At 33.1% G+C, this 144,179-nt stretch overlaps 2 protein-coding genes across 2 annotated transcripts in view; one reads left to right on the top strand and one right to left on the bottom strand.

The window, feature by feature from the left end:
* The window catches only part of LOC125049428 (trypsin-4-like), a 4,446-nt gene extending 3,440 nt beyond the window's left edge, over nt 1–1,006 (top strand). Inside the window, exons 4-5 of the mRNA XM_047648714.1 lie at nt 155–307; nt 784–1,006. Of these exons, the coding sequence (XP_047504670.1) occupies nt 155–307; nt 784–939 (309 nt within the window). The 3' untranslated portion in view covers nt 940–1,006. The remainder of the gene's footprint in view (nt 1–154; nt 308–783) is intronic.
* Nucleotides 1,007–38,796: 37,790 nt separating this feature from the next.
* LOC125049639 lies at nt 38,797–127,015 on the bottom strand. Its single transcript, XM_047649034.1, has 12 exons — nt 126,867–127,015; nt 63,355–63,460; nt 62,277–62,388; nt 58,419–58,585; nt 57,892–57,975; nt 53,420–53,518; nt 52,603–52,721; nt 49,133–49,288; nt 47,057–47,291; nt 45,128–45,340; nt 43,375–43,627; nt 38,797–41,116 (listed from the first exon to the last, which is right to left on the bottom strand). Exons 1-12 carry the CDS (start codon nt 126,928–126,930, stop codon nt 39,899–39,901), a joined length of 2,826 nt encoding a protein of 941 aa, XP_047504990.1. The 5' UTR covers nt 126,931–127,015; the 3' UTR covers nt 38,797–39,898.
* Nucleotides 127,016–144,179: the final 17,164 nt, after the last annotated feature.

Here is a 144,179-nt window from a genome sequence, read left to right as displayed (position 1 = left end):
ATACAAAAATACCACTGTAACATTTATTACTTATATTATATTATTATTTATTTACTGTAACATTAAAAATAAATAAAAAAGGTTATTGTTATTTATTGTATAAAAACAACCACTTCATACTAGTAAAATTAATATAAAATTGTTTATGTTTCAGGATAAAAAACCAACAAATAATTTACTAGTGAAAAATGTAACATCTTTAGAAAAATACGTATGTGGCGACTATCATTGTGTTCAATATGAGCCTCATAAGTCTACTTTAGCCATTAAGAATAACAAAGAATTTGATACCTATGAAGAAGACTTCGTAAGTAGCCCTTTGAGTATACATTCAATATTCAAACAAATGGGACGGGACTTTCACAGCAAGTTTTTCCAGCCAATTAAAATGCGCTGAATTCAATTTCCATAGTCGCTGGATTTGTTGTTTGATAAATATTTAATCAAACAATATAGTGACAGGACTTAAAAATAAATATACGCTATAATCCTCAGATTGAGTCGAGATTAAGATGATTTCTCGTGTATATCAAATATATTGAATTTGACAAACACTAGTCACACATATGATGTAGTCTTACTCTGAATTTTTCTCTACATGATACCGTAATAAGTTATTAGAGTTATCTATTAGCAACCAAGGTGTCCAAATATGACAAAGGTGATGTGTTAAAACGTTTCAAGAACGTTGTAAAACCTTCTTAGAATTATTGGGTTCATATAAAATAGTTAATTTTATCTGTTTTTGCTTATGTGCGTTACTAACATAAGATTTTCTTTTAGAGTGACATCGGAGGGCCAGTAGTTAACAAGAACAAACAAATTGTGGGAGTCATCCAAATAGTGTCCAAGCCTACTGATCCAAAACGTTCGGGATTATGTGCAAAAGTTTACGAGGGATTAACATGGATTAATGAAATGTTAAAGGACAATTATTAAGATATACAAAATTATGTATAATTTTTATACATTAAAACAATTAAAATTACAAAAAGCATCTTATATATTATAGTCTTTTATTAACATAACTTAAAGAAAACACTTTTTGGCGTGAAAACGTCTTTAAAATCGTTTTAGTCGGGTGACATGTTCAGAAACTTGTGTCACACCAAAACCTCACGAGCGCGATCGCAGGTATAACGAGAGAGAGACGGACCGATCTCCCGTCTCATCTCGAGCGCTGCCAGTCATTCCGTGAATGTATGAAGAAAAATTGTCATTTTACACCCGAAATTTATCATCAAAAGTGTGAATAAAACGATAGATGTAATTTAAAATTTGAAAAAATTGTTATCTTCATTAATTCCTTACTTCCCAAAAACTTATATCACCAATAAGACGTTATCACGTAAACATCTCGATCGTAAACCTACTTTACAAACAACCAATATTTTTTTTAACGGATTGAAGCTATGTATCATTTGATACTTACAATTATTTTACATAATTTTAAATTTCATCTCCCTAAACCCTTCATCTCTTAGTCGATTTCAAGTCCGGGGAAATAAATACATATATAACCTTTTCTACAGCAGTGATACTTTTTGACATTTAACACCTTTTGTCTTCAGTCACCGTGACCACGCACGCTGTAAAGCACGCGAAACGTCGGGAAAAATTTAAAATTATGTAAATTAATTATAAGTTTATAATAATACATAGCTTCAAACCGTTAAAAAGGTGTTTTCTTTAAGCTTCTTTTTCTTCGTTACTTGACAACGGAACTTAACACATTTCTGAGAATTGTAACTTTTACCCGCCGGTCATTCAAATCGCAGCTGGGCCAATAATCATTGCCAATTAAAACGTTTTCCTACGGTGAAGGGAAACATCGTGAGGAAATCGGTACGTCTTAAACCCAAAAATTTGACTATTAGTGTCCGGATAGCTGACTGACTTCTCTATACCTTAAGTCCAATTGGTTCGGAAATCCTCTTTTGGCCAGAACCTACATAATGCGAAGCAAAAATTCTAAGTGAAATAGACTAAACTGAACCATATTAACCTAATAAGTCAAGTAACTACTTGCTCTTATAAAGATACTGCCCTTCCTTCTTTAAACATTTTTTGATATAAGCATAATAATACAGGAAGTTGTTATTATGCTTCAATCAAAATACGTAATACGGATTAAATTATAAAAATTCCATGTTTATAAATGTATAACATAAAAAAATTATTATAGCGATAAAGCCGTTCTTTAAACATTTGTATTCTTATGCAAAAAACGTGCGTTCCGATAACAAGTTAAGAACACGAGTCGGTGTTAAATTATTTGCTACAACGGCTGCATTGTTGAAAGCTTGAAACGTAAATACCTCAACCATTTGTTATTTATACAAATTATTTTTTCGAAATGAAATTGATTTACTTTTTCTATGGTTTCTTCACAGAGTTATACCAAATTAAGAACTGCTAGCAAATATTGTAACTTAAGACTTAACATTGTATAATAATGTGAAAACAATAGCACTAAAATATGCTTGACAAAATTCCGATTTTGATTACCCTAAGATAACATTTTGTTTAGCTTTTTGTTAGCAAAAAATTAAGTTAATCTCAGCACATTAATAGGTCAGCATCCATTGCAAAAAACGAACTAATAAGCAACAATTGCTAATAAAAAAATAATTGTAATTAATATTGTATAAATGTTCAAGACCTCTGAAACTCTAACACTACACCACTAATGGTAGAATTGTATCGAGTCGTGAAACGCGCTCTCGAGAACGATATAACATTGCATTTTGATAAATTAAACTACATCTATTTGTCATGCTTCAATTACCCACTTGATACATGTCTTACTGCAGCCGTCTACAGTCAGATTATCAGCGAAGAGTAAGAACTTGTAAGAGCAAATTCTTGACGTCATTCCAACGGTCCCAAATTACTGCCTTGCGTCACGCCTGATCTCGTAAGTTTACCATAAAAGTTGCCATACTGTTTAATGTACCTATGGTATAGTATGGAGTAATTCATACTTGTGCAAACTTCTGCAATAGCCTACCTACCTACCTACCTACCTAGCCAACCAAATCAAATGCTTTTTTTTATATCATAATAGGCAGCTTTTCTGTTTCTCCAATGTCTACTACTGGGCTAATATTCGCCACAAATTTTAAGAGGTAAGATTGATACTCCTCTTAGACCGTTACGAAGTATATCGTAACTATTGCGAGAACAAATAGTAAGTGCACGTTTCTTTACAGTGTATCGAAAATAAAAAGTTCTAGAGCGGTACATTTTTACTTTGTCAGTCTCAGAGTTCGTCTTTGTCCAATAAGAAATAGTTTGTCGCCTCCTTTACAACCTCCCTCTACTGCAATTTTAAATATTATCAACGTCTAGTCTCGGATCGATAGTATCTTTTTATTTCTTCTTTAGTCTGTTTTGTTTTTAGTAAGTAAACAGCTCGGGCTAGTATTAAAATTTTCGTCATTGTTTAAGTGCATATTGCCGATATGTATATTCTTCTAAATTATTAGTAGTAAAATTAATTGTAAAAATTTCTATGATATACATTTTTAATCTATGTACTTTTAATTGAAAAAACTCAATTTTTTCTAAGGTAACATAAATTACCTGAGACATTTTGCTAACCTGTTAATTGCATAAATAACGTAAATCCTTAGATGTTTTAATAAAATAAAACAATGTTGATAGAAGTAACAGTGCACAATTAGTAAGTAATTAATGCGGAAAAGTTCAGCGAAGAAAGGAAGACAAATAACTGAAGTCGACCAAACTTGATAATTCGCCGAGTGCTCAAGTTTGCGATTTATTTCAACTACGATTTATTAGAACTCTGATAAAGGAGTAAGAAATGCAAATATTCATGACAATTGTGTACTAACATACATGAGAAGTGTTGCCTGCGTACAACTGTTGTGCAAACCTGTGGTCGTAACTTCGAATCACAGGTGAGCAACTCGCTCATACGGTGAAGGAGAGTATTCTGAAGAAACCCGCATATGTTATGCAAATAAACAAATGAATGCGAAACCCGTTTTTGTTTGTGCTTGTGAATATAACAATAAAAATAAAAACTCAAATAAGGTACTATACATTTTAGTCGGTATTGTGTTTCTAGCCATTATGACCCTTATCATATTTGACATATTGAAGTTGACTCTAAGTGATTGTATTATTTTCCCGTGATATGCTGTTTCATGGTATTCATGACATATTTTGGCATAGTCACTGTCATAATCTAACAGGCCCTTTAATATGATTAAAATCCCTTTTTATATGCGATACGACACATTTTTATTACTGAACATAAAAAACATAAACAACTTCCCTTTTATTTTAAGATAATACTCATACAATTCGTACAGTAGGCAACAACTAGATACATACTATTCTAACATTTCACATATAGCACAATACGGTTGTTCCAATTTCCCCTGGATTATAATACTCCTTTTAATCCATCTGCTGTTTTCCACGAAAACGACGGCTCAGTACGCGACCTGCTGCTACACGCGCAGGGCGGTCATCGCTCAACGCAGCACTCTTGTAGTTCTGGGAGTGGAATAATAGTTAGAACTGCTTCAGAATTATTTAAAGGTTTTCTTCGACGACAACCCTAAAGCCGGTTGCAGACCGAAAACTAAGCTATGCCAAGGCTAAACTAAGCTATGCCAAGCAAGCTAGGCTAAGCTAAGCTAGAAATAAATAGCGTGCACACCAACAGCTAAGCCAAAGCTCAGTCAGTGTGGCGAAGGATGTGCAAATGGTGTGCGGGGTAGCGGGAGGGGCTTAGCTTAGCTCGTGTAGCTGCGCATCGGCATACACAACTAACTTAGCTTCGCATATTTTAGTTAGCTCACATAGCTTAGTTCGCATAGTTTGCGGTCTGCACACAAGTATGGAAAACTGCGTCAGCTATGCGAGCTAAGCTAAACTAACTTAGCTTAGCTCTTGGTCTGCAACCCGTATTACCAAGGAAATCATTTAGAATTAAAAAAAAAGTTTCTATCTACAATAATATTCAATGTATTTAATTAAGTAACGATTTACGAGTATATTGAAACTAAGTTGCATAAATAAAAAACCTGATTAGCTTTCCTGTCATAAAATAATTCTATTAGTTGTGCTTTTTGGAAACAAGACTATTTCACAGTGATAGCGATAACTACGTGTATCCATACTAATATTATAAAGAGGAAAGGTTTGATTTTTTGTTTGTTTGAAATGAACAGGCTCTGAAAATACTGGACCGATTTCAAAAATTCTTTCACCGTTGGAAAGCTACACTATTCCCGAGTGACATATGACTCATTTTCAAATTTAAAAAATTAGGGATGCTTACTAGAACTTAAATAATCTAACCCGAGGTGTAAAAAAATAAACAAAAAACTTTCTTCAATCGTGTGCGCTGCGAAAACTATTAATGATAGAACAAAATGATGTTTTACAATTTTTCAGGACACATCACTTTCTATAAAAAATGTCGCGACAGCATGTCTCTATCTTTTATAGTTACGTCACAATAAGCGTCCTTTTATTATTATTTTTTTATGAAAATACCACCGCTAGAAAAGGCTCTTTATTCGTACCTAGCTGGTATTAATCCTTATCAAAATAATTACCAACGTTTCACATAAGCTACAATTTAATGGCATAACCACCAAAAAAGCATGGTGGATTGGTGTTCTCCTGCCTTTTCTCTTGAATAGTTTACTACTATGTAATATAACAAAAATCTTAGCCATAGCAACGCTTGGCCGAGTCTACTAGTAAATAATAAATCCATTGATATGTGGGTTTCAACGCACGGCAGTAGTAGGAAATCCCGCGTCACGAGGGTAACACATCTACTGTAATGTAGCAATGTAAAAGGTTTTGCTGGATATCTAATCGATATTGCATATATATGGTCTATTTGAGACTACCGTACAATATTTATTTGTATAAAAATCTCCTATGCATTGACAGTTTTTTATTATGATTATACATATATTTAAAATGTATGAGAATAGGTCCATTTATATAGTTCGGTAAATAACAGCGATGATATGTACTAAAAAGTTAATAAATGTATTATATTCCAACGTAGATATAGGATAATTAGTTATTACTGAACCGTTGCGTACATAAAATAATATCCATTAGCAAATACAATGTTTATGAGGGCGGTTAATGGTTATATTGGCTTTGATATTAATTAAACTGTTATAATCGGATTGAATTCATTAGTAATACTTATTATTAAATATCAGTGATTACAAGGGAATTATGGCTTATCCAATACGCTATAAATATATAGTACTATGTTAATGAGAATTAATATTTCTTTATCAACCTGATTAATAAAATAAATGTCAAGTTCCTAAATATATATGAATTTTGTTTAAAACAGAGCATGTTAACTTGTGGTTTGAGCATGCAACTCTTATTAAGGTCCTGCATTTAAAATCCCGACTATGCACCCATATATTTTTCTTTTTATCTGCGCATTTACTGTACGGTGAAGGTAAACATCGTGAGAAAATACAAAAAAAAACACGAAATTTCTACGGTAAATAACGGCATCTGAAATCAGATGCCCAAACTCACATAGGGCATTACATAAATATAACTAAAGTGTTTGAAGTTTTTGTGTTATTTTAACAAATGAGGAATTAAAAAATTGGTATGAATTTTAATGACTCGTATAAATTTCATTCCTGCATCAACAATTAATAAAAAAAAATCAGTGGCGCTACGACCTTTTTAGGTCTGGGCCTCAGATTTTTGTATCTGTTTCATGATCATTTGTTAAGCTAATAGGCAAGTAGGTGATCAGCCTTCTGTGCCTGACGCACGCCGTTGACTTTTTGGGTCTAAGACATGCCGGTTTCCTCACGATGTTTACCTTTACCGTTCGAGCGAATGTTAAATTCACACATAGAAAGAAAGTCCATTGGTGCACAGCTGGGGATCGAACCTACGACCTCAAGGATGAGAGTCGCACGCCGAAGCCAACACTGCTCTACAATTAATAGGTAAAATAATATTTACAGTTCGCTTTGTGAAGAATATTTTCTAGGAAACATTCCAGGCGCACATGCACCAATATTAATTGAAATGTTAGATATAGCTACAGTACGTATGTATTTCCGTTATGATAAAATAAATAACAGCGCATTTCCAGGAATTATATGTAACAACATTGAGATTTAGTATTCTGTAAAGAACGTTCAATATTCGAATCGTACAGTTTTAATTGAAGTATTATATCTGTTTCTTCATCGCAAAATAAACACAGATTTACTGAAAAAAGTTAAAGCGTAAGACAGATTTAATTTATATCAATAAAGGGGATCGTTACTTGTTTCATTAACGTGTCAAGTCAATCTAGAACGTAGTAAGATTACAATAAGCTCATAAATATAAGTTTTATCGCAGCATTTAACATATAATAAGTGCGTGATTAAACGTCGACGTACCAATGTCATAGACATCAAACGCGTTGCAAAGTTCTTGAGACATTCAGAGGGCATTCACGAACATATTATATATTTGAATTATTATTTTTACATTTAATTACCATAATATAACATAAAGGGTTTTTACGTCGGATTTCATTCATAATTATGTTTTAGTCATCTTGTGTTCGTTTTTGAACTACTATAACATGTACGAGTATATTTCATATATATTTTTTAAGAATTAACCTTTGAATTAACCATTAGTTACATAAATATCTTATAACATAAACCATAAGAAATAAAAATAAATTAGTAGCGTTGCAACATCTACAACTTTTTAAGTTCAGATTTCTGTATCTATTTCATGATCATTTGTCAATATAGTGAATTCTGAATTGGTTTTTGCTTCTAAGGCAAGCCGTTTTCCTCACGATGTGTTCCTTCACCGTTCGAGCGAATGTTAAATGCGTACGTGGAAAGAAAGTCAATTGGTGCACAGCCGCGGATCGAACCTTCGACCTCAGGGATGAGAGTCGTCTGAAGCCACTAGGCCAACAATGATCAGTATATAATAGATTTCCATACACTATTGCCGGAAAATCAAACTAATAGAACGGTAGTCAAAGAGCTTGTAATCTGCAATCTGTATGCCTACCATGACTAGTGACTACTAATAACTGGCTTTTGAATCGATTTAAACGATAATTCATCTGGATTTCTAATTTAAGTGGTCGCTCATGCGGCAGTAATACGATTGATAGGCGTTTGTGGTTTGGATTTCCACATTTCGAATAGTAATCTTGAGCCGACTTTGAATTAAAACACTTTGGGGTTGAATATATCACTTTAAATTAATAATTGATTTTGGTGCTTATTATATTATGTTGGATTGTAGCTTGAGAATGCGACACTTAGTCCTGAGGTCGAACTCTTTATCTTCTACCGCATTCACCATCGAGAGTGTTCAGACGAGTTGTTCGGATTAATACCTGCAGCTGAGTTTCATCAACGGACGTCGAGGCAGAATACGAAATTCCACCCGTATCACTTTGACGTCCGCCGTTCCACAACTGAGCATTTTTCAAGACAGTTTTTGCTGCGCACCACTACTATGTGGAACCAGCTGCCACTGAAGTTTTTCCGGACCAATTCGACTTAGCGTCCTTCAAAAAAAGAGCGTACCAATTCTTAAAAGGTCGGCAACGCACTTGCGAGCCCTCTGGCATTGAGAGTGTCCATGGGCGGTGGTATCACTTAACATCAGGTATTCTATAAAAATACCTACTATAGCTGCGCACTACTGGATTTCTTGTTATCTGCGCATTTAACATTACTGCAAAGAAAAGCATCGTCAGGATACCGGGTTATATTAGTGCAAAAAATCGACTATTTGTATAAGTCACAGAAAGGCAAGCATGATAAAAGAAAAAATGCAGTCTGAGGCCAAGACCACGCCACTCAATTGTTTAATACGAGTATTTAGGAAAGTCATACTAGCAACAAGCGCGGAAGCTGACAAAGTATCGTTACAAGAATCGACACAATAGACAAAGTCAAGGAATGTTCGCGAAGTCGACAAGATTCAATTAATCCTTACTAATGAACTCGCTGGAACTAAGCCAGCCCAATAGCAGAATATAGTAAAGTTTTAGTAATACAAAAATATCTATCAGTAATATGTAGAATATAAAAAAAAAATACTTAACAAATTACTTATAAAAGTAAAAATGTAGTAATACAGGATTTAACATTTATGAATGAATACACTTGTTACCATTTGGCAGTATATCAAATCTTATGTGTTTTAAAAATATTATATCTTTAAATGTATTTCAAGTTGATTACTTTTTAAAATCTGACTAAAATGGTAAATAAAGTCATTGCCTATTTGATTTATGGCAATATCGATCTATTTAAAAAAATATATTATACTATTGAATAAATTGTATCAATGTTCTATCAATCTATCCTATTTGAATGAGTCGAAGGGTTTTTTTTAGATGAATAATTATTATCATACACATCATAAATTACCTTTGAGTACCGTGAATTTACTGATCACGTGGTGGGATGCGGCAAGGCTACCCTGGAGGTTTTATTAGCGATTCCTTCATAACCCCATTAGTAATTTTTGACCCGAGTTAAATATATAAAAAATCATTATAAATCAGCTTACAGTAACATTAGAATATTTTTGAATTACTGGAAGTAGTAAAACTGTGGTCAAGTCCTGGATACTTTTGGGATTTTTTACGTAGCCATTAACATAATTGTTAAGTTTTTTACAGCTTTTGGCTCGCTGGTTTTTGGTTCGAGCTTAAAGCTCCTAGCATTATTGAGTGAATTCTTTGTGGTTATTAAAGGGATGTCTTGAAAGCTTCGTCGTTTTAAATATTAATTACTCTTGTTAATTAAATATTAAAAAAATAAAATCAGTAGCGCTAAAAACTCTTTAGGTCTTGATTAAATATAAAGGTTTATAAAAACTAAGGTATGTCAGTCTAGTGGCTATGTACGACTTTATATGGTTAGGTTATACATTGAAACCTTGGCTACGAAGGGTAAACCATTCTAAGTACGTATGCGTACCTACTATCAAGAAATTATTTGCTTGTAACAAAGAAAATCATTATAAGAAAACTAGCTGATCCGGCAAACGTTGTTTTGCCATGTTTATCATTTATAATAAAAAATAGGGGTTAATCGTAGAGGGGTGAAAATTAGGGGTTGTATGTATTTTTTAGTGCTGTATCATAAAAAAAAAATTACCTAAAAAATAAAAATCATAATTTAGGGTCTACCCTTAACATTTAGGGGCATGAAAAATAGATGTTGTCCGATTCTCAGACATACCCAATATGCACACAAAATTTCATGAGAATCAGTCAAGCCGTTTCGGAGGAGTTTAACTACAAATACCGCGACACGAGAATTTTATATATTAGATTTACTTGTTTTGATAATAATATAATAAAATATAGCTAATGAAGTAGGTACAGAAGAAATATGTCTCCCATTACAATTACAACACTTTATAAATATTATATTCGATATTCCATGGCTCATAATATAATTCATTATTGTATATAATAAAAACAAAGTTTATAATAAATACGATACCATACTGATCACCCACTTATCTATTACGAAACATGACCAATAGAACAAGACAAAAATTACAAAGTTACTATTATTATTATTAATGTATCTCAAACTTAAAATAACTTTATTCATATAGGTAACCAAGTACACTTATGAACGAAAACAAAAGATGTTAAATTAATTATACACTTACATTGACTACCAGTTCGCCAGTTCGCAAGGCGTAGAGGGCAAGAAGAACTGGCACGAAATTATACGTATACAGTGACATTAACTACCAGTTCACCAGTTCAAGAAGAGGGCAAGAAGAACTCGCAAGAAACTCTCCGCCACTCTATTTAATCGGCAAGTTTTGAGTCATACAAATTGATTGTAAGGCACAGCAGCTATAAATATTTGAACTGAAGCAAATCAATCCCAAGGATTAGGATCATTTAAATAATCGTCAAATTTATAAAAAGTTATGTTGATTAATTTACGTTTAACGAGAGTTTTGAATTTATTCAGTGATAATTTCGAATCGAATATATTGAATTACGAACTGTCTTGAATTTAGTTTTTGGTTAAAATAGTGATAACTAAAACAAACCAATAATTCAATATCCATTATAATATCACAAACTAAATCATATTTCTCGCGTAGATTTATCATCGCTATAACATAATTATGATCTATATATCATAGAGCTGAGTACAAAGCAATTTGCATCTTAATCATGCTGCAACAATACGTGTTATTAGAAGATGGTTAATTAATATTATAAACTGGTTAGTGCTTAAAATATAATTTCCCTAAATCAACTGTAATTCCTTTGTTTTGTTTGCTTAGAATTCTAAAGGCACGGTGATATAGGGCGATTCCTATTTTAAAGCATGCATCGTCTATTTTAGATTTCAGGATTTATTATTTATATAAAAAAAATTAGTTAATAATTATGGTTTAAGATTTTAATTCTTTATGGGACACCCTGTATATCATATCTACCTAAGCCTGTGATTGTACGGAAGTACCTGAAAGAGGTACGCTTATGAGCAATAAGGCAGCCTGTCGTACTTAACCTTAAGATATAATACCGTATTTTGTTACTGTACCGTATTATCGGCAATTAAAAAGACTAGCGGACAATTTATTGCCAGTTCTTCTCTCCCGTTCTACGCCCTTGATTTGAGAACTGGCAGTAAATGTAAAATTAGAAGTGTACATTGTGTTACCCATATGAATAAATTATTAACTATCTATTTTAATTATAGAATAGGGTGAAACAGGCTCAATTGATTTTAAGTGATGTCAGGGGTCATCGACACTCAAAGGGCTCGCGTGCGTTGTCGGCCTTTTAAGAATTGGTATGATCTTTTCTTAAAGAACCCGAAGTCAAATTGGTTCGAAAATACTTCAGTGGGTAGCTGAGTCTAACTGCCTTTCAACGCTCAGTTCTGGAATGACGGACATCGAGGTGATACGGGTGGAATTCGTATTATGCCTCAATGTCCGACGATGAAACTTAGCTGCAGTTATTAATCCAAACCCAGCCGCACCGAAAGGGCTTTGGTCGTCGACGGTTCGAAACGCTCTTCGTTGAATACGGTAAGTGAATGGAGCTAATACTAGGGAGCTCCCACTCAGAGCTGACAAGGGCACTCCATGTGGTGAATTTGCGCTGTATGCAGTTGCAAGCGATGGCCCAGAGTCAAGTACCGTCTTGCCTTGCTAAGCACACCCAGCTGCTTGAATGCTAATTTATGTTTACACAATAAAAACTTATGTGCAAAGAAATTAAAATATCCAAATAAGTCGTAACTATGGTAACTAACATGCCGATTCATATGTGGAGCTACGTAGATCTTACCAATTCTTAAAAGGCCGGCAGCGCGCTTGCGAGCCTTTAGGCAGTGCGAGTTTCCATGGGCGGTGGTATCACTTAACATCAGATGAGAATCCTGGCCTCCTGCCTCGTAACATAAAAAAAACGTAGATCTCCAAAGTAATCTTAGACTAGGTTAAATAAAAATCAGGTTTTCCTCCAAAACTTAACCAAAACGGTTTACAAGCAGTCGATTGCCCAAAAATGTCGTTCGAGTTCAAAAACATTTTTAACTGAAAACAAATTATTCACCTAAATTATATTAGCTTTGTCGGCTAAAGCTCAAACGGACAAACATTTATGCAAATTCATCTAAGATGAGGAATTAAAGAAATGAAATAGGAGTGTGGGGCGAAATAATAGAAATAATCAGTATTTCAGGGTCTACCCACTCTCTATGTAAATAAGCTTTCCGCCGCGAGCACTGAAGCTCTGTCTAATTTCCAGAAAACAACGCTTCTCCTCATAGATGAAAACGTTGCAGATAATCCACAAAAGAGTATTATATAGCCAGGATTTATATTTTAATATATGTTTTCGTTTATAGGTAATATTTTTCGTTTGATATAACAGTTTGCAAATAAGGTTTTATGTATTTTCCTGTGTCTTTATTATAAATACGTTTTAAGACAACTAAATTTACATTTTTGCAACAGTGGCGCTACCGATCTTTGTGTTGGCCTCAGATCTCTGTATCTGCTTTCTTGATACATTTTCTTTACAGCCTTGCGATTCTGTAACTCACTTTTCAAACTCACACAGCGGTTTTCGCAGCGGCGGTCGCGCTTAAAATGACTGCTTTACGACTGATTTGAGCGCGACCGCCGCCGTGTGAGTTCGAAAAGTGAGTTACAGAATCGCACGGCAGGCTTTCAATATTTAGGTTGAAATTCTGTATTTTTTAGATAAATTCATCAATCTATAGCAAGCGCATGGTTTGTGTTTCATTTAAGTTTAATTCCCGGAGAAATAATAATATAGTGCTTTGTATTGGAAAAGAATGTGACGAAAACCGAAAATCGTTCCACGGTTCTAAGGCCCTTTCTCCACTGCTCCGATCCGGCGTCAGATACCGGAATGAGTCATGAGAAAAATATCGGAAGGCCAGATTGCGCTTCTCCACTATATCCGATCCGACAATAATCGATACTTGTATATTTATCATGCAACACTTATATTACTTAAACCCATATACTTTATTTTATTAATAAAACGTTCTAAATTCTGAATATTTTATTGCCATGGCAAGTTTATTACTTTTTTTATATTGTCTATCTTAAAATATTATAATCTACTTAACAAATAGTTCACTAATACTATGGTATAAAAATATAAATAAATAGCAACATAATTTGGTTTGGTCCAGGTTATCCAGATTCTTTCAAATTAAAGAAACTATAAATAAACCTGTGAATAATAATTTATAACCTCTTGTATTATTGGATATACTTGGACCGATAAAACACCGCGTTCCGATCTAACAAGTTATCGGATGGTTAAAAACCGGATGCCGGAGTAGTGGAGAAGTACGTAAGTACTGTTGTGAGTTTCTAAATCGGATCGGTAATTAACGTTTTCCGGACCGGAGCAGTGGAGAAACGGCCTAAGGCATTAGGGAAGAAAACCCTCTGAATATTGTCAACTTTAAAGCAATAAAGATAAAAATGTATTCTAAGAATATGACAGAATAATCTCGAATAATCTTTGCCGCCTTAACGGGGTAGCCGCGAAACTCCAACGACTTCCAATCTCGAGGTGAGCATCGCAATGTGATTATTTTCGTTGTTATAAAACATTATTGTTAGTGCACCCGAGCTCCGGGGCATACAGATATCATTAAGTTTTATTTCTCAAAAGCACTTTTGTTTTACAGATGCGAATAGTATCGTAGTAGTCGATATTGGAGCGGATAACATAAGCTCAAAAAGTGTTCTTAAAAGCTGTGTTACATTCATAAGCTCTAAATCTATATTGTCTTTTGTTACTTAAAAAACAAAGTTATATTTTTGTTTGTAGTGACAGTTTTTTTTTCACAACAAATTCTGCGAAAGAGCAGATACCGCAATACCTATAACCAAACGCGCAAAACGGGTGCGTTTACAGATAAGTGAAACAGAATTGCGCGCCTTCTAGAATAATAACGGAAACTCCTTGGTATTACAAACATTTTGGAAAAGGCCAGGTTTCAAAATGAAAAGAAAAATAAGTTCTATATTCAAAATAATAAAGGTAAACAACACAATCTTTTGTAGCAAAAGTAGGGAAGCTCTTTTAAACTGACTTCGTTGTGTAATTTTTACTCTTCAAATTTGCCTAATAGCTTTTGGGCTTAAATAAACTAAATAAAACATAATTATCTATATTATTTTATATAAATAAAAATAAATATAATTTAATACTTTTTAGTGCATTTTAGCTTATATTTTTTAATACATTATAGAAAATCAAGAACCAAGATATTTGGTTGTGAATATTCTAACAACCTATTACTATAGATCTCATGCTGAATGCAAGTCTTTTATGACGCTATTTAGGTCCACATCGATGGTATCAGCTTAACAAGCTTATCTGGTACACCTCGTGTTTAGCTCGGCTTATCGCCTCACAAGCTGTTACTCGGCTTAGTGTAAGTTATCCGGAAAGTTTTACTTGTTTCTAGTTGTACGTGAGTCTTCTCTATACAATTAAACTATATGATAGTACCCAGGGGAACGTAAATTTACATTTACTTCCCGTTCTCAAATCCGTATGAATCCCTTTTATTTACTTAAATGCGATTTTCCTTGTATAGTATAGATGTCACCGTAAAATTGTAAAAACCGTTAGATTGTAATCTATCTCGCGAGATTGTAAACTGTCGAAAGATTGTCAACTCAACATACTGCTTGCAATTTAACGTATTATTATTCGGTAGTTATATGAAATTGTTGGGAAGTAAAATTAATCTGTAATTGACCAAAGAAGTTTGAATGATAACTAAGTTAGTGTAGTACAATCTACCGAATACCGATAACCGATAGATTACAATCTAACGGTTTTTACAATTTTACGTTAACATAGATATTGCATATTATTTTACAATTTCCAATTCTTAAACTATTAGTACAAATTTAAGTACTAAAGTCCATTGTTGTACGTGTTCTACTGTAACTGATCACCATTGGACTTCGGCGTAATCTACTGGGTAATCTGTAAATGAGCTTTAATGTCAATAAATTCCCATTGCATCCAGAGTGTTTGCAATCGGGAACAATAAAATAGCGAAGTGAACACGAGAAAGCTTTCATCAATGCGAGCTATTGTTTTTATTCCGATGCGGAGAATTGTTGCAATAACTAAGATTATGGAGTCTTGACTATTTAGTTCGACGTTACTGACTAACATTAAATCTTAATCCAAATTAGCGTTATGTTAAATCTGCAATATCTTTTAAGTCAGTATTATAAACTAAAAGTTATGTTTAATTTCGAAATCATTGGTTTTTGTACGATTTTGAAATGTTCGGCTGTGCTTGCACAGAGAGTAGACGAGTTTGAATTTTTTTTCGTGTAAAACTTTTGGATAGTATTATGACAAAATGACATATTTTAAATAAAAACTAAGATTTACTGAAGTTTGTGAACAATTTTGTAAAGATTAGTAGCTCTCACTTAACATCATGAATTTTTTGGAAAACGCTAACTATGAATTAATAAAAACGATAATCTATAATCATCAAAATCACATTAAAATCTAACACTATATATAACACGCAATATTTTATATACACTATTCATCGCAATTCAAATTTTCAGAATATCAATTAAAACAAAAATATAATTTATCAAATAAATTGTAAATATATTTTCGTTTCAAGGTCTATACTTTTTCCACGTATAATAAAATTTTTCAAACCACATTAGGCGTTCAAAGTCCATTAGAAATTGAGTGTACTTTAAATGTACTCTAAAACGGTCCTAAAATCACAACCATTTAAGACCAGCCGGGACATACAAATCCTGAAATGGCAGGGTTTTAGGACTGTCCACTTAATTAGAAGCCTCTAATTCGTTTAAATAAAACAAATCCTTGGTATGATAATGTTACTGTTATAAATCTACATAATATGTCGCAGATTAAACGGTCGTTTCACCGCACTAATGACAAATTGACTTTGACACATTGACAATTTACAACCTGTAAGATGTCTATGATATTGCGTGGTGTTGCCATTCTAATAAAACAAATAACATCGTGTTCTCTTACTACATTATCCATATCACAGGTTCTTACCTAGTTTGGAAACCAGTCTCCCAATACCTTCTTAAATGTAATGTGTAAGTTTGTTGCAAATGTTATATGGGAGATAATAAATTATTATTATTATCTCTGTAATATATGTGTAAATAATAATAATAATATATTTGCAAAAATATTTTTTTTTATTAAATTAATTATTTTTAATTGTAAAACATATTCTAAAAGTACTTTTTGGTTAAGGCTAGAGTTAAAACAAAAGAGTGATTAAAATTTCATGCCAATACGAGTGTGTCCTTCGTGATTGAAGAACTGGCAGTAAATGTGTTATTTATTGAAGTTTCTATTAGTTACGATTTCCATATATGATATGATATAGTAAGATCTTCATACTATTAAAGAAACTTCATAAGCTTCACAGAACGCGTGTGACATGTAATTGTTAAAACTATATCCAACAGAGTTTTTTCTGTCTCAGTATTAAACATGAAGTTCTCATTAAATTATTAAAATATAATAATAAATAACAATAAAAAATATTGATCGTATTTGTTGTTGCTTGTTTTGTTACCATAAAATATTTTTTAATCAGTAAAATTTATTTCGTAAAGTATAAAATCAAACTTAACTTACGTCCAAGCCAGTTTCCGAAAGTAAACAAAATAATTGTATATCCGCTAAGAACTGTAAATGAAGCCAATTACTCAGAGGCTTAACGTGACGTCACGATGTGCTAAGGTTGCGCACACACGCATGAGTAATCCTCCATCAGTCTTGCACCAAGCCTGAAAAATTACTGTGTGAGGATTATCTTTACTAACTTATGCTTTCTTAAGGAAGATACGTTTGCTGTTGTTTTGTAAATGGAACAGATTAGGTAAAGTAAATAAAAATCGGAGATAGTTCACTATCATTTTTCGACGACTCATTGGTCTAGTGGTTAGTACCCCTGACTGCGAATCCATGGGTCCCGGGTTCGATCCCCGGCTGAGGCGAACATCGATGTGATGAGCATTTGGTGTTGTTCTTAGGTCTTGGGTGTTTAAATATGTATTTATATGTATATCTATCTATAATATGTATGTATATCCGTTGCCTAGTACCCATAACACAAGCTTCACCAGCTTAGCATGGGACTAGGTCAATTGGTGTGAATTGTCTTAAAAAAAAAAAATTATTCTGTGGAGTTATAATTTATAGTTTATATCACAAACAATCATAGACATCAAATCAATTAATGCTAGAATTAGATTTTGTTAATTTTACATAGTCTGTCAATACTATAATCAGATAATTAATTTTAGATTCAATCTTTGAGAAGTCAACTGTCATATTTAATCAGTTGTCATGTTTAATCGATTGTCATAGTCAAACAAGCTAGATCATTAATATTCTTCATTCGATTGTTCAATCTCTTTTTACCGAAAATATAAATTCTTGTCATTAGTAAATTGTGATGAAAATAGAATGAATATATTGCTGAGTTTTATTAAAAAAGCTCCAAATGGTGAGCATAAACAACAGGTGATATTACAAGCAGATGTAAAATTGCGATAATACAACTAATATCTTTTTCTTCCAAACATACATAATATGCACTACTTCTTACAATGACGTAATGACGGTTCATACTTGAAAAAACTCAAGGACAAGTTTGTCAAATATATATTTTACGACTAAGTACCATCATCTTTATAGGATCTTCACGCTCCTTGCATATAATTAAAATTAAATTTTAGTACAGTTTAATTGTACTAATTCAGAACAAAGACGACAGAAGGGGCGGCCTTGTTGCTTTCAAATGATTTATATACACTGCACTGTAAAAATAAAATATATAAGTGAATTTGCACGCTTTTTTAGTGCGATTTCGAGTCGATTGTTTTAAAAAAAAGGCATATCTGCGCTTTCTACAAAACTTCTTTTCAATACGAATGAATAAAGTACCAGTAATATAACGTCAGCAACATAAAAATATCACACATACCCGCATTGAGCGAAATTTTAAGTAAACAAAAAAGAAGAAACTACATTTTAACAGTGAAATAATCCTAACCGTTTTGCTTGTTTCAACAAACGTAACATCAACATGGAGCGCTCGCAAAAACTGGAACAGCTTTCGTCCGGCGGGAGCCGGTTTTTACCGGATTATACCGGAGCGAGGCGGATATGCAAATGTATGAATGTACGTTATTTAGTGGAGTTTTAAAGGTTTGTTTGTCTTCATAATACTAAAAGGCTACGTTGTATGAAAATGTTTGTTTTAGTGTGCTTAATGAGATAATGGACGCTCTATTTGATTTTGAAAAGGTATTTTAAATAATAACTTCCTTTTTTACCGTTTAAATTTTAATTTATGTAGTACTGACATGTGTCGCTATAAAAGTATTGCTATTGTAGTATTCATTTGTTTCTTATTAACATTATCTTATCAACAAGAAGCTTAGTCCAACAAAGTATCGGAATGCGTATTGGACTATCAATTGTTTTAGTGTGGGAACACAAAATCCCACCTATAGAAATAATATATACACTATATTTTTTCGTATTAACCTTAGAAGGCCCAACGTCTATCCAGTTAAGTTCGATCACCAATGTTCCGTTGGATTTTCCTGAAGAAAGAAAGAAAGCACTAAAAGAAACGTGCTAGGCTACGTTTATATAAGATCACATACGTTAAGAGTAATCATGATGAGAGATGTTGAACCAAATTCAGACATAATAAATAAGTACTATTTTTATTTATTAAGTTTTTAATATTTCCCCTTCATTCCCATGTTGTATATGGGCACATTATAAGCCGCATAATAAATTCATATAACACACGTTTTAAAATGGAATTAAAATATTGTCCAGTAACGGTTTTATATCGTACTATTTACATTCGGCGAACCATTAAAATTTTCGTTTGCAAAACGATATCGTGAAAATATTTTAAATGTAAAACTTATGCATGAATTTATGGTATTAAAAGAAATAGTATCGCTATTTGTACATTGTGTACTAATTGACTGAATCCTTCAATATGCGATAAAGTAAGTGTGTAAATGAATAAGGTAAGTGATGAAGTCGTGCGTTCGATTCTCGTGCACTTTTTTGACGTGATAACGTCTTTAAAATCGTTTTAGTCGGGTGACATGTTCAGAAACTTGTGTCACACCAAAACCTCACGAGCGCGATCGCAGGTATAACGAGAGAGAGACGGACCGATCTCCCGTCTCATCTCGAGCGCTGCCAGTCATTCCGTGAATGTATGAAGAAAAATGTATATCATAGTCGAATAAGTAAACTTGTCATTTTACACCCGAAATTTATCATCAAAAGTGTGAATAAAACGATAGATGTAATTTAAAATTTGAAAAAATTGTTATCTTCATTAATTCCTTACTTCCCAAAAACTTATATCACCAATAAGACGTTATCACGTAAACATCTCGATCGTAAACCTACTTTAGAAACAACCAATATTTTTTTTTTATCTTGCATTACTTTTTTCTGACTTAACGAAGGTCCAGCATAGAAGGTTGGTATTTCTGCTACCTACCTAACTTCTTTCTATCAATGAAATATCCAGAAATCAAAGGCGATCCTGTGTTAATATAACTAATTAACCGTATCCGTTATACACAAGACACCAACCAATCAATGCGCTGTATGGGTCGCATGGCACGTTGGCCTAGTGGCTTAAGCAAGTTAGTCTCAATTCTGAGGTCGTGCATTAGAATCCCGACTTGCACCGTTTTATTTTATTTATGTGTTAGCACTCGCTCGTATGATGAAGGCTGAAGAATGAAATAATAATAATAAAGCCCATTTTATTTCCAATCATGGCACAAACAAATTATAATAGATTATTTTACATTTTTAAACATATTTTTTTTTCTTATGCTTGTTATTATATATTCTAGCTTCCTTTAGTACAGTCGATCGGAACCCCTTCACGAGTAAAGGCCTCCTCCAGCTTTTTCCAACTGACTCTGTCTATGGCTCTCTTTCTCCATTCGTTTCCTGCTACCGCTTCTATTTCTTCTATCCACCTTTTTTTTGGGCGACCTCTTCTCCTTCTTCCTCTTGATCCTATCCATACAGTTGTCTGAATGAAATAACAAACCAAAAAATACGCCAAACATACCTAATTGCTAAGGTAATATTTTTTTATTGAGACCAAGGACCGTAGATACTAAACTATAATTATATTTACTATCGTGACATTTATTGTGTTACACTTTCACTGAAGCATTTATTTAACAGAGAGAAATATATGAAGTCATTTAGAAAGGGGAATAATTTTGAAAATATTATAGTTTGTCCACGCCTCTTGCAAGGATATTCGTAATTTCCTTGTTCTTTGTTCTACTTTAAATATGTAAAATGTAATGTGACACAATAACCTAACTTTTATGATTATAATGTTGTAACCTGTACAAATTACCCAAAACCTAGAATTTCATTAGTTTTAACTTTCATTCAAGAATTTTAACATTTTGATTTTAATGTTTTATTTATCCATTTCGTTTTAAAAATTTTACGAATTTACAAATTGCATGGACATATTCATATTTTATGGAGAAAAACTTGTAGGTTCACTTTCATTTAATTGTAATCAGCCTATGGAAACCATGGGCTCCACATAATATATAATAATAAATACTGTATATTTGATTGATATCTTTAGGTTTTAATAAACGGAATCTAAATCATACATATTAATATAATAATAATAATTTATATATAATTTTTCGAAAACGGTATTGCAAATGCCAAATAATATTTTAATTGAAACTTAATTCGGAATTATTAATTTAATAAAGTAGATTCTGGCGAGACTTTTAGTAATTACATTACCTGTCAGGTGTACTTTGTTTGACAGTTTTAAGAAGGACTTAAAGTTGCTACCCTACATAAATCATAAAGGAAATAATTCTAATTCTGTAAATTGATGATAAAAGGATACGCTTTTGTCATCAATTTCAATTTCATATATATTTTATTGATTGAGGACCAATGTTTTTATTATTTAAGACTAGCAAAAAACTGAGCTACCTTTTGGTACGAAATTATGTTGTCGATACTATATAATTAATTATTTCCATTGATTTACTTACACACAACTACATTAAAATAAAATAAAATTAGTGTAGTATTTATAAAATGGTACAAAATAAATAGCATAATTTTTAAACACTAATAACTGCCTATAAAATATTAAAAATCAATATTAATTTCCATCAAAAGAACTATTGTTGAATGTTGACTGTATCAGTTACGAGTGCTTGCCGATCAATTCGCTTTGTGAGCTTTGTTTTGTTTAACCAATGCTGTATATTATAACTAAAATTGTCGATTTTATTTTTGCTCTTAAATTTGTAACGTATTTGTATATATGCAAAATATGAATGAATTATTGATAATAAAAATGTTTTATTTATTAATGTCTTATATCAATAAAACCTTTAATATTTTGTTATATATGTCCGAAAATAAATCGTTAGGTAATCCATCCATCCATCCTTTTAACACTACAAATACTCGTGTAAAAAAATAAAATCAGTGGCGCTACAACCTCTTTAAGTCTTGGCCACAGGTTTCTGAATATGTTTCATGATCATTTTTAAAATCTAATAGGCAAGTAGGTGATCAGCCTCCAGTGCCTGACACACGCTGTTGACTTTTTGGGTATAAGGCATGTCGGTTTCCTCACGATGTTTTCCTTCACCGTTTGAGCAAATGTTAAATGCGCACATAGAAAGAAAGTCCATTGGTGCACAGCCTTCAGGTATGTGAGTCGCACGCTGAAGCCACTAGGCCAACACTGCTCAGTCAAAAAATACTCGTATAACTTCAGCTTAAATTATATCGAGAAGCGGGTTTAAGGCACCGATTCATCACCGATCATCGTGGTGATAATCACTATTTACCACGACGATCCACTGTATACTTAATCACAACTATCTCGGGTTCCATGCATGTCAAAAGTCAAGGTTCTCCACTCAAGGAATTTGCTGTCCACAACAGTAATTGTTCTTTTATTATTTAAGTAATGATTCCTAAGTATGAATTAAATAATTGTTAAAATATGTATTTTGGAACGCAACCAGTTTTTAGTTCCTAATTATGACACGAGAGGTCCGTCAATTACTTATATTCTTAAACCAAATGTTGTACTTGTTTGATCGCAGAATAAATAATTGTATTGTCAACATATCCATATAGAACATCCGCGAATATTATACCAATAACAACAATTACACAATTAAAATTAAAATAAAATTTTGATTCTTAAAAGTAATAGAAAAATCTCAATTAATTCAATCATAACGTCATAAAATTTCCTTATATAAATAAAATAGACCGTTCCCGAAGAAGACTTAAAGTAAGCTAAGAATACTGTTTATATGTATATATTTTGCTGAAAATTATTTTCAACAAACTTTTCCAGATAATTCATATACCCGGAACCGGATAGTTTTGCTCGTTCTACATGGAGCTCATACTGATTCTGAGTATCAGCATCGTGCGCACTGACGTTGAATTAATTACAGAAACGAATTAAAGCCAAGTGCCAACTGAATTAACGTAGAGCACTATACTCTACTACTCTAGTCTTACATAATTCAAACTCAAAATATCTAGGTAAACAAGTACACTTATGAACGTCAAAAGAAGTTAAATTAATTGTAAATCTACATTTACTACCAGTTCGCAAGTCAAGGGCGTAGAGCGGGTAACATAGCTAACTAAGACCAATCCTTATGTAACGTTTCTACTGAGCAGTAGAAACTCAAAGTTAACTGAGTTTTAAGTTAAAATCTAAGGCATAAAATTGGAATTGTAAAGTCGTTAAAAATGTAATGGTGTCAGGAATTATTGCGTCTTTCAGACCCGAAGCGATTGTTTTACTGGAGAAAGAAAGGACCTCTAATTATATCTTTATATATATAATTCTTCTGTGAGTGTGTATGTCACTGAACTTCTCACAAACGACTGGACCGATTTTGATGAAATTTTTTGTGTGTGTTCAAGGGGATCTGGGAATGGTTTAGATTCACAAATCAGCCCGCCAGATGGCGCTGCAGTCGGTACTTTCATACTTTGCTTTACTAATTGCTTGAAATATCATGCAGGACAACGTCTGTCGGGTCCACTAGTCTAATATATAAAATTCTCCTGTCACAATGTTCGTTCCCATACTCCTCCGAAACTCCTTATGAATTGTTTAATGCATATTCAGTAAGTCTGAGAATCGGCTACTATCTATCTTTCAAGCCCCTAAGTTATAAGGGGTGTCCACCCCAAAATAATTTTTTTTGTACAGCACACAAAAACCTTTAATTTTCACCCCTCTACGATCAACCTCAATTTTTTTATTATAGTAGATAGTTTTATGGAACTAAAAAAATGTTTCCTAGTATATTATAATATTATATTTGCAAAACAACGTTTGCCGGGTCAGCTAGTTATAGATAAAACTATTTCATAAATGTGGAAATAAAGCTATTTCATGATTGTGGAATCTAAAATCCATTCATGTACCTGAACCCTAATTCTCTCTTGAAAATTTTCAGCTCGGCCATTCGTCATTCTTTGTCCGTTAAAACACCTGAGGCTGTCATTCATATTCAGCAATAAATCAGCTTTATTGTGTAACAATATTTCTTTAACAGTAAAACAAAGTTGCGTCGATTGTAAACTAGTAACAACCGGTACATGCTTATGCACACAAACATAATATACGCAGTGTTGGCCTAGTTCAAAATGAGACCTTAATCCCTGAGGTCGTAGGTTCGATCCCCGGCTCAGCACAAATTCGAGAGAGTTTCTGTCTATGTGCGTATTTAACTTTCACCCATAAGGAAAACATTTGTGCCCGTATTATCTCGCCTAAACTCAAGGACAACATAGAAATATAATTAAAATAAACCTGAGAAAAGATATTTCGCGAATTATCTAACCTAACATTAGTTAAGTTACATATATATATAATAATTAAAAGCGTTATGTTAATATTCATCTTACACTTGTAGCCAATAAATTGTAAAACGTGTGTGTGTTTTGGTAGTATTAAATGAACCCTTTAGTTTTTCATAGATTTATAAATTGTAATATGATTCTTGTTACCGAGAATGAATAGGTCAATTCAATTACATTTATATTCTTAAAATGACTAGATAACAGATGTTGACTTGGTATTAAGAACCAAATAAGTTAAGTAACAGGTTTTTGTTAGTTCAGCATCGCTAACCCACTACCCCTCATTTTATGTTATAACCCCTTATTGTAAACGATTAAAGACAGTTGACAAGTTTAATTTATTTGAACATCCCTTAAACAATCGTCACCAAACTTAACTAGCGTTAAAGAAATATATATAAATTTTATACAACAATCATAAACGCGTTAAACCAAGAATATCGGTCGCCTTTAAAATTATGTCTAACAACTAGCAGCTTAAACTCAGCAGCGGAACACGAAAGCACCAATCCATATTATTTTCATCCATTACTGGCATGCCAAACCCTCGTCAGAAAGTCATCATACCTCCGTTTAGCCAGAAAATGTTGCCAGTTTTTGCGCAATTCTAAATGTATTTGAATGGAATAAGATCTAAACAAAATAATTAATTTTGTCCTAATATTAACGATATGAACTGTTTACTGTTTTCTATTCGGTAGCTAAAAAACGACGAAACTAAAAACTTGTAGTAAGTAAGTACTTTTTTTACCAAGGCCCTTCCACATCCTACCTTAGCAAGGTATATATAGCGACAGCACGAATAAATCAACTTGTAAATATAAATCTCATTCCATTATGACTGCAATTTTTTTTTATTGATTTTTTTATGTACAGTATTAATATTTTACCGCTAGGTGATTAAGGTGCAGTACGGGTCTTATATTAATTGGGTGACTATGGTATACGGCTTTTTATAATAATAGTAAAATTCGGACACGAAAACTAGCACTAAATATTATGATTTCATTTACCCTAAATTATTATTCGAAATTAAAACATTAATTACCAAGTGGCTTCATTCACTTAACTACGAAGAAACTGAATTGCTAGTTCAAACATAATTTTACCATTCTTGATTTCCTCATTGCACTATTTACACTATTTTGCACTACCACCCTCCACCTCCCATCCCATCCATACCTTCCTTAAGATTCATTCTGGTGCGTACGAATGAAAACCTGTATATCTCAACGATGTAAACCTATATCCTTAGTTTTTTAATTAGTCTTAGATTTCTGTTTTTCTTTATAATATAGTATTTTAGTTTCAAAAATTGTTAAGTTACTATTTCGTTATACCATTGGAAGAGCGGAGTACCCTGATGTACAGGGTACAAGGTACTCCCTAGACTTAGTTCAGGGGCTCCAATATCTGTTAAAAATGTAACTTGTTATTGAATAAAGATATTTGAATTTAAAACAAAAAAAATCGTAGCAAATCTACTTAAGAATTGCGTTAGTATTTTTAGCAATCCAATTATTTTCGGCCTATCAACAATTCCCTGTAGAATAAATAATCCGCACATGGCCTGATAGTGTACATATTATCGGTTTGCGCTTCGGCAATTCTTCGATGTATGGTGCCATAACAGTCCCAGTAATATTCTAAAAGTATTGTTGTTTATGTTTTCTAACATAACCATGCAAAAGGTTTAACAAATTGATGCTTTAATAAGTAATTTTATCAAGTTGACAGAGCAAATCTTATTATCTACAAGCTATTATCTTGATAATGTATATTACAGTGACAACTACACGACAACTATCACAATAGTTATCTGCTAGCTATTGTAATTTGATAAATTATTCCGCTAATTAATGTTTCAATTAAATGCTGGTATTATGTAGAGGGCTTGAAGCTGAATAGTGCGCAATTCACATGAGTTAAGTATAACTTACCGCAGCGAGAATTTCGATGGGTGTCTGTTACTATACATTCTGAAAGACTGACATAATTCTTTTTACGAGACATTTAGGTACAATAACCGAAAATAGCACCTACGGCTGGATTGTTACTTCTATTTTTCGATTAATTGTAACTCGGGCAAGTGTTTCTATAATTTTTTAATATATAAAATTACTCCTTTTACAACACGAAAAATATATATAGATTATAAAAACAAATTAAAAAAAAAGATATTTAAATAAGTCTAGAATTATCATAAATTACTCTTAAAATAAACTTAATAATTTAATATCAAATTTGCAAGTCTCTGTAATTACTTTAAGGTGAATAATAAATGTTTTCCTAATCGTATCGTTAACACCCGTTAAAATTTATTAGAATTATTTTCCAAGCATAAAATTTAATTGAGCATGGGGTTTATTTCTTAAGAAGCAGCGTTTCTATTACCTATATAAAGTTTAAAATTATATTATACAATAAAACAACTGAATTGTGAAAAATTTACGTTTTAATACCTGAGTTGTTAGCTATTTATACTTTAGATTATAGCACACTTAAAATAAAAATTAACAAAATATTTTAAACTTTTTGATGACGAAAAAGTAACTTGTCTATAACATTTAATATTAAAAAAAATTATAACAAAAAAGTTCCTTTTATTAAGTATTGATGTATTTACATATATTTGCAAGTTCTATGTTTTAAATATAAAATATATAACTACTTCACGTACATACCCTCACATTTACACCATCACCCATCACAGCCAAATTAGGTATTACTTAGTTAAATGTATTGAATATTTTTTATTGTTTATTCCCCTTAAGTAAATGTTTGAACCTTTTTGTAAATATTAGACGTAGACATAACATTTATTACTCACAAGACACAAACACAGAAACACAAAAAATATTATTAATCAAAAAAAAAGAAAGGAAAATATTTGTTTTTAAAGAATTACATTATGTAGAGTTATGGATTAATAGGAACACCGTAGCACTTGAAGCAATTACGTAGCAGCACCCGTAGCGACACGCGTAGCGATAATATGCTACCAAATTCATAGCAACAACGACGAATGATAACTTATTATCTCATCTTTAAGGATCATAACATATTATAACTACGCTATGTAGTCATAAAATATATAATAATATGTGACTTTTAACGGTCAAGACTAAGTATTTATAGACGTTCAAATGTGTAGCCCAAAAACAAACACAATAACAAGTATTAATGTAAAACGTGCAATTTTGAGCTTTGAGGTCGTACATAAAGACACTTTATTGTCCAATTAACTTTTGTTTGTCGGAAAACGGAACTGATTGATATAACTAAGATCCAAATAATGACCTGGTATGTTAAACTGATCACTTACTAGCTTATAGAAAAGTAACTATTGAAATATACCCCATAAGGAAGCTAAGGGACACAAATTCAATATTTTTCACACTTGCACCAAACACCTAAAAGTGCTTATGAACATATGCACCCATACTTATAATCTCGTTAGAAGTAATGATGTTTAATAAAATGATTTTCATTTGTTTTATTTCATACAATTATCAACTAAATAAATGTTGCGGCATTCCAGAATTCTTAACGTGAATATAATTATTTCATATGGGGCTTCAAACAGTTCTTAGTGTCTGGTAATTAATCCAATTAATCTCTATATTTATTATAAACAATTAGTTTTCCGTGTTATTGTTTTACTCACAAGAGCTATTAATACACTCGTGTAAATCATTATGTACATTACTTACATTACAGTGTTACAGTCTAAGGTTGTGGCTTTATTTGTAGCGATTTATCTCCATGGGGACGAAGATTTTGTTAATTAGGTTTATTACAATACTTCAAGTACTTTACCGTTAAGATACGAAATAATACAGAATGCTTATTTTGTTACAGTTAATGTATCTTGTTTGCGGTTAAATAATTTTAACGTATCAATCGCATTTTCCTTTTTAAGTTTTAATGTATAATCGGAAACACTTATCTGAAGATACATATGTCTCTAAACTCTTTTCATATTTTATTTTTCTTCTTTGCCGTCTGATCGACGATGTTTAATTTGTCACTTTACATAATATATGTAAGATGTTTTAATTTTTTTCATGATATAATTTTACTTTATATAGGCTTTAAATGTTGTTTCTTTTGTATTCACAGAGAAACGCAGTTGCGCCTTATTTATTCCCAGTACTCGTATAAGCGATTGATACCATATGCCCATGGTGAGCTTAATGCTAAGCCAATTAAATATTTAAGAATCCCTCGCGCTCAAGCGCCGCACCAATTTCGTTCCAAATCTGTACTGCTCCAATTAGCAAAGCTTAACACTAAGCCGTGTGGAACAAGCCGAAAATAACAAGAGTGCCACGTGAACAAGCACGGATTTGTCCCCGATTTTGTTTTAATTCCTGTCAAAATAACACATTCGTTCGCTTTAAACGCATAGCCTGACAGCTTTATTGTTATGTATGGCTGGTTATTTAAGGTATTTAGTGTTTTTGCAGTTGTAAAATTTTAGAATTGGTGTAATCTCCCTCTGTAGGTGTTTCTTTTTTTTCTATTGAACCTTATATTTTAGGGTTGCATGGAAGAAATCGCTTGTTATCGATAAGGCCGCCCGTTGCCTAATAACTTATGTAACCTACTTACTTTTTGGTCCTTTTTTATATGTATAATTATGTGTATTATGGCAATGAAGTATAAATAAATAAATAATATATGGTTGTGTAGTTGAAATCATGTTTATGAGTTATGTAATAAACACAATATTATAATTACTATTAAGTATAGTTAATTGGTAATTCAATTATAGTAATACATACATACTTCATATTTAAATATTTTACTAAATAACCACAGAGCCGCCTGTCCTGACTTATTTTTCACATTTCAAAGAAAATATTAATAAAAAAATACAAGTTATTTATTTAGAAGCGTCCCTGAACAGTTTCATAGGTAAGATAAAAATGTAACACAACTAAAATAAATAGGAATATAATAGATATGAAAATATAAACACAGCAATTTAGAGTACATAGAAAAGACAAAACAATTACAACAATGTTTTTAAAAGGCACTTCAAAGCAGTAGGGAAGAAACAACATTAAAAAGGGAGTGTTATAGGAATTACATATTAAATGAGACACAAAAACCGATTCTAGTACGCGAATAGGCACATCAAATTTATTGCGTGGGTGAAGAGACCTGGCTGCGACATTAAATGTATGGGCTATGAAAGACTTTTCTTAATTGATTAAGTACTTTTCGAGTTTACACAACAAACATTCAAATATTTTCTTTTTATAATATTATAATATAGATTACAGTACTAAAATCGTACAATATTCTTACTGTTTAACTAATTCACTGGCTTTACTTAAGTAAACACGATATTTCACACGTAAAACTAAAATATAATTCATGTCAGTATCGTATAGTTTGATTTATACAGCTGCAAATTGGGATCACGTGTTCAAATTTATTGTGATCTCACATCGCGTATATGCTTTGGTTGTACAGGGATCTTCTTATATTTGTTACCTTTTTGTTGGGATATTGTCCTTTCATTAGGTAATGGAGATCTTTGATAAAACACCTGCTGCCTGAACCCATAATATTATTTATTCAGCGTAGAGGTAATGCTATATAAGTGCTGAATATCGATTTTAGAGTTACTTTGTAGGCTATAGAACTCACACATTATCAACATTTTTCTATTTAATTTGTATAAACATGAATCACCCAAATATGTAGGTAATTTTAAAAACAAATTTTAGCTTTTAGAGCGCTCCTAGATTTGTAGTATAACTTAAATTGTAATCAAATTATCTGTGGTATGTATGTATTTTATGAATTAATAATGGTGACTGGTCGTACTTGAATTCGTGTATGCGGTGATGTTGGTTATTTCGATTATGTGTTTGCGTGTTGTTCCCACGAGAATGTAAGCGCGTGCTCCTATTTCACCATGCCTCCTGCTGATAGAGAACAAGTCTTTGTTTTTTTTATGTTATTATTATTAATTACTTGATATGTCTTGTGGAACAAGGTGTAATGGCTGAAGCTCCTTACAAACGTTGTGTGGAAAAAAAAATGGCAGAGAGTTTATTGCCAGTTCTTCTCTCCCGTTCTACGCCCTTGATTTGAGAACTGGCAGTAAATGTAAAATTAGAAGCATTATAATGTATTTCTTTACTGACGAGTCATAAGTGTATAATATAATACCTAAATGATTATTTTTTTAAATAAATCTGTTAGCTAATTGATTGAATTTTTCCCTTAAATTGTTTTTAAGTAAACATTAAAAAGTAAATGTACAAATGTAGCAGTAAAATAAATTGCTAGCACAGTTAATTCCTGAGTTCGCAATAAAACCTATGAATATTTAGAAACACCTGAAGGAGCATTTACAGTCGTTCGTTTACGAGCCGACACGGATCTTTAGAGGATTTTTTACGAGCGAGCGAATTGCTTTTGGAATAAGATATAAGCTGAAGCGATTTATTAAACACTTAATTGTCGCTTTCGGGATATTATGCTATACTGAAAGTTTTGGGTATTTGAATATTTTGTCTGTGGAAAATGTCACCTAGTCTGTGGATATTGTTAGATTTTGTTTACTCAAACCCAGTTTTATATTGGATTGTATTTTTAGTTTTAAATAGTATGTTGTAGATAAAAAATATTTCCTGCAAAATATTACACTGCAATAGCAGCGCCTTCAAAATTTCTACTGTGTTTTGAAATTATTAAGTAATTATTTATGCACGCGAAACGTCGGTTAAATTTAAAATTATGTAAAATAATTGTAAATTTATAACATTACATAACTTCAATCCAATAAAAAAGTGTTTTCTTTAATTATTAAGTAACTTAAAACTACTGGTACCTCTGAATTATTTATAAAAGTTTTGTTTATTATTCATTTCAAGAAATATTCAAATATTCAAGAAATTCAGTAGATTTTCTTTACCAAAACACAAAATAAACCATTTTTTAATGAAATAAGTGTAATATAGGATACTAAAATTAATTTTAATTAAATTGCACTTATTGAATTTACTTAGTGGTTACATGTTTTCAAACAAATGCATTAGAAGGATTTATATCCTATATAAATATACCTTATAAATCAATCTCCTTGAACCACACAAAACAGTCATTATAATGGTCGGAATCGGCAATATTAATTTTTATGGGCACCATAAATTCCTGCTGATTCCCTATCACCTTAGCCGAAATAAGAGAGGGCAATAAGATTTAATTTATTACCGATGTTTACAGTAAATAGATTTGAATTCTGGAATTAATTCGTAAACGTTATATATTTTATAGTAATACAAGCTATCGCTTTTTGTAGATTCTTTAATATTGTGAAACATTTTTTGGTTCTAATATCATTAGTTTTCGCAGCGCATGCGACGAAATATATTTTAGAGGCATTTTTTTACACCTTGGGTAACATTATTCAAGTTTTAGTAGGGTTCCTTATTTTTAAGCAGTGACGATGTAGCATTCAAATGGTGATTTTTTTTAAATTGGTCCAGTACTTTTTGAGCCTAAAGTTACAAACATACTTACATACAAATCTTTCCTCTTTATAATATTAGCATAGGTAAATTTCTAATCAATAAAATGTAGTATATTGTAGTCGCATTATACAAGTATTTTAACCGATTTGATTTAATCAATTTAAAAAAAAAACTTTAATACAGATTCTTTGTTTAAACTATGTTACTTCTAATTTGAGTAGATGTTACTTCCCGTTAGGATAGTGTAATGAATGAATAAGTGAAAAATTTCAAGTTATTAAAGTAACGAATGCGAAGAAATTTCTCAACCTTAACGAAACTGCAATTGTCAAAGAGGCGTATAAAGCAAGGATCTTATTACTATTTATTGTGCTATATTGAATTAGCACTAGTTATAATAAGTAAAAATAAAAGTTCTTAGAATAACAAAATAAGGAAACAGGAGCGTTTCCGGAGCACAAAGTTTATTTCCGACAAAAGCTCGCGTCACTTCACAAACTTCAGTCCAAGTTTGAACATAAATAAAATGCGAATAAATGCTTTTGTCTACTTTGTTTGGGATGTTCGGTTGAATTAAAGAATAAACTAAAAAAATAACTGAAAAAATCTTCTATAAACAAAGTTTTTCTGTCGCGTTTTAAGCCATATTAAGCTTTGCATCAAACTGTTAAACCAGTGTTTCCCAACCTTTTTTGTGCCCGACCTTAGCCTACATAAAACTATTTATGCCCTTTGTAACATACATACATTATATATTTACAAAAAAATTGTTAACTTAAGGAGTTTCAATGATAGGTTTTACGAATAAATCACTAGGAAATTGTAAACGAAACATTAAGTAATTTTTAAAACATAATGAAATTTACTGATATTTCTGATACTGAACTGAAATTTCAAATAATTTTACTAAAGATTTTTCAATACAGCTTTAGTGAGATCCTTGCGCTTGATGCTTGCTGCACAGTGATTTTAAGTTACGTTCCAATTTGGTTAGCTTCAGTCTCAAGTCTCCATGTTGTGTTATCCACCAATTCGACTTAGGGACCTTCAAGAAAAGATCATACCAAATTTTAAAACGCCGGCAACGCACTTGCGAGGCACTCTCTGGCATTGAGAGTGGGCGGCAGTATCACTTAACATCAGGTGAGCCTCCTGCCCGTTTGCCCCGTATTCTATAAAAAATATCCAGCTGATTTCGATTGCCCCTCTTAACAATCAAATTGCCCTCCTGTGGGGCAATAGCTCCACATTGGGAAACACTGTGTTAAATTCTCTCAGTTAAACTCCGCTTTGATTTCAAATTTTTGGATGTCTGTGGTACGTAAGTAAGTTAAACTAGTCATGACTAATTGAAACAATAAATGCTATTTAACCGGACTCTAGTTTATATGTCATATATACGTAAACTGAGGGGTATATTATTTACTAAGTCTATATTAATAGAGACATAAAAAATAAAAAAGTCCGGAAACGCACTTGCGCGCCTTCTGGCAATATAAGTGTCCATGGGTGGCGATATCTCTTTAAATCAGGTAAGCGTCCTTCCAGTTTGCCTCCTATTACAGTAAAAAAAAGACATTTTCCAAAAATCCATTTAGCAAAAAAAAAGTTTTTGATAAATTCTGCATAATTTTTGTTTCGGCGAGAGTCAAACCCTAAATGCCGTTCCGCTATGACCACCACCAATCCACTGAGGTGACTTGTTTATTCTTATAGGTTATACCTTCAAGAATTAATATAGCCTCCAATTACGATTTTTTCCAAGCGGTTAATAATGTTAATCAGAGACGCTTTGATCGTTAAACAATTCGTTTCCGCTCTTTTATTCAACGAAAATTTCATCCCCTCAAGACTTAATTATCAACGGGAGGTAAGTTTTCATTTTATTTGCCGAGGTTCCTTTAGTCGGGATCATAAATTTTTACTTTAATTGATACTACACTTTACTAAGCTTTAATGATCAGAAAACGTTAGCATTCGCCAAGGAAATCAATACTTTCATAATAATGGGCTTATAATTTACATTTTTTACTTAATAATTATTGCTTGTATAATCTTCATTACTTACACTGCTAACTTTTACTAATATTATCTACTATATAAAAATAAGTTGGGTTTTCCTTCCTGAAGCTATAACTCCAGAACGCACGAACCGATTTCCACGGTTTTGCATTCGCTGGAAAGGTCTCCGTTAGGTTTATAGCAAGTAAGTCTGAGAATCAGCTACTACCTATCTTTCAAACCCCTAAATGATTACGGATTTTTTTTGTTTTTATTTTTTTATGATCCTATTTCTATTGAACTAAAAAAATGATTCCTAGAAATAATATACATGGCAAAACAACGTTTGCCGGGTCAGCTAGTTATTATTATATTCTACTAAGCATTAATACATTCTTATTTGTTTGCGACTGAGGCGCAAACTAGCTGATGTGGCAGAATGACCAGCGCTGTGGAACATTCTGGTCCTAAGTATAATGCTGAGCCAGGGCCAATTTTTTTTTATTTGATTATTGTTATTTTGTGTGTTTATGTGTGTGTATTTTTGTTTGTAATAAGTGATATGTCTATGTTTAATCTAGAAGAACAATGTAGCAGAGTTGTTAAGCGTGTTAACAATTGATGTTTCTGTTTGATTGTATATACTCGGCGCTAATTATGATAATAATTATTCCCGTCAAAAACGTTTGACATATGGGAGTCGCAATTCCTTTACATATTTTGTACGTTTAGACGGAAAACGAAAAACTTATTACCCGAGGAAAAAGTAAGCGGATGGAGCTGTATGCCTGCACGGTTACGAAACAACATCAATAAATAATTATGATTCATTTATTATTACTTCTGTTGATGGCCGGTGGAAGAATATATCTAAATATATATCGTAGTCATATATTAATGAAATCGTTCTTATATTTTTACGTATAAAAATCAGTGCCGCAACAACCTCTTTAGGTCTTGGCCTCAGATTTCTGAATCTGTTTCATAATCACTTTTAAATCTAATAGGCAAGTAGGTCAGCCTCCAGTGCCTGACACACGCCGTCGACTTTTTGGGTCTAAGACATGTCGGTTCCCTCACGATGTTTTCCTTCACCGTTCGAGCAAATGTTAAATGCGCACATAGAAAGAAAGTCTATTGGTGCACAGCCGGGGATCGAACCTACGACCTCAGGTATGAGAGTCGCTCTCTGAAGTCACTAGACCAACACTGCACATTTTTACGTTTATAGGAACTTTGGAAAATTGTCAGTCCTGAAAATCGATTCTACTACAGGCTACATATGACATTGCGAAAAGGTATTGAAGGACTTGTGTTCCATCATGTACAACATATAGGAAGAAAGCAGAATCCTGTTTCAAATTTGCAGCTATGACTATGCAAGTCAAGATATTTTCCTTTGAATTTCCATTCAAACTTAGTCTTGGACTTGTAAAATATCACTCGAATGTCGTTGACAAGTGCTTCGGGGAAACTCGATATTTTCAAATAGAGCTTGCATCAGTAAGCACCTGGCTTGCAGTAAATGAAATATTGTAGCCAAAGGTATTGAAATTTATACCAAACTAAAACTTGAACTTAATAATAATAGAGTCGCTTTTAGTATAAATGTGAGTTTTGGGACCCTTCTGTAACGTAAAGTGCTCTATTTGACAACTCCGATTTAGACAGTCTGCAAATTAATCTAATAATTAGTTACGAATATATGGAATAAGAATCTTTTTGAATCCAAAAAAATCACTGAACGTGTGAACAGCGTATTGGATGCATATATTTGATTATTTTTCCGACCCAAATATCGGCCAATAGAATTGCACCATTCGACGTCACGTGGTACAACCTACATGGTATTATACTGATAATTTTTTGTGAAAATTTTCTCTGGTCGTTGCTTCAAGAAAAGTATTAAGTAGTTGTTTTATTCATTATGAAATTCTTCTTTGTTAACTGTACATTTCGTCTCATGGTGCAATTCTATTGGCCGACATTTGGGTCGGAAAAATAATCTCCCGAATACCACACGAGCTTCAAAATTATCGGGCATTTCCCTCAAGGTTCCCTGCAAACAAATATAGTCGTCATGACGACTATATTAATTGTTTGCAACGAACCTATCGGGAAATATCCGATAATTTTGAAGCTCTTGTGGTATTATAAGTGAATAATGCTTTTGAGATTTATACAAATATTTAACATAATTCGATATATTCGCACGGTTTTACGTGATTTTGCAATGTTTATTTAATTTTTTTGCCTCATATCCACTGTTAATTTGATGGTCATAGATATGGAGTTTTAATAAAAAAAATGTATAAGCACAATGACTTGATCAATATGAATTTACACACTCAATACTGACTTTGTGAATTATTTGACCAATTAATTCTCCAATAAAGCCTAAAATCCTAAGTTTGATTTCCATCAGTACTGTATTTGTAACAGTTTTAGTACTGGGCAGAGCACCAATTTAATAAAATAGAATTATCAGTGAAAACATAACGGAACTTTAATGTTGATTTATTTTAACACTAACGTATGAAAACTGGTACTAACAATTTCAATAATCATTCTTCTTCTTCTCTTCTTTACAGACAAGAATATCTGCCTTCCAACTCGACCTTAGTGTCTGACACTTAGCTCACGTAATAAGGTAAAATAAAAGATAAAACAATTTTGTACAAAATATATTTTTCTCAACATTTTAATTGATAACACAAGTTTTCGCACAACAATTTCTCTAAATGTTCATAAGTATTCAAAAAATTTAACAAGCATAAAAAAATTAGGAATTCCAGTTTCATTATACAAAATACGGGGATTTTACCGAAATAAAATGATTTTTAAAATAACATTTACTCAAAGTCGGGTAACCTAAATCTATTTCTAATATCTTCATTATGTTCACAGCGTACATCCGCTTACTGAATAAAAATACGAAAGCTCCTCGCTAGGTTTGCCTGTCTTACCTTTTTGCCTAACCAGGCACAGTGGAATCATTATTATAAAGAGAACACTGTGATAATAGTGTTCTTACCAGTGAATTTATGGCTAAAACACAACTGCTTATTAAAATACACATTTTTATTAGCTAGCAAACACGTAATAGATGCAGGTAAAGGTATTTAATTAGTTATATGTCGCACTGTGATAAAAATAGAATGTAAAACTAATTACGGCCCCATTTTTAAATGTAATGACGAAGAATGTGTGTCGCATGTCGGACAAGAGATTCTGTTGACCAATCACAATAGAACGTAGCGCCCTGTCATATCGTCTTTTGTTTTACATAGTCACCCACTAGTGATTTACTTTCAGTTGATTTAGTTTTTATTAGGTAACGGTTAGTATACAGTCTTAATCATAAACGTATTAAAAGCTACAAATATAGAAAATGTTTGGTCACCATGATAAAATAAAGTGTACGGGAGATTGATATAAACGAACGTTCTAAGACCGTATATTAAATGTTAACATAAGAATTTTCGAAAAATTAATATACATCACAACATGCGAAAATATTCAAATAAAACTGAAATACGCCGAGATTACTGAAATTGCAAAGTTATTGAATTCCGTAATAAGTGGATGAATTTTTCCGAAGTTTTGTCCTAACGAAATGAAAAATAAAAGAAATAACTTTGATCTACTTCGGTTGGAACAATAAACTTAATTCGAGAGCTGATGTTGAATAAAACATGACGAGATGGATACGCTTAAACTGTTAAGACTCTCGATAGATCCATTACAATTCTTTGTTTCAAGCTGATAATAATCCTCTTACAGAATTTACATTTGTCTATACGTCGTTATTTTTGATACTCGAGGATTCCAAAGTAATTGAATTTCCCCAAAACACATTAAAGTTGTTTTACCACAGAAATATTTTGAACAGCCTTGCGATTCTGTAACTCACTTTTCGAACTCTCACAACTCGTTCATCAGTCGTAAAGCTAAAAATAAAAATAAATATTAGTCATTTTAGATTTGAGCGCGACCGCCGCTGTGAAAACCGCTGTGTGAGTTTGAAAAGTGAGTTACAGAATCGCAAGGCAGGTTGGCGAATTTTATAAGCTTAGCAGACCTTGCAGAGTAATTTTACATTCAAGAAACAATTAACCATATTGTTATTTTTACCTTTGCATGTAATAAAAGGTAAATAAGTTCAGTTTGACTTCGTCTTTTACGTCTGGTTTGCCTGGAAGAAACTTTTAGCAGTAAAACTGCACACTTTCTTTTGTTTTTTTTTCCCGTTTTGTGTGATGGAAATAAAGTGTTATTATTATTATTTTTAAAATATGAATTTACTTGGACTTATAAATTGAATCGTAGCTTAACTATAGATGTGATATGATATCTATGTTACAAACGGCTTAGGATTTAGGCTCGCATTCAGTCATATATGTAAATACTTCTTTCCTCCTCGTCGCCTGAATTTCCACAACACAGCGCTATTAAGACAACTTCTACCATACACCACTTCTGGAACCTTCTACCAAACACGACTTAGGGGCATAGATGGAGGGGGATATGGAGGACATCTTTCTGTATCTGTTTATCTGTAAAAAGGTGATTCAACTGTGCCCTGCAATCTAAAATAATAAATGATTTTCCCGACTACCCATAAAATGACATAATTTGCGAAGTGAAGTTGCATATTATCAGAACATCATGGAAATTAGCTTTACTAATATAGGTAGGAATAGTTCCGATTTGACAAGTAAGAACTATTTGACTCATAACTTTTAACTTTAGTTAAATGAATTGTGTAATCAAAGTACGATATAAATAAAAACAATTACCATTGCGTTCTCATTCATACATTCATGTACCTGGGCTATACAACTAATCGCTAATTTGTGCAACGTATTTAATAATATGGCTTAATACATGCTCATTACTTCTTAACTACACCTTAATATTATGAATATTTACATCATAACAGTTAAAGACCGTAGTTAGAAACAAAACTTTTGTTGAATCCTCTGAAAGTACTCATAACAAAATGATTCATAATTGGGAGTTCCATTTTCAAAATCGCTTGATGTTATTACTTATAACATTTGCATATGAATGTTTGTTTAATAAATACTGATTTGTTTTTGGCTCCTGTTTTTCTCATTAAAAAAAGTAAAATATTCACATCGTTCAGAACGTTTTTAACATACTTTAATATTTTGATGTATGGAATTCACAATCAATCAGTAGTATTAAATTGAGCGCGTAATTGTTTTGACGAAGACAAAATTATACCCCAGTAAGATTCTTACTTAAATAAGCACGTCACTAACTACTATCACTTTTAACTTACCTATAAGTTTGCGAACACTAGAGTGCCTTCAAAAGCCAGGCCAACAAGCCAGGAGTTCACTTAGTAAGCTTTTTGATTGATCATCAAAGTAAAAATATGAAAAGCCTTTACAAAAGGCTAGTGAAAGCACTCAAGTGCGCACATCTGATGATGTTCAAAGCGTTCAATATCAGGATATCTAGAAGGTATATACACTAATTACATATTTTGAGTGCCATAGTCTATTACATAGTACATAAATATAGAAAATCTCTATTTACGTAACAATAGAGTATGCCACAATGTGCGTATTAACTAAGTTTTTGTATTATTGACAAAATAAAGCAATAAATTTAAAATGACATACACAGACCAACAGTTTGTGTTTATGATATATTAATAATCAACAAGAGATTTCGGCACTCAATATAGCGTCTGTCAATGTAAGCTCCAGTCCAAGGGTAGGTCTCTGGATGCTGAACGAGAATGCAGCGTGGGCGGCGCGTGCGCACCGCGAGCCGCATGTCAGTAGTCCAAGGACTCCTCGTCTGGGGAGCGCTTGCGGCAGCAGAGTCGCCAAGCAGCTCCAAGAGCACAAACGCTAATAGCGATTGCTAGTGCTGCTCCTAATACAGGTGCCATCCAATCTCCGCTCCCAGCCATATGCGCTCCTGTACATAGTTCTGGAGCTTCATCATGTAGCTTGCCCAGTTCTCCAGTCAATGCATCCAAATACCCAAGTCTGCGCAAGCTATCTTCTGAATAAGCTTCTCTGGCTCGTTTTTCTTCAGCCGTCCAATACCTTCTCTCACCACTGGTTACATTTGGGCAATTCACGACTCCATTACAAATCAATCTAGCAGGAATACACAGAGCTTCTTCTCCCGGACATATGAAATCACAATTGTGTCCGTCAATTGCATATGAACCGCTATCAGTCAAACGCGATGTCATTAGTGTCCCATCGGAGTTTTTGGGTAAATGGTACAAACCAGTCCAAGCAATTTTGAAAGCTGCGCGCGCTGGTGATGCACTTCCAATAAAAACGATTCGGATGGACCTTGTCTTCTCTTTTTCCATAACCAGAGGATCGTCTAAAGATTCGAAACCAAGTTCACCAGCAGAAAGTATGGGTAGTTCGCGAGCTAACGAAACGTTTTCTCCACAAACTGATAGGTAGGGTTCTACTCTTCCAGGTAGATATATCTGTATGTTTCCATCATCGCAATGTCTAGACGCGAATTTGATGCTGTCGAAATGTAACCAAATATCCCTTTTCTCCTCAATTTCAAGATCCCAAATACATTGGATCCTCTTTGGTGGTTCCGTATAGCCCAATGCTTCTAGATGTGGGTACACGATTTCGCCATCTGATGCAGCAGCTAATACCGCTGGTCCACAGAGGGGTCCGTGAACAAACTCATATCTGGCTTCGAAGAGTGGAGAAGGATTTTTAAAATAGGAAGCGGCAGCATGCGCATTGTCAACGATCAATTGTAAGTTGAGTGATTCCCCAGAAGACACAACTCTATACGGTCTGGAACGGGTTACAGTGTTTGCGTGTTTCGCGCACAAACAGGAGCCGATGGAGCGTTGGACAGCCAAGTGTAGGGGAAGGGGTGTTGTCGTCATTCCGAGTGAAAGGTTGGCAGCTCTGCCAGTGGGGAATGGTTCCCAGATGATTAACTTGTCAGCTCTGTCTTCGTAACAATTCTGACACGAAACGGGGGTGTAAGGATGTTCCTGCAATGAAGATTTATATAAAATTCTTTAATATTTAGAAAACATTTTTATAATAGTTGCTTTTGTGAAACTTGTATGCGTTTCGTTTATCTCTCTGTTTCAAGCGAAATCAGAGCAACACATCAAAATATTAATTCAAGTCCAATAAATTCAGGTTTAAAACTCAATGAAAGCATACTTATTTATTGAAAATCGAGAGCCGTAAATGAATCAATCGTACTGAAAAATAAAATTTTAACGAAACACCTATTGATTAAATGAATTGATGTTGAATCATATAACAGTCTGAAATATGTTTATTCAATTCGTAGTAAATATCGTAGAACCAAAGACTATTGTTAAAGTATGAGCGTAAGATGCATCCGTGTTTATGATATATTAATACATTTACACACATATACATTTAAAATATAGCCATAAGATTTTTTATTTATATTATGGATTTGGTTTCGTGTTATTTTTAGGCGTTTATGAAACGTTGAACAGATGTTTATGAGTTTTAATATATATATTAGATGCTTAAATATATAATATATTCATACAAATAAAAATGATAGTACTTTCTATCTAAAAACTCAATAAGGTTTATAATATGCATGAGAATTTACATATAACTATTGTTAATAAAAATTTATTGTAGTAATAGTGTAGTAATTTATGTCACAAAAGGTACATATATATAGTATAATACAGTAATTTAAATATTATAAGCAATTGGTTTAGTAGTTCATTTTTGTAAGTAAAACCTTCAGAGCTAAATAGTGGTGAAAAGCATAGACAATGTGTGGGTCATAAACCGTTCACAACCCCTCCCCCCCTCCCTTTACGTAATACTTGAACGGCCCCTTAGCTATAATAAATTGAAAATGCATGACTATCTATGATCTTCATTGTCAGTTCAACTTTAAGACCCAAAGCTATTTTTTTATACACGTTATACACGTTATAGTCGTTTTTGCAATTTTTAACAATTAAAGATTTCTTAAGCCATTTAGTATAGATTAAATAAGTTCATCAAAGGTTTCACTGCCCTAGCTCCCTTAAGCTAGTTGAGCATCCTATATATATTGTTAATTATGTAGTAATACAATGAACTACTTTAAATAAATTTAGTGTTTCAAATGAAAGCACGTCACTTAATGATCGTAAAATACTGAAACAGCTGTCTCTCAATTTTATTTTAAAACTGTATAATTTATGCGTCAATCATCATTGATATAAATACAAATTAATATAAAATAACGCTATGATAATGAGTAATGCCTGATTATCGTGTGCATTAATTTCCCGCCTGTTATGATTTTATTTTGTTTTCGATATTATTCGTGGATATTTTAAATGACAAATTATGAATATTTGCTTTTGTTACTTCCAAATATACCAAAATATGATTAAATGTTTTGATAAATATTAATATTGCAATGACGTATTTCACAATTATTTATTCTGTATTGTATTGTCGTCCATTAAATTGTGTTAATTATATGAAAAACTTTGCAAGGACAAAATGTTTAAATAGTTAAGACCGATTTAGAGCATACGGCAGTACAAGACTACTTTTATCTTCGGAAGGTGAGCTTCAAATATTATCTTAACGTTGATTCATCCTACGGCTCAGACAGATAAAAATTATATATTTCATACAAAAGGCAGAGATAATAACTAATATATTTCAGCATATTAAAGGAAATAAAAAAAAAGTGCGTGCGTACAAAGTACACATATCAGAAGTGAAACTTCTTTGTAAATTAATTATTACTAAGTTAAAGCCCTAATAGAGGGTCATGATCACCAGTATATGATCACTGCATGTCTTTGTATATCTATATTCACACTGTTAACACACTGTATATGTGCTAATGATAATATAAATAAATAAAAATCTGCGTTTACTGCACAAGATGTTATTCGACAGAATTGCCATCTAAAATTCTAATAATATGTAACTACTAAACGAATACTTCAACCAATGGCGTGTATTTTTCTTAATCTCTCCTACTCTGTCTCTCTCAATCTTTCTCACTATTCTCTCTCCCACCTCTCGCTCCATTGCACTGTGCGTGATGCGACGTTCGCTCTATCTCACTCTCTCTAAATCGGTCTCAATCACACTCTCTCTATTCTTCGACAAAAACGATGCACATCTTCGTGACGCTAATATTATTATTATTGCGTTTCATCCGTAAAAATTTTACCCTCATGCCTAAAGAAGTTTCACTTCAAATATTAGGTGTGTCTAAGTTATCGGAATGCCTTACCTTAAAATTCACGCTCAGTATGGTCACAATAACTCTAGCATAGATTCTCTTGTCTGTGACAAATCTGTACAAACAATGGACGTCTTCACCCGGTGGAGCCTGTTTGTAAACTAAGGTGTTGAGTGGTGAACGGAGTCTGCCAGCTCGTTGCTTCCAGGAGGCAATGACTTCGTCACACGCAGTGCCGCTTACTGGTTCACCGAAGCGTGTGTTGTTGAAGAAGTCATAGTGAGCCCAGTAGTAGAGGGACGACCTGGGTGTTAAGTATGGTATAAGTATTAAAACTATTATATCCTAAACACTATTAAAAGCGAAGTTTTACTGTGGCAATGTATACGTAGTGTATACCCGTGATTGACCAGTAGAACACCTATATGATTTATTTGACTGAGAGTAATAATCGAAGAAGATTGCGTGTCAGGAACGGGAAATATTGGCCTATAACAAAGCCAAAATTGTAATGGACCTCGATTAGATGATTAGAGCGTTATTATTAGCCCATTCGGTATTGATTGGCGTGGGTAGCCGTGGGGAAACTAATGGGGAGGCCTATTATTTTCGGTCCCTTCGAGCTTCAAAAACGTGAGAATGCGATCAGTTCACGAACTTTGGAGAAGGCGAGCATATAGGAATTGATATATTATAAAGTGTGTCTTTCATATGAAAGTACGTACGACCTTTATAGGCTGTACATGTCTGCTTACTTTTAAAGAAAGTATTTATTAAATTTAAAAATATAATAATGCTCCAAGGTTCTATACATAAATAGAACAAACCTTGGAGCATCGATGGCGGAATATTTGAAATTCTAAAAAAAAGGGTGCGTGTACTTATGTACGCGCATAAGAAGTTATACTTCTTTGGCATTATTAAAAATAGTTTTTGATTGCATACAAATAATTAATTACAATCAAATAATCAAAGACTGGAAAAGGAGTCATTATAGTCAATAAAGTTCAGTTTACATTTTAAAAATTAAATAAATAAATATTTATTATTATTCTCTTACATTAAGTGTAACATAAATTCTATTATTATTCGAATGTTGTTTTTAAATTATGTCCAATGCCGTAGCAACTTCCGTGGCCAACTTCATACTGATAATTTTGTGTCACGGTGCGCGCGCATCGTAAAATTTCACTCTCATCAATTTTTCATAACGCGCCTAAAGAAGTATAACTTCAAAAATATTTTAAAATTGTGTATATAAAGTGTATAAAAGTAATTTGGCACTTTCTTTTGCAAACTAGCGAGCTATAGAATTGAATCCCGTTGGGGGTCTTCCCTGAGAGATACGACCTTCAACTATTCAAAGTTAGAGTGTACTCCTCCCTCAAAGGCCGGCAACGCACCAACTAAAAATGGGTGTCTATGGGCTGTGATGACTGCCCTTTTTGGGCGTCCAGTAGGCTCATTTGCCACCCTTTTATATAAAAAAATAAAAAAGCGACTTTAAATACTTCCCTACGTGTTTAATTTACTTATCTATGATATAAATAAGAACTTCGAAAATCTTTTGACCTTAGTTGACCGAAAAAAATGATGACAGACACATACACTTAATGAAGCGTCTGGAAACCTTGATATATTATCCTATTCAATTATTATTTCCAATAATATCACCAACAAACTGGTCCAACTAATAACCTCGTTTTTGAAGTCGTTCAAACGAATTTGGTGCGCTACCTGCGTTAATAGTAGTTCGAATATATTTCTATGTATTATTTTCAGCTTATAAAAAAAAGCAGCTTACCCACTGTAACTTCCAGTCTTGCTCTCAAATCTGACAAACATAGCATTTCCAGTAGACACAAAGTCATGCTTCTCCATTGGTCTACTAAAGGTGTCGCAGAAGGTCTTAATAATTTTTGCATCGTCAGGACGAGCTGCATCATACAGCGTCAGGGACTCCCCACAGTCACCCGTCCATGGAACTATTGGTGATTCTATGCGGTTTATCCGAAAGCTAAAAAACAGTGAGATATTGTCAAATGAATGAAGAATTACCTACATACCTAGAATTTGAAATTGCACAGTAACTTAAAATTGGATGTACAATATTCAGACGCATAGATTTGCCTCATGTGTATATAAGTTTACTCTACAGGAATGAACACATCAATAGCTGTTTACGTATATATGTGTAAGTTTAGTTTTTTTTTAAATATTATAATTGACAGAAATAGATGAATACGCGATAAAATAATATTGGCCGCATTTTATATCTGAATAGCTGTCACTTTTTTTTGTTTTTTTTTTTAATTCTTTTTATAATTCTTGCTTTTTGCCTTAGAAATTCGACCATGTCCTCCATGTATACGGTTTAGGCACGGCCGGTACCGCACAACCCTCCCAAAGGCCGAGAACAAATTTAAATTAAATTAAAACTTGCCCTTGAACCGGGAATCGAACCCGGTACTCCTCACCTAGCTGCCACTTAATAAGACCGCTAGGCTATGAGGCCCTTAGCTGTCACTTAAATACAGAAAGCAATATAAAAAGTAAATCTATGTGGAATAAATATCTCGCATTGGAATTCTGAATGATACCTATTACTCTTTCATACAGCCTACTTCAGGGAGGCCTACTTTTCCGTATTATCTTTATGAAAGGCATTAGTGCTATTGATGCTCGATAAGAATTGATGGCTGATACATAATACTACCTACAAATGGAAACTATAAATAAATGCCAATGAATAGGGCCTTAAAAGCATATTTTAGGTGAGAGAGATATTCGTAATAGTTCAAATTTTATCAGTATATTTACCATGACAGTAAATAATTTAAAGATCTCGGATCTCTATTTATTAATATAATTGTTAATTTAAATGTAAAAATTGTCATATTAGTTTTTTTTACTTTTTTGCCTTAAGCGTAGCAAAACTAGTTTAAAACGAATACAATAAAACCCGTTTAAGATAATTTTGTTAGGAGTCACCTGATATGCGAAAAACTAATATTTTTTAGTAGGATTACTTTGTCTAGTCAGTGGCTTTATATCTATAGGTCTACTAAGCGATGTAACTCTGTTTATAAGATTCATAAAATAAAAAAATCAGTGGCGCTACAACCTCTTTAGGTCTTGGACTCAGATATCTGTATCTGTTTCATTTTTAAATCTATTAGGCAAGTAGGTGACCAGCCTCCAGTGCCACTCACACGCCGTCGACTTTTTGGCTCTAAGACATGTCGGTTTCCTCACGATGTTTTCCTTCACCGTTCGAGCAAATGTTAAATACGCAGATAAAAAGAAAGTCTATTGGTGTACCAGCCAGGGATAGAACCTACGACCTCAGGTATGAGAGTCGCACGCTGAAGCCACTAGGCCAACAGCTTAGACAATTAAAATATCTACAAATAATCTAAATAAAAAAAACTATATACTGTATCTAAAATACTCTATAATTGCTTGTTATGATTACTAATAAACAATAACCTACTTATTGTCTACACGTTACAAAGTTAATACTCTGAGGTTCGGGGATTGAAATTGTATGGTGTGAAAATCTTAGTAGCAATGATCATTTTTACAACACCGATTTGGTATATAGTAAAACTTCCTTATTATGCCATACTTAATAAAAGTTTTAACAAAGAATCTAAATTAACTACTCATTTTGTATGTTTACAAGTTTATAGTAAATTAAATAAGAATGTTTATTACTCTATTAAGGACTAACCTTGGGAAATAGAGCCTAACCACTTGTCCGGGGAAACCTTGCATCAGATACGTGCAGGATGTATGGGGAGGATACCAATGGGCCACGGAGAGAAAGATCCCTTCCGTGTCGCCAGATCTCTTCAGGGACTCCGCTGTGAGGAGCCAGTCACAGTTTCCGATCTTCGATCCTGGGGCTTCCACGTGACCTGGCCAGTTCCCCACGTTGAAATGGAAGCCAGTGTTCAATAAGGGACCTAAGATAAAATGGTGTTTAATGTTATTTGGTCCAATACAACGTAAATTATTACAGTATTTTTTAGTATATGCAAAAATTTCGCACTACGCAATTATTAAGGCAGTGTATAACATGTTGTCGTTACTCAAGTAATATATTTAAATAATTCATTTTCATATATTTCTAACATGTATACTTAAATTATTGTTGGTTTGGCGTGTGTTTCATAAGTTTTTGCGAATAATTTAAAATTGCAATTAAGATTGTTAGAAACTTTATAGAAAACAAACGATAGACGTTTTGCCAATTTGCTTAGCATTCTACTTACTGCTGTTTTTCAACATACAAGGTCAGAAAGCTTACAAATATGGAAGATATTTTACAGAAAATAAGACGTAAGAAATGGCCAATATTCATTACGCCGTTCAAGTATTACGTAAGCAGATATACTGTAATCTATCCCCCCCCCCTCCTCTTGTTAGGAAAAGTAAGCAAAGCTCTCAAAAATAGTACATAAACGTATTATTTTTTTGTAGGAATCCGCGAAAATACATTTCTTAAATAAGTAAAAAAATACTGTTGACGTGACCAAATAAGAAGAGGACCCCCCCTATAGTGCTTACGTAATACTTGAACGGCCTCACAGTGACAGACCAAATGTTTTATTTTATATTGTATTTAAAATTATTGTATGTCTCAGAAAAATCTATCGAGTACGATTCAAGTATCAAGTTTTTAATATAATAAAACTCATCTTATACATTTTTAAGCAAGATTGGCCTTTTTAACAGACCTACACTGAATCTAGAATTAGGTGTGTTGAAGCCTTCATATAACAATCGTAAACTATATAATCACTTTGAACTAATAAAATAGTACTGAAACCAAGTTAAAATTAACTTTCTAGATCGTTGTGGACGTGATGAGTAAAGTTTCATTCGATCTTCAAAGTTATCCCTGCCCCAGTCTCCAATGGATAAACTAATATGATTGAATATGTATATGAAGTTGTTTCTTTATATATGTGTGTATAAATAAAGCGGTTACGGTCGTGTGTTCGAATCACAGTTGAGCAGAAATAGATTTTTCTTTTGCACATTCAACACTTGCTTGTTAGGTGAAGAAAAACATATTGAGGCAACTGTCATGCCTTAGACCATAAAATAGACGTGTGTCAGGCACAGAAGGCTCACCTACTTGCCTATCAAGAAATAAATAATCAAGAAGCAGAGAAATCTGATTCTATTATTATTGTAGAGTGAAAATAGATCTTACAGTCAAAATTTTAATAAATTCACCATATATCCAATTGGAAATCAAAAAGTCTAAAGCCTATGTTTAAATCGGTCTTTAATTATTTAGAAATTAAGTTTTGTTCTGAAATACTTTAGATATATCATTATGGTGATGTCTTATTTATGGTATTCCTCTTTATGCGTTAAATAATTGATATTATTTTATTATAACTAACCTGTATATTTTTAATAAATAACTTATTATATATATACATATATATATATATGCATATGCACTTGACACTTGGTATCAATTGTACTTTTTTTTAATTTAGCAATAAATCTTACTCAACACTCGCAACATATCGTAAATAATAAAAAGTTCAAGTTAAATAATAAAAAAAAACAAACATTTTTGATTGTATCTATCAATAGGACGTTTGCCTGAAACTAACTTAATAAACAATTATTCACATTAACAAAGGACACAATAATTCACTTAATATCTAAAATTTTATTCTATATTTTCGGGTGACAATTCACCGCTTGCCTTGCTTCGTGAATACAAACTTTCGATGGAACTAGGTAGGCTATTAAAAAAGCGTACGTTTATAGTATTTATTACCTGCTGGTGAACTAACGAACTCCACAAATAGGTCTTGTGATGTCCCAATGATGGAGTACGGGAACTTGCCCATACCGCAGAATGTACCAATCACAGAAGCTGACTCGTCTTTTCCGTCATAAATCCTTATGTAATCATATGGACAGTTTTCCGAACCTGGAAACAATGTATTATTAAAACTTCTACGAACTGAAATATTCAGTAACGGATATAAACGCCAATGTATTTCATTAACATAAGCGTGGTACAAAAGAATTTCAGTCAAAGTAGACAGCGAGATATATTGCAAAACATTTAAAATGTCGATTTGTGATAATAAATTCGCGTTTGTATTTGTTAAAGAAGTTTATTTGTCTTAAATAAAATTAAAAAATAATGATTATTAAAAATTCTCTGCCGTGCGATTCTGTTAATCCGTGAGTTCACCTCGCACTAACAACGCTCACTTCGTCACTCACGTTATTTTTCTAATCTCATGGTATTCTGTTAAGCAATTTTACATTACGTCTTGATAAGCGGAGGAAGCTTCTTGTTTATTGTTTATCAGAATACCAAATCGTAAAATGACCGCTTCACGACTGATTTGAGCGCGACCGCCGCTGCGAAAACCGCTGTGCGAGTTCGAAAAGTGAGTTACAGAATCGCAAGGCTGGGGCAATGCGTTGCAGGCAATCACCGTTGCAATATACTAGGCGCAAACTTATATGTTTAATTAGCACTTGAACCCCATGGCCCAAGAGTCTAGTATAAACGGAACAAAATCAAAGTTCTTATATTTGAACCGCATACTATGTAGGTTATGAATGTTCTAAATAATGTATATTTGTGTATTTGAAAATGACTATGTTAACCAATTTAAAAATATTTCCAAATCCTTTAATACAATAATTGTCAATCTTTATACGAGAGCTGTACTAGTCTACGAATAAGTATACCCTATGAGGGTTCAAATCTTGCTTCCTGGTGTGAACCAATGGATTGCCTGTATAAAATCAACAAATGTTCATTCGATAAGAAAAAACGTAATTAACAAGAAAAAGGTAATTAAAATAAATAAATCAGCCATCTGTAAAAATAATTGGGTTAAACGAACCGAGTGCGCGATCGTTGTTTTACTTGTAACTTTAAAAATAATCAGAACCATATTTTAAGCCTACGCCACTAAAATATCTCTTAAAATCTCAGATAAACTGCCATAAAATCCATCGCATTAAGTATTACACCAGGTTGTTCTGGCGTAACGAATGGAATAGCCCTTACCGCCAAGGTAGGCCTCTAAAGTATCCTATAATTTTTCTATCGTAAGGTGAGGTAATTTATTACATTAATAAATAACGAAGATCCAATAATGGACACGAAATCCCCGTATTTTCTGAAAAGTTTCGCAGATATTACGTCCCGGTGTCAAAACTTTGCCTCGTTAAGATGTTTCAAATCTTATTGTATTTTATTCGAATTTTCATTGTTAAAAATATTGTGATTTATGTTGTTTGTAAGGGAAAAGTTTAATAGGAACATGATAGTATAAGATCCCGATATACAACGACCTTCACCTAGATGCTTATTTAATGAAACGTATTTTATATTTAATTTAATATGTCAATAAATATAATCCATATGGGTTGCCTAGAAAATTTCAGTCCAGAGTATGTTTAATTAATATTTAAAAAAAATATTTTTTTATAATTTGCATGTAGTAATTTTTTTCAATCAATATTTTTAATCAGGGTAGTATTATATATGTATCACTATAACCTTCTTTTTTACTAAAGATGTATATATACTTTAGTGTCACATAAAAAATATACACATAAATAATTAATTGATTAAAAACAACCTAACGTTTGCATATTCTATGGGCTTCATACTTTCGATTGGTATAGAATTTATCTAATAATCATACCGGTGAAATGTTTAAAAAAATATGTTTTTTTAAATATTAATTAAACATACTCTGGACTGAAATTTGCTAGGCAACCCATATGGATTATATTTATTAATATATTAAATTAAATATAAAATACGTTTCATTAAATAAGCATCTCGGTGAAGGTCGTTGTATATCGGGATCTTAGACCATGATTAACATAACGTAACGCAGATAATTAAAATAGTCATTTTTTTAATGATATTGGCAGCCTTTCCTTGCTGTTTACTGTGCTGTGCGGTAAAATCTATGAAAAAAATTTAATACGAAACGGCGCGCCCGTAATTAAAAGAAAATATTATTTTTATTAACTTTAATGATTTATATTTTTATTATACAGGTGAATAGTAAATACTGTATAATTGCTGTTATATTTAGGTTTTAATAGTATATAGATTATATTATTTCATGTGTTTCAGTTAAAAAAATAAGTATATAATGTTTTTTGGTGTAAAAAACATCATTACGTGAAATTTTCATTACACATGGAATATATATGGAACTTTAATATTGACACTGTTAAAGAAATACAATAACACTAAATTGCAATATTTGGTTGTCAGTCAAGTTTGTACCAAAAATACGAATATTCAGTTTTATTGGCATCCCGTCCATATTGATTGTTTTCAACTTGAAACAGCCTTTGTATATATATTAACAGTATATGCGTTGTCAGGCTCCGTGTGATTTGGAATTACATTCGCTTTGCTTTGAGACTTTTATTTTATTTTCTTAACAATGTCTGCGCAAAGCCACGACTCTATTGTGTATTGTGCAGTTCACTATTGTTGAGTTTTATTGTTTGTGTAATATTGACAGATTTTAGAAGTATTAAAAAAGTATAAGGTGTATTAAGTGTTATAAGTGTGTCTATAGTTTTTTATTGTTGTATATTAAAAAAAAAGCATATCCTTAAAGATTTGCTTTTGCCTTTTATTGCGCCCACCGTACTGTGGCTGCTCATTTGCCCCCCTATCATATAAAGAAAATCCAGAACCAGTTATTGGCCGGCAACGCACTCGCGAGCCCTCTGGCATTGAGAGTGTCCTTGGGCGGCGGTATCACTTAACATCAGGTGAGCCTCCTGCCCGTTTGCCCCCCGTTCTATAGAAAGAATCTGCCATTTTCCGCATATTTTACTTATCATTTTTAGTAATAATTTAGGTCAGTAATGTTTACAAAACAATTATTCGATTCCGAATGTCCGAGTTTTAATAAACAAAGGCACGGAAATTGTATTTCCTCAAAGGAAGAGAAATCCTAATATGCGAAAGGATATGGGGCCTGAAAACCTGAACCCATCACGTAAAATTTATAGGAGAAAATAAAAAATATTTATTTTATGACATAAGAATTCAGTCATAACATTATATTACAGATTTCCCAAAAATATACGCTATCATAACCACAAAGTAACGCGCGCACACAGTTGTAAATCAGTGCCTTGTAGTATAACTTTATAAGCCGATTAGCAAGACATAAGAAGATTACTTGAAGTTACCTCTTGATGTTTAGCCTCAAGGATCTCAATGCTGTGACTTACCTGACGTTATAGGCCTCATGGGACAGGTCATTATATTCTCGCATCTCTGACCATCTATGTTGAACTCCTCATTCTCTATATATAACTTTATGTATGGCAGTCTAGTGTTTAAGTGGTATCTAGAAAGATATAATATTAGTAAGCTAAAGATAAGATCTTTACTGGAAATGGAGCATGTTAAAAAGCATAAAGAACTAGCTGTACCCTGCCACGTTTCGCTGTGTCACATTATGATTGAATGGTTGAGAAATGAGACAAAGCAAAGAATACAATTCATATAAGTTTAATTTTGCAATACTTGTGGACAAAATCATAAAAAAATAGATAAAAACAATCCTTGATACGGATTATATTGTCATGTTAAAATTTCAGCTCGGTGCAGAACTTTTTGAGTTTTTAAAGCGTATACAAACCAACATAACATTTTATACATATAGATGATCACAATATGTTTAATAATTTACCACGTTCTATTCCCATAACAGTATTGTACGGGATTATAAAATTACGATAGCAAATACTACCTACTATTAACATATAAATAAAACAGAAAAAAATCCCGCGGCTTGGTTACGGGTAGTGTTAACATACGATTTTTAATGCACGCATACTTGCAAAGAACATTTAATCTTTAAGTCCCATAAATTATATTTTTAGTAATTTAAGTCTCTAAGTGGAATAGGCACGTATCAGACCCAAAATCACCTACCTGTCAACAAGACAGATCACCTACTTCCATACAAGGAAAAATAATGAATCATAGATCATATGGGGTTTATATTACAATAAATATCTTTATAGATAACCTATTTATTACCTGCAGTGCAGATTCCTAGGATATACCCCAGGGTAGGCGGCTGACTGCACGTAGCACGTCTGAAGTCGACAGTCCCTGAAGACCCGCTCGCAGTATGATCTGACATATTTCATATCTTTAAAATACCTTTAGAGCAATACTTATCAAGTTTCACCCGTAAAACTACGGGCTTGCTTATCTATTAATTTTTGTTAGTCTAATATGGTTTTTGTAAAAAAGAAAGACGGATTTTTTGGCGTTTATGTCTTCTTATTTGCTTGTTTCTTGATAGTTTGTGCCATAATAACCGAAATATTTTAACAGTACATCTATGTGTTTATTAAAATACAAAAGATTAGTGGTTAGCTTGGCGTGTCGGCTCCACTGAAAAAGGTTTTGCGAATATATAATGTGTATACGTGTTTAATCTCTTGTACAATTAATAAAGTCACGTATTAAATTACCCTACGTTTAACATATAACATATAATGCAGGCAGCTGTTTTCGACATACCCAACTAGTTCCACCTTTATCATTATAATACGTTAAAATCGTAAAGTAATTGGTAAGATTAAATTTGCCAATCGATGTACTAATAAAAGTTTTATACAAACGGAATCAAAATACGAAATGAAACCAAAGGCCAACAAGCGGACCTTTTATTCCAAAACAACTTTACATAATTATTCAAAAAGTTAAAATAAAATACATACATATTATGACAACTATATAACGATTAATTACAGGCCGAGGGAATAATTCTACAAATAAGAACAAAATCGTGTTCCCTTGTGTCTCGTTTGCATACAGATGAATTAATGTTCTCTGAGGTAAAAGTTGTATAAGCGTGAACAATGTTCACTGAACATTGAATTTAATTATATAATAATGTATCTTAATGAAGACAAAAATGTGTTATTTTACAAATTCCAACTCAAAATATCTTTATTCATGTAGGTAAACAAGTACACTTATGAATTGTCAGAAAGAAGTTAAATTAACTGTAAATTTACATTCACTACCAGTTCGCAAGTCAAGGGCGTAGAGCGGGTAAGAAGAACTGGCAAGAAACTTTCCGCCACTCTTTTTAATCGCCAAGTATTCTCATACAAATTGTTTGAACTGGAGCAAATCAATTCCAAGGATTAGGATCATTTAAGTATTCCTCAAATTTATAAAAAGCTTTATTGATTAATTAATTTTAATAATAATAATAATAATAATTAACGAGGGCTTTAAATTTATTCAGTGATAATTCTCTAATTTCGCTTGGGAGTTTGTTGTAAAAACGAATACCATTTCCATATAAGGAGTGGTTTATCTTTTGGAGCCTGGTTGGTCCTACACTCAAATTAGTGCGTATTATACTGGTGAAAGTCACCATTTGTTTTAAAATCGTTTATATTTTTTGGACATACAACAAGGCTTCGAGAATATATTGACCAGATAGTTTCATAATATTTAATTCCTTAAACTTGTTCCGTACTGACTCCCTCGGAGAAACACAACAAATACCCCGAACAGCCCGCTTCTGCAGCACAAATATGGATTGAACATCTGCATCAGCACCCCACAGTAGAATACCGTACGACATAACGCTGTGAAAGTATCTATGATACACACATTTCTATTGTCCTAAACGGTTTGAGACAATAAAAGACTTGTTTGCAAAATATGTTGTGTTTAAGCATTACAAGAAGTTACAAGAAGGGTAAAGTCCTTATTTTTACAATCATTTCTCTTACAAGCTGATATTCTTCAAGAAGGATTAAAAAACTGACTCCGAGCTTAGTGGTTAATTTTTTATAGTGATACAAATAAAATCTAATGATGACATAATACATGATAAATAAAACAGACAAAATATTTTCACTGCTATACAGGGTGGCCAAAAAGTCGTGGATCAAACGCAAATAGGGGATAGATGAGGTCATCAGCGGCAAAAAATTGTTCTACGGGAGGTCTCTAAGGTCAACCCCTGCAGAGTTATGATTTATTTTGGTTTTTATATGAAAATTGCCTTTTTTTACTAATTCTTATTATAATTCTAAAAAATCTACATCCTGTATCTTTTTCATAATATCCACTAGATTGGTACTGATGAGTTCTTGCGTTAGACATACTATTTATAGTTGTTTATTGAGTGTATTGAAGATAATATTAAGTTATACGATATAATTTTTTTTCAAATAAAAACTTTTTGTTTATTTCGGGCCCCACTGTGAAAAAAAATTACTCTACCGAAAAGTGACCAATTGAAAATTGTATATTGTGTTTTACATATTATTTTATAGGACACAAAGTAGGTCGACAGGGTTTTCTTATTTTTTTAGTGAGTTAATTATTATTATTACTGTTGTTTGGAGAGAATTCGTTTAATAGATACAACAATGTTTATTAAAAAGAGTGGCGGAGAGTTTATTGCCAGTTTTACTCGTCCGTTCTACGTCCTTGATTTAAGAACTGGCAGTAAATGTAAAATTAGAATCATTTTATATGTATTTTTTTATTGACGTTCAAAAGTGTAGATTGTCCTACCTAAATCAATAAATGATTTTGAATTTGAAATTGAATTAATTTAAATGGATAACCTACAGTTTAGACTACGATATTGTAAATATCTCGTTAAACTTTAAAGTTTGTGAAACAACAACACACTCTACCGCATCGTTACTACACATTCAAAGTAAATTTTAAACAGTCAGCTCAAAAAACAATGACAACTATAAATCGATTCTCGACACCAATCAAGTATTATTGTCGAATAAATCGACTCACCAATTACTAAGACCCTCTACCAAACTGTCAGTGCAGAATCATTTTCTGGCAGCCTCCAAATGGCAAGCACTTTGGCCGAAACGTGACCGAAATTGTGAATAAATCGTGTTGAATTGTCGACGTGCCGCCGGCCACCTATTATTGCAATCTCTGATTGCAATAATAGGTGGCCGCGGCTTATAACTTGTAATCAAGTGACGGATGGTTGAGTGGATTAACACTTGAATGTTTAATTTATTGGATTTGAAGCTTATGACGGCGTGGTGTACTTTGAGGCGTAGACTATACGTAGATATGAGCTTTTACGATTTTTTGAGTAATTCAACATTTTCTACAGTGGTGTATCTATACCATCTGGGGCCCGGGGCAAATCTTCTTTCGTGGCAATTCTTTTGATTTGTCACGTTGTTCTCAGTTTAATTTTAATAAACTTCAAGATGTAGCGTACTCAATTACACGTTGTTTATGTCCGACTAATGGCCATAGTCCTCCTCTCTTAGGCGAGAGGGAATGGTCCCCACGCTAGCCCAGAGCGTATTGGAGACTTCACATTCATTCATAGAACATAATATCTTTTGGGCATGGGCCCTCTTGAGTCAGGGGCCCGTGGCATTTTGCCAGCTCTGCCACCCTATTGTTACGCCACTGATGTTCTATAGTTATGATTTTTTTGCTAAATATATATAATGATTCAATAAGAAAAAACTAAATTGCGTTTATCTGAAAAAACACAAAGAAACATTGAATGCCCTAAAATTTAAATACAATATTCACAAAGATTCGCCGTCTCATCGTTAAAAAAACATAACCCCTCATTAGATGTCAATCATTTATATTGAGCTGTCAGACGTCAGCGGTGACGTGGCAAATTTAAGCTAACAGAAAACTACTCACTATATAGGCAATGTTTAATTCAGAGTAGTTTTCTTTACATAATCGCACCCTGAGTAATACAAAGGCCTAATATTTCTGGGAAATGGCGTTCAAAGATTTTGAATTGTTCCACTCCGGCTTGTTTTTTGAATAAAATGTTAATTCTGAAAGTCATGATAATGCAATTTTACATATTTGTTCTTTGATAATGTTACTATACAAAGTTTTTATAATAAGCCGTAATTTTATCAATACAGAATCGTTTAGGAAAAACATACATCATATAAATGCTATTTTTATACGGTTTATTTTTTTTTGTCATAGAATTAATAGAAAATCCCGAAATGCGCAACATTTGAACAGTCTAACTTTTTTAATATGGACATTTTACTAATTAGTAACTTTTAGCAGTAAATCAGGGGATATGGCAGCGGTGTGTGACAGGTTTAGGCAAATATGTTCATCGAGTCATTATTATCCTTTCTCTTTCTTTCTCAGCGAAAAAATCTCATTTTGTGCCCTTAGCATTTATAGTCTCACTTGACCAACAATTTGAGCCCTTGGGGCCATCATTACTAAGGGAGCATTATATCTTAACAAATATATTTATATAAAGAGAACCGACAATAGACAATCTGCTACGAATATAAATTAAAAGTAACGATTAATATTTTAAGTACATTCTGAACTACGTTCAGTAATACAATATACACATTTCACCAAATTTTAGTACAATTAAATTATTGTCAAAAAACTATTAAAACTACCACCTATATATAAATAAAATAGTATATAATTAAATTAATATTATATTATTTTTAGTAATCTACTAAACCACTTACCCAGCAACAACTTCGCCTCTACGGTTAGGATATAACTCCGGATGTTGTCCATATCTCAGATATACTTCGAATTGCTGCTCCGCCCTATGGACATCAAAATTCTCGTAAATTCCAATGCTCTATAATGATTACACCAAAAAACTATGTAATCTTAACATATAAGTAATTCCCAATAATCAAAATACGTATAACATAAAGATGGTCATTAGCGATAACTACGAACTCCTACACCTAAGAGTAGCCGCGCCTATACAGAGCCCAGAGGATTTACTCATCTGACAACAATTTTCATCTTTCAGATTCAGATTATTTAGAAAAACAACAGAGTTACTTATTACGATGTAGTTAAGAAATTACGATTACTATTATAACCACTATCTCATGATGACTGTAAATAATGATTCTCTTTATATGTTTAAATTAAAATACTTCGAATAGTTCAGACCAGTACAAGTTAACAAGTCAGAGAAGCAACAATGTCTATGACAAGTCAAAGATATTACGTATGTTTAAAGTTCTATACCAACCTAGAATCAAAGCTAAAGTAAGTCTGATCTGTAAAGTTATCCGCATGGAAGACAATTTTGACGAAGTTTGTCTCCGATATGAAAGTTTGCGGTTGTTCTATCTCGCCACAGAAGAGACCCGGCTCCTTGCGGTTTGAGACGTCAGTCTTTGCATTGCCGTCAACTATCTGTGAACAAAGGATGTGATATAGAGCATTAAAATATATATTGGATAGGTAATAGCTTGAAATATAGCCGAAATATCTATTAATCAGTTGCACACTTTTAAGTTTCGTCTCTGTCTAATTGTGTTCAAACCGTGATGAAAATATACAAATAAGTAAGTACTTAAGTTAAATTGGTACCTTGTTATTTTATCAAAATTAAAATAAGTAATAAATTTCCGATTTGTTACTGTTAATAACAATTTGGATCATACAATCGTCGGTACACAGGGATAACACATTCCAACATGAATGAAAATACAATGTAGTATAAATATCATAAATACACATTAAAAATAACATAATAAACTTTATTCATAACAAAATTAATGATTATTATTATTATAGCCTCTTTTTTTCCATAATATATTAAACAATTATATGAAAAAAAAACATAATCTACGTAACTTGAAGATGTTTCTTAGCGCTGTTGTGAAGCTAATGTGCGTGCGCAGCTACTTGCACGTCTAGTTCGATTACCTTTAAATTTTAACACATAAGTATACATAATAGTATTATTAATAAATATTTTGTGCGAACCCTTGTAAAATAATTGTTACGAAAGTTTGCGTTCTATTAAATGGAAGCTATGGGGCTTCACAATTTGTTTTTAATTGGCCATTAATTGGAAATATAATTGTTGATTGTAATTAAAATGACAACAGTTTTCACATAATTTGAATAATATTGTTAGGTTTAATAATTATGCTGGAGTAAATACTGAAAATAATATAATCCAGAAGCGCTACAACTTTATATGACTTTTTAGATAATTTTTATTCTAGAGCAGGTATGTATCCTGATATATATATGTAAGAGGTTCAACGCGATTAATAATTACAAAGTTGGTATCACTACCGTCGCCCGACATTCTACGCACTACTGACAGCTTGACTTGACAATGACAATTGACACATTGACACTTTACAACCAGTAAGATGTCTATGATATTGCGTGGTGTTGCCATTGCAATCAAACATTACACCGTGTTCTATTATAACCTTAATCTCTGACTTAATATCGGTGTTTTTGGTGTCATACGTGCTTATTTCAGTACAATACTAGCCTTCACTGTACGACCTTATTTACAACGTACGTTAATCGAGAGAGTAAAACCCATTGATGCACAGCCGGGATTTGACCACACGACCTCAGGGTTCATATTCACATGCTTAAAGCATTACACCACTTCTGTTTTGTTTTAGAATGTAAAACTAAAAACTTATTTTAAATAAACTATTAAATTTTAGTTAGTACTAAATGGTGTGTTTTACTGTGACGGAAATACCATACTTGAAAAACAGTTATGCTACATCTTCTGGTCTTGCGCTCGGACTCTTTTTGTTACGATAATGATTTCCTCACCATGTTTTCCTTCACCGTACGACCGAGTGTTATTAATGCGCACATAGACAAAAAGTCTATTAGTTCACAGCTGGGGTTCGAACCTACGACCTCAGGCAGGAGAGTCATAAGCGCAAACCACCAGACCAACAAACAACAATAAAACTGGCAACACTATGTTTATGTCGAAATAGGATACCCAAAAACAAATGTCTAATATAATAATATAGCTTTCTAGTTAAGATAAATATAACTTATTAAAGATAACAACAATTCCACCACTAAATTAAAAAAAATATGTTTATTATGGAACATAAGATACATGTATCACTTATTCCACGTCATTTATCAACGATTTATTTATTATTATTAATTTTTGAATTTGTAGGCATCCCTACTCATCGGCAAAGAAGTCATAGGGTGTAGGCCGAGAGAAAAAGCCGGCGTAAAAAACTTTTAGTACTGTTTTAAAATAGCAAATCATCAAACAACACTTAAGCGGGCCATAGACGGACCGCATGTTGCAGCCCATACCGACTGCTCTAAGCGGTCGCCTCACGGCGATCTGTAGTTTCCATACTAAATTCATATTCGCAATACACGGACCGCTCGAGCAGTTCCTGAGCAAACCGCATATTGCAGTCGGTCTGGACTGCAACATGCGGTCCGTCTATGGCCCGCTTTTTTTAAAACTGAAAAACACTATCACCTATGACCGTCGAGGTTGACGATGACCATCGTTCCACAGCGTAGATGGAGCGTTTCTAAGGCACAAAGAACGTGCCAATTCTTAAAAGCACTTGCGAGCCTTCTGGCTTTGACAGTGTCCATGGGCGGCTTTATCACTAAACATTCAGAATAGCCTTCCCATTTGCTACCTGTTCTATAAAAAAACTCACGAACCTCTTTAATATTTATATTATAGGTTAGGTTTGGAAAACGTATCTATAAAATTTACTAAACGATACACAATACACCAGTTCCAGTACTCACACAGACAAAAAAAATGTAAATGGAATTTTATATAATGTAAAATTCCATACATAGAACATTCGAAGATAGCCAAAACGTTCGAGAATTATGCTAACTAAAGCAGTCGGCTAGTAATTGAGTTGGGCGAACCTGCTAATTAATTTTCGAACTTGGAAAGTACTCCGGAAGAACAATTTGAGAGGATAATCATTGGATCGTGATTTCTTATAATTGGAGATTGCGTTACCTTAGGGCTTTTGTGATTAATTAAGATTACGATTTATTTCTTCAATTCTTTTGACTTGTGAGAAATGCGTAATTACATTTTCGTTATTTTATATTAATTTTAAATCACGATTCGCGCAATACAATTAATCGTGATTAGCTATTTGATAACTGAGTACGTATGCCTTATCGTGTTTGATACAAGTTTTTTTACACTTTAAAACATGTAGATTCTCAGTAAGATTTGTCGTAATATAATAAATATTTTTAACCTAACATACAAAACGAAGTCGGGTGTGTTCAAAAACTTATAACACGAGAACAGATGGACCAATTTTCATTGTTTTCGATTTATTGTAATTGTCTCCTTTTTAATTACTTAGAAAATAACGAAAACGAATTATAAAATATTAAATTCCAAAACAAAATGTTCATGGGTATCGTAAATGTCAAACATTTAATCTTCAACCCGTCGATACGGTGAACTCTTCCTGAAAAACGTATTCAAATAAAGGTTTCGAATTGACAATATCAATCCACAATATTCGGATAATAGTGGATTTCATATGTGAATAAGTCAGTAATGAAAAAGGATTGACATACATTTTATTAGTTGTCCAATATTTATCAGTTCAGACGCTTAATTTTTTGTGTTAATCTCTAATATATAAAATTCTCGTGTCACAATGATTGTTCCCATACTCCTCCGAAACGGCTCGACCGATTCTTATGAAATTTTTTATGCATATTTCAAACCCCTAAGTAATAAGGGGTGTCCACGCCAACGTTTTTTATGAACAAAAAACACACACACAAAAATACATACAACCCTTACGATCAACGCCTATACTTTATTATTGTAGATAGTTATTTTTATTGAACTAAACAAATGTTTCATTGAAATAATATATATGGCAAAACAACGTTTGTCGGGTCAGCTTGTTTCTTTATAAAGTAGTGAACTTAATATTCATCTTGTATTACTTAATAAAATCATCAATCAGCTAATCTATAACACGACATTAATTTACTGTAATGCGGTACAAAGTTCACCGGCTCAGCTTTTAATAAAGTGTGAATAAATAAATTAATATTAGGTTTATGACTCACTGACCTGCATATATCCCTTATGACATGTAGTGCCATTAATCAAAGTGCCTACTTTGAACTTCTTGAAACGTATTCGTAGAATCCAGTCTTTGGGTGACCCTCGAAATGCTCTAAACCTGAGAAAATATATACACCGTATTATAGTTGCGCTTACTTTTAGCTAGAAAAACATTTTTTCGTTGTCCGTCGTCCACATAAATCATTTTAACTGACACTTTACGAAGAGGACATGCCTTGATGCCTATTACGCAATGTTTTATTTCTGATGAAAAAAATCTTTACTGTCAAAAAACTTATCTTTTCTAGTCAAATATTGTTGTAGGGGTCTCATAGCCTAGCGGTCTTATTAAGTGGCAGCTAGGTGAGGGGTATCGGGTTCGATTCCCGGTTCGAGGGCAAGTTTTAATTAAATTTAAATTTGTTCTTGGCCTTTGGGTTGTGCGGTACCGGGCGAGTGCTTAAACCGTACATGGAGGGCACGGTCGAATTTCTAAGGCAAGCAGTGAGTATGCTACCTAAGGAAGGAGACTGTGAAGGTTTAGAACGTAGCAATACGTTCTAGGCCGAGGATGGCAAATTACAAGTGCGAATAAGAAAAATCTTATACTTGACGCTGGCTAATGCACAAACCGTGCCAGAGCCATAAAAAAATTCTGTAATGCGTAGACATTATAGTATTATTTTAGTAATTATGTTATATTTTTAAGGCAGTTTTAGATTCAAAGAATTTTATTTTTACGTTGCTTAATGTAGTATTTAATTAATTATATATAGTAAAATAAATGATGCGTATATATTTTTTCTTATATTTATAAATGGGCGCTCCATAATTCTAAGCGTATTTAATTTTTTCTCATCATCTTTCTTGTTATACAGACTTAAGGATAGCCTTGAAACTAGATTTGATCTAGATTAAACGGTCTAGTCTAGTCTAGTCAAGTTGATCAATCAGTGAGATTACGTAAAATATATTACTGAAAAGTTACAGCTACAATAATAACAACGATGTAAAATATAACTAGATGGGGAAAGATTTAGAAGTTCTCAGTCTAACCTCTTATGTTTGGCATAAATTTATTTACCTATATGTACACGTGAGTGGACGTCCGAAGTTTTCCGGCGTGACCGGAGGTGACGACACATCTTCATAGATTTCCACAGTCTTGTTACAGTGATCCCGTTTTGAATCTGGAACAGAGAGTTGAAAATGAATTTAATATAAAAAAATAATATCTTTTAGGTTTTTAATATTTTGAATTCCGAAACATTCGTTTCAATTTATTATACCTCTGATATTGATTTCATGGTCCATTAGACAAGATGACATCTAGTCAGATAAACTTGGAGGGCTTAAAATCAAACAATCATACATTTGTAGATTTATAAGCTAACGAAGTAGGTACGTTTAAAACTACTAAACTTGTTTAAAACATTCAAACCCCTTCCAATACTCTAATTAAAGCATTTTCTCCTTATTAAATATTACACAGTTATTGTTGTTGACGGCTCATTGGTCTAGTGGTTAGTACCCCTGACTGCGAATCCATGGGTCCCGGGTTCGATCCCCGACTGAGACAAGACATCGATGTGATGAGCATTTGGTGTTGTGCTTAGGTCTTGGGTGTTTAAATATGTATTTATATGTATATCTATAATATGTATGTATATCCGTTGCCTAGTACCCATAACACAAGCTTCACCAGCTTAGCATGGGACTAGGTCAATTGGTGTGAATTGTCAAAAAAAAATTGTAAACAGATAACCACAAATAATGTACATTTCGAGTTATTTTTCTAGCGCATCGAAGGATAATATAATTTTCCATCTCTCCGGCTGTAGCCCTTGTACATATTATGATTAGTCAGAAATATTATCACGCTAGTTGTACGTATGTATGGGAAATCTCAATTTACTCTTCGAAATTAACATAAAACTGTTCTCAAATATTTTCAAATACTTCGTGTATAAAAGCCTTTCCCAATTAATTAAACCATTTCGAAAGTAATAACACAAAAGCGGATGTTAATATACATACGTCAACGCCCAATAAAGCAACGGATTAAACTCAGTATGTGCATTTGTCGCCGCAAATGTGTACATTAACTGTGAGGCGAGGGATTTTATGTGCTTATTTTAAAATAGCGTCAAAATGTGTAGTGGCACGTTTCAGGATTCAAGATGCTTAAATGTTTGCGCTTGAATTGTTATGTAGACAATTTATATTCAAGTTTGCTGTGTAAATATTTCAGAAGACTCGTAAAAACAGTTTTTGAATTCCAACTAAGTATAAAAATATGTAGTTTATTTTCGTTTCCAAAGCCTTTAATTATTATTTATCCTTACTTTTCGCCCGTTACCTTTATACTATTGGAGCTTCCCGATCATTAGAAATATTATATTAATAAAAAATTTATATAGAATAGAAACCATAAAAATGTATAATAATTTCTATACTTTATAAAAATAAAGCTAAAATAAGCTTGAATTTTTCTAGGAATTCTAATATTATTTTTAAAAATAGCGTAGTTTATTGGAAGTAATAAGAACAAAGTGCTCGTCTATAGAGTATATTGGCTATTGAACGCTCGCAGTAACTAATACTTTATACACAATGACTACCATCCTCTAGTACTACGTTTTCGCAATTTATATTACATACAAAATACGTTTACAAACCACAAATCGGGTTAGAACATATCTCCGACTACTGAAGTAGTGAGAAATGTATTTCTGGATTTTGTGACTACCAAGGTACAAACAATAAAATTCAATAAAATCTTAAAAAAATAATTAATATGATAGTGTTTATGAATTGTATATATGTTCCTAATAATGAGTTCGTTAATAGCTGTGAGTTCCTCAATGACAAGAGTCTTTCATAAGGAAACATATTTTTTTTGGAGTTTACTCCTTAAGAAACGATTTGAGTTATAAGGCCCGGTACGGTAAAATCAAGTGTAACACGAAAAGTTGAGGCGTTATGTAGAAAGAGACAAACATATCTATTATATATCTGTAGGATTGAACGTGTAAAAGAATGAGATGGAATACATTACACAGACTTTTCTATTTTGAATTCACGTTTTGACAGCCACGTTACAACATTGTCAGTGTTGACAGGTGTAAAAAATAAAAGTAGATTGTCTAGCGTGCCATAGAGTTTTGTCAATGGTAATGGTCAGTGAAATTAAAACTAAAAAAAAAAGATTGTTCATTCTTATTCTTCTCTTACAATAAAGGTAACTTTGGTCACAGAAAGAAAATCCTATTTGGCTATGCCCAAATAGGATGATGTAGGTACGTTTTATTACTACTACAAACATTTATATTATTAAAACATATATTCTTACCACCTTTAGTATGAAAATATGGTCGACAGCCATAGAACATTGTCGCCATTTTATCGTTCGTAAGGAGTAAACTCCAATCGTGCGTCGTAGCTGACACACACACTTTTTTTAAGTTTAAGAACGTTTTTAATATTAGTTTTACAAGTCTAACATTTACTAATTTTGGTAAATATTCCGTATCGCGGCACCAGCGATTTTGAGGCAGATTTTTTTACAGTCGCGTTATGATCTGTAAACATCATAGCTAGTATTGTTATGATGGCTACTAACCTAACCTAACCGAACAATATTAATAATAGGTTTTTTGGACAGCTCCGGTGCTGCGGGAAATGCAGCCCCTCCGCCCTTGCGTACCGAATGTCATGCGCCATCATAACAACACTAGTTATGGTGCTGAGAAATCATGACGAGGTCAAAAAAAAAATATCAGCCACAAAATCGATGGTGCCGCGATACGGAATATTTACCCTAATTTTTAAGGAGGTACTCATCAAAATTTCGTATAACATACTTTGAAAACTTCTTAGAAAACAACTTAGTTCATCTACGTTTGTTGAAAATATTCAAGCGCTAAGTAATGTCTGCTGAGAGGAATTTAAATATAATTTAACGGTTGTGACGTCTCTAATGCATTTCCGGAATCTGTGTATAGCGTACGCTTAAACATTCTGAGACATTCCCTAAATGCATATGAAATGGTTGGAAAGTGAGATAATTGTATTCCTAGGAACAAACGCCTCGTTAACACATTTTCATGTAAAATAATTAAAGATTAGATAAGTATGCCAAATTAGATTTATTAAATAAAGATTTATCATAATTCTATTTATGGACCTAACTAATTTGTACTTTTTCACAAGCAGTGCTTATGAGGGGAGAAAAAAAAGGTTCGTGGTTTTCGGAAAGCTGTATCTTCTTATGGACCTCTCATAATGTGTGAACAAAAAGAATTCCGATGTAAATCCGGGACTAGTATTACTAAACTTTGGTGGTAATAGTTTCCTATCTTCCTTTTTAAATGGGTAAAACTAAAACGTGGTTGAGGGATAACTCATTAAAAATGAAATCCTTTTGCGTTCTTGTCTCATGACTCCGTCGATCGCTAACACGTCAACTGTCAAGCGAATAAAATTGAAAGTACGAATATTATTATGACTAAAGAGAGCAAGCAAGTCGCAATGCCTTGACATGCCTTGAATGGCGATGTCGATGGAGACAATACTTCTCCGATATTAGAAATGGAAACGCATCCAAGGTGAGTGAACGGACTGCGACAAGCAAAAATTTGCGGGCGTCATTCGAAACTAGCATAAAACTACTTGTGAACGCACAGACCACCCACTATCGAGGGAAGGAGCATCATACTACGAAAGTTTTGATGATGATATACATGAAAGTAAATTAATTTTCACACTAACTAAGGCCGTAGCTGCAACATCGTTCTCTCACATAGCTTTTCATCATTTGAAATGGATTGAATTTAAATAAATTTTCCTTCCTCATTTCGGTATGTTGGAAGTGCAGCAGCAGTTGTTTTAACAAAATACGATAGATTTTATAACGATATGTTTTCCTGAAATAAATAATTACTTGTTGTAAAATGCAACGTGAATTAAGGGCACTTTTAACGGTAGCTGAGTTACAAAGATATAACAAAGACCGTATATATCGCTTCTTCTCTTCACAAGATAATAATCGCCCTAGATTAATTTTTGCTTCCACCAAATTTTACCTGAAAACTTGGCCTTAAATCTTTTGAATGTTTCAGTTTCATATCGTTGTCTACCCCTACACAACCGGGGTCCCTGTGATGTGCTACAAGGGTGGTGAAGCGTTACTGCAAGGCATCGCCGTGGTCAAAACAGAGCAGTGAACAGCAGCGCCTAACTGGTCGCCAGCCTTGGTAACCGATCCACTCGCCCGTAGCGATGTGAAAGTGGTCATCGCGGCAATTACGCAATTTGATGAGCAGTGCTCATTTGGTTCTAATTCCAGTACCGAATGTGCCTTAATATATTGATATAAATTGATAAATATACCTATTAATTAAATAGTAATTAAAACTATAATACTTATATTATTAATACTTAGTTTTGACTTTGACTTTTGCGCAAATACACTGTTAGTAATCTTAGATTACAATTTTCAATATTTATTAAATGTACATAATAGGTTGGGGAAAAAGTTTCTTCGCATTTTTTAAGAAAATTCAAAACATTTTTTAATATAGTTTTTTTACATTTAACTAAAGTATGTAGGTACCATTTTGTTCGATAACTTTTTGCCATTATTTAGGTAGGAACATGATCCCATTGCTATAGAAATTTTGGGGCTTCTGATCAAAATACCGCGATAATTGGTTTTGGCAGTCCTCTCGTGATGATAACCTGACACTGCCTAAAGAATTCTGAAGAGACTGAAACAGGTGGAAATCTGAACGTGCAAGGTCAGGACTATACGTCGGATGCATTATCACCTCCCAGCCAAGCTCTCTTAGTTTTTGCTGAGTGGCCAAAGATGTGTGAGGTCTAGCGTTATCATGATGAAAAACCACACCCCTTCTGGTGATTAATTCCGGCCGCTTTCTCTCAACTTCTTGCTTTAATCTCATCAGTTGTTAGCAGTAGAGTTCAGAATCGATGGTCCTGCCTGGTGGTAACAGCTAATAATGAATAATGCGCTTCCAATCCCACCACACACACAGCATCACCTTGTTGCGAGTTATCCCGGGTTTCGCCACAGTCTGTGAAGCCTGACCGGCCTTTGACCACGACCTTTTTCGCACGTTCTTGTCGTACGTGATCCACTTTTCATCATCAGTTATCAGCTTCTTCAATAATGGTTCGGTTTCATTAAGTCGTAATAAAGAATCAAAAATGAGTACACAGTTCATTAGGTTTCTTACAGTGAGCTCGTGAGGTACCCAAGTATTGAGCTTTTTTGTGTACCCAGTTTTTTTCAAATGCGCCAAAACTGTTTTGTGGTCAATTCCCCGTTCTTCAGCTACGTCGTAACTACTGATATGCCGATCTTGCTCCACTTTTTCAAAAATTGCATCCATTTTATCTGTCATAGGGCGACCAGAGCGACTTGGATCTTTGACATCAAAATTTCCGGATTGAAAACGCTTAAACCAAATTTGTGCTACTCTCACAGACACTGCACTAGGTCCATAAACATCGCAAAAAAATTTCGCGGCTTGTGTTGCATTTTGACCTTTTTTGTAGTAAAATTTTAAAATGTATCGAATTTCTTCATTCGATTCTCTCATCTTGACGGTACGAAAAATAAATAAAAAACAAACATTATCGTAATTTGATTTTGGAATTATCTTCTTTAATATCTCAACATTCCTTGATAACAAAACCATCCAGATCCATATAGTATAGCCAAAGAGATTTTATTACAAGTTCATACATACTATAATGCGAAAAGACTTTTTCCCCAACCTAATATGTTTGACAACTAGTTAAGTGTTTAATTGAATAAACACAAAAATATTCGCCCTATGCCCCAGCGCTTAATTTTATTACTTCAGCGTGATTGCCTCGTATGTTCCTATTTAAGTGACGTCAAATTGAACAGCGCAGAGGCACTACATAATTTTCCTTTTAGCGAACATTTGATGCACAACGCACTTCCTAGAACAAGACAAACATGGAACGGTTGGGAAATTAATTTCCACTTAAGTATAGTTAAGTTGTACGTTGAAGTTTTAAGTAGAATATAGTTAACCGTCCGATAGGGTTTTCCTATGAAGTGCCTGAGCCTTAATTAACTAACAGACTCACTATTAATTTAAATTATTTAAAAAAAAAAATTATTTTTTTATTTATACTAATATACTAGTTAATGGGTTTGTTTTTTTTAATAATTTGATTTGCTGGCATAGTTATAAATGTTCACTGTAAAGCCGTCAATAGGTGTACAGCACTACAGTCTTAGTAGGTGGTCAAGACACATTTTGGGTCGTAGAGACTATTGATTACTATGATAACAATTATTTTAGAATTTTTAGTATTTTTAAAGAATGAATGAATGAATGAATGAAAGAACTCTATAACACCATACCCCGATATTTGAGGTTATCGATCAGCCCGTTCCATACGTTTATTTATTTAGATACATGATTTAAATCAAAATAACATGGATTCGTTATCTACTTGTTCAATATTGAACTGTCATAAAGACCGGTGAATTCTATAGAGAATTATATAACTACATGCACTCTAGGCAAATAATTTGGTCGTAGCGTTGAAGTGTGTCTCACAGTATTCTAATTCTCTGAAATTTCTAAGAAAAAAAACAAAGACTTTGTTTTTTATTTTCTTTTAAATAAAACGTATCCTTATAATAACACAAAATAGGATCAGATTCATTGAAGTCGTACGGAAGCTATGCTTTATATTTCAGAGTTAACTTTTCACATATTTAAGTATCAGTGAGAATAAAAAACAAAAAACGGAACGATTTAGCGTTTCATTTGTGATCTGTCTGTTTGATTACTCACAATCAAACTGTACGGTCTATTTATATTTACTCTAGCTTTTAATAATAACATAATTTAATTCTCGCATAGAAATGATAGCTTTTTAAATATATCACTGTAGTGTGCCGAAGCACACTAGTGGGAGTCAGTCGACTGCCTACCGCCGCAGCGTGCGGACGTTACTTGAGTTCGGGGATCGTACCGCTTATAAAGTGAACCTATTGGTGGTGTTTCTGAGTATTTTACAAGTGGCGACGACGGAAAATGTAAGTTTTGAAAGACATAAGGAAACATGGTATGTAAGGAAGGAACGCGTGTGAAAGAGAAATGTTTGTTTTTATATAATGTTGGACCGTGACTGTTTTATCAGTCTTTTATATTGTCAACAAACGAAAAGGTTTCATAAAATAAGTACCGGCCAACCTGCCAAACGAAATAATGCGCGTTAGTAACAATGAGTCACGAGTTTGCACCTGTGTGCTGCGCTTGTAGTTTTTATTATATTGTTCATAATTATATTGTTCACAATTTGATAATCGCTTTTATTATATTATAAAAGGAAATAAAACAAACAAGCGCTGCTACAAGAAGGTGTTGACTAAGTGTCATAAAATACCAAATATGTTAGGTACATATTTGGGCCTGATTTTGTATTTCTCATACACGTTCTAGTTACAGTTACAATGGTTGGTTGGTCAGTTTGAGAGACCAATGTTTTGCTATCACGGCCAATATGATAGGTCTTGACGATTAGTAGATAGCAATAGTTAGATCAATATGAAAGATCGATGTTTTGAGAGGTCAATTTGAGAGACCCATGTTTTGCTATCACGGCCAATATGATAGGTCTTGACGATTAGTAGATAGCAATGGTTAGATCAATATGAAAGATCGATGTTTTGTAAGGTCAATATGATAGGCAAAAAACGTTCTTAAAGTCAATAAGATAGACTAAGAGAATGGTGTTAAGGTCAATATGATAGGCCAAAACGTTCTTAAAGTCAATAAGATAGACTAAGAGAATGGTGTTAAGGTCAATATGATAGGCCAAAACGTTCTTAAAGTCAATAAGATAGACTAAGAGAATGGTGTTAAGGTCAATATGATAGGCCAAAACGTTCTTAAAGTCAATAAGATAGACTAAGAGAATGGTGTTAAGGTCAATATGATAGGCCAAAACGTTCTTAAAGTCAATAAGATAGACTAAGAGAATGGTGTTAAGGTCAATATGATAGGCCAAAACGTTCTTAAAGTCAATAAGATAGACTAAGAGAATGGTGTTAAGGTCAATATGATAGGCCAAAACGTTCTTAAAGTCAATAAGATAGACTAAGAGAATGGTGTTAAGGTCAATATGATAGGCCAAAACGTTCTTAAAGTCAATAAGATAGACTAAGATAATGTTGTTAAGGTCAATATGACAGACCAAAATGTTCTTAAAGTCAATAAGATAGACTAAGATAATGTTGTTAAGGTCAATATGACAGGCCAAAACGTTCTTAAAGTCAATAAGATAGACTAAGATAATGTTGTTAAGGTCAATATGACAGACCAAAACGTTCTTTAAGTCAATAAGATAGACTAATTCTGAGTACATGCTTTAAAGTCAATTTGATAGACTACTTTTATTAGTAAGGTTTATTAGATTAGACCGTATTTGGTTTAGTGACAATAATCATTGATATTGAGATCAGATTATTGTGCAAAGTATGCATGATGAATGTTTCGTAAATAAATAAGATATATTTATACGGGTATAAACCTGTAGGTGATTAGTTAACGTGTCGTAATGATACAGTGATGTGTTCTGACAAGAACAGATCAGAATAGATACGGTCGTGTGTTCTGAAAAGAACAGTTCATCATTGTCGTAAGACACGGTAATATGTCCTGAAAAGGACAGTTGTTAAACGTTTTCGTAAGATACGATAATATTGTTCTGAAAAGAACAGTTTATTAGCGTTATCGTAAGACGATATCGAAGTGTTCTGAGAAGAACAAGTTCGTACGTTTCGATGGCTACGCGCAGAAAAGGGTAAACTTTTTGCCGCGCCGCGTTTTATTGCCTGCCCTGGTACCTGCGCAACCAATCAACCCTCCGCATTTTGACACCACATGTTACTACTAGTTATCACTCCGATATGGCTCAGATAACACCAGCGTTTCCAGGCCTTGATCATTTCGAGTGCGAAGGCAACCAAGTCTCAGTAGGAATCCGTTGGGAAAAATGGAGAAGAGCACTAGACATATAATTTTTGGTCGCTAATATTGATTCAAGCATTAAAAAGCGAGCTTCTTTATTATACGTTGGTGGGCTTGCATTGCAAGAGGTGTATTACAACTTGCCTGGAGCTCATGTCGATGAGATCGATGGCGCTGACGTTTATGAAATTGCTATACAAAAATTAAATGAATATTTTTCAACAAAACAAAGCAGATACCACGAACGATATTATTAGACTAATGAAACAAGAGAAAGGGGAGAGGTTTGAAGCTTTCCTTTTACAGTTGCGAACTCAAGCTGGTACCTAAATGCCAGTTTACAGCTAAAGATGAACAGTTAATAGACCAAATCGTAGAAAAGGCCCGAAGCTCAGAATTAAGGAAGAAAATCCTGACAGGTGGAGATTCGATAACACTTCAACAAGTAATTACAATTATTGCTATTACGCTTACGCTTAAGACGGTTAACAAACAGTTTGATTCGTTTGATAAGCAAGGATCAAGTAAAACTTTTGATACGAAAATTCAGAAATTAACCGGGTAGATGCAAGGAAATTACGTGCGGTTCGAAACTCAGCGAAAACATGTTTTCGTTGCGGCAACAGCAAACATTTATCATTTGATAATAATTGGCCAGACAGTGATAAAAAAAATGTTTAAAATGTGGAGTCGTTGGTCCTTTTAGGGATTATTGTAAGACCAAGGTACAAAAACGGAAAATACATACACGAAATGACGAATACAATGGAACAAAGACACTGAAAATAAATACAGGAACACACTAAGTTACCGATGAAGTGGATCTATGTATCCCATATAGATAATGACACAACTATCAATAATTGTAAAATGGGTGGAGAAATTGTTGTCCGGTTGTGAAGGGACAGCCAATTGTACTGACGACATTGTAGTACATGGATCTGATGAGTTGCAATACGATAAACGGCTTGAAAATGTGTTACAAATACTGAAAGATAATAATTAATGTTCTTCTTAACCACGACAAATGCAAGATGCGACAAACAAAATTGCGATACGACACACAAAATTGAATTTCTGGGACATCTACTAACTGAAAAAGGAATAAAGCCATTGGACAAATACATTAAAGTAATCCAGGCTTCAAAAAAGCCCTCCAACATTGAAGAGATACAGAGTTTTCTTGGACTCGTTAAATACGTCGGTAAATGGATACCCAATTCAGAAACACTTACATAACCCCTTCGGCAAATAATAAGACTTAGATTGAGCAGATCTACTAACATTAAAAATACTGGACAGACGTTCATTCGAAGACTCTTCATTTGAGACCCTCAAGATACGACTGTCAAACTTAAAAACACTTGGCTACTACAACCCGGTGGATAGAACGCAAATAATAGCAGATGCGTCTCCAGTTGGTCTTGGTGCGGTGCTCGTACAAATTGATCGTCACGGACCTCGGATAATTGGGTTCGGCAATAAAAGTATTACTGATTGCGAGAAGAGATACTGTCAAACGGAGAAAGAAGCCTGGTTCTGGTATGGGCAGTAGAACATTTTAAGATTTATCTACTGGGCAAAGAAGTTGAGCTCATAAGTGACCACAAGCCTTTGGAAACTATCTACGGTAATAGATCCAAGCCTGGTGCACGCATTGAACGATGGGTTCTGCGGCTGCAGGCTTACATGTATAAAGTAGTCTACCGGTCAGCGAAAGAGCACATCGCATACCCTATTTCACGCCTTTGCCACTCTGCCTACCCAGTTCCATTCGACAATGAAAACTACATAAATGCAATTGTAGAATACAGCAGACCGATAGCAGTTCCACTTGTTGAAATTTAAACAGCCAGTGCAACAGACAGGGAAATAATAGCATTAAGAAGTGGTGTTTTGAAGATAAGTGGAATGAGTGCTATAAGGTAATAAAGCCCTCAGAGGGAATAAACTTATTATTCTTAAACAACGTCGTGATCGAGTTCTTGAGGCTGCTCACCAAGGACATCCTGGCTTTGTTGCCATAAAAGGTCGTCTAAGAACAAAGGTTTGTTGGCCTAAAATTGATAGGGATGCTGAAAGTCGTGTTAAAACCTGTAAAGGTTGTACGCTGGTTTCATCACCTAAACCTCATCCAACTAAAAGACAAGACCTTCCAAGTGAGCCTTGTCTTGATGTGGCGGTATAATTTTTGGGACCATTACCATCAAACGATTACCTACTTATACTAGTAGACTACTACAGTAGGTATAAGGAGATTAAAATTATTAAGAACATTACTGCCACAGAAACCATTATAAATCTCAAGGAATTATTTTCTCGATTGGGATATCCTGCAACCCTAACTTCCGATAGTGGCAATCAATTTACAAGTCACAATTTCAAAGCGTTTTGTAAGGAGTGCGCGATTGTAATTTACAATACAATACCCTGTTGGCCACAGGTTAATAAAAAAGGTAGGTGAAAAGGATTGGAAAGAGGACCTTCTAGAAAACCTTGTAATGTACAACAGCACCCCTCATACAGTAACAGGAAAAACCCCGGCTGAACTCTTCTTTCGTAGACAGTTTCGAGATAAAATTTAGACATGGAACATAAAGTCATATATTCAGATTTTATAGACAGAGATAGGGAGAATAAAGAAAAAGGAAAGGAATATGCTGATAGGAAGAGAAAAGCGGCGAATAGTCATTTGGGAATTGGGGAAAATCTAGACGTCAAAATATGATGAGAGGAAATAAATTGGCTCCTAATTGTGGTCCAGAGTCTCACACGGTAACAGATGTAACGGTGGAGACATTAGGGTAAGAAATGATTCAACGGGAAAAGAATACCGCAGAAATGTTGTCCACCTTAAGAGGGTTGAAAATGGTGAGTGGCAAATCATTAACCACCACGCAGACGACGGGGTGAATGGTGGCGAGGATGAAGATTAATGACTTATCATCCTGAAATGTGAGGGAGACAAAATTGAAGTTAATCTTCGAATCATTTGATAAGTTTTTGTTAATTTTAATAAGGAAGGGATGTAGTGTGCCGAAGCACACTAGTGGGAGTCAGTCGACTGCCTACCGCCGCAGCGTGCGGACGTTACTTGAGTTCGGGGATCGTACCGCTTATAAAGTGAACCTATTGGTGGTGTTTCTGAGTATTTTACAATCACAACATTCAAATTGTTAGTTTATACATTAAACATGCAGCAAACAAAACGAATTAACAGCGGTTACGATTTATGTGAACTATCGAGTAATGATCTCATTTGGCAGATATATGAAACTTCATTAGCGTTTCGCTTTGTCAGTTGAAACGGTAATGTTGATTTTGGTACGGTATCCCTTTACTGTGCATTCATTATACACGTAATGATGTATCAACAAGGCACATTAAAATCTACCTGAAAATGTTATGAATTATTTTTCTCTACCGTGATCTTACCTTGTCTTGCGTGTGTTTTATTTGACAATAATTATTAAGTGACGGATGAAAAACAAAAGCCAATTAAACTATACAAACGTATTCTGTTCAAGCAAACGTTCATATTCCTCAAACAAAATAGAAAAAATGTTGCAAACTTGACGCAGGACAGACAACACAAAAATTGTGTGCATTTTCATTTACTAACACACAGTTATTTGAAGTCTATGATATCTCCAAATATATTGAAAATGATTAATAGAGTATGAATTATAGTACCATAAAGAAGGTTCGGTGGCCGTCGAAACACAATTTTATACTAAAATAATAAGTCCTGAGTACATACCTCGTTTCGATATCCTTAACAAAAAGTAAGGCATACAATTGTCAGTCGTAAGGTAACAATAAGAGAGGTTAGACTGATAACCTATACCTTGCCTTACAATAATCATAAAATGCGCAAAGCACTGACTACAAAATATAAAAATTGAGGACGTAACTACTTACAAATATAACTGCCAAAAAATGAAAACGCATCCAATACAGTCCGAGTGATAAAAAGCAGGCCGAATTAAAATATTTTAGATCACCCTCATAAAAATTTATGAAACCAAAATTAAGTATTTCGAACAATTATGATATCATTTATTAATCCAATTTATATTACACAGTTCCAAAAATAATTAATTATTTAACATTAAAAAAAAAATGTGTGTCAACTTTTGTAGAATTTTTTGTGAATCGAAAATATATGTTCGTGTATTTATATAATTTTTGGTCTACTTCTCTAATTTCATACTAGTTCACGGCCCGAAGCCAAGTCAGCCCAGGAGTTTTTATCTATAATGAAATTCTTACAGGAAATGGTTATTTTTGTTGTTTTTAATATAATGGCTTCATCCTTTTAAAGATTTTAAAGAGGAAATTTTAATATCCTTCCCTCTTGATATTACTATAATACACAAAAATATTGACAGTGTAGACCTTGGTGAATAGCTTTTAAATTATGTAAAGCGGGAACCTTGTGTATATACCACTAATTAACGATAAAAATATTATAACAATTATTGTATTCAAAATATTCCTTACTAATATCGACCGGGGTTGTCCTGAAAACTACTTGTTTCAAGAAATTGTTACGTTATTTCGTAGTCATTTATCCTAAGATAATACTTGGGATACAAGTGGGAATAAAAGTGTACAAGAAAATTTATCGTGAATGTACCAAGACAGAGTTAGTGTGAACTGTGAACTAAAGTTTTAATACTTTTTCCTTTTTGTGGAAAAAGATCATTTTACCGAAGAGCAGTAGTTTTATGTACTTTGAGATACAGTATCCCCTTGATATTATTTTTTATCTTACGAAACAAAACGATGGCATTTTCTCGTTAGTCTTTTGTTTTTCTCATCAGAGTTTTTACGGTAGATTTTTAATACGTATTATTGATGCATTTATTATTTATTTATTTGAGGCATTGGGTTCATATACATGCCCATGTACCCGGTGCCTCAAATCAACGTAGATATATGAATTAAATGTTTTCTTCATTTTACTAACATAGTTAAAAGTATTACTTTACTAACAATATATGGACTTTTTAATGGTCTGAATTAAATGATTTTTTTTTTATTATATAGGTAAGAATTCTTCTAAATTATTTAAAAAGCATGTGTAATAATAAACTAAGTCCTTATTTAATTAATTCCAGAAATAAAATGTTTAAAAAACACGTGGTGATATTTGATATCAATATTATGGGGCATCCACACGCTGGCTGTTTGTCACAAACACCGCAAACAGCAAACGAAATACCAAACACCAACCACAATCACCCAACACAAACAGCCATCCACATGCTTGGCGAACGTTCATAACATTCCCAATCGACAAACATGGCGGACGACGAGCTTGTGGCAGCTATTACTTTCGGGTTGACATATTTTTATTATAAATTAAAGCAAGAGAAAGAAAAAAGGAAAAAAAGAAGAAAGTAAAGACGATGGTTGATGATTAAAATACATAGAAATCGTACAAGGTACTGCTTTAGACCTATTTTAATTTTACTTAAAAGTTTTTATTCGTTTCAGACAATTTATAGAAGAAAAATTTAATGAGCTAATTTTGATAAGCCTCCAAAATGTCAAAATCGTAGGTGCTGACCAATCAGACATTTTTTACGCTTTGCGCGCCAACGAAAAAGTGTATCAAGTAAATACGTCCGCCTCCCGCAAGCTCGCGCGCATACTGATCGCAGCCAAACGTGTGGATACGTTGCAAACTGTTTGCCAAACATCCTTTGATCTGGCAAGATAAACCGACACCAATGCCGAACACTGCCCAACACAAACACAAACAGGCAAACAACGACAAACACCCATCCACACGTCCGTGTTTGCTGTTTGCTGTTGGCTGTTTGCCATTGTTTGGCAAGCGTGTGGATGGGGCTTCACAGATTTGTATAGTAGCCGTAGACTAGGAATACGCATTAAATCATATGTTATGTATATGGTTTTCAAGACTTTATACTAAAATTCATTTGCTAACAAGAATAAAAAGTATTTATATCTATAAAATATTATTCGCAATAGTTTTTTTAAAGTGAAACTTTTATTACATCGTCTCAAACTTTTTCGTCTGTGTGTCGCATGTCGCGTGACGGTCGGCCGCGGAGTAGGGATAAAGTGAAAAGCGCTCGTCATAGCAGCCAAGGCCAATATGGCGGCGCCTATAGTTCGCAGCAGCTGACCGTGTATTCAGTAGTATATAGATTATTATTTAATATATGTATATAATCTAAATAATTGTTAAGTATTATGTATGTCGTACTCTCTAAGACACAGAGTTCAATATAAATATTAGTTGGAGACTTAGTCTACTTTTATTATTTTCCATTATTATTCAAATTTTCCAAGTATACAATTAAGATTAATAAAGCGATTGTTATATTTTTACCGTGATTTCTCAACCTTCGACAATCCTTTTTTTGTTTTTTTATGTAAAATTTGAAGTCAACAATTATATATTAATCCGATTTCCATAGATACGCTACGATATAATTAAGGTGGTATAGACACACAGATTTAAGTGCACGTGCGAGCCTTCTGGTAATGTGAGTGTCTAATGATGTGTGAGTGATTGTACAATATCCAATCTAAAGAGTACAGACAAACTCAGATGAAGCAAAATTTGTGGAACCAACACAGCTTGGCCACCGTAAAGACGGCCGTTATTAACAACCGTAACCGTTAGTTAACGGCACCGCTTTTCTAGGAAACCGTAGCTTTAGTGATATTATGTTTCACTAACTGTACAAAAATAATAATTTGTAATTATATAATTGTTTATTGTTATGGTAATGTTGTATTATGACAGTAATTAATTCTAATGTATGCTATTTCAAATAGCATTCATAGCAATTATGCAAAGAGTGAAAAAGTTTTTGGAGAAAGATTGAGAAGCAATCACGGTAACAGTTAACCGTAATTTGATGTTGTATAATCATATTACACACACTTAAGTGATAAATTATCTACTATATCATATATCTCCACCGTCAAATAAATCACCAAAGCATTTAACTCTCACATTACCTAACAAATTAGACTGGAAACTTCTAATTTCAACAGAATTACTGCTTTTATCTAATTTTCCAAGAACATTCGCGTTAAAAGGCTTTGTGAGTTGAAATATAGACTCTATTAACGTGAATTACAGTCTATTTTTGATCGGAAATGCTCGTTTAATCAGCTGATTGCGAGCAACTTTTATTCCCTTGTAAAGAACACAATTCGTGCTCGATTGAACACGGGTAAGTTTAGTTGGATGTGGTATATTAAGGCTTTATGAAAATGCCTTTTAAAAGGTTTGTAAGGAACTTTGTTAGTAACATGAGCTTTGAAATTGACAAACAGTACTCATTTAACTGTTTTAAACGTAATGGTAGGTAGGTAATGGTAACGTAACGTAAAGGTACAAGAAAAATGTTAATAATTAGGAAACCCATTTGTATTTACAAAAAAATTGAGGTGAAATGAGTCAAGAAATTTAACACAGGTGGAAATTATATTGGTGAAAAACGGTAAAGCCGCGCTAGTTCGGGAGGATTACAAAATACCTACAACCGTGACGTATATATTGTCGCTAAGCTCACTTGTGTCGAAATCACTTTACGATTATTTTAGTGTCTTGTGATTGAATAGTTTTTATTTATTAATAAAAAATGACACCAAATTGAAATAACTACAAATAATTAATGTAATACAGAAAATAAACCATATTTTAATGTCATAGCTTCTAAAGAAGAAATTATTAAATTTTCTTTAACCTCATTCAGCTATTCCATCAGTAAAACAAAGGAACATCCAAACATTCATTTCACTGTAAAATTGGGAGGCGATCAGTCCAGACGGTCGGATTAAATTTCTAACTCTAACTTCGTCGTTCAACTGTTTTGAGAACTAACCGTGGTTCCAAGTCGCAAGTATTCTAGATATTTTACTTCAAATTTGGAAACAACATCGTTCAGTTTGTTGTAATTTCAGTTATTTTCTGCATATTTAAACAAATAAATAAATATCTCCGTCTCTAATAACGAAGCGAGCCCCTATTTGAAACTAAGGTAAGGTATCGGTTTAGGATCTATATAAGTAAAAATGTACCCGTGAAAAACGTTCCGTAAGCCGTAAACTGCTATGACATAATAAATAAGGGTAAATATACACCAGCGATTTTGAGGCTGATTTTTTTTTACAGTCGCGTTATGATATTTAAACATCATAACCAGTATTGTTATGATGGCGCATGAAAAAAAAATCAATTTATTTAAAAAAAATATTAATACTAACCTAACCTAACCGAACTATATTAATAATAGGTTTTTTGGACAGCTCCGGCGCTACGGGAAATTCAGCCCCTCTGCACTTGCGTTCCAAAGAACAGGCATTTTCAAGCCCTGGCGGCTAAGGCTGGTCTCCAGGGTCTGCTCTTCCTCCGCGCCTCCTATTTTTTATATACACTCTAGAGGTAAGGCAGACCACGTGGGGTGCTCTGATTCGGTTTTGGGTACTTTTGTTTTTTGTTTTTTGCAAAAAAGGTCATGCGCCATCATAACAACTCATAACGAAGTCATAAAAAAAAATCTGCCTCAAAATCGCTGGTGCTGCGATACGGAATATTTACCTAAATTTGTATTCTTATTACCGCCCTAGTGTCATATGTGATTTTTGAATGAACGTATAAGCATATAAATTTACTTATTTCCTGAAATGTCAATAACAATTGGCCTAGGGTAGAAAAACTAAGGGGGCAGTAGCACCAATTCCATGAGCTGATAAGACCTTATTTACTTAGTACTTTTAATACTCATTACCCACTTTAATCAAAATATAATACGTCTAACATAACCCAAGGAAAACTAAGCAGTGACTAACCAAAAAATGTGACGATGGGCCGAGTACATATATTTTGGATCACCCTCATCAAATTTTACCAAATTAAAATTATGTGTTTCGAACATTTGGGTAAAATAAAATTGTAAGGTAGGCGTAAAGGTAATAGGTTGTATTTCTTTCATAGAGGGTAGTTATGTGAGTATTTATTGAATAAGGTTGATCTAAAAAAAAAGTAGGTATAAATAAGTTCAAATTTCATTTTATAATTCTTAAACTTAAACTATTTTATATACACTCGAAATAAATTAAAATATAAACCTAAGTAAAAAGTAAATGAAGTTTTCCACACCGCGATGGCCCAAGCCGAGGGCCTCGCTCGACGCTCTTGCGCTTGTCGCCAGTTGAAAATTCGACCATTACTACGCTCGTCAAACCAGCCCGAGATGAGCAGACCTGGTTATACCCCTTTGATGAAGGAATATTCTAGAACGAATTTCCTAGGTGTGGGACAAGGACGGTATGATACGCGAGAGAGAGGGAAGATTGAAATCTTCTCGAAGCTAGACCGAGCACTCTAGAACGCCGTACGACAAGGACGGAGCAATGTGCGAGAGAGATAGCGAGTACGCACGTTCTAGAATTGTGCGATCGCTACTCAGTAGCGTCCCGCCTAGAGAGTTCTCGAACATCGTTCAAGACTATTCACAGGAATATATAAGCGAGCCAAAACGCGACCGATTAGTTCAGTTTTGAATGCGATACCAAGAGATAAACACCGAAGTGACAAAGTGCGAATATAGTGAAGACAAGTGATAAAGTACCGTGTGAAGTGCGTGTAATTAAAGTAATTAGTGACAGTATTTTGTGTGTGTATTTAGTGAATTTTTGTGCGTAATTTCCAGTTTTTAGTGTTAACAAATTCCCCGTAGATTTAATTGAAAATAAACGCTTGAAGAAATCTATGGCGTTTCTATCCGATCCCCTAGCTTGTAACAGTATAGTAAAAATAAATAACAAGCCATATTAACAATATAATGATCAAAGGCTGTACAATGTACACTGTACAGACCCTTATGGGGCCTTAGCCTCCGCATGCATCTTTCGGCATCGCAATCGTGCTCTTTGCGTCAGATTTTGAACACCTATTCAAAAAGGTTCTTGACAACTCTATCCCTCCAATGCAGCCTCACAAAAATGTAATCTACAACTATATTTAAATGTATTTAAGCTCTATACAAAATGGCTTAAAATTTAAATTGCTATCTATATCCTGTAGAATTCTTTTAATTTAAATAGCCACGTGTAAATGAGTGCAACTTATAAAGTGCTTAAACCCAGCATACAACCTTAATTTGTTTGTAATTTTATTTAATATTGGTTATTAATTGTATGTTTACAATGTACAATTCTGAAAAACATTCCCATATTATATAGTGGTCACACCAAATGTATGCACTGCTTACGTACAAATAGAAATATATCGATGGATTATTTAAGTGTGGGGTTCGCTAAGTATATACAATAAGCCCATAAGCTCTATATTAGCAGAAGATCTCTTCACAAAGCAATCAATACCAATCTCATACAATATAACTCCCCACTACAAGGCCCCTTCTTTACGGCCAGTCTCAAACATCTGTTTATCTATTTTAGAACTAGAACTTGGCCTTTCTTCGCAATAGTATTTCTATTTAAAAAGATATAAAAATCACTAAAACTTTATATAAATCAATATAACGGGGTTATGCATATCATTACAATATGCAAGGACAACAAAACGTACGTAAAAAAAATACAAAGATTAGTGACAGAAAATTAGAGCTATCATGGAATGTTTTTAAAACGTAGGTCTATGATTTATACCTATATTTATTTCTACATACCTTCTTTTAATATCGAATAATATCTTCTATTTCTAAAAAATAATACTGCCGCGGGCTCAAATTGGTCAAATGGCCCTTATCCTCAGACGCATTATATTGTCATAGATTTATTCATGGCAAATCTATAAATATAAGTCTTAATTTTTTTTATTCCGATAGAATGCTAGACAACCCAATTCCACAAACCATCATCAACAATGGTGGATCTGCCACCTACCTTTGAAAAGTTTTTACCATAAAGTGCCATCAACTAAAACATGTTTGACTCTTTCGTGACTCTTCGTCTCTTAATAAACATAGATGTCTATAAATATGTGGTACCAAGCATCATTTTAAGCGCCAATGTATTTCACATTAGATTTTAATAATTTGAGAGGTTGAATGTTCTTGATAGTAGAAATGTCGAAGATGTTTGCAAAAAAATAAAAGATTAGAATATAGTAGGACTGGCCTTACATAGTCCTACTATCTGTCTCGGATCGGATCAATGGACACGTCTTAATGAAAAATATAACAATGGACGCTTTTTTCTCGAGTAGGATGGTTTTATCAAGGCTTTTATATGTGAATCTTTATGTTCAAATTAGATTTGTCGCTACTTTGCTCTGTTAAATTGCTATGTTGATGATACTTTATACAATAGTGTTATAAGAAATATATGACACAAATAGTGGTGGAGTTAATGTTTTTTATTGTTTAGAATTTATTCTAGAAATCTCTATTATTGAATTCAATTGTTTTTTTCTGATTGCAAGTGAAAAGTGGTTTCCTTTCTTAGGCCGGCAATGCTCTTGCGAGCCTTCTGGCATTGTGAGTGTCCATGGGCAGAGGTATCACTTAACATAAGATGAGCCTCCTGCCCATTTGCCTCCTAATACATTTAAAAAAAGTGAAATTGAGTCAAAACCAAAATCTCTATTACTTATAGAATCACTTTCCTGATTTGATCACTACTAAAAAGTGTATATGAATTAAAAATTATGTAAAATTATTAATTATTAACATCTAAAAATTATTATCCATTAAAAAGAGTGGCGAAGAGTTTATTGACAGTTCTTCTATAGTCGTATTTTTAATTAGACGAAGCCAACTGACAGTAGCTAATGTCACTTTGTAAAATAATGTTGCCACATTTAAAGTAATAGTGATGCGTTCAGTTCTTGTTCAATCAGATGAATGAACAATGAGTGTGAATAGTCAATCATTTCAAACAATAAAAGAATATTATTTCTATTTCAAAATTGTATAAAAGTGCTCTGATATAAGTTAGGTACTAGTACTATGTAACTACAAACAGTTTTTTGACGTCTTATTACAAAGCGCGGCGCGGCGACTAGTGCCATCACCGATCATTAATTCAGGGGTTTTTACTTTGTAACAACACTATTTTTATTTCATTAAAAACTGACAACACCGTAAACGTCAGTTGATATCGTCTAATTAAAAATTCGACTATAGTCCATTCTACGCCCTTGATATTTGGATGTTCTTAAGTACACAAAAGGTACCTAAATAAATCAATATATTTCAACTCATATACACTACAGTTAAAGAATTTAGAGTACGCCACATTCGTTATTTAAAATAACGGTAGTGCCACTTGTAATTTTTGTATACAAGATGGCCACCAAAAGTGCTTTGTGTTGTTTTTCAATTGTATCAGCAATATTATTTTATGCCTTCAGATACTGGAAGTTTAACATAACAAGACAAGGCCGTAAGCCGCAAACGAAATAATAATAACGGCTCTCAACGGTCTATAAAACGAAAGAACAGATTGTTAATGAAGTCTAAAATAGGCATTGTATTATTCGAAGATTGAAACCTTCGTAGTGAATATTCAATACTTAAATGTTGCACTTAAAATACCTATTGTAATTAAAAATAACAGTTGCGCCCATGTTCCTAAACGTTTTAAGTGTGAAACAGCGCAGGTTTAAATTTAAATTACATATAATTACAGTTTTTCCTCGCATGTTATGCGCTGCAATTTTCTTAACTTAATGAAAATTTATACTTCCGCTATTACGCTTAGGTAAATGCAGTCCTAAGGGATGTTTTTATGTAGAAAATATGCTTTTAATAACAAAAGACTATTTAAAAAGTAAACCTTATAAACAATTTAAATGAAGTTATATTTTGAATTTATTTATTTTGAATTTAATTTCAACTACACCTTGGTTAAGTTCACATCCTAAAGGTGAGATTGAAATGGCTTAAGTAGTTTTGAGTTTATTCGTAATAAATATAGTTTAAAAAATATTGTATGTAATAATTATTGTGAAAAAACGGGGGTTGCTCGATAGACGATAAATATGGCACAGAGCGCCCTGAGCTTTTTCACAATAATACCAGTATTTTTTGTTCATTACCATTTTCAGCCTAAATTAGGAATTATTTTTCACTTTTTAGTTTGATGTGTTTTAAAAGCGTGTTTTTTAGTTTTTTTTAACTATATTTATTTTTTATTTTTTAGTTAAATTTGTTTTATTTTTTCATTTTTTTTTTCGGATTATTGCATTGTCATCGATCTTTGACAGGTGCGCAAAGTTTGAATTAAATCTGTCCGTTTAATGTGGGTCAAAATCGAGTCCGAAGGAGTCGGTTACATACATACATACAGGTGAAGCTAATATAAAGCGTGTAAAAATACGAATTGATTTAAAATATTCGTTCCTTGAAAAAGAAAGTATTCGTATATAACTAAAAAATCGTATATCTTTCGAGAAATGTAGAAGGGTAATTTTAAATCAGAAAACCGCTGATCTTCATAAACTCAATTTTCTTGAGTGCGTTCAGTGCAATAAAATATGATCGATAAGAACTCTCGTTCACCCGACCCGTATATATTACCGATGGCTTCGACTAGGGCACAGTTTAAAACAGTAAGTCTGACAAATATTTTATATGAAGTTATGTATAAATTGACATATAATTAAAATATACATTTCTACCCAAAACAAATTATTGGGTTTGTTGGTATACCTATGTCAAACACACAAGGCACCTACTATCTTTTTGAAGTTTTTTAACGAAGTCTTTTGGCAAGGGAAAAATGATAAGACTAAATTTTTACGATGCGCGCGCACATCGTCACAAAAAACCGACACCCTGAAGCTGAAGTCAACATTTTCGTTTTTTGAAGTTATACTTATTTTGGCTCGTTAGGGAAAAATTATGAGACTAAGTTTTTTCTATTGTTAGTGTCGTTAATAAGGCGAAAGATAAATTTTTTGAAAAGATTTTTATATTGTTACGCCAAAGAAATATAACTTCTAACGCGTACTCATACCGCCTATGGACACTCTCAGTGCCAGAGGGCTCGCGAGCGCGTTGCCGGCCTTTGAAGCATTGGTACGCTTTTTTCTTAAAGTACCCTAATTCAAATTGGTTCCTAAGTGACCTGGCGGCAAAGATTATTATTGGGTTCTATCGCCATTGATTTAATTAATAAATATATTCTTAAAGTTTTCGACGAAGAGTACTGTTCTCCATATACATCTGCTTGATATTCTACTCTAGATATTATGATTATTGAATGCGTAATTTGATATTCTGCTAATACTACTTTATTGATTTTTATGAGCAAACCCGTGGGTTATAATATTTTTATATCGAAATGTACTCCGGCTATCAAATAATTTATATCAGAAAATTATTGGTTATAAAATGTTCTGAGAACTTTCGGAAAATGTTGCTGTATAAGTTTAAATTTGAAAATTTAACTAGCATTTTTCCTTGATACGAGATGGCGCCAGTAAGTTATTACTTTGTCGTTCCATTGTACGCAATTAAGGTCTTTCATTTTTGTAATAAAACTTCATTAATTATTGTACAGGGAGAGATTCGTATTTTTGTATAGACAGATTTCAAATAATCTTTCGTAGAATGCTATATAATATTATGTTGCTGCATATTATTTGAATAACATTTAGATAATAAATATTGCCCGTGTTACTCAGGGACACACGGGCAATATTTATTATCTAAATGTTATTCAAAAAATATGCAGCAACATAATATTTTGGATCTGTGGTTTGTGCCAATTTGTTTCCATTTTTAACTAACTTTTTGCCATAAAGGAAAAAAAAATAACTTTTAAACCTGCAATACTATTTTAATATTGAATACTGCTTTTTGAACGCAGTGTTTCATCAATTCAACAACAACAAGAATCTTAAAAGGCAGGCAGCGCACTCTCGAGCCTTCTGACAGTGTGAATGCCTATAAGTGGTATATAAAAAATGGTAATGGTATAGAATTGTTAACATTGTCATACATCATTTGTTTTTCTTTAATTTATTATTTAATTGCTGAACCGATAATAAAAATAATAATATTTTAATTTTAATGTTACTAAAATATAAAAACCAATTTTGATTGTCTCTAAGCGATATTCCAAACGTTAAAGTAGAAAGCTCCAATATTGAAAAGCTTTCAACAAATCAGACCCCAAACAGTTAGTTTTAATTAAAAGTGATCCGAAGAATTCGGACATGAATTTTCAGAAATGAAATGAATCCCGCCATAGTATAAGAATTTAGGGTAGGTTTCTTGTTCTAATTTTACAAAATATTTGATACACATAAAATAATCACACATTGCATATTGTTAGGATCGAATGTATGAATTATACTAGAGAATAGAATAATATTAATTATAATTTGAATATTAATAGTAATTCGAATGAGACGATAATAAATCCAAGATTATCAAAAAAAGTGATTCAGAAGATCTTCTAAAGCAGCAGTCAATGTAACAGAGAAATAACTTGCTTTACTCTCAAAAAAGAAGAAGAAAAATCTAGTCTTATTATTCTTAATAACATTGAGAATTCTTATATGCTACTGACATGCAATAATAAAAACGAAATTAAATAGTGATTAGTCATTTGAGATTATCGTTCTATATTTCTGTGTGTGAAATAGAGGCTATATTTGTTTGACAAATCGATAACAAAAGGAATTGGAGCTATTAAGTCAGTGGTTTTAATTTAAATACCATTATTATATTTTTTGAGTAAACGGAAATTACGAAAAACAAATGAATGTCTTTCATTGTAATGTCATGTATAAGTGAGTTTTAACATCAAAGTTATCAAATCTTTACAGTCATAGAAACACAGTTGAAGCTGAATTGTATGTAAATTTAATAATATGTCAATTTTAAAATATGTGCTTTTTAATGAAATAAGAAACAAATAAAATGAAACTTAATAATCTAATGAGTTTTTATAAACACTAAAACATTTTGAAAACTTTTGAACTCGGAATGTGATTTTTTATAACAATATTTTTTATTTTAAGTATATTTAATATTCTTAACCTAAATAGTAATCATAATAATATTAACTGACTAAATAGAAAACTAAAATAATACAAAATAATAAAGGCAGTGTTGGAAAAAAAACTTACACATTGTTTTGCTATTTTTTGGTCTGTATAAGTATTTGTGAACGCCGTCCGCATATATTATCGAGGCAACCCATCAGTTTTAGTTATAAATAAGTGTGTTGGTGCGTTTTTTAATAAATAATCTACTATTGCTAGACACTCCTATACTGAGCAATATTTGCATGTGAAATTTGAAAAAAGAACGACATGTCACGCAGTAACGACCATAAACAAATTGATAATTCTACATTTTCTTTTTAGTAACCAAAGTGTTATCTTGATTTTTGCAAATATATTCGGTTGTTATTTCCATTGTGTCTATGGATTAAATTTTTCAATAAAAATGCTCCTTTCATGGCCTCAATTGTGAGGCGAGTCGTTTTCTTAGGCTTAATTTATTTGGAGTACAAGAAACGTTCCCGCCAACGGCAGACGCCGTTATTTGCGGCCAGTTATATTGAGTGGAAAGTATTGATTATTTCTACTTGTTCATTTCAAATTGGATACGAAAAATATTTTATTATGAGTAGTATTGCGAGCTATAAGAGATATTAGAGATAAATAGAGAGCTATATAGATTTTTTCGAAACTATTTTCATCCTGCAGAAGAGGGCTATTCGTGCAATCAATAATTTAAAATGTTGGGAATCTCTGAGAGATAAATTTAAGGAAATTAATATACCTACCTTTCTCTAGCAATACATTTATGAAAATATTATGTATGCAATATGCATACAAAAATAGTGATAAGTATACTAGAATCGAACATACGCACAATGTTAATACTCGGAACAAACGCAGGCTGCAATTTCCCCGTACTAGACTATCTAAAGTTAGTAATTCTTTTTTGGGAAAGTGGATACTTTTCTTAAATAAAATCCCAGAGGCTCTTTTATCTCTGCCTTTTAATAAATTTAAGAAATGTATTAAAGAAAAGCTGTGTAAAAAGGCTTACCATAAAGTTAACGATTATCTAGTTGATAAAAGGGCCTGGGTCTAGTGCTAGACAGGCTACTTCTAATTAATTTGCGAAATTTGTTTTAAAATAAGTTGTTTGATGATTTGCTATTTTAAAAGAGTACCGAGAGATTTTTCTCTCGGCCTACACCCTCTGTCTTCTTTGCCGATGACATGAATGCCTACAGATTCAAATTTAATGATGTGAAATAAGTGATACCTGTATCTTATGTCCATAATAAACCTATTTTATTTTAATTTTTTATTAATAACGAATGTAAAGATGGTAGTTTGTCCCACGGCTAGACATTTATTTAATAAAATATTTTGGGATTTGATTAGCGTGCTACTCACCCCTAAGGTTGTAGTTTCGATCCCCAACTGTGGATAATTTATGTATCTTTTTAGTCAAAAAAGATGGAAAACGTCTCTGGAACATTGGCAGTTGAAGGAAAAAAAGCCACTGATTATTTTTGGAAATAAATAAAGACTAGCTGAGGTATAATGCATTCAAATGCTGAAATAATTTGTAACAGTCTAGTAGTCGCTTTTAAGTTAATCAGTGATAAACATACAAATATACAAATCGCTCCTCTTTATAAGTAAATTTATTTGCGCAGTTTGTTCATAAAAATACTGTTATAAAAAATATACAAATAAGTTAATTTCAACGGAGATGTAACCATGAAAACAAATGTTTTGTGTTGTACAAAAGATTTATACAATAAAACTTCTACTTAGACGCTTTGATGCAGACTTGAAGCAGTCTTCTTTTTTTTAAAATACGCCCTCGGATGTATACTTCCCACACAAAGTATAAAGTAATTAATTAAAATCTAGTATTGTATAATTTATTTTCTCTTTGTCACTACTCTCGCCCTCTGTCACCAACTCAATTCAATGATGCTTCTTAATTAATTATCCCACTATTCTAGGATTTCTAAGACATTCTTTGTTCGGTTGGAGATGTCTAAGAAATAAATGAATATGTATTATCTGTGTACGGTACGTTTCTTCAAAAAAATGAAGGAGCTTTCATTCAACGTGACTTTTTTTTCATGTTGTTGAATGTGTAACGACTTATATGCACAATCATGAAATGCTGTTTGCCTTTAAATAATAAAAAGATAAATATTGTCCATAATATCACTATATTGCTTGGAAAAATCGCTTGTTGCTAACGAGGCCACCTCTAATTCCTCGTTAATTGGTTTCTAAATACGTTTGTATAATTTGTGACGCATTTAAACAGTTTTAAATTTAAAAAATAGCATTATCGTTAATTAATTTAACTAATAACATTTTAACACTTTTATTCTATATTATTTTCCGTTAACATCCTTTAGATTCTCAACAATACTTAGACATTTTTATCATGTTACTTACTAAATAATCTCACTCATAATCGTATATTAGTTAAAAAGCTGTTCTACAACTATATTAACTTATAATACAAATACATTTAATGATAACGAGTAAAAATATTGTTTAATTCAAACAGAAATAGAGAATATAAAAAAGTTTTGGTCGTTCTTAAGTGAAAATCTGTCATAATTTTTTTCCACATAGGATTATGCCATAAAATCATATGTGAAAACCATTTGCATGACTTATTTGTGTCCTTTACTGCGATAACATTGGTACAAGGTATCCTTTTAATGATTGTACAAGTTCATTCACTGTAAAAATAATTGAATTGACATATATCAGGGAGTGGATTGAGGAAATCGTGTGCTCCCCTCGATAAACGTGTGAATGACTCTCAGGTCTCGTTCACTCACGAACGAATGAGAGTATTTCATTCATTGTCATATTTTTCGATGGAGTTTGATACTTTGGATTTTATAAATAAACACCAATGTTTTTTTTTTATTGTACAATTCACACCAATTGACCTAGTCCCATGCTAAGCTGGTGAAGCTTGTGTTATGGGTACTAGGCAACGGATATACATACATATTAAAGATAGATAGACATATAAGTACATATTTCAACACCCCAAGACCTAAGCACAACACCAAATGCTCATCCCATTGATATTGGTCTCGGCCGGGGATCGAACCCGGGACCCATGGGATTCGCAGTCAGGGGTACTAACCACTAGACCAATGAGCCGTCTAAAGTTTGCTTTAAAAATATATAATATTTTTGTACATTATATGATATAGAGAATCTGTTTTAGATACAGATTAGTCGGAAAATACGATGTATTTAAATCGTATTTTAAACATACTAACTAGTGAAAACAATATCGAAACTATCACTTATTTTTACTGTTAGGTACTAACTCTGAAGAAGTGCCATTACTGGTAGTAATGTTAAAATGTATAAAGGTCATTAAACCTTTAATAAATTATATTACTTCCCGATGACGAAGGAGAGAAGGCTCCGACACAATTTAAGGGATCCGGATGTCGATTCCGACTTGAGGTAAGAACTGCTTTCACCGGGGATGGCGAGGTACTTAAAGGCCGATTTACATTATCTTAGTGTTTAGGAGAGTGCTTTAGGATTGTACTTTAGTTGAAACATGTAAACGCTACTTGCTTTAGTAAACACTACGCTAAAGAAATTGCCTTTCAAGTTGTACTAAAGCACTCTCCTAAACACTAAGATAATGTAACTCGGCCTTAACTTCGTTCGCTCACTCCAGCGAGATTTCGTCCATCCTTGTGCTAGTCGTGGGAAACAAGCTTGCTCCGGCACAGCTACGCTCGACAAAACAGCCCAAGTGGAGCTGTCAAGGTCCTTCAGGCCAACTAGATGAAATAAAAAAATATGTGTGCGTGTACTAGGTGTACACAGTACACACGTAAGAAGTGAAACTTCTTTATGACCTTATTTTTCGAAAAATTATCTACTATATGCAACTTTACAGAAATTGGTTAAATAAAGTTAAATTAGATAAAGTTTAACAAAAGACATGAATACAAATACAATTATTTCATTTTAACTTATTACTGTACTACTATGTAGTACTAAGATTATTACAGAATTTCATTAATTGTAATAGAATTATTAGTATTACTATCATTGTTATCGTTATGATATATTTTTGTTACTAATGGCTTCGAATCTCTTCGGATCAACCGTGGTAGGGACAAGAAAAAGATGGCGCGTAACCGAAAAATGTGACAAATGTGTGTAAATTTTTTTCCAACGCCGATAAAGAAGTTTGACTTCAAAAAGCAACATGGCGCGTAACCTGCTACAAAATTTCTCCCATACATCGATAAAGAAGTTTCACTTCAAAAGATGGCGCGTAACGGAAAAATGTGACGCGTAACGAAAAAATGTTACACTAAATTTTTTTCCAACCCCGATAAAGAAGTTTCACTTCAAAAAATTATCTCTAATTACGGCTACCTAATTTTAACCCTGAATAATTGGTAAACAATAGTAGCGTATAAAACATACTACTCTACTCAAATAGATACCGCAAGTAGTTTTCTTCATACGGGCAAGAACTCATCTAAAACCTCGTTCATATTCATTACAAACTTGTAAGAAACTACTGCAGTTCATTATAACGCTAATTCAAACAACAGTGGAACTCGAAAGAATGAAAGTCTTTTAAGACAAAAGAATGTAGAAGTCTTTCGCGAAACAAAGAGCACTTTAGTTCGTGTAGTTGACCACTTCTTCATAAAGGGGAATCCGAGTATGCATGTCTACTGAATACTATTTGTGCTCGAGTGGCGCAAGTGGAGGCAATGGGCGGAATATTTTGTTTTACTTCAAGCAATTCCGTCGGTGTATGAATATAGTTTACTGACTTTTCAAAGTTAATTGATTAAGGCTGTTCAATGAATATAAAGTTTTGTGTCGAAATACTGTAAAATACTAATACTCTTGTCAATTGTCAAACGATAAATGTCAATGTAATAATGTCACTTTGTTACTATGACAGAATATCAAGATCTGTTTTGATATTAAAATTTATATTTAAAAGAACAAAAAAGATTCACTTATTTTATAACTAACTAGCAAACTCGGTGAACTCCGTTTGGCCACCAGATGGCTTCGTTTTATGTAACATTTCGTTTGGTGATCCCGCTTTTCTGTTGAATTTTCTTTGGTATAAACCTCACTGAGCCCGAGACCTTTCCAACGAATGCAAAACCGTGGAAATTGGTTCGTGCGTTCTGGAGTTATAGCGTCAGGAAGAAAACCCGACTTATTTTTATATAGTGGGTTAAAATATGAAAAGCGGTATATATAATTAAAATACTTTTAATTCTAAATCTACCTTGTTCATTCTAAATTCAAATTTCAGCTGTAATTTGACGATTATAGACTAAATGATTTTCAACCACTAATTCAATAAATAACTAATCAAAACTTCATATTTACGATCAGATTATAACAATATAACTGAATGACTTTAACGCTATAGTTTCTGACTTAGCCCACACATAGAACACTGCAATTTTGTCCGATCCCAGTCTTAAGTACACGTCATTGTATGCTCTCATGTCTTACATTGTATAATATACCTTATTTACATTGCATATACGATGCATATTCGTTTGTCCTAGTTTCGCGTAACGTATGTATTTCCTGAATTTCATAGTGATAAGTGCTGAGTAAGCATTTTGATGTAATGGAATTAATTATTGTAAGTTGTTGTGTTAAGCTAAGTAATTATGTAGTGTTTGTGCAGCCATTAAGAAATATATGAAAATTTACATTTTAAATATTTATATATAATTTCAACGAAATAAAGAAATGTTGATTAAAATCACATAATTGTTGCTGGGATTATTTTACACGTTATTGTTTTTTTATCTATTATAATGACGTACCTACATTATCAAAGACATATAAAAAAGCTTTATATAATTATTTCCCAAAGCAACTATCTCATAATATTCGGACGACTTAAAGTCGACGCCACGAAGTTTCTATCACCAAGGAGTCTTAATAATTTTAGGCGCGAAAATTATTGAGATTGCTATAGGTACTCTGTGGCATATTCAAATTTAGAATAGGGGCCACTTATTCCACATTTTACATTGAATTACACATAACAATTTTTGGAAATATGAAAAGAGGTTTGATTGTCACCCTTTATAGTTTGTTTACCCTGATTTTTTGACACTGTTATTATGCAACAGTTGTTTAAAGTATATTTTCTAAATCGTCTTATATAAATATATTAATTCTATTTTTTAACATTATTTAAATAAGAATCAAATCAAGACAATCTAATTCTTGAAACTCCTATTCATAAAACTGAATTTTATCACTCCTCCTTTACTGTGCAAAGTATCCTTCTATGGAATTCCCTACCTATTGATATTAGACGAGCTCAGTCCATAAATTTATTTAAGAAGCTCTTTTTTGATCATTTTCTATTTGCCTTGTAATTAGCTCTGCTGGTATGTACTAATTATTGTGACTCTGTTAACCTTTTGATTGTATTTTAAATTTTTGTTTTTACATATTTTTATTTATTATTATTGTTATTTTATCTTTAGATTTTACTTTATTTTAGTTATAGTAACGTGTTATTTTGAGTTTTTTTCTTGTTAAAATTTTTTGCATTACTTGTACTTCTACCCTCTGTAGGTGTTTCTTTTTCATTGTTCCACTTTAGGGTTGCCTGGAAGAAATCGCTTGTTAGCGATAATGTCGCCCGTTGCCTTATAACTTTTGTAACCTGTTTTTTTTTTATTTCTGTTATGTGTATGTTTTTGATTAAGGTAATAAAGTATAAATAAATAAGAATACGATTCATTTTTTATTACACGAACAAATACACAACTTTCGTAATAGCTATATATTATCATTTTTGATATTATTTTTGCTTTAAGCGAGTGGTTTGGGTGAATTTTATAGTTATGCAAATGTATTTAAATTTTTACCTAACCTGATGTTTGGAGTGCTTTTCAACAGTTGCTGTCAGCGAGTGACTGCCATATCATGTTGACAAATAACTATTTAATTATTTTATAACAATTAACTTATTTATCTATCAATAAAATGTCGGAAAATTTAAACATTAGGTAAGTTAATAGCAGTACAATACAATATCATTATAATTATCGTTACGTTTATTATACGTTTGTCGTTTATATACCATAATTTTACTACAATTGGTTTGATTCTATAATTAACGAAACATGGAATCTAATAGTCTAAATATAAACTTTTCGAATCGAATTTAATATACTTTTTTTAAACAATCTAGGTTGATAAAAGATACAGCGTCTCCATTATTATCACTGTAAATATATTTGGACGAAGTGAACAATAAAATTCCGCATTAAGATGAATTAAACACCATCAAAAACAATTTATGTCGCAAAAATGACAGAGCGGTCGTAAATACAAAAATATTAACATCCCTGTTATTATTGCTTCATAAACTTGCTGTTAAATTGTATTTCAGAATTTTATTTAAAAGCAATTCTGTGGTGGAAGTCTGTGGTCTTTAAACCGATACAAAATGTTTTGTTTTTTTACAGACCTACAGAATAAAACTGGTGTATAGATAAGGAATTGTAGCATATGCAATTTATTATGTTATAATTCTCATGTTTACATTTCAAATGTATTTTTATTCAAACTATAGACACTAGCACGTAACCACAAAATTGGTGTTGCTTGTTTCGCGCGTTTGAGTGCGTGCACGCAGGTAACCTGGGAGTAGCACATATACCAGTGCGCTTTGTGACTACTATTGTTAGATGACTAATGACTATGCTTAACTTTTTATATATTATTTTTGTAATCGTTAAACATTAAAACAATTAATTTATTTTAAAACGATGGTTATTTCATCTGCCCCAAAGAATTGTAACATAGCAATGAAATAATATTACTGCAGGATTTTTAATAATCTTATACATATTACCGAGTAAATATCTGTCACCTTTGAACTATAAGCATATGCTCCTTATTAGAATGAGGAATACCAAGCATCTGAACGACCACTAAACAAAGGGTTAAAGGGGAGCATTAACCCTTTGCTATCTTTAAAGCAAAGAGTTTTTAGGCTGAGATTCAAATGTTGTATTATAAGGTAGTATTAACGTTTAGAAAGCTTTACAGCCACTGGTTAGGTCAGCAAATAAGTATTTCATTACTATGTAATAAACTCGCGTTTATTTTTATTTAATTGTATCACTAAATCAACGACAATACGAAACGTATAAGATTTATAATTTAACTAGCTAACCGGGCAAACGTCGTTTTGCCATGTATATCATTTATAATAAAAAAATAGGGGTTGATCGTAGAGGGGTGAAAGTTAGGGGTTGTATTTTTTAATGCTGTATCAAAGAAATAAAAATAAATATTTAGGGTTGGACTACCCTTAACATTTAGGGGGATGAAAAATAGATGTTGTCCGATTCTCAGACATACCCAATATGCACACAAAATTTCATGAGAATCGGTCGAGCCGTTTCGGAGGAGTTTAACCACAAACACCGCGACACGAGAATTTTATATATTAGATTTAGCAGTCAGCATACAAGTTCTTTTAAAATTATAAAAGAATGTTGTGGTTTTAAGAAGTCTAATCCTAGTTACGTAAACAAAGTCGCAAGAAACCTATATGTGCTGGGTTCACCAGCTCGTTCCTTCAAAGTTGTTACATAATTCAACACTGTTAAGCCTCGATAGTTAATTTTAAAGTTTTCTTGCTTGGCTCTTAATCTTTTGAACGCAAACTGTTGGTCGACTAGTTAATTAGATGTTTGAGTTTTGGTTAACTATAATAAACTTTATGTTTGTTACTATATTTTGTTTTTTTTCCTTTAAGCGTAGTTTTATAATTTAAATATTTTTACCGTAAAACGCTTTAAAAAAAATAACTCACCCTATTATTTCCTTTTTTCCCGAGCTTTTTTTCCCATAATATTTTTCATAGCTTAAAACCTTACTTATTACTAGTTGCAACACGTTTTTTGGCGCCATCCCGTGATTACGAAAATGAGCGACTGCAGTGACATTTGTGACAATTTACATTGTTAATGTTTTTTTTTTTTTTTTTTTTTTAATATTATGGCAACAGCTTCAACTTTATGCCAGTTTCAAGTAAAAGGTTGGGAAACTACACGCGAAAAAAAATAAACAAAGAAATAAAAAAGGAAATAAAGGGATAAGCTGGTTAAAAATAAAATATGTACATAAACATATTACATCTTAATATTATTATAGATTATGAAAGAAGATAATACATTATAATACAATAAAGGATAAAGCAAAAGGCAGGAGATTTTAGTCGGAAACGGAACATGAAGTGATTGTAAAGAATTCAGAAAGGAGGTACGGTCATATTGGGAACAAGAAAAGAAAATATGGTCAAGGTCACCAATATCTTCTCCACACTCACAAATATTACGATCAATAATACGAAGCCTTGCTAAATGATGAGGTGTACAAACATGTCCTAAACGCATTCTGGAAATGATAGAAGTGACAGTTTTAGAACTTTTAACCTCAAAGAACCATGGTCTACTGGGGATCCTGGGTTGAATTTCAGCATAATGTTTGCCTTTGAACTTGCTGCTTCTCAACCAAACATCATTCCATGACTCCCAAAGATGGGTTTTCGGAAGAGCAGCTAAATCATGACAATAATTAATGTATGGGACGATGTCTCCATCCTTTATAGCTTCTTTAGCAAGCTCATCGGCTTTCTCGTTTCCTTTAATTCCACTGTGACTTGGAATCCATGCAAAGATAACGGTGTAATTTCTTTGAGAACATATTAAAAGCTTATCACGTATTTCGCAAATAATAGGATAACAAAGTTTCATTTGGAAAGGAAATTTTTCAAGAGATTGTAGTGCACTTTTTGAGTCTGAAAATATGATTGTACTTTTAGATTTTAATAAAATAACTAGTTCTAAAGCTTTTAAAAGAGCAAAACACTCTCCAGTAAAAACCGAGGATTCAGGAGGAAGTTTAATCTTTTGAATTATTTTATGTTGCCAATGAATTAGACCAACTCCAACACAATCATGAACAGAGATTTTAGAGGCATCTGTAAAAATATAATCCCAACCTTCCCAATTTTGTTCCTCAACGCTACTCATGAAACGAATATTTGTTTCCAGAATATCTTGCTTACGGACGCCTATATTATATCTTATATCCGGATCAAGAATTAAAGAATTGAATTGTGTCATAAATATGGGTAATGATGGAGATCGATGAATGCGGCTGTGTAATGTTAAAAATTTACGAAAGCTTATTATTAGACATGGTAATGATTTGTGACGCCAGTAACGGGATGTATAAATAATATTGTTCAATTCATGCAGCCTTCCATGTAGAGGGTGGTTAGAAAACTGCATAGATTTGAACAAGAATCGATCACTTAAAAATTGCCTTCTTAATTTTAAAGGAGGATCGCAGCATTCTACTTGTAAAGCATTGGATGGGCTTGATTTCATTACTCCTGTCACAATTCTCAAAGCTTTTGACTGAATGACATCAAGTTTTTTACTTCCCAAGACACTTCCTCCATCTAAGAGAAATGTGCCATAATCTAAAACAGATCTTATAAGAGCGTTATACACAAGTTTCATAGAAAACGGATGAGCACCCCACCATACACCTGAAAGGCATTTCATGATGTTAAGCAGCTGTGCACATTTCATAACAACATGTTCATAATGGGCAAGTCCAGACAATTTTGAATCCAATATAACTCCTAAAAACTTAATTTTTGTTTGGAGTGGCAAAGATTGACCATTGAAGGTCACATTTATTATAGGAGTTGTGCGTTTTTTGGAAAATACGACTATAGAACTTTTGGAAACTGATAGATCTAGGCCATTTTTAACTAACCAGATATTAAGACAATTAAGTGAACTAGACATGGAATTGCAAGCCTTAACCACAGATTTATCAACGGAATAAAAAAGAAGATCATCTGCATATTGTAGCACATTTATATGGGAATTTATAGATAATTCTAAATCATACGTGTAAATATTATATAAAAGTGGGCTTAGTACCGAACCTTGGGGAAGGCCTTTAAAAACTGTACGCTTTAACTCGGTAATATTACCATCTTTCTGAACGATTAATGATATGTATCTGCATGATAGTAAATTGATGATAAAACGTATTAATAACGTAGGAACCTGTAGCTCTAATAATTTGCGTTGTAGAATAGAAATGTTCACATTATCATAGGCGGCAGAGATGTCCAAAAAGGCAGCAACAATATCTTCATCACGCGAAAAAGCTATGCGAATATCTGTGGTCAATATAGCTAAATTGTCTATTGTAGATTTTGACTTCCGAAAACCGTATTGACTATTGGCTATTAAATTATTGTTTTCTATAAACCATTCCAAACGATTCTTCACAAGATGTTCAGCAATTTTAGTTAAAACGGAGGACAACGCAATAGGCCTATATGAGGCAACATCATTGGTAGGTTTGTTAGGTTTTTTAATCGCTATAACTTCTTGAGACTTCCATGTTTCAGGAATATTACCTGTGACCATGACGGAGTTTATTAAATTTAAAAAATACATTAAGGCAGTATCACCAAGATGAGATAAAAATGAGTACATAATACCATCCTGACCAGGAGATGAATCTTTAACATGTGAAAGCACACCTTTCAATTCATGTAATGAAAAAGGAGAGTTTAAAGAGGAAGTGTCATCTATCAAAGACGATTCCAAAGGAAAGTAGATCGATTCAGCAGCTGATGGAGGAGCTAATCTGTCTAAAAAGGCATTTGTTAAAAAAGGGGGAAGTGAAGACGATGATAAAGATTCTTTGAAAGCAGATCGAAAACGTTTAATACTTGTCCAAACTTCTGAAGGGCACGTAGAAGGAGATAAAGAAGTACAAAAATTTTTCCAGCCTGCCTGCTTTTTATCTCTGAGGAATTTACGTGTGGTACTAATAACTTCATTGAGAATATCTAAATTTTCATTGGACATGTCCTCAGCATAGACTCTCTCAGCTTCCTTTCTTCTGCTTACAGCAACCATACATTCTCTATCCCACCATGGAGGAAAAGGAAGCTTATTAGACGGATTTCGTTTGCCAGAAAAAATCTGATCGGCAGATTCTATTAAACATGTAGCCAAAGCTTTAGAGGAATTGGTCTCACCACCGCTAACTAATTCAGGCAAATCATTTATTTTAGATTCGACAAGGATTTTAAATGCAAGCCAATCAGCATTATTTAATTTATATTTCACACGAGGTTGTCGTTTTTGATAAGGAGAGCGTCTAATAGGTGAGGATATGATAATCGGGAAATGATCACTGCCAAAAGTAGATGATGAAGTGTACCAAGAACGAGAAGAAGCAAGATCTGGAGTACAAATTGATAAGTCAACCGCGCTAAGCTTTTCATTAGGCTTTGTACGTCTGGTTGGTGAGCCAGTATTAAGTAAACACAAATTATGTAAATCTAATATTTCAACTAAACGTACACCATTGGAGTCAGTAGTGCCACAACCAAACATTTGGTGATGAGAGTTAAAGTCACCCAATAGAAGGAATGGACGACTAAGTGAAGAAAGTAAATTATTAACGCTATTGAGAATAACAAAAGAGGAACGAGCTAGGTAAATGGAAACTATAGAAATATTATCAATTTTTATGCCGACAATATTAATGGCATCATTAGAGATTAATGAAGAAAACGCTATTTCAGAAAAATTAATTGAGTTCCTGACAAGTAACGCTACGCCACCATGGCCATCAAATCTATCATCACGCAAGCAGGTATATCCTGGGATCCTTAATAGGTACCCTGGCTTCAACCACGTTTCAGATAACGCAACAACAACGGGAGAATGTTTATTTATCAAATATATCAAATCATGTTTCTTTGGAACAACACTCCTGCAATTCCATTGAATTATCTTGGAATCCATTATTTTTAATAACATTAACTGATTTAATTTTTTCATTAATAGAGGCAACGTGGGACGGTTTCAATAAGTTTGAGTTTATTAAACTAGTTAATAATGCTAGTATCATTTCTAATACATCAGATTTTTCTTCTTCTTTATTTTTGTGTCCAACCAGAGCACTGCCATTTTTAGGCTCTGGAACTTGGAAATCTTTTAAAACATTATAATGAGCAACACGATCATAACCATGTTGTGGTTTACGAGGAGAGCGAGGTTTTAAGAATATTGTCTTTTTATTTGAGGCATTAGTAGAATTATTACGAGATACAGACTTCGCTGCGGAAGAATATACGGGTTTTGGTACTTCCGGAATTGTTGAACTTAATGCATCTGCGTATGAAGGCTTAATAGAAGAAAAATATTTACTGGCTTCGGCATAAGACATGCAGCTCTGAGCCATTTTAACTTTGATTTCTGTCTGTCTCACAAATTCTGGACATGACTTATCTATCGCTGAATGGGACCCTTCGACTTCACACATTACACAGTACAGAGGATCTTTATCTGACCTGTCACATGATACACCTGCATGTTGACCTCCACAGTTATAACATATTGGAGTCTTAGAACGACATTGAACTTTGGTATGACCATAACGGCAGCATTTATAGCATTGTATGGTAGGATAAATATATATTTCTACTGGAAGAGCATTATAGCACATGAAAATCCTTTTTGGTAAAACTTGCCCATCAAATGTTAATACAACTGATTCAGAGGGTTTCCAAGAAACCGAGTCATTAATTTTTACCTTGCGATTCAAACGTCTTATTTTAAGTATTTTGCCGCAGCCTATAGGTACGGATACATTTTGTTGAACTTCCTCTACACTCCAATCTACAGGGACCCCGCGAACTAGACCCATTCTTGTTACGCTGAAAGTGGGAATGAAGGCTTTTAACTTTTTCGTTTCCAAAAGATTGCAGTTAAGAAAATTATTGGCGTCTTTATAATCGGAAAAGCCAACTACGCACCTGTTTCTTCCTATACGCTTTACACTTCCGGGAATAATATTATTAAATTTGTTCTGCTTTAAAAAATTGCCAAATGTTATTGGATGGAGAATGGTCCCGTCGTCAGGTGAACTTTGAATACGTTGAACATGTATAAAATAAGGGGAAACATCGGTAGAAACATATTCAGTACGGCCAATCGAACGGGGGTCCGTATTGGTTACTGAAGTTGTGGTGTTGTTTAAATTTCCCGCGTTAGAGTCTTGAGAGATATTTGAATTTTCCGTGTAAGATGTTGATGGTTGAGAGGATGTGCTATGTGAATTATTATTATTTTGCAAGTGTGGAGATGACGTGGATTGAGATATAGGTTTTGAAGTAACCTTTTTAATTAAAATTGACTCATCTTCTACATTGCATAAGCTTTCGCACTGACAGTAATCACCGCTAGAACCACTACCTTTCTTTTTCTTAATTTTCGTACATTGCCGACAAAGGCGCAAATAACGTGTTCGTTTACGACTTCCTTCACCTGTTTGAGATGTTACCGAACAATCGGTATCCATTTTGTCAAATTCATCTTGTGAACCAACAGATACATTTGATCCCACAGGGAGATTCAAGCCAACAAGGCCATCATCCCCCCGACCTAGATCGGGGGGCTTGTTCATACAATATTTACAGAAATTACAAAAACTTACCGACTACACGATGACACTATACACAAATATGATATAAAGATTACATATAATACAAAAATTAAAACTACCAGCTTATCCTCTGCGTTTTAACTAGTAAAATTAAATTAAATATTCAACACCGTAAAAAATACGTCTACCATGAACGAAGTTTCCCGCGCTTTTTTTCAAGATATTATTTATATATCCATTGTTAATGTTTGGTTTTTGTAAAATATATTAACTAGCAGTATTACCCCATTCATATTATTTTGATGAAGTCTTAAAGTGTTGCCAGAATGCAATTTATAAAAATTATACTTAGTGATAATAAAAATAACTTGAGTATAATTGCATGTCATCTCAAATCTATTTTGATGAATATTAATTAAAGTTTTTGATAAATGATGCTCTTTGATCTCATACTTGACAAGGGCTGTCACAACTTTGAACCTTTCTATTGAATTAATGTTACAAATTTATATTCTATAAGTGTATCTTCATTTAAATAACGTATAAGGTCATATCACCGTAAGGAGTTGAATTTTTGTTTGAGGTGAAAATTGAGAGATTAGAGTCTGGCTAACGAAAGTAGATACTGGATTTTTTTTGCAAACTTTTTATATGACAACACTAAAGTTAGTACGGTCAAAATGACTTGATATTTTTTTTATTTTAAATAAGTACATATTAGTTTTAGTTACTTAAGATAATGTTATTGTTCTTTTACAGATAATCTTGAGATTATTAGCCAACGGTTATGAATTTAAGAAAAACAAAAATGAACGTTCATTAGTAATTGAACGATATGATATAGCTGCATGGAGACATCGCTTTTTGCGTACCATTGCATCGAAACGTGCAGAAGGCAAGCTAATAATCTACTTAGATGAAACTTATGTCCACAAAACCTATAAGCCTAAAAATTGCAAGCATCCACTAGTAAAATAAAAATGAATGTCAAAGTATCAAAGTGAGTTGTTCCAACTTCCTTTTTACTTTAGGGCTGCCATGCTGATATTTTTTTAAATTTGCCGTGCTTTTTCAGTATCAACTATCATTAGCCAGACTCTATTGATTATTGACATTGATGTAAAGATCTGATGTTGGCTACCCCAAATAAATGTCATAGATACCAATAATTTGTCAGACCTTTCTGAATCTTCTACCGCACTTACCATCGAGAGTGTTCAGAGGAGTTGTTCGGACTAATACCTGCAGCTGAGTTTCATCATCGGACATCAAGGCAGAAAACAAAATACCATCCGTATCACCTCGACGTCCACAACTGAGCGCACCACCACTATGTAACCAGCTGCCGACTGAAGTATTTCCGAAACCATTCGACTTAAGGTCAAGAAAAGAGCGTACCATTGGCACAGCAAGGCGGGAACGCACTTGCGAGCCTCCTAGCAATGTGAGTGCTCATGGGCGGTGGTATCACTTAACATCATATGAGCCTCCTGCCCCTTTGCCTCCTGATACATGAAACACGACCTATATTTAGTTCATATTATGTAAATAAAATGTCCGTAAACGTAATTGAAATTCTAAACCGATAAAGATTTTCTAACAAACAGTTCAAAATAAAATTCATATTCCATCTCAAGCCGCTAGAAACTTTATAAATTTTGAGTTGGGTTGGAGAAGTTTGAAGCGGACCGAAGAATAACCTCCAACTACGGACTTGATTTTCTTAAAAAGATGAACATGTGCTGATTTAAGTCTATATTGAAAGAAAAATAGACTGCATAACATATAGTACGTAGTTTTAAGACGTTGTTTAATAATACAAGAAACTATAATTTATAATAATTGCTTTTGCTGTTTCGGTATCTTATACTAGTATTTTAAACGTGTAGTTCACCACTGCATGGTTGCAAAAACTACCATACAATAAAAACAATACATTGATTTTGGAAATAATAACAAAATCTGTAAAACACTTGTATTAAATACAAACATACATACATGCAATAAAAAATAATAATAAACCTATTAGCACTCATCTTAATGATCAAATCTAAAATACTGGCTATTAATACTAATGATAATAATAATTTATTTGCAAGAGTATGGTACAAAAATATTGTAGTGATACAATCTACAGTTCGCATATTCTGCGACACATAGTGGCGTCTTAAAAGGAATTTTACATAGAAGTTACATATGTTATGAGCCATGTCATTATAGTAATTTTTTATATTACATTATTAAAAAATATTATTATGTTTTCATTGTCAAATTAAGCCCTAAGCAAAATTTAAGCTAATTTTGTTTTCAATTGTTTGATTTTAAACAGCCTCCTTTCCCATATAAACAATTAAGTAAACAGAAATACAAATATTATTACTCTGTTGGGAACTCTATCTACGTCACTTACACTGCACGTTTCAAGTACCTACTCTATAAAACTGCTTGAAAACAAACATACGTTTCATAATTATTCTTCTCATTTGATATCACCAGGGATTGACCCGCATCGGAATGTACTCTAGAGAACCGTAGGCAATACCCACTAAAACGAATTCTTCTAGCAAAAAAATATATAGGGGATATTAAGGGTCGTAAATATTTTCTCTTAAGTTACAATATTTGGTTTAATCAACAAAATTTCGGTATGTGTATAAAAAAAAGAGTGCGTGTACTTATGTACGCGCGTAAGAAGTTATACTTTTTTGGCATTATTAAAAATAGTTTTTGATTGCATGCAAATAATTAATTACAATTAAATAATCAAATACTGGAAAAGGAGTCATTATAGTCAATAAAGTTCAGTTTATATTTGAAAACATTTTCCAATATTCAGCGTGAAAATACATTAACAAATTATAAGTTATCTCCAAATATTTAGTTAAAAATTCTACCATATATAAAAACATAATCCTACATTTCATAATCAGCCCCTTTTCCAATTACTCCACTATAGCATGTGTACAGTATTTTCACGACGTTAAGCTGTAATTTAGAAGGTAATAAAAGCCAACACAGTGAACGAATCGATGTAATAAAATTCCTTGCTACTATTTCTTCACAAATAATAGACAGATTTACCGGTGCCGCAGTGATATTACTGAATATTTTATTTGTAATACCTGTTCGTGTCTTGAAAGTTGTTTGTGAAGTATGGGAAATAATACGAGTTTATGAATAACGTAAGCTTTAGTTTACGGACATACCAACGTTGATAGACGTAGAATTATAAAACAAAGAGGAGGTAGGCACATATACATACATCCCAAATAGGTAATATATGTTATTACTTGTAGTGGTTAAAGGTGAGACAGTCTACGGAGGCGGTATCCATTTTTATAATGATCGTTCACGCACACACGTGCATACACACTTATATATATCACGCAAACTCACATGTATGAAAACTCTTCATTCACTGTATATGTGGTTTTCTTTTATTGTATATTTGAAAGTAATAAGCTTTTGTTTCTTTTGTTTTATTTAACGTCGAAAAAATATGGTCACACAGGAACGTGTTGTGACCAGATTCTTTTCTTCAGATAATGCAACAAAAGAATAAGGTTATACCTAACTTAAGTTTTATTCATTTATAAAGTATTTTTCGATTGAAATGTCTCAAACACAGTTTTCTTTAACCGCTTGCGATGTGTTAGTAATGTCCATGGGGCATTATACAATCATTTTGCATTTATTTCCTGCGAGGAACTATCATGGTTTGCTAAGTTTAACAAATCAATTAAATGTCGTACAACCTAGGTTTTTCATTGATTAATTTATGTCTATGGCCATCAGGTAGGATTTGAAGAACTTTTTTAAATGTTTATATCTCTCCTCGTAAATTGTTAAGGCTTTTTGCAGTTTTTTTATGTCAATTGTAAAATTAATAATACCCTAGGGCCTAGACGATAACACTTTTAATACAAAACAAACTACTTTCATGAAGCGTTGATAACATTGTTATTTGTAAAAGTTTTATATTGGAAGGTGCGTGGGGAAACTAAAATATTCATGTGTACTTTGGGTTTACGTCCCGACCGCAAATAGGCTTCGAAGCTTATCGAAAACTCGAACAAATTATACATTACGCTCGCGACTCTACGCGTAAGAAGATACTGATATTTGAGGAAGAAAGATATAAATATGTACTCCGGTAATATTTTATGTAAGAACATAAATTACAAAACACGTTTTACCTAAAGCTGTCTGTCTCTTTCAGTTACAACAGAACACTATTTGAGAGAGAGAGATAGTTGATTGAAATAATTCGAAAGAGGATTTAATAGACGGATTTAGCTTTTATGAATAAATGCTTGTTTTGGGGTTCGCTAAGCCATCCACCAAATCTCATCTCATCAAGGAGTTTGCTGTTATAAAGGTGTTGTTGAGATAAAACAGATTTTTATGGCGAAATTGATTGAAAATAAATTTAAGTGTACAAAGTGAAATCCAGTAAAAATATATACAGTGTAAACTCTTTATAACGAGCATTTTTATTCGTTATAGAGAGTTTCCGTTATAGGTAAGGAAGAGAAAAAATAACCAAATTTAACCTTTACAATAATTTCTATTTTTTTTACTATCAATAGGTAAATTATTATAAACACATAAATTCTGTTAACTTTGCCTGACGTGTTTTGATATGACAGGCAATGTAATCTAAAAATAAAAAAGAAAAAAGAGTAAAAGTTGTCAAAGTGACAACATGAAAAAAATATTTATGAGAATTTAGAAATAAAAATTGATTAAATTAAATGGAATATGATGCAAAATGATGATATTGAATGCGTAAAAAATGGAAATAAACAAAAACAAAATAAAATAAAATTACGTTAAGTCTAAGAAACGGACAATTTAATAGTGGTCAGACAAAATTTGCTTATGCCTAAACCTGAACCCTTTTTTCTCAGTGCTCTTGCTTGTGCTCTTTATGCTTTTGCTTGTGCTCCTGCTTCTTCTTGTGTTGTGCTCCTGCTTTTGCTTGTGTTGTGCTCCTGCTGATGCCTGTGTGTTTATTTTATTTTCATATTTTATTTTCATCCTGTGACGAAACGACGAGTTACCAAAACCAGCAGCCTTCATTTTTATTTTTGAATTTGTCCTATTTTTTGTTATGTGTCCTTTTTAAGTTACTTTTTTGTGTTTTTAAATTTGTTTTAAGTTATTGTTTTTTGATATGTTAGTATATTAACTGTTATGAATGCAGGCCGTGACCCTATCTTGTGATGGCACGTCGATCGCGTCCCATACATGTACATTTTGCAACAAGTCTTTCAAATCTTTGAAAGGCCTCAAAATACACATTTCTAAAACACACAGGAACTGTATTAGCCAAACCAGTTCACTTTTAGAAATCCATCCCATTATTCCGAGTGCGCCTACTTTTGCAGCCAACGCTCCAACTCCTTTTCATACATTACTTAGCCATTTGAAAAATAGTATACCCATTGTTAAAAGAATCCCTCGCGGAGCACGAATAACTGTTGCTACACATTTGTCAAAATTAATCCAGAAATGTTATATAAGCAATTGTACTCAAGACTGGCAGAACTTATTTTTATTTTCATACAGTACACTACACATAATAAAAACTGATGAACCGAATTTATCCCTGACACAAAAGATAAAGAATAACTGTGCTGTAAGTTCCTCACCTTCTCCCGCACCTCTAATTAAACATGATGCCCCTTTTAATCGCAAAAGACTCATCGAGAACAAAATTTGTGACGGAGATCTTAAAGGTGCCGCTCGTCTTTTGTTCTCCAATGACGTGCTATCGCCAGATACGCCTGACACCCTTGAGGCATTACGGACAAAACATCCCCCAGCTCCAGTAAACCCATATTTTCTCGACCCACCAACAGCAGGGCAAGCATGCCTTCAAATTCGAAACAAAGATGTAACTGATGCAATTTTATCTTTTAAACCAGGTTCGGCAGCAGGATTGGATGGAATCTCACCCCAACATTTGAAAGATTTAACATCGCATTCTGTGGGTGATGCAGGCGAGCAACTTATTAACTCGATCACAAAATTAATAAATTTTATGTATTCCGGGGATGTCAATACAGAAATTGTTCCCATTCTTTTCGGCGCGAACCTCATTGCCCTCACTAAAAAGGACGGAGGGGTGAGACCAATTGCTGTTGGTTCAACACTAAGACGTCTGGCTTCCAAAATTGCTGTTCGACATATTTTACCAAAATTAAATTCAGAATTTGAACCTGTACAGTTAGGCTTCGGTGTGAAAGGAGGGTGTGAGGCAGCCGTCCATGCCCTACGCTCTTTCCTAAGTCACGGACAGCCAGACGTGTTGCTCAAAATTGATGTGAAAAATGCATTTAATTCGGTAAATAGGGATACCCTGCTGACTGAAATAAAACAACATATACCGGAAATATACAATTATCTTCTTCTCAGTTACGCTGATCCAACTAAATTGTTATATCGTTCTAATGAACTTTCCTCGGAAGTAGGTTGTCAACAGGGTGATCCCCTTGGGCCTGCAATTTTTAGTTTGGCTATAAATCCCATAATCAAAAATTTAAATTCTAATTTCAATGTTTGGTATTTGGACGACGGAACCCTAGGAGGTGATGTGGATACTGTGTTTTCGGACCTTCTTTTAATCAAAAATAAATTTGAAGCCATTGGTTTGGAGCTTAATTTTAACAAATGCGAACTTTTCATAAATAACTGCGACTTAAATTTAAATGATGTAAAAAAAAAATTTCAAATTTTGGCTCCAAATATTAAAATAGTTAACAGGAATTCCCTTTACCTTTTAGGTTCTCCAATTTTTAATGAATCTATTTCTGATTATATTCATACTTCAATTACTAAATTTCAAAATTCTGCTGACCGTCTCCTTGAAATTAGTCCACATTATGCACTTTGCATCTTAAAATTCTGTCTTTTCCTCCCAAAATTTACGTATGTGCTCCGTTGCTGCTCCTTTTGGAATCACCCAGATATTTTAACACCATTAGACGACTTAATCAAAATTAGCTTAGAATCACTTCTTAATATGCAGCTGAACGAGCAATCTTGGACCCAAGCTTCCCTACCCATCCGTTATGGTGGTTTAGGGATTCGCAAAATTTCCAGTGTCGCTTTACCAGCCTTTCTATCTTCTGTCCATAGTTCAGCAAATCTCATAAGTAAAATTTTAAGGGCATCCCCTTCAAACTTTGAGATTGCTGGCTTGGAAGAAGCTAGAAACGCTTTCTTGATTGCATGCCCAGGTCAAAATTTTCCATTATCTCTAAATTCACAGAGGAGCTGGGATGACATACACTGCAAGTTGACTTTTGACGATCTTTTGAGTCGTAGTACAGGTTCGGCGCGTGCTAGGCTTTTGGCCGTGGGTACGCATGAGGCCGGCTACTGGCTTCACGCTTACCCATCGTCAAATACAGGAACTTTTCTTGAGCCTGACACGCTTCGAATCGCAACCTGTCTACGGCTTGGGGTTCCGGTCTGCGCTCCTCATATATGTCCCTGTGGCAGTGATGTCGACAAGTTAGGACATCACGGCCTGTCATGGCAAAAAAGTGCAGGCCGCTTCTCGAGACATGCCGCACTTAACGATATCATACGCCGTTCCCTTGCCACCGTCAACGTGCCAAGTCTTCTTGAGCCAAGTGGTATTGCAAGAGACGATGGCAAGAGACCGGACGGTATGAGTTTGATTCCATGGAAGATGGGTCGGGTACTGGTATGGGATGCAACCTGTTCAGACACGCTGGCCCCTTCCCATCTACATGGAACCAACTACAGAGCTGGTGCGGCTTGTGAAGCGGCTGAAAAAAATAAAGCATGCAAATACAGGGGTCTGGGCTCTGAATATGATTTTGTCCCATTCGGTGTCGAGACCCTTGGTCCGTGGGGTCCTAGCGCTTTAAGGCTTTTTAAAGAAATTTCAAAAAGGTTAGTCGACATCACAGGAGACCGAAGATCTGGCAGCTACCTCGGACAAAGAATTAGTCTAGCAATTCAAAGGGGGAACGCTGCCAGTATCTTCGGAACCTTGCCTAAAGGGACTCCTTTTAATGATATATTTTAGTTTATGTTAAGTTTCGTTATTTATTTCAATGTATATTATTTTATTATTATTAGTTTATATTTATAAGTTTAATTTTATTAATATTGTTGCTAATTACATGTTGATGTGTTATAATAATTGAAAGTTCGATAATGCATAAAAATCATTCATGTGAACAATACACAAGCTCTTTGGTAACTTACTTACTTACTAACTCTATCTACATTAAAGCAAGACTCTAATTTAAAAGATGCGTTGATTCAATATGTTTAGCGGTAAGCTTCCTGGACAGTTTCCCTAGTTCTCCCCATCTAAAAATAATGGCACACGTGTTAATGCAATTAACAATAACAAACGCGAGACGGCTGTTTATGAACTCAGGTGTCTTTCTTAGAAATTACGGCATCTCAAAAGGTTAGTTTTGTAAGCTGATTATAAAAACAATTACACTTAAGTATGTTGTTGATCTCTATATATGAAAATATTTATTCGTAATAAAGAATGGCTGTGGTGTTATAAAGAGTCAATTAATGTATGGGTTTCGTGTTAAACCAAACACTCGTTATAACGAATGTCGTTATAAAGAGTTTACACTGTATTATTCATTATACGAGTACTGTCTCCTGACTGTATTAATCGCCTAATTTAAAAAAAAACATCTGATCTGAATCATTGGTACGCATATTAGTATAATCCTTTTTTATACTCAAATCCATCACTAATTAGCCAACTGTGAGATGACCTGAGCTTGTTAACACGAATACATCTTAAATAATTAAATAATTTGCATGGTATCGCAGGGTCAAGGTCATATCTGCGTTATGTCAAGGTCATTCGCATGTGAGTTAAACTGTGTAATAATATCACCGTTGTACTACAATTTAGTGATATTTAAATCTAATAGTCTGCGGAAAGAGAACTGCTATGAGAGTCGCATCAGTGCTAAATGACTTATTTTCGTGGCTCTTGTCTATGATTGTTATAGATCAGAAATCAGAAATGAGTCACGACTCACGAATTTTAAAATTTTATTCTAATTTCACGGAACATCCACCAATGTAGAATGGCGAAATAGTTGTAGTTCCTTACAATTTCCTTGTACATTAAAACTAGGCGATTAAAAAGAGTTTCTTGACAATTTTTCTTACCCACCTTACGCCCTTGATGTGGGAACTGGTAGAAAATGTAAATTTAGATGTCTCTTTATATTGACGTTCATAAGTGTACAATGTACATAGTCACCAATATGATCACATAAATTTTTATTTGATTCGATATAGAATATAGATGTATGTGTATAGATTTCTGTGCTCGAAAACTATTTTAAAAAACCATAGGAATTTATATAAACAAAGTATTTTATCAAGCATCTATCTCTGCACCATTATTATTTTTCGTCTATCGTGAAATAAGTTGAGTTTAATGTATAATAACTTATAATCAGGATTAAATCTTATATTCTTATAACTTATAAGACTCATTAGCTTTAAATGACCATATAGACATAGACTTTCTGTATTTTTAAATATTTAAAAAATGTTTCAAGCTTATTAAGCTCGGTTTGGAATAAGCACTTAAATAAACTAACCACTTATTCTGAAGCCTGTGAAAATCGCGCACTTTAATTTTACAGCTCGCACTAAGTGGGTTCTCGGGGTCAGGGTCGGAATGACCCCTAAGTGGACCCTTTTAATGAAGCCATCTAACAGATTACAAGTGCGTTTTACACCAGGTGAGCTCCCACGCTTCATACAAATTGTTATTTTAAATTGTATGGAAATTTCAAATTGCGTCATGTTGGTATGACTCTATTAATTTATTTGTTTAAGACTTTATTACGCACATAACTATAAAATATTACATTTTAAATAACATACAAGGGTTATCGTGTCTGTTAAGTGGTCTTTTCCAGGCAACCCAAAATAGTTTATTAATATTTTATGTTTCGAGATATTTGTTAATTGACACCATCATACAAATAACGGTACGCAAACAAAACCCATGAAAATCATTCCTATATTTAAGGTACAAATCATACGGACCGATGAATTTGATATTATGTTCTTAGAAGTCAAATAAACTTTTCGTTATTATTATTTTTGGTATTTGTGGTTAAGAAACCACGATAATTAGTTATTTCCAACGTTTTTTTGAAACAGCGATAAATAAGTTACATTAAATTACCTACATGTAAACGTAACCAATTAAAACGTATGTAAAACTCATAATTTAATCACAATTCAGAAAATTCATTAAACCACTATCAGATTTAATGTCACTAAATCAAGCCGAGACTTCAGTTACATACATAAATACACACTCACACCCTAAACGCACTTTGTATATATTATTGTTTAACCTTTCAATAAGTAGCTTTTCGATTTGAAATTATTGTGTAATATAGTTACGTAGGCTGTAAGATTTTTCTAAGTAAATAAATAAATCATATTAAAAAAAAGTAGATCAACGCAATCTCTAAAAGTTAAATTAATCTATCTACGTCACGTCAAACTGTTCGAAGATGATGAGTATCTTTTTTATATTAATTAATCGATTTCTGGTTAATTAAAAAAAAATACTGCCCTGCGATTCTGTAACTCACTTCACGCACTCACACAGCGGTTTTCGCATCGGCGGTCTCTCTCAAATCAGTCGTGAAGCAGTCATTTTATGATTTGGCATTCTGAAAAGGTGGGAGCTTGTACTTTATTGTTTATCAGAATGCCAAATCATAAAATGACTGCTTCACGACTGATTTGAGAGAGACCGCCGATGCGAAAACCGCTGTGTGAGTTCGTGAAGTGAGTTACAGAATCGCAGGGCTGTTCTCGCTAAAGCTGTCAATCACTACAAATGAATTCATATAATAAATTCACATTTATATTTGTTAAGGAAGTTTACGCGTATTTTTTCAAGCAATTCATAATTTTTACTAAAGGATGGGAAAGTTTGAAATTCCCAACAATAGTTACAGATGTCAAGCATGTCTTACAAGACTTCATGTAGGACGCTTGATGTCCTCTCAAAAGAACAAGTCTTTGTAAGCGAAAAAAATGGGGCATTTGGCTCATCTCCAGGTTTCGCTAGGGCATTTGACTTTAAAATTGTATCGTATTGAAATTATTGTATTGTAGACTTGGTAGATATTAGTTTCTGCACTAGTAACATTAAAGAATAAAGAGTGTTAAAACGTATTATAATTTCTTGATAAAGTACTTTTATGGCATTATATATACCTACTACTAGCAGACGGGCCAAGCGTTGCTGTGGCTAAGGTTTTTGTTATAAAACATAGTAGCAAATTATTCAAGGGAAACGGTAGGAGAACATCAGTCATGGGGACCACCATGCTTTTTTGGTGGTAATGCCATTAAATTGTATCTTATGTGAAACGTTGGTACTTTCAACACAGCGCCATCTGTTAGAATTGTGACTATCAAAAAATAAACAAATATTTTGCAATAAAATAATATTGCGGGTATAAATTGAGATGTAAGCTATTCTATCTTTTAATTTGGATCAAACTGCACACGGTGTGCAAATTTGATTGATATCGGTTCGGTAGTTTAGGAGTCCATAGCGGACAAACAACGTGACACGTAATTTATATATATTAAGATAAAACGAAACAACTTTTTAGTTAAACCGGTGCAATTAGACTGATTAATGGTTTGACTTGAGTGTGTGTAAGGTGTTTAATTTCGATTTAATATTGTCCTGGTTTCTGTTTACATATGTTTGGTCTAAATAATTATATGCCTTATGTATTTTTGCACTTCTTTCTTACCTTATCAAATTTAATTACTTTATTCTTTCTTAAAGTGGTTGTCTGGAAAAGTTTGCTTGAAAGCGATAAGGGCGCCAGTTGCCCTCTTTTTCATTTAATTTGATTGTATTACACTTCTCTGTGCAACGAAATGTTAATAAATAAATAATATTTAAGGTTTAGTGACAAAAATAAGTTAAAAATTTAAAATAATATCATAACATTCATGAACAATATATTAATTCAGTGATGGTGAAACCTTTCGTACTCACCTATACCTGCTTAATAGATGATGCCTTTTATAGTATAGGCGGGGCATTCATTCTGGGTCTTCCTAATTCAAAGACATGTCAGTTTCTTAACAATATATCCTTCGTACGATCAAGTTACATAGAAAAATCAAGCACAGTTTTTGTGTGATATTCACAAACGTGCTAATTGTGACCCCAGTAAGACATATTTATGTATTGAATTTCAACATACGTAAGTCATATTTCGTAAGCCTCGTTTAAGAATCTCACCCTAAAAGTCGAATGCTTAAACATAAGCTATCACAGTTACCTTAGGTGCCAAAAACAAAATAAATAAAAATTATTTTATATAATTTCGACGAAACATTGAGCTCAACACAAACTACTTGGAAATTAAAAGGAGGCAATATAAAGAAGCAAAAATTATTGTTAAAATTAATTGCGAAATGTATGAAAATAATAAACAATACAACAGACATCCCACATTCTTTTCACTTAAACTTTCTCTCCTACAAAGAGAAGCCTTAAAAACAAAACAGACGCGACGCAATCATTGTTCTTAATGAGACGTGCCGCGAGCGACTCCACGCAACTTTTGTGCCGGCTAACAATGCCGTGGAAACGCAAAACAAACCCTAGACATACAATTATGTACGTTTAAGTTTACATTTATTAATAAAAAAACGACAACGCACTATTGCGAATGAAGCGAGAATTTGGTTTATACAGTTATACTAGCTGACCCGGCAAATGTTTGTTTTGCTATGTATATTATTTCTAGGAAATAACTATCTACAATAATAAAAAATAGGGGTTGATCGAAGAGTGGTGAAAATTAGGGGTTGTACGTATATATATTTTTCTATGATACATCATAGAAAAATAAAAACAAAAAATGTTATCCAAAAAATAAAAATTTTGGTGTGGTACATTTAGGGGTTTGAAAGATAAATAGTAGCCGATTCTCAGACTTACAGAATATGCATAAAAAATTTCATAAGAATCGGTCGTTTCGGAGAAGTATGGGAACGAACATTGTGACACGAGAATTTTATATATTAGATAGGTAACTATGTCGCATTACTCTTGTGTACAAGTTACTTATACTTATATGTACTTGTCCCAGTCACAGTCACAGTTGATTTTCCTGGTGCGAGTCCGAATATCTATCCTTTTTATTTTCCTTCTGTCGAAAAATAAAAAAAAATTACTTAGGAAAAGTGCGTACCAATTCTTAAAAGCCGGCAACGCACTCGCGAGCCCTCTGGCATTGAGACTGTCCATGGGCGGCGGTATCACTTAACATCAGATGAGCCTCCTGCCCGTTTGCCCCCCGTTCTATAAAAAAAACGTCTATCCAAGTCATCTCCCATAATTTTGATCCCATCAGACCAAATATTTTAAAAGCTAGCCAGTTTTCACGTGAACGAACTTCAATAGCAAGTAATATATTTTCACAAATCAAGTACTTTTGCTAGATTAATTTTATACAACTAACTATAACGGTGAAACTTCACGGCACAGCGTTATATTTTAATTAAAAGTTTTGCGTTTCGCGTTAGTGTTTTAAATAACCACATATAAGTTCATATCAGTCGAGCATTTCATAAGTTATTTATATTTTAAATCTTTGTTTAAAAACGTTTTCTGTACGTTATACATTCGTAGGTTAGGTAAAATGATCATACCCTCGAAACATGCAGCTTTTCATTACTCACATCGCTGCCCAGCGACATTGAGACTGCTATAGGCTTGCCAGTGGGTTGTTTTTAAGTATTGGTAGCTCTCAATGTCCTCAATACAACTGGTAATCATAATATTGTACGTATTCTTAGAAAGGCAAACGGTAAATACTTATAATCCAATGTGATAATCATTGTAGGTGGCTTTTTGTTTTTAAAGTAACTAATATGTAATGGTTATGTTTTTTAGAGTTTATCCATTAAGCGTGCGATTCTCATCTCTGAGGACGTCGGATCGAATTTTCTACTGCATTTAACTGGCACAGAAAGGCTGATTATTTATTTATTTTTATTTATTAAGTATAAATTTTCAATAGCATAATAAAATTGTCAATATTGAATGAAAAGGAGGGCAATTGGCGGCCTTATCGCTATCGAGCGATCTCTTCCAGGCGCTTACCTACTTCTCATCACCAATTAGATAAAAATGATCACTATGTACAGAAATCTAAGGCCAAGACCCAGAGCACTTTCACTTGGTACCACTAGTTTTCTAATTATTTTAAAGTTATAATAACAACACATGGTAATTTCAATATTAATTGCTTACATAAATACCGATTTTGAGGAAAATTTTTCGTCAAAAAATCTCAATTATCTTTGTTCAACTAATAACGGCGGTGTTTCTTCTATGCAAAGTTAAAAATAACTGTTTCTGTTTGAAAGTACTCGGCAAGTACCAACTATAGCGCTTTACAATTCGCGACCTAGTTTTGCGTTTGCTGACTTCACACCTTACGGCTTCTTTGATAGTTAAAGGAAATACAGTTTTACGGGGTGAAAACTTTTATCACAAGTTTTTGAATATTTAAAATAATCAATGTGCTTTATATTCGTCATGGTCACGGGTTGACTGGGGCTGTTAAATGTCAATGCGGTGGTAGTTGAAAATATACAGGGTGGCCAAAAAGTCGTGGATCAAACGCAAATAGGTGATAGATGAGGTCATCAGCTGCAAAAAATTATTCTACGGGAGGTCTCTAACTCGAGGCTGCAGAGTTATAATTTATTTTGCGTTTTTATAAGAAAAATGACGTTTTCTACTAATTTTTATTAAAATTCGAAAAAATCTACATTCTGTATCTTTTTCATAATATCCCCGCCACCCAGACCCCACTGTGAAAAAAAATTACTCTACCGAAAAATGACCCTGTATTACAAGTTTTGGCGCATTTAATAGGGATTCTGAAAATGTATTACACATGGCCATGAGTCACTCTAATATCTATCGAAAAAGTCAGTTTTCTTATAAAAACGCAAAATAAATTATAGCAGGGGTTGAGCTCAGAGACCTCCCGTAGAACAATTTTTTGCAGCTGATGACCTCATCTATCCCCTATTTGCGTTTGATCCACGACATTTTGACCACCCTGTATATTTTATTAAAAGAGCTTTTATAGTTAATTAAAAACACTTTAATATTTTAATAACTTGAAAGCAACAAACATTTTAAACCACACTGTACAATTAAATAAATAACTCACATAATTCACGAAACATCTTTGCCGCGAAAATTCATCATTTATAAATTTTCCGCATGGCAACTGAAAATAAATGGCGAATGAAAATTCGAACTAAGCCATAATAAACACGGAAAATGAGCGCATAATTATTGTCTGGAAATAAAGTGTACTTCAAAGGTTCTTCGTTATATTAAACTGGCTTGGGTGGCCTTGCTCACTCAATTAATGATTTTTAATACTATCTGATCCCTTCAATTTTGTGAAAGTATATAACGTACAATAGGAATTTATATTAATGTATATTCCTATTTAATAAAAGAAAGCTAGACCTTCAATAAGAATGACGTCTTTAATTCGCTAAAGTTGTATTGTGTAATTCTTACTATACCAGTGGACTCTACGTATAATTTCAAGGTAGTAGTAACATTGCAAAAATAAAAGCTTTTTTGGGTTTTGTGTCTCCATCGTACTATTCAACTTTCAAGTCTCTACGTAAATTTTTTCAGTACAAGCAGTTTATTTCACCTTAATTGTATTGTGGCCATTAATATTCAGTAATGTTTTGATTCTTACTCTTGGTCGTTTATCCTTAAATCTTTAGGTACGTTGCTAAATAGACCTTGGAATGAAAGCAATTTAAAACCAACCCGTCAAGGCCATCAGTAAAATAACTTAATTTAAGTTATACCTCAAGAAGTAATTGGATTTAAATGTCACGCAATCATAAAAGCTTCTGAATACAGTCATAACAATTTAGTTTTATTCTTGAACTTTCATAGCTCACCTACAATATCAGTAAATTCGCAAAGTAGGTCGACTTATAATTTGAAAGCTAAGCTACAGTTTTGGCGGAGTGCCAACCCTGTCGAATTAGGGCGTGCACTTCGTTAGGTAAATTGATAAGTCGGAAGCGTCTTTTCAATTTTGCACTGTTATACTGAGACTGACTACTGGATTTTCCTAAGTCTATTAATGTTTCAAGCTTCAGTTTTGCTATTAGTTTACACCTTACTGGTAAGTGGCTAACGTAAATTAATGTCATTTTGAATAAGAAAAAAAATATTGCTTGCCCATATTAACTTCCACTTCAATTGTTTTTTTTTTTAATTTCATTTATCATGTTTTATTAAATTTAGTGTCGCTCATAATAAAATTATTTTTTGACACAAACTTAGAAGAGTTCTTAATATAGCGCAAATAAACAAACCTTAATTTTATTAGTCAAAAAATCATTGTATTTTGTGACCGTATACAAACCTCGTACTGTCAGAGAGGCGTGAAAAAGCAATGATATTCGTCCAATTGTTCCTGAAAGTTCTGGAAAATTGGTCGAGTCTTCAAACTACAGACCTAGAACTTTATCTAGATTATGATCAACAAACCGTATCATGCGACTAAGGTAAACATTAGAAAAGCCTGTTAGAGTCAGGCATGTAAGACATCAAATCACTTCCTAAAATTAAAATAAATCAGTAAAACTATAACCTTTAGGTCTGGGCCTCAGATTTCTGAATCTATTTCACTATAATTTTTCAATCTCATAGGCAAGTAGGCAATCAGCCTCCAGTGCCTGACACACGCCGACTTTTTGGGTCTAAGACATGTCGGTTTCCTCACGATGTTTTCCTTCACCGTTCGAGCGTATATAAAGAAATATTCGCTCTTTATATTATTATATACTCCATAGAAAGAAAGTCCATTGGTGGTTAGCCGGGGATCGAACCTATGATCTCAGGGATGAGAGTCGCACGCTGAAGCCACTAGGCCAATACTGCTCAAATCCATTCTTATCATACAATTATAAGAGCAGAAATCAAGTGCATTATGCACTTGATTTCTAGGTTATCCTGGGACTCACATTATATATACCAACAAAAAAACAGGCTAATATTGCTTCCATATAAGGCTCTTATAGAGCGGTGGAAAATTTGTTATTATTATCTTAATTAGATGTGAACTAAGGAAATGCTATTAATAATCAACCATAGCATATAAAATCATATATATATATATAGCATATCATACCAATGGACCAATGGACCAAATGGACCAGGTACACACGTTAACCTAATTGAATTAATTAGTTTAATAACTCTGTTGCATTTTTCAGCTGATTAAATTTGTAAAAAGATTACTTGCGCTCTCGAAAGCTGAAATTAATTACGGAAAATATTAATAAAAATTGATTGAATGCTTAAAATATATTTAGGCTGGCGTTAATATTTTGTAATGTACCTACTAGCGATGATTTCGGCTTCGCATATGGCTAGGAAATTTAAAAAAAATGTTTTCGTGCTGGTAATAAACGTGTGTGTACTTATCTATACGCGTCACAAGTTACTTCTTTGGCGTAACAAGATAAAAATCGTCTCAAAAATTGTATTTTACGTTTCTAGAAAAAACGAAACTAACGATAGAAAAAACTAAAATCTTAACTATAGCTCACTTCAGGGTGTCGGCATTTTGTGACGGTTTGCGCGCGCATCGTTAATATTTACTCTCATCATTATTCCCTAACGCGCCGAAAGAAGTATAACTTCAAAAAATTTTGAAATTGGTCACAATCTTATGTACGTTGTTCCTCTTTTTAACATGACTATAGATTCTTCCTTTGATTTGGCTTCCATTTCTATAACATATCGGAATAGTGCCAAATTAATAATAGGAAATAATGAACGCAATTTAATATCAGATATTCTCTTCAGATATATGAATTCTAGACACCGCTCTTATGTGAATTTGTATGGTTTTAATGCGAATCACCAGAATTTCTTGGATACGATAAATATACAGGTCCTTGCCCCATTCCCCAACCTAGGTCTCGGACCATTAAAACTTTATATGGAAATCGATTTTACATTTTATCATAATATACTAATAGTTTAGAGAATAGTGCATCTACCTTATGTTTACTGTAACGATAAGTTAAAAGCAATAAACAACAAATGTCTATAAATCAACATGCAACTATTTCATATTAAAAAAAATGTGTTTCTTTATCAATCAATCAATCAATCAAAATACGTTTATTCAGTCTGGATGCGTCTTAGCGCATGCTTATGAATGTCAAAAACGTTTACAAAATTCGCGAAAGAGCAAGACTACCAGGAGGCCTTGTTCTAAGAAGAACGGGCAAGAAACTCAGCAAGTTTTACCCTCCCTCTACATAACAATTATTCAAAGGAAAATGTCATAAATCACAACGTCATTAAAGTTGCATAAGTAAAAAAAATCTGTACTGTAATTTACCACATTCACCATTACACACATATTCACAACACTTCAAATATAACAAAACAAATTATAACAATATGACTAGAACTATTGCCACGCGTTTTTGTCTTATAAACGCAAGATCAAAAACTATTCCTAGTTTTATATTTTACACGACAGTGAAAAGTGTCATATAAAAACACCACTGCAGAGACAATTTTACATTTCGGCACTTCGTTATCACTGTTATCTAAAAAACCACCCCAAAAGGGGATATTTTAAGTGGTAGGGTTGGCCTGTCGGAGTCAATTTAGTTTACAGTCGCATACATGGAATTCTCACCCTTATCTATATGAAATAGAGTTGATTATTGAATCTGAAATTAATATTCTGATACTTTAAGAACTCATACAAATGGAATATTGTGTGGATATTGAATTACTTTGTATTTTTCTTTGTTTGATGATGGCTTTTAATATTGACGTTTCACGATGAGGATAGATAAATTGTGTTTACTTTGAGACTTTGTTTTATATATTAACAGTTTGTTTTATGATTTTGATTTCAACGAGATAAAACTGTATGTATTACGTTATAAACATATAAGGGAAATTGGTACAGTTCTTTTTATACATATACAATCTAGCTAATTCTAAATTACTATGTTGTCCTCAGAGGTAATAACCGAAGTATATGTACAACTTAAGTAATTGGTATTGGTAACCCGGATGATTAAGCACTATTTCTTTTAACAACTTTTTGTATAACATTTATAGAAAATTCCAGAAAGATGTCTCTTAATCTATTGTTGAACATTATTTATTTTAAGTTCGTCTCTATTACTTTTATTACCATAGCTTGCTCTGTCTTATACCTGTCGTATCTATTCATTGGACAGTCGGTCAGAATATGTAATACAGAATAATAATTCTTCAGCTGTATTGCTACAAGGACAGGCAGCACTTTGTCTAACCCTGAACCTGTAAAGATACGACAAGATCCACCATGACGTGTCAACATCTGGGTAATCAACCCCGTTGGTTTTATTTGTGTAATTATCGTCGAACTGGTTGAAACAACATTTAGAAGGAATAACTTAGTTAAGCAGCTGTTACGCCTTTTCCCTATCAGCCTTGCGATTCTGTAACTCACTTTTCGAACTCACACAGCGGTTTTCACAGCGGCAGTCGTAAAGCAGTCATTTTTTAATTTGGCCTTCTGATAAGGAGGGAGCTTGTAGTTTATTGTTTATCAGAATGCCAAATCGTAAAATCGAGTTCGAAAAGTGAGTTACAGAATCGCAAGGCTGTGCTTTCATTTAATTGGTACAGTTAAGAACTAGAATTATGCGTTACTTTAATATATTTTGTACACCATTCAATTTCATAAATAATATGCTAATTGTTAATTTATAAAATAAGATTATTAAGGGCAACTAAATTAAAAATTTACGTAGTTGCAATAATGTTACTGCGTTAACATAGGCTTAATATTTTTTTGTATGTATGTAGGGTAGTGTTCTGTGCCTTACGCGGAATAAAAATTTTGTGGACACCATCCAATTCAATACACCCAGGTTTAACCACCCACGTATCTGAAATAAAATGTTGTATTTCATTGAATAACCTGAATGGCTATTCAACCAAATTTTGTGAGGCCAAGCTTTGAAATGGCGTTTGGTTTGTGATGGAAATACACCGTCGTTTCCGGTCGGATAGTTTTGTATGATCAGTTAATAAACAAACAAGGACCGTAAAAACCTTTTGAAAAAAACATTCGAAGCCTTTTAGGATCAATCATTTAATTTTAAGGAATCTTTCTACAAAAAGGGGCGCTTTGTCCTTTGTACAATTTTCATATTTTCAGAACGTTTCTTATAAATTGATCTTTGTTTTGCATACATTGGGAGAAAAGCTATTCCTAGGTAAATTCGCGAATCACGTTAATAAACGTTTTAAAAATCAACAGTGAAAACTAGTGTATCGCAAGAGGTACTTATATATATAATTCTATCTTCACTAGAAGTAAAATATTGATGTGTTTTAGAACAGTTTACCAACTTATCGTCACTTTGTTTTGCAGGCTCTTAATATGGTTTGAGTTTTCATTTAATTTTGTTTATTACTGTTATTGTTATTTTTTATCTTTTTAGTTTTAGTTATTGTTTGTTTTATATAATTATTATTTTGTGGTTTGTTTAATTTTTTCGTTTGATAGATTTCTTTTTAATGTAATTGATGTGTATTGTGTATGTGTGTTAAATTTATGATGTCATATTTTCTTGTATTTTTTAGGCATACACATTGTTATAGAATGTATAAATAAATAGAAGTACGTAAATAATACGCAAACCTTTGTTACAGTAGACAGTTAAATTACACCATCGTGATAGTTAAATAGCCGTCAAGTAAAGCGCAAATTGTCTCTGGAGCGCATTTGTGCCGGCGCCGGCGCGGCGTGCCGTGACAAATCGTTTGTGCCATTTGCTGTGCATCGGGATTAATCTGTTTTGTATTTAGCGTTAATTTTATTCATTTAAATATAATTTAATTCTCACATATAATTATAGTGACGCAGAATTTTAATAATTTTAAAACCCTTTGATGCATAACGTACGTCACTTATTATATTAGCCTTTTACAGTGCGAGTATTAAGCCGCAAAGCTTTTCATGGTCTACATGGTTTTAAGTGCATTATGATGACACTACTAATATAGTAAGTTTCATATCATTACACAACATTTTAACATTTACGCGTATGTCGATTCTAAAATTAATCAAGCTAAGTTTAATATGTTTAAAAACCTTAATTATGTGTTGCCTACCTATGTGTAAACCTATTTACTGCTGTTATTGAATGGAAATTTGATGTTTTTCACTATAAATAAGCCGTCAGGATTAAAACCATTTTTTGGTATTTGATTTAATTTAATTAGCTCTCTAATTATTTAACAATTATTATTATTTGTCTTCAAAAGTTTTCCAAACCGAGTAGGAATTTAATATTATTTTGGTCTCCAACTTTCAGCTTTAAGCTTAGCTTTTAATTAATCTACACTTGGTTTATCAAATAATGTTTCACACGTATAAATTTGAATTATGACAATTATTATTTGGAGACATGATTATCTGTAGTGGTTTCAAAAATGATTTTTACACATAATAAACGCAGCAGTTATATTGACAAATAATACAAATAGTGTGACATTATCTCGATTTCCACTTAAGCGTCCCCGACAGAAAGCTCTCTATTTGTCACAAGCTCGTAACTGAAACAAATCTTGGCTCGTTTTTTACGTCACGTTGTGTTTTTCACGCGCCTCAAGGCACGCGTGACTTGAATAACACAGATTATAACCGGGTCCTATCTTTGACTTGATATGCGTAGACTTTATTTGACCTCATTTTTATTCTTATAAATCGTATGTCGTATTTGGTGACGCTAAATATACCGTCAATGATTCTATATTTAAATTTTATCGTACAACGTATAACTTATGGACAGAAGTCTATGTATATTGTATTCTTTTAAGATAATAACTGGATCAAATTGAATAAGGTAGCTTTCTCATTTCGGCACTAGTTCCGTTGATAATGTTTATCTACAGAACTACTAATACTTTTTATAGATATATGTGAGCCTACTGAGCCTTCCAAATTGAAACACTATTTGTAATGTATTGGTTTTTATTGTCATCTTTATAATTCGTCGATACTTATTATTATTATTAAGCCTCCATTTATTACAAACTATATAAACATATTTTATTAAAATACGATTGCGTTATGTTATGCCTATAAATTTATAGGAGCTAATTTGCTTTTTTAACTTTTTGCCTGTGTTGTATATAAAATATCAGTATTAATTTCTGCGAGCTTTAAAATTATCTTTAAAACAGTAACACACGGCACATACAATATAACAAACGTCTAGTATTCGAACTACGACTGGTTAAGTATAGAACCCCGGTATTTTTTTCTTGTAATCATGCAATCAAATATATAGTATTTTCAATTTTCTTAACTAAAATAAAAATATAGAAGGTTCGGTCTCTGTGCCAGTGTACCTTTAACGTTGGCAGCATCTCCCCGCTGTATTGCGATACTTAATCGTTGAGCGAGTAAAGCACCAGCTCTGGGACCACCGGTACTATTTACCAGGCGCGAACTTAAAACTTTAATTAGCGCCTGAGCACTTGAACCTCTACTATATAAAAATCTAATATTCACGAAACACTTTAAATTTATACCGCATTAAATAAATATTAGTGTTTGGTTGTCTCTTTAGCGTTTGGAACCCCATCTTGGATAGGCTTTCTCCAGCTTATGCCATTCTTTATTCCTGGACTCTTCCATACATTGCTTGATCTCTACAGCTCTGTTATCCTCAGTGATTTTATCGTCGATTACATAAGATGTATTTAATCTTTATCCAACTCTTTAATGTGAACGTTTTTTAATATAGGTATTTGTAATAGGGAAAATGAACCCAAAGAAGCATATTGGTTGTCACCGTCGAAGCGTACTTATTTATTTACGTATGTACTCGATAACTACATTATTATATAATAAATATGATGAAATTTATCAAATGTATAACAGATTTGAGAAATATAATTTAAATTTGTTTGAACAGTGATTTATTTTATAGATATAATTTATAATCAAGTTTGAAGTAGTAATGAGATAAGCTAATACAAAATACATGGATGTTCGTCTCAGCCGGGGATCGAACCCGGGACCCATGGATTCGCAGTCAGGGGTACTAACCACTAGACCAATGAGTCATCAAATTTAAAAGATTAGGCTAGTTGTAAATGCTGCCTCAGTTTTCTCAACCAACTCGGATCACTCTTGAACCGAGAATCGAACCTATAACCACTAAACTACAATTATGTTAGTAAGTCATTATTTAATTTGATCTAAAAATATTCCAGATAAACAACAATCATAAGACACAAACGATAAATAATCAAATGTTTGTATTGAGCTAATTAATATTGTTATCAAACATACGATACTTGTGATCAAATGTTATTCAAAACCTAGAGAGTATATACAATATACTTTATTTTGATATATTCTAATATTTAGTTAAATGTATCAACATCACAATATTTTTTTAGGTTCATTATATTCTACGGAAACGTAAAATATATTTTTCGTCACAATTTATTTTGGAGATAAGAAATCTATCTCTATTAAATATGAATCAACTGACAACTCAATACATCTATGGTAATAAATAAATTATAAAAAAAAAAGTTTTATAACAACGCTGGTATTTTTTTAAACCGCAATTGCCGTATGGTTATTATTTCGTATCCAAAGTCAATTTGATAGTCTCATCATAAATAGAAATACCGCAAACCACAATTCTAATAGTTAAAACATAAATCAAACTAATACACAAGCGTTTACGGTTCCAACAACTTCTTTAAACGCTATAAATCATAGATTTATAAATACTCAAATTTCTGAACCCCACGCAATGCCTCCTTTGTTCACAAAATTAAGTACATACCAATTTTAGCCGGGTTCCCAATAACAGTTCCAAATAGTAACGCGAAAATGCACGCACAAATCATTTTGTTCACTTATTATAACACCCGTAGCATTTCGTTACGTTATGTACCGATGCGTAGCCGTTCGCTACGCCCGCTCTCTACGAACGCGGCAGACCGACTGAGCTGGCTTCGGTACTACAAAATATGTTATTGATTCTTTAAATGTTATTTTCGGTGATTTCACATGTTATTAGGACTGATTGTTATTAAACAAATTGTTATTTTTAAATGTTTTCTTATAGCAATCAATTTATTATATAAATTAATATAATAATTTTTATAGTCACATATTTTCTTGTTAAAGGAAATGTTTATTTTGAAATAAGAACTATGACTCGATAGTTTGAATAGCTAGCACATGAAAAGGCGATATATATTCACGATTTTTCGTCTATGTTTTCCTTAAGAAGCGCGATCATCATCTATATTTGAGATTGGAATATTGGCGTTACAATGTTACATTTATTCATCGTTGTTTTATAGATTTTCCTTGACTGTACTGTTTGTCTTAAGAAGTTTAAATAGTTTCAACAGATTTTAAATCTATGAAATGTCATACTCAGTTACGAAGTCAAAATAATTTAAAAATTCAATTGTACTTATTTTTATTAATTAAAAAATACATCAAATTATATTCTGCTTAATAGATTAGAAGTTTTTAAAACGTTGGTGTCTAGTTGTGGATCAGTGTTTAATTTGGTTCGAAAAAAAATTATTTATTTATTTACACTTCGTTGCAATAAAAATAAAAGAAACACAATACTTAAAAATTATAAGGGATGCAACGGGCGGCCTTATCGCTGATAAGCGATCTCTTCCAGGCAACCCTAGACAAAGAGAAAAACTAAAAAAAAAGAAATATGATAAGTGCGAGAAGTGCAGAACCAAATGTTATATAAAATATATATATATATATATATATATTTATATATATAAATTATGTACTTGCTTATAAAGAAAAATTACTCACTCACATATTTCACTGGAAATTTTAAATTCATTATTACAATTGAAAACAATTCCATTTTAATAAAAATTCTATAGCCTATGGTTATAGTTAACTAAATAACGTACAAATATTACTTTTATCGCAGACACAGGTGGTTTGAAACGCGACAGATGTAGTTAAGAATTAATTGTTTAACTGTTATGTCAAACGGATTTACAGTTGCGGAAAACTTAATTTAATTATTTTGTTACGCTTAAACTTTGATTTAAAATGAAGCTGAACATGCCACTGCATAGTGTAAACATCGTATGTTTATAAACTACCGTACATTAAGACAAGACTCGTCAGTTAAGAGACAGTAGGACAAAAAAAAAATGTTACTAATAAAAGGACGCGAGGGAGACAATGATACAAAATTAATATTCAATTAAAAGATAATCAAATAATTATATAAAAAAATGATATTAATAAGATTAAACCTAAAATCTTTTAAATTACTATAACAAAAAACAATAACTAACCTTAAAATATAATATTTTTTTTTTATTGAAACCTTTATGCAAGGCTAGTTCTTCGGTCTTCTGTGATGTCAACTAACCTTTTTGCTTTTTCTTTAAAAAGCAAAAAGGTGAGTCATTGTATGTCTTTATGTTACTAATTGTATGTCTTTCTTCCATGTTATCATGTTACCTATTAGTAAGGCCAAAATATTTTCTGCATTAGTACCTTTTGACCATCCCCCATCTTCCAACTTAAATATACTTCTGGAATTTACGTTCTCAACGTTTTTGGAACGAAGTTCCTTATCGCGCGTTGTGAAAGGGGGCTAGACGGAATAAATTCTTACGAAAAGTTGTCACGACACTTTTTTGCTATTTGCTATTGTAATCCACCGGTTCTCGTCCGACCACCGAAGTTAAGCAACGTCGGGCGAGGTCAGTACTTGGATGGGTGACCGCCTGGGAACACCTCGTGATGTTGGCTTTTTTTTCGTCGTAAGATTGGTTTCGAGAAAATCTATTTTACTGTTATGATACCAATTAACATATAAATTAATCGAAAGGAATTTCGTTCCATCCGGGTGTCCCTTGACACCCCTAAAGTTTTTTAATAATAAATTATTATTATTAAAAACGTTGTTTAGTAATTTTTGTTCTACCCACAAATCTTTTTTCCTTTATAAAATGAAAACTGCTCTTGAGAGTTAAGGCTACCAATTGCATCGTTTAAATTATATATTAGTGTTTCTTGTATCATTTTCTGTTTATGTCAATACGTGACAGGTGTTTATAAGCTATGGTTAACATGCGTAAAAATAATAAGTTGACTTTAATTAATATTTGAATTATAATTATATAAGAAAAAACAATAGCAAAATCAACTGCCAGGAATTCTCGTTTTGCATTAAAATATATCACAACGTTGTTTCGCAAATTTTCGCAAGAAAATATTTTTATCAACAAACGGTATACTGATATAAATATTTTTGAATTAGTCTGCGAAGCGTCCAATTATAGCATTCGGTCCCAAAGGCTAACATCAAAGTGTTTGGGTCAAAGAATTTTTACCCTCAACTTTGAATACACTACCCTTATAGATTGGAGATATAACGTCGATAGAAATCACTATTAGGATTTTGTAGGATATATGAGAGAGTTATTTGAGCATTCATTCTTCAAATCTTTTAACAAAACAGTTTTATATCCTGGTATTTAACAATAAGATGATACATATGGACTCCTTTTATATTAAAATACAATTATGTTAATAGATTAAGAATTAATATGCAACAACCAAATTACAGAATATAAAAGTAATACCTACTTAGTAATCTTAAAAAATATAATAAAATAACTTAAATATATATCTAAAAGGAGTCACTTTCGCAAGGTTGCGAAGATACTGGCAGCGTTTCCCGTTCGTTGTTTCTTTTTTTTTAAAAGCAAATAGCAAAAAGGTTAGTCAACACAGGAGACCAAAGAGCTGGGTACCTCGGACAAAGATTTGGTCTAGCTATTCAAAGTGTCAACGCTGCCAGTATCTTCGGAACCTTGCCCAAAGGGACTACTTTTAATAATATACATATTAAACGAAATAGAATGTTTAAGACACACAGCAAATGTTACATAAACAAAAGTGAAATATTAAATAAATATCACTATATACAAATATATAAATATTTTTCTACAGGAAAATTGGTGGCTATCTTCAGCATAAGCATTCGTACCGTGTCAGATAGGATTTTTTTTATAAAACACATAATTGTCAAGGGTACAATTCGTGTACACTTATGAACATACATTTAATGACTTTAAATTTACTAACAATTGAATTACTAGCTTGTATCGCTGTAGTAAAAATATTAATTTTTTTTTAAAAGAATTGTACTTTAAAATTTAAAAATGTCTATTGTATAGGTACCCATAAATATTTCACTCGTTAGTAATAGAATAGTAAGTGGTATCTACGTAATAAAATGCATCAACTGACATTGCAACGCCCAAATTGCGCTTTTGTACAGCTGTAGTGCTGGTCTGATTAATGAATTGGAAACGAATTCTTTTGTTTTTTTTATGTTACAGGAGGCAAATGGGCAGGAGGCTCACCTGAGGTTAAGTGATACCGCCCATGGACACTCACACCGCCAGAACCGTCAGCCTTTTAAGAATTGGTACGCTCTTTTTGGTTCGGAACTACTTCAGTGGGCAGCTGCTTCCACATAGTGGTGGTGCGCAGAAAATATTGCCTTAAGAAACGCTCAGTTGTGGAACGACGGACGTTAAGGTGATACGGATGGCTTAACGTCCGATGATGAAACTCAGCTGCTGGTATTAGTCCAAACAACTCCTCTGAACACTATCCATGGTAAATGCGGTAGAAGATGAAGAGAGATCCCACATATCTACGCAATGCCAAGGGATTAAGTCGCTCGGAAAGTGACTGGTCGTCACTCATGTGACGAGATCACATCATGTGTATTTTTTATATTAAATGAGTTACATTCATTTATATTCCATATCAATAACATTTATAAATTTTGCGAAGTCGTGAAGCATTGTAACATCGACAAAAGCATAAAAACTTCCTTAAACATATATAATTCAAATCAATTTAAAATACTTTTTTTTTTTTTTTTTTTATAAAACAGGGGGCAAACGGGCAGGAGGCTCACCTGATGTTAAGTGATACCGCCGCCCATGGACACTCTCAATGCCAGAGGGCTCGCGAGTGCGTTGCCGGCCTTTCAGGAATCGGTACGCTCTTTTCTTGAAGGACCCTAAGTCGAATTGGTTCGGAAATACCTCAATGGGCAGCTGGTTCCACAAAGTGGTGGTGCGCGGCAAAAACTGCCTTGAAAAACGCTCAGTTGTGGAACGGCGGACGTCGAGGTGATACGGGTGGAATTTCGTACTCTGCCTCGACGTCCGATGACGAAACTCAGCTGCAGGTATTAATCCGAACAACACTTCAAAGAGACCACGACTTTGCAAAATAAATATTCATAAATTTAATTTGGGCTGCAAAAATATCGCAAAAGAACGTATCTTATGAGTTAGCGATAAAAAATACTTCAAAGAAAATAACCCTTGGTAAACTTTTCCGGTAGTACATTATTTCGGAACTCTTTCAACTGTGTATCTCAAAAGCCTCGAGGATAACGTATTTAATATACTTCAATCCGTATCTAACTTGAACTTCCTACCTTGTTAATATGAAAAACTATGGTTGGCTCAGCGATGAACTAATTAATAATCTCAATTATTTTTCCGTACTCTTAGGCAAGTACACTAAAAGCAACTGGAGTATCTGGTGTTTTATTAATATCAAACTATATTAATAAAACACCAGAATTTTCTCATTACATGCAACGATATAGTATGATCTATATTTATTTCGATACTTACTATGTTTGAAAAACCTCTGCCTTTTCTGATTATAGATCATAACTCTGGCGAAATGCCAACTTGGTAAAATGTAAATCCAAAGCTAATTTTAATCTACTTTTGAGGCTGCTCTAAAAACCATATTCTCTAATATCTAAAGTTTTATTTAATTTGTGACATTTTTTCATATATATTATTTGAAATTGCTAAGCCTATTTTTCCTTTGTAAACTTAAAGCAACTCATTCTCAACTCACATTAAGAGTAAATAAAAAAAAATGTGAGCGTGTACTAGGTGTACACACGTAAGAAGTGAAACTTCTTTATGACCTTATTTTTCGAAAAATTATCTAGTATATGCAACTTTACAGAAATACAGAAATTGGTTAAATAAACTTAAATTAGATAAAGTTTAACAAAAGGCTTTTATTATCATAGACATGAATACAAATACAATTATTTCATTTTAACTTATTACCGTACTACTATGTAGTACGAGGCATGCCTTTTAAGTTTTGTCGTTTCCAGAAAAAAACACAACTAGAACCTTATAGTACTTTTTATTGTTTTTCAAAGTATTCACCACGTAGCTTAATACACTTTTCCATTCGCTTAAACCAGTTATTATAACATTAATTCCACTCTAAAGTGGAGGTGTTCAAAATGGCTGACTTGAAAGCGTGGACTGCTTCTTCTCCGGACTGGAACCTTTGACCACGAAGACTTTTCTTAATTTTTTGAAATGTAAAGAAATCGTTAGGGCTTAGGTCAGGACTGTATGGAGGATGGTCAAGAATTTCTACTTTTTCCTGCTTCAAATACTGAATTGTTTGACGAGCGCTGTGTGAGCTTGCGTTGTCGTGGTGCAGGGTGATGCGCCGCTTTAAGTTAGATTTTCGAAGTTTGGCGATGATTTGTGGTAAACAAACTGTGGTATACCACTATGCGTTAACTGTTCTACGATATTCAAGTGCAATAGTCGCAACATGGTCGGTTTTTCTAACGAACGTGGCCACCATCTTCTTTGAAGTGCTTCGAGAACGAACGAGTTTAGTCGGCTTTGGCTCGTCTTGAAAGACCCAGATTGTAGATTGTTGTATGGAATCAGGATCGCAGGTATAGATCCAAGATTCGGCATCACTGATGATGTCGTAGACGTGATTTGACTCTCTTCGGTTGAACCTTTGCAGAGTTTTCTTACACCATCTGACGCGGGCCGCCTTGTGATCGTCGGAAAGCAGATGCGGTATCCAACGGCAAACTAGGTTTCTCACACCAAGCGTTTCATGCAAGATCTTCTGAATGGTTGTCCCTGAGTTGCCTAATAGAGCCTCTATCTCTCGATACGTCACAGGACAATCTTCGAGAATTAGTTGTCTCACAGCAATGATGTTTTCTTCAGTGAAGGCGGATTTTTGGCGTCCTTCGCTAGATTGGTCACTAACACTAGTATGTCCAGGCTGGAATTCTAAATACCAGCATTCGACAGTCCGCAGACATAGAGCTTCATCACTGAACACAGATATTAGCTCTTCAAAACACTGAAGCCGTGTCAGGCCTCTTCTAAAGTTGTAGAAAATTATTGCACGATCATTTTCCTTAGAAAGATTCATTTTCGTACGTAACTTGACAGATTCAAAGCGAAATTCAAAGTTGCCGGGAAATATGGAAACGACAGAACTTAAAAGGCATGCCTCGTACTAAGATTATTACAGAATTTCATTAATTGTAATAGAATTATTACTATTAATGAAATAATTATTAATTAGTACTAAATTTTTTCCAACCCCGATAAAGAAGTTTCACTTCAATAATATTACCTATATATTCTAAATAATAAAATAAGTGTTCAATATAATTGACAGAAATGCTCAATGCTCATAATGTAAACATAAGAATATTCTTGGTTCCAACACTCGGACAACGAACCGAGAATGCTATTACTCGATGATCTGATGCAGGACCAAAACAAAGCTATTCCTGATTCAATCCATAAAATAACAAGCAGAAATAACAGATGCCACTTTGTCTAATCCAGTATGGATTGTCATTAAATAAACATTGTTATATAATAGATATGACACTGAATTTGATATATATTTCGTTTAATCTATGTGCACAATAAACCAGCTCAGATATATATGGAAGACATCGGTATATTTTTGATCGTCTACGAATGTCAAAGGTTCTACTCAGTGCCGGATTAGCCACATAGCAAGAGTAGCAAATGCTACGGGCCCCGCAAACTTAGGGGCCCCGCGCTCCAACGCCTGTCTGACCGTAATAAAAAAAGTATTAATTTAGATAGTAGCGTAAAATATCTTGCATACCTTTAACGCGAAGCGCTTGTCTATGCTTCACTTCCACATAAAAATAAACACATTATGGTACAGGAGGCTCACCTGAGGTTAAGTGATACCGCCCATGGACACTTACACTGCCAGAACCATCAGCCTTTTAAGAATTGGTACTACTTCTTCAGTGGGCAGCTGCTTCCACAAGGTGGTGGTGCGCGGCAAAAATTGCCATAAGAAACGCTCAGCTGTGGAACGACGGACGTCAAGGTGATACGGATGGTATTTTGGCTTAACGTCCGATGATGAAACTCAGCTGCAGGTATTAGTCCAAACAACTTCTCTGAACACTATCCATGGTAAATGCGGTAGAAGATGCAGAGAGATGCCACGTATCTAGGCAACGCCAAGGGATTAAGTCGCTCGGAAGGTGACTGGTCGTCACTCATATGACGAGGTCACATCATGTGTATTTATTTTATATTAAATGAGTTACATTCATTTATATTCCATATCAATAACATTTATAAATTTTGCTAAGACGTGACGTAACGTAAACGTAACGTAACTTAACGTAAAGTACCTAACATCGACAAAAGCATAAAAACTTCCTTAAACATATATAATTCAAATCAATTTAAAATACTTCAAAGAGACCGCGACGTACTTTGCAAAATAAATATTCATAAATTTAATTTGGGCTGCAAAAATATCGCAAAAGAACGTATCTTATGAGTTAGCGATAAAAAATACTTCAAAGAAAATAACCCTTGGTAAACTTTGCTGGTAGTACATTATTTCGGAACTCTTTCAACTGTGTATCTCAAAAGCCTCGAGGATAACGTATTTAATATACTTTAATCCGTATCTAACTTGAACTTCCTACCTTGCTAGTATGAAAAACTATGGCTGGTTCAGCGATGAACAAATTAATAATCACAATTATTACTCCGTACTCTGAGGCAAGTACACTAAAAGCAACTGGAGTATCTGGTGTTTTATTAATATCAAACTATATTAATAAAACACCAGAATTTTCTCATTACATGCAACGATATAGTATGATCTATATTTATTTCGATACTTACTATGTTTGAAAAACCTCTGCCTTTTCTGATTATAGATCATAACTCTGGCGAAATGCCAACTTGGTAAAATGTAAATCCAAAGCTAATTTTAATCTACTTTTGAGGCTGCTCTAAAAACCATATTCTCTAATATCTAAAGTTTTATTTAATTTGTGACATTTTTTCATATATATTATTTGAAATTGCTAAGCCTATTTTTCCTTTGTAAACTTAAAGCAACTCATTCTCAACTCACATTAAGAGTAAATAAAAAAAAATGTGAGCGTGTACTAGGTGTACACACGTAAGAAGTGAAACTTCTTTATGACCTTATTTTTCGAAAAATTATCTAGTATATGCAACTTTACAGAAATACAGAAATTGGTTAAATAAACTTAAATTAGATAAAGTTTAACAAAAGGCTTTTATTATCATAGACATGAATACAAATACAATTATTTCATTTTAACTTATTACCGTACTACTATGTAGTACGAGGCATGCCTTTTAAGTTTTGTCGTTTCCAGAAAAAAACACAACTAGAACCTTATAGTACTTTTTATTGTTTTTCAAAGTATTCACCACGTAGCTTAATACACTTTTCCATTCGCTTAAACCAGTTATTATAACATTAATTCCACTCTAAAGTGGAGGTGTTCAAAATGGCTGACTTGAAAGCGTGGACTGCTTCTTCTCCGGACTGGAACCTTTGACCACGAAGACTTTTCTTAATTTTTTGAAATGTAAAGAAATCGTTAGGGCTTAGGTCAGGACTGTATGGAGGATGGTCAAGAATTTCTACTTTTTCCTGCTTCAAATACTGAATTGTTTGACGAGCGCTGTGTGAGCTTGCGTTGTCGTGGTGCAGGGTGATGCGCCGCTTTAAGTTAGATTTTCGAAGTTTGGCGATGATTTGTGGTAAACAAACTGTGGTATACCACTATGCGTTAACTGTTCTACGATATTCAAGTGCAATAGTCGCAACATGGTCGGTTTTTCTAACGAACGTGGCCACCATCTTCTTTGAAGTGCTTCGAGAACGAACGAGTTTAGTCGGCTTTGGCTCGTCTTGAAAGACCCAGATTGTAGATTGTTGTATGGAATCAGGATCGCAGGTATAGATCCAAGATTCGGCATCACTGATGATGTCGTAGACGTGATTTGACTCTCTTCGGTTGAACCTTTGCAGAGTTTTCTTACACCATCTGACGCGGGCCGCCTTGTGATCGTCGGAAAGCAGATGCGGTATCCAACGGCAAACTAGGTTTCTCACACCAAGCGTTTCATGCAAGATCTTCTGAATGGTTGTCCCTGAGTTGCCTAATAGAGCCTCTATCTCTCGATACGTCACAGGACAATCTTCGAGAATTAGTTGTCTCACAGCAATGATGTTTTCTTCAGTGAAGGCGGATTTTTGGCGTCCTTCGCTAGATTGGTCACTAACACTAGTATGTCCAGGCTGGAATTCTAAATACCAGCATTCGACAGTCCGCAGACATAGAGCTTCATCACTGAACACAGATATTAGCTCTTCAAAACACTGAAGCCGTGTCAGGCCTCTTCTAAAGTTGTAGAAAATTATTGCACGATCATTTTCCTTAGAAAGATTCATTTTCGTACGTAACTTGACAGATTCAAAGCGAAATTCAAAGTTGCCGGGAAATATGGAAACGACAGAACTTAAAAGGCATGCCTCGTACTAAGATTATTACAGAATTTCATTAATTGTAATAGAATTATTACTATTAATGAAATAATTATTAATTAGTACTAAATTTTTTCCAACCCCGATAAAGAAGTTTCACTTCAATAATATTACCTATATATTCTAAATAATAAAATAAGTGTTCAATATAATTGACAGAAATGCTCAATGCTCATAATGTAAACATAAGAATATTCTTGGTTCCAACACTCGGACAACGAACCGAGAATGCTATTACTCGATGATCTGATGCAGGACCAAAACAAAGCTATTCCTGATTCAATCCATAAAATAACAAGCAGAAATAACAGATGCCACTTTGTCTAATCCAGTATGGATTGTCATTAAATAAACATTGTTATATAATAGATATGACACTGAATTTGATATATATTTCGTTTAATCTATGTGCACAATAAACCAGCTCAGATATATATGGAAGACATCGGTATATTTTTGATCGTCTACGAATGTCAAAGGTTCTACTCAGTGCCGGATTAGCCACATAGCAAGAGTAGCAAATGCTACGGGCCCCGCAAACTTAGGGGCCCCGCGCTCCAACGCCTGTCTGACCGTAATAAAAAAAGTATTAATTTAGATAGTAGCGTAAAATATCTTGCATACCTTTAACGCGAAGCGCTTGTCTATGCTTCACTTCCACATAAAAATAAACACATTATGGTACAGGAGGCTCACCTGAGGTTAAGTGATACCGCCCATGGACACTTACACTGCCAGAACCATCAGCCTTTTAAGAATTGGTACTACTTCTTCAGTGGGCAGCTGCTTCCACAAGGTGGTGGTGCGCGGCAAAAATTGCCATAAGAAACGCTCAGCTGTGGAACGACGGACGTCAAGGTGATACGGATGGTATTTTGGCTTAACGTCCGATGATGAAACTCAGCTGCAGGTATTAGTCCAAACAACTTCTCTGAACACTATCCATGGTAAATGCGGTAGAAGATGCAGAGAGATGCCACGTATCTAGGCAACGCCAAGGGATTAAGTCGCTCGGAAGGTGACTGGTCGTCACTCATATGACGAGGTCACATCATGTGTATTTATTTTATATTAAATGAGTTACATTCATTTATATTCCATATCAATAACATTTATAAATTTTGCTAAGACGTGACGTAACGTAAACGTAACGTAACTTAACGTAAAGTACCTAACATCGACAAAAGCATAAAAACTTCCTTAAACATATATAATTCAAATCAATTTAAAATACTTCAAAGAGACCGCGACGTACTTTGCAAAATAAATATTCATAAATTTAATTTGGGCTGCAAAAATATCGCAAAAGAACGTATCTTATGAGTTAGCGATAAAAAATACTTCAAAGAAAATAACCCTTGGTAAACTTTGCTGGTAGTACATTATTTCGGAACTCTTTCAACTGTGTATCTCAAAAGCCTCGAGGATAACGTATTTAATATACTTTAATCCGTATCTAACTTGAACTTCCTACCTTGCTAGTATGAAAAACTATGGCTGGTTCAGCGATGAACAAATTAATAATCACAATTATTACTCCGTACTCTGAGGCAAGTACACTAAAAGCAACTGGAGTATCTGGTGTTTTATTAATATCAAACTATATTAATAAAACACCAGAATTTTCTCATTACATGCAACGATATAGTATGATCTATATTTATTTCGATACTTACTATGTTTGAAAAACCTCTGCCTTTTCTGATTATAGATCATAACTCTGGCGAAATGCCAACTTGGTAAAATGTAAATCCAAAGCTAATTTTAATCTACTTTTGAGGCTGCTCTAAAAACCATATTCTCTAATATCTAAAGTTTTATTTAATTTGTGACATTTTTTCATATATATTATTTGAAATTGCTAAGCCTATTTTTCCTTTGTAAACTTAAAGCAACTCATTCTCAACTCACATTAAGAGTAAATAAAAAAAAATGTGAGCGTGTACTAGGTGTACACACGTAAGAAGTGAAACTTCTTTATGACCTTATTTTTCGAAAAATTATCTAGTATATGCAACTTTACAGAAATACAGAAATTGGTTAAATAAACTTAAATTAGATAAAGTTTAACAAAAGGCTTTTATTATCATAGACATGAATACAAATACAATTATTTCATTTTAACTTATTACCGTACTACTATGTAGTACGAGGCATGCCTTTTAAGTTTTGTCGTTTCCAGAAAAAAACACAACTAGAACCTTATAGTACTTTTTATTGTTTTTCAAAGTATTCACCACGTAGCTTAATACACTTTTCCATTCGCTTAAACCAGTTATTATAACATTAATTCCACTCTAAAGTGGAGGTGTTCAAAATGGCTGACTTGAAAGCGTGGACTGCTTCTTCTCCGGACTGGAACCTTTGACCACGAAGACTTTTCTTAATTTTTTGAAATGTAAAGAAATCGTTAGGGCTTAGGTCAGGACTGTATGGAGGATGGTCAAGAATTTCTACTTTTTCCTGCTTCAAATACTGAATTGTTTGACGAGCGCTGTGTGAGCTTGCGTTGTCGTGGTGCAGGGTGATGCGCCGCTTTAAGTTAGATTTTCGAAGTTTGGCGATGATTTGTGGTAAACAAACTGTGGTATACCACTATGCGTTAACTGTTCTACGATATTCAAGTGCAATAGTCGCAACATGGTCGGTTTTTCTAACGAACGTGGCCACCATCTTCTTTGAAGTGCTTCGAGAACGAACGAGTTTAGTCGGCTTTGGCTCGTCTTGAAAGACCCAGATTGTAGATTGTTGTATGGAATCAGGATCGCAGGTATAGATCCAAGATTCGGCATCACTGATGATGTCGTAGACGTGATTTGACTCTCTTCGGTTGAACCTTTGCAGAGTTTTCTTACACCATCTGACGCGGGCCGCCTTGTGATCGTCGGAAAGCAGATGCGGTATCCAACGGCAAACTAGGTTTCTCACACCAAGCGTTTCATGCAAGATCTTCTGAATGGTTGTCCCTGAGTTGCCTAATAGAGCCTCTATCTCTCGATACGTCACAGGACAATCTTCGAGAATTAGTTGTCTCACAGCAATGATGTTTTCTTCAGTGAAGGCGGATTTTTGGCGTCCTTCGCTAGATTGGTCACTAACACTAGTATGTCCAGGCTGGAATTCTAAATACCAGCATTCGACAGTCCGCAGACATAGAGCTTCATCACTGAACACAGATATTAGCTCTTCAAAACACTGAAGCCGTGTCAGGCCTCTTCTAAAGTTGTAGAAAATTATTGCACGATCATTTTCCTTAGAAAGATTCATTTTCGTACGTAACTTGACAGATTCAAAGCGAAATTCAAAGTTGCCGGGAAATATGGAAACGACAGAACTTAAAAGGCATGCCTCGTACTAAGATTATTACAGAATTTCATTAATTGTAATAGAATTATTACTATTAATGAAATAATTATTAATTAGTACTAAATTTTTTCCAACCCCGATAAAGAAGTTTCACTTCAATAATATTACCTATATATTCTAAATAATAAAATAAGTGTTCAATATAATTGACAGAAATGCTCAATGCTCATAATGTAAACATAAGAATATTCTTGGTTCCAACACTCGGACAACGAACCGAGAATGCTATTACTCCATGATCTGATGCAGGACCAAAACAAAGCTATTCCTGATTCAATCCATAAAATAACAAGCAGAAATAACAGATGCCACTTTGTCTAATCCAGTATGGATTGTCATTAAATAAACATTGTTATATAATAGATATGACACTGAATTTGATATATATTTCGTTTAATCTATGTGCACAATAAACCAGCTCAGATATATATGGAAGACATCGGTATATTTTTGATCGTCTACGAATGTCAAAGGTTCTACTCAGTGCCGGATTAGCCACATAGCAAGAGTAGCAAATGCTACGGGCCCCGCAAACTTAGGGGCCCCGCGCTCCAACGCCTGTCTGACCGTAATAAAAAAAGTATTAATTTAGATAGTAGCGTAAAATATCTTGCATACCTTTAACGCGAAGCGCTTGTCTATGCTTCACTTCCACATAAAAATAAACTCGACTTCATCAACTATAATCGTAAAAATAAGTACGTATTTATCTTTTTAACGTTTATTTTCAAATTTTAATTATTATAATCGATATACATATTTAGACTAGCATGTTATTTGTACCCTTCAGATTTTTATTTTTATATAGGTATACATTTATTTTGCGAGTTTAAGTAGCCGGGATTGTACTTTTCTAATCGATTTTAATATAATATCGATTATAAGGATTTCGAGGAAACAGGAGAACTATTTAAAGCCTAACCAAGGGCCTAACCCCTAGGCAGAATTTGCTACAGGCCCCGCGCTGGCTTTATCCGGCACTGGTTCTACTTACCAATATAGAATAACAAAATTAATGAAACAGACGCAGATGTGTAGCTTTGGTAGTTATATATATGGCTTCGTTCCTCTACCAAATTTCGTTGAATGACGCACATAAGGTCCCATTGAACCTGGCAAACATTCCACCTTTGAATCATTTACCCGTAGATATTGCGTTTAACACCGACGTTCAAACATTGCACTAAATCTGACCAAAGCTGTATTTGATACCGGAATATCTTGTCGAAAAGATAATTCCTGTTACAGTATTTTTAGCTTGTCATATTGCTAATCAAATATCATGAGGATACTTCAATGCAGTTAATACAAAAAGAGCTAGCTTATTTATAGCTTTAATTTTTTTTGCAAAAAGAATATACACCGTAAATATGTCTAGCATATACGATGCTAGTTTTGTTATTGTGTAGTTTAGATTTACTTTCAAAAATTTTAAACTTTAAATATTCTAGCTACTTTAAACTACTCGTAGAACTAGAGCCAACTTCAAATGACCCTAAATATCGATTAAAAGCCCCTAAAGTTTTATTTGTACACTCTATTTGAGAGGTAATTTAAATATTTAGTTCATTACTTGGGTTAGCCAAATATAAATAATTGTCAATAAACGTCCGTTTTTAAAAAAAAAAGCTTGTATAAAGTACCCCCTAAAGAAATGTACCTCCTACAACCCCCCAAGACATCTTGATTTCCCCTAAATTTGGAGGGAAAACCCTTAAGGTTATAGTGTGTGTAAGTGAATACTCAATAAGTCTAACTAATACTCACTAGGAAGTCTGTTTGATATTCATCCATTCATAAATGTTAGCTTAAATTTCGTTTCTCTGAAGTGCTGCCCTCTGTCGGCGAATCCCTCAATATCCGAACCACAGATTGAATAACTTATTTGAATAATGTATGGAGTTAAAAAGAAATGGAATTTTTAGATTATTTGATCTAATGTTCCTACGAAAGACTAGGCGGTATGGTTGAAAGACTATAGCCTGCGCCATGGGCGAAAATTAAAAAAAAACAATTGATCTAATGTCCCGATAATTTATTTACGTGGGGTATATCTTATAAAACATTAATTAAAACATGTTTTCACCAAATAGTTTAACAAAGAAATTATAGTAAAGCAAAATTCATACTACAGCTTTGGGTGGACTGTAAACATAATGTTTTTAATATGAATCAAAGTATGAACAAATCTTTTCAATAAATTCAATAACATTTTTATCACAAATATTTAATTTATATAAAAATTTGTCTCATTTGTCAGTGTAATTTGTGATTATTTGTGCCGTGACGGGTCACAGGTGGACTCCTGTCAAATTTCATACCCTCATCAAATTGTTAGACGTTGGTGTGTACCTTTCATTTTTATTTTGTTATAAAAAATAACGATTGTTTATGTAAAAACGTTTTAAGTGTTATATTTGTGTTTAGTCCATATTGTAGATTTTTATGTAAATATATAGAAAGCAATAAAATTAAAGTGTAATATATTATATTAATTATTCATTAATAGTATTTAATAATGTTATTACTCATATTTGTGTTGTCTGTGCTGTCTTAAAACTAACAATCGAATTTCATCAATTATTTTTTGTAGATGCAGATTCAAAATTAACTTAATTATTATTTTTACCGATTAATCTCCTTCGTGCCTTCTCCATCTACCCGACAATGGCGAAGTACCTTGTGCCCAGTTGGCACAAATAAAAGCCATAAACAAGAAATGGATTGAATGTATAAACGTGGCCTCTATAAAATTAAGTTATTCGCTTTTTTTCCTCAATTTTAAAATTGAATATAGTATGCGCGAAGCCAAATTACCTATGTGATGACTATTATCTTCTACTATAAAAGATACTTCCAGATTGAAACAAGTTTAACTATTTCAACTTTAAAATTGCTATTTCAATTATAAAAAACATTCCGGCGTTTCTAAGAACAAATATGGTATACCTTCTATGTTTGTTTTACTACAAAAATACGTACATGATTGCCCTTAGCGCTAATAATATTATATTGTTTTGCGAGGAATCGAACCTATATCGAAATCTTTCGTCGTTAATGTAGTACAACGGGCACATTTAATATGACTTGTACTAGATTATAAACTTATGATAAAGAAAGATCACTTTCAAGAATTCATATATCAAACTTTATTATAATTGATTTAAAAAAATACAATAAATATAATTCTATTATTTGTATACAAAACTCAGCGTGGAAAAGCGTAGCATCTCCTCGCATTTTTAGTATTTCTAGGGATTCTTTTCGCTATTTCATTATACACAAGATCCTATTCCCAGCTTTGAATTTCTTGAAAACTCTATTTTATTAAAGCTTCTTTAAATGCCTTTAATCCAGATTAAAACTTCTGGAAATTTATACAGCTTCTAAATATTCGTAGCTGTGCACTGATGGTTTTTTCCTTTAGAGGAGATCTACCGGAATCAATGCGTTAATTTGATACAAATAAAACATAACAGAGGGCGCTAATGCAGTCAAATATTGAACCACAAATAAAAAATATTCAAACATACATCAAGAGGTAATTAATAGCTGGTATTACATATTATATATTGATTTTTCTCATTTATTTATTTATGTACTTAACACGATGGAGGTACATAAGTGAACGTAGAAAATGATTCTAAATTTAAATTTAGCGTTGTTCTCAAATCAAGGGCTTCTGTACGAAAATAACTGGCAATGAAATGTTCACCAATCTTTTTCATCGCCAAGTTTTAGCTTACGTTTTTTTTTTCAATTACATTGAGTTTTTGCACCCTAAATAAATGTAGGTTTTTATAAAAGCTGCGCCGCGCTGATGTCGAAATATTAAAGTCAGGATATCTTTATTCCTTTTGGTAGTTGCAAACTAGATCAGTAATCACTAAATTAAAGTGATGCGCACTTCGTTCACTTGGAAACAGTAAACTTAACCATTTTAAATGATACTTCAGTACGGAATCATTCAGTAAGAAATAATTAAGATTTTTATTAGTAAAACAAT

The sequence above is a fragment of the Pieris napi genome, chromosome 5 (assembly GCF_905475465.1).
Source record: "Pieris napi chromosome 5, ilPieNapi1.2, whole genome shotgun sequence".
NCBI lineage: Eukaryota > Metazoa > Arthropoda > Insecta > Lepidoptera > Pieridae > Pieris > Pieris napi.
This window is presented reverse-complemented; position numbering and strand designations above follow the sequence as displayed.

What these genes read in the sequence shown, in the direction of transcription:
- LOC125049639 (XM_047649034.1), bottom strand. Translation starts at nt 126,930, where the DNA reads ATGATTTGTGCGTGCATTTTCGCGTTACTATTTGGAACTGTTATTGGG. An exon ending in GTCATAAGGGATATATGCAG is followed by an intron (nt 58,586 to 62,276) that starts GTCAGTGAGTCA and finishes CTTTGTTCACAG; the next exon opens with ATAGTTGACGGCAATGCAAA. An exon ending in CCTAGGAATCTGCACTGCAG is followed by an intron (nt 52,722 to 53,419) that starts GTAATAAATAGG and finishes ATATCTTTCTAG; the next exon opens with ATACCACTTAAACACTAGAC.